The 125,958-nt window shown below is 42.1% G+C and overlaps 1 protein-coding gene and 1 long non-coding RNA gene across 4 annotated transcripts; one reads left to right on the top strand and one right to left on the bottom strand.

The window, feature by feature from the left end:
- Positions 1-17,022: 17,022 nt before the first annotated feature.
- Positions 17,023-95,308, bottom strand: LOC132208725 (ral guanine nucleotide dissociation stimulator-like 1). Its single transcript, XM_059644114.1, has 34 exons — positions 94,207-95,308; positions 87,112-89,118; positions 86,794-86,879; positions 85,949-86,007; positions 84,517-84,590; positions 80,324-80,523; positions 77,063-77,125; positions 73,182-75,684; positions 70,850-70,927; positions 66,419-66,481; positions 64,945-65,025; positions 63,743-63,820; positions 61,387-61,464; positions 56,951-57,013; positions 55,477-55,557; positions 54,275-54,352; positions 51,919-51,996; positions 51,005-51,085; positions 49,865-49,951; positions 49,131-49,208; positions 43,810-44,003; positions 43,052-43,179; positions 40,700-40,915; positions 38,586-38,689; positions 37,719-37,797; positions 34,939-35,025; positions 34,344-34,376; positions 32,353-32,504; positions 30,563-30,622; positions 27,909-28,083; positions 25,934-26,149; positions 22,391-22,505; positions 20,813-20,927; positions 17,023-17,308 (listed from the first exon to the last, which is right to left on the bottom strand). The coding sequence occupies exons 8-33, from the start codon at positions 73,370-73,372 to the stop codon at positions 20,815-20,817; spliced, it is 2,787 nt and encodes a 928-aa protein (XP_059500097.1). The 5' UTR covers positions 73,373-75,684; positions 77,063-77,125; positions 80,324-80,523; positions 84,517-84,590; positions 85,949-86,007; positions 86,794-86,879; positions 87,112-89,118; positions 94,207-95,308; the 3' UTR covers positions 17,023-17,308; positions 20,813-20,814.
- Positions 94,910-111,783, top strand: LOC132208726 (uncharacterized). 3 transcript variants are annotated; one of them, XR_009444848.1, is made up of 4 exons: positions 94,910-95,118; positions 98,762-98,847; positions 103,923-104,023; positions 109,602-111,783. It is a non-coding gene; the product is annotated as an uncharacterized LOC132208726 (long non-coding RNA). The 3 variants fall into 3 exon arrangements; XR_009444846.1 differs by having other exon boundaries at positions 94,912-95,118; positions 98,762-98,803; XR_009444847.1 differs by lacking the exon at positions 94,910-95,118 and having other exon boundaries at positions 98,804-98,915.
- Positions 111,784-125,958: the final 14,175 nt, after the last annotated feature.

Raw genomic sequence — 125,958 nt, 5'->3', positions numbered from 1 at the left:
TCATCCTGGGAGCAGATGCAGTGGAGGCATTGCGATTATGGGATGGCATTTTTGCAGGAAGGTGGGTGGTAGGAGGTGTATACTAGGTAGCTGTGGGAGTCGGTGGGCTTGAAATAGATATCAGATTCTAGTGGCTGCCCAAGATGGAGACAGAGAGGTCCAGGAAGGTGAGGGAGGTGTTGAGACATCAATCGCCTCAACCTCTCCACCCTCTCACCCACTACAACCTCTGCCCTGCAGAACTTGCAGCCCTCCGCTCCAACCCCAACCTCACCATAAAACCAGCAGGCCTTCCAGTCGCGAACTATTTCAACTCCCCCTTCCATTCCTCAGACATCATGTCCACCCTGGGCCTCCTGCAGTGCCACAACGATACCACACGAAGGTTACAGGAACAGCAACTCATATTCCGCTTGGAAACTCTGCAGCCCAATGGTATCAATGTGGATTTCACAAGCTTCAAAATCTCCCCTCCCCCTACCGCATCCCAAAACCAGCCCAGCTCATCCCTGCCTCCCTAACCTGTCCTTCCTCTCACCTATCCCCTCTTCCCCTCTCAAGCCGTACCCCCATTCCCTACCTACTAACCTCATCCCACCCCCTTGACCTGTCCGTCCTTCCTGGACTGACCTATCTCCTCCCTGCCTCCCCACCTACACTCACCTTTATTGGCTCCATCTCCACCTCTTTAACTTGTCTGTCTCCTCTCCACCTATCTTCTCCTCTATCCATCTTTGATCCACCTCCCCCTGTCTCCCTATTTATTTCAGAACCCCGTTCCCCTCCCCCATTTCTGATAAAGGGTTGAGGCCCGAAAAGTCAGCTTTCCTGCTCCAAAGATGCTGCTTGGCCTGCTGTGTTCATCCAGCTTCACGTCGTGTTATCTTGTAAAGTCAGTGAGTTTACATTCACTTTTGCCCTGACAATAAAGTAAGGGACATCAAGGCACTTTCCCACTTTCTGACTGACATTTCATCATGAAAAACTGGGCATTATTTGATTAACAAAAACTATGTTAACGGTGGTTAATCTCAGCGCAGTGTCAGTTACTGTATATAGAATCTGTACGTGTATGCTTTGTTTCTGTCTCCCTGTGTGTGTTTCTGTGTGTTGGTATATATGTGGCTGTGTTTGGCTGTATGTGTGTATGTTTCTGTGTATTTGTGTGTTAGTGTGTCTGTGTGGATGTCAGTATCGGATTGTATGTCTGTGCCTCAGTGTGTGCCTCTGTGTCTATCAATGTTTTTGTTTGTTTTTCTGTGTGTATAAATGTGGCTGTGTGTTTCTAGGTCTGTGTATGTTTGTGTCAGTGTATAAATATGTCTGAGTGTCTCTGTAACTGTGTGTGTGAGTGTGAGAGATAAAATGGGAACTGGAGATACTGGAGAATCTGAGATAACAAAGACTGGAGCTGGATGAAAACAGCAGGCCAAGCAGCATCCTAGGAGCACAAAAGCTGATGTTTCAGGCCTAGACCCTTCATCAGAAAAGGGGAGATAGGGAGAGGATTGTGAAATAAATAGGAAGGGGGGGAGACAGACTGAAGACGGACAGAGGAGAAGATAGGAGGAGAGGACAGTATGGGTGGGGAGGGGATAGGTCAGTCCGGGGAGGACGGACAGGTCAAGGGGATGGGATGAGGTTAGCAGGTAGGAAATGGAGGTGCGGCTTGAGGTGGGAGGAGGGGATTGGTGAGAGGAAGAACAGGTTAGGCAGCTGGGGGGGAGCTGGGCTGGTTTTCGGATGCAGTGGGGGAAGGGAGATATTGAAGCTGGTGAAACCCACATTGATACCATTGGGCTGCAGGGTTCCCAAGCGGAATATGAGTTGTTGTTTAGTGTTTCTGAGTGTGTGCATTAGTATCTGTCTCTCCCTTTGTTTGTGTCTCTGTGCAATGGGCTGTCTCTTGTCTTGGGGGTGAATCCATTGAAATGTGTTTTGCCCCCATTCCTCTTGCATTCTGTCTCTCCCTCTTTTGTTTAAAGTGAAACACCTGTCCTGTTAATGTTTGTCTCTGTGTGTTTGCATCTGTATTTCTATCTCTGGCTGCAGTGGGACTCCCTGGGGGGAAATTAGAACAAATGAATCATGAATGAATAAAAAAGTTATGAATCAAGGACTCATTCTCTCGCTCCCTCTTGCCTCCCCACGACACTACACAAGCCACCGATTTTCTTTTTTGCTTCACAAGGCATCACAGTCTCTGAACCTCTCTGGTTGCAGTTGTTTTGTTCTTCAACCAATGTCTTTGGAGACACAAAGCAGTTTTGTCCGGTAGATGTTGTCCCTGAGATATGAACAGAATGAGGCATGAATAAACCCACTGCTTATCTCACTCCCTTCACATTTGAATTTTTTCCCGCTTAGGATCTGAGAGAGTAGATTCCAAATCATGACAAATTGCAGAAAGTGCAATAAGATTCACCATGCCTCCTCACAAAACAGTTTACTCGAAGGTACCTGAATACAATTGCAAAGGGAATACTCTATTAACTGTGTATAATGTCAGGACAATGCTCAAAGGCAAACCATTTCCTCATTTGCAGAGGGAACACAAACATTTCTGAACATTAGCATATTTATTCAGACCAGTCTCAGTACAGTTGCAATCCTCTCTACACCAGCACACTCTGCATGTGTGTTGCTGTTGCTGTGAGCTAGCTCCTCTCTCTTTCTCCCTGACTGAACCTCTGATGCTTTTCACCCATCACCATCCCCTGTGTAGTGGCGTGTGGAGGCCAGCAGATGTCGGCATTGTGTCACTTTAACCAAAAGGGACCAGTCAGTGGTGAGACGGGGGCTTTTTCTCTCCCTCTCTCTATCTCTGAGCTCGCACATCCTCTCTCTCTCCTTCTCTCTGTCCCTTTCTCACCCTCTCCATTTCTCTCCATCTCCCCCCTCATCCACTCTCTCACCATCTCTCCCCTTTCTTCCACCCCCCTTTCTCTCCACATTTCTCTCTCTTTCTCTCTCTGTCTCCCTCTCTGTCTCGTCCCTTGGCTCTGGCCCACCATTCGGAAAGCTCATGTTTGATGTGATTGTGTTTGAACGCCACCTCCCTGCCGGAAGGAAGGTGATAAATCTAAAACGGCAAGCAAATTGAGACTATGAACAAAGACAGCGAACATTAGAAGATATAGAGTGTCAGTGAGAAGCTAATTGTTGAGAATGTGATGCATGAGAGTCCTGTCCACTTCCCTTCCATCACTTCATTGAACATTGGGAGACAACTGACTGGATGTAAATTCACTCGACTGGGTTTTTTTTCTTGCTTTTGCGCTCAGAACGTTGCTGGGCAATTGCCCACATTTCTGGGTAGATGCCAATGCTGTAGATATACTGGCACAGATTGGCTCGTGTCCAGGCCAGTTCTGGAACATGACCCTTCAGTGTTATTGCTGGAGGGTTGTCAGCGCCTACAGCTTTTGTCATATCCAGTTCCTTCAGCTGTTTCCCGATATTCCATGGAGTGAGTCAAATTAGTTCAAGATCAACATCAATGACATTGAGGTTTTCAGGAAGAGGCCACAATAAGAAGATACAAAAGGTACGCCTGTGTGATATGGCTGCACTGCATGCAAAACATAACTTTTCACTGTATCTCAGTACATGTGACAGTAATAAATCAAACCACATCAACTCGACACTCCTTGTTGAGGACAGAAGCAAACAGTTCTGCCTTGTCAGTGGGATGATGTCCTGTGTTCCCTCAGCGTTGAGCCTGGGAATATTTATGGAGATGTCTCTTTGCGTTATGGCTGTAATTGCCCACGTCCATTCACAGCTCCCCTCAGTAGGACTGCACAGCTCAGACCTGATCTGCTCTGGATGTGAGTTTGCTCGCTGAGCTGGAAGGTTAGTTTTCAGACGTTTTGTCACCATTTTTTTCATTTGAAAAAATATACTTTATTCATAAGATGTACAAAAAAAAACATATTTACACACCTACCCAGTCATGCAAGCCGCTCCGCCTTACCCAGGGGGTACGTACACCAACTAAAGGAAAAAAAAAACAAAGAAGTAAAAAACAAAGCAAAGAAAATACCCCGGCAGTCGTCTCCCCACGCAGTCCCCTTTGGCCCCCTGACCAGTTGGGGAAGGCGCCAGCTGGGCCCAGTAACCAGATAGGGCCTTTTTTTCTATTCTGGATGAGGGGTTTCATACGGTGGTCTTTCCCCACCGTGCCTTGGCGGCGGCTGCCACAAGCTTTAGCGCGTCCCTCAGCATGTAGTCCTGGACCTTGGAGTGCGCCAGTCTGCACCATTCGGTTGGGGTCAGTTCTTTCAGCTGGCAGACCAGCAAGTTGCGGGCAGACCAAAGAGCATCTTTCACCGCATTGATGGTCCTCCAGGCGCAGCTGATGTTGGTCTCAGTGTGCGTCTCAGGAAACAGCCTGGAGAGCACGGAGTCCTGCATCACGGAGCTGCTCAGGACGAACCTCGACAAATACCACTGCATCCCCCTCCAGACCTCCTGCACATAGGCACACTCCAGAAGGAGGTGATCGACAGTCTTGTCCCGCCCGCAGCCGCCTCGAGGGCTGCGTGTGGTGGCGCAGAGATTCCGGGCATGCATAAAGGATCTCACTGGCAGAGCCCCTCTCACTGCCAGCCAAGCAATGTCCTTGTGCTTGTTTGAAAGTTCTGGTGATGAGGCATTCTGCCAAACGACTTTGGCAGTCTGCGTGGGGAACCACACGACGGGATCCACCCTCTCCTTTTCCCGAAGGGTCTCGAGGATACTACGTGCTGACCACTGCCTGACGGCCTTGTGGCCAAAAGTGTTTCTTTTCAAAAATTTCTCCATGAAGGACAGGTGGTACGGGACAGTCCAACTACTTGGAGCGTTCCGTGGCAATGAGGCCAGGCCCATCCTTCGCAACACCGGGGACAGATAGAACCTCAGTAAGCAGTGACACTTGGTGTTTGCGTACTGAGGGTCTCCGCACAGCTTGATGCAGCCGCACACAAAGGTAGCCGTGAGGGCGAGGGTGGCGTTCGGTACGCCCTTTCCCCCATTATCCAGGTCTTTGTACATGGTGTCCCTGTGGACCCGGTCCATCCTCGACCCCCAAATGAAGTGGAAGATGGCCCGGGTGACCGCAGCGGCGCAGGTCCAGGGAATAGGCAAGGCCTGCGCCACATACAACAGTACCGAAAGCCCCTCGCACCTGACAACCAGGTTCTTACCCGCGATGGAGAGGGACCGGAGCGTCCACCTGCCCAGCTTCTGCTTCAATTTGGTGATACGCTCCTCCCAAGTCTTAGTGCACGCCCCAGCTCCACCAAACCAAACACCCAGCACCTTCAGATAGTCCGTCCTGACAGTGAAGGGGATGAAGGAGCGGTCGTCCCAGTTCCCGAAGAACATGGCCTCGCTCTTACCCCTATTGACTGTGGCACCCGAGGCCAGTTCAAACTGGCCGCAGATGTCCAATAGTCTACTCACTGACCGACGATCAGTGCAGAAGACGGCGACATCGTCCATGTATAGGGAGGTCTTGACCTGAAGGCCTCCCCTGCCTGGGATAGTCACGCCCTTCAGGCTCACGTCCTTCCTGATGGATGCGGCGAAGGGCTCCACACAGCACACGAACAAGGCAGGAGAGAGCGGGCAGCCCTGCCTGACTCCAGATCTGACAGGAAAACTGTCCGATTCCCACCCGTTGTTCGAGACTGCACTAACGATGTTGGTGTCGAGCAGCCGGATCCAATAGCAGATGCCCTCCCCAAACCCCAATTTGGAGAGGACGTCCCTCATGTAAGCATGAGAGACCCTGTCAAAGGCTTTCTCCTGGTCCAGGCTGACGAGGCAGGTGTCCACCCGCCTGTCCTGCACGTAGGCGATCGTATCCCTGATGAGCGTGAGGCTCCCAATGATCTTCCTGCCCGGCACAGCACAGGTTTTGTCAGGGTGAATAACTGACTCCAGGACAGACCTGCCCCGGTTGGCTCTGACCTTGGCCAGGATTTTGTCGTCCCCGTTTAATAGTGAAATGGGACGCCAATTCTTAATTTCTTCCCTCTCCCCCTTCCTCTTGTAAATGAGGGTGATAATGCCCTTCCTCATGGACTTGCACATTTCCCCTGCCCGAAGCGCACTATCGTACACCACTAGCAGGTCCTGGCCGACCAGGTCCCACAGAGCAGAATACAGCTCGACCGGTAAGCCGTCACTCCCGGGAGTCCTATTCCTCTCCAAGGACTTGAAGGCTCTGGTCAGCTCGTCCAGGGATATCGGCCGGTCCAGCCACTCCCTCGTGCCGTCGTCTAAGACCTCCGTGATAGATGACGGAGGCCATGCTGTCCGTGGGCTTCGTGTTGTACAGTCCGGCATAGAAGGATCTGCTGATCCTCAAAATGTCGGGCCGAGACGACGTCACCGAGCTGTCGTCCTCCTTCAGCTGGCTAAGCACAGAGCTCTCTTTGTGCACCTTCTGAAAGAAGAAACGCGAGCATGTCTCGTCCTGCTCCACGGAGCGGACCCTGGACCGGAAGATTATCCTGGAAGCCTCCGCAGCGAAGAGCGAGGCTTGCTGGCCCCTCACCTTGCGGAGTTCCTCAGTGACATCGCCCCCATCAACTGCAGAAGGAGCAGGTTCTTCACCCTTTTCTGGAGTCGCGACAGCTTTCCCCACCTCTCTCTCGCCTTCCGAACACCCTTGAAGACAAAGAACCTCTTGATGTTCTCCTTCACCATCTCCCACCAGTCGCCCGGAAACTCAAAGAGGGGTTTCACGGTTCTCCAACCGGCGTACTCCCTTTTAAGGTCCTCGACGTTCTCTGGGGTCAACAGAGTCGTGTTGAGCTTCCACGTCCCCTTGCCAGCCGGCTGGTCATCCTGTAAGTGACAGTCCACCAGCAGGAGGCAGTGGTCAGAGAAGAACACCGGCTCGACCTGACTGGTGGACCTGACTGAGAATGCCTGTGACACAAACAGGAAGTCTATTCTTGAGCGAATAGACCTGTCTGGCCGCGACCAGGTGTACCTCCGCTGCGCTGCTTCTGCAGTTGTGCTGAAAATGTCGAGCAGCTTGGCGTCCTTCACCGTGCCCATCAGGAATCTGGACGTGACATCCAGTTGACACCCCCCACCCGCTGTCCCCGCGCTGGATCTTCCATCTGCATCGATGATGCAGTTGAAGTCTCCGCCTAGGATGACCAGCCTGGACGTAGCCAGCAGGGGTGGAAGACACTGCAGGACGGCCAACCGCTCACTCCGTACCACTGGGGCGTACACGTTGATCAGCCTCAGGGGAGCGTTCCTGTAGGTGATGTCAGCCACTAGGAGGCGCCACCCCACCACCTCCTGAACTTGAGAGATGGTGAAGTCGCGCCCCTGCAGCAGAATAGCCAGGCCCGAGGACCGACATTCGTTACCCCCCAACCAGATCGAAGGCCCACAGTTCCAGGCGCCGGACCATTTCCCGTACCTGCCGAGGTGCGGTATCCCGCACTCCTGCTGAAACAGGAGGTCTGCCTTGACGGTGGTCAGGTAGGCCAACGTGGATACACATCCTGCGCTGGTCTTGACACTGCGCACATTAATGCTCGCAACTCGTACCCCCATTGTGGGCAGTGACCGCAATACCCTCCCCAAGTCCAAGGTCCAGCCCCTCCATCTGTCCCTTCATGCCCATTGCCCGGGCTAACTGCTGGACACTCTCCAGGCTGAGGAAACCGTCCGTGCTGCCTTCCGGGTGGCATCCCCCCGTCGGGGGTACGGAGGCAGGAGAGTCCAGCTCCGGGTCAGGCTGGGGATGTGCTGTTTCCTCCTTCCCGCCTGGAAGTTCCGGGGGGCCCTCCAGCGCCCCAACGGCGCGTGGCTGGGTGCCGGAGGGAGCCTCAGGACGCCTCCCGTCACCTGGAAGTGTGGTGCTGCTTTCCTTCTCCCTTGAGATCTTTAACTTCTGCTTCGGGCGGGCCCTCTCCGAATCCCCCTTGTCAGAGGAGCTCTTATAGCCCCCCTGTAGCTGCCTCTTCCCGCCTGATGGTTGCGGTTCCTGGGCCCGCCGATGCACCTTCCTCCTCGCTTTCCGGACCGTCGTCCACTCCCCTGGGTTGTGGTACTGTGCCTGTCCATTCATGGTCTGTCGCGTTAGTGAGTAAAGTTTTTTGGCGCGAAATTTCCCGGTTGTATTTACGGAGTCTGTTGTGGGCATCATTGATCATTTCTCTAAGCATTCTGCGGCCGTTTTGCTCTGCTATTCTTCTGTCTCATGTGGTGTTAAGGGGAGGTTTGTATTTGAGACATTTAGGTAGTACCTGTTTCCTTAGGCATTCATGCAGGAAGTACAGCTGTTCGCGGGTGGCACTCTGTCGGATGGCACTGGTTTCCCATCTTCGGGCCAGTTTTAGCGTATTGCGCCCATAGTTGCCAGTGAGTTTTGAGAAGATTTGTAGCTCAGGTTGAGGTTCTGGATGTGAGTTTGCTCGCTGAGCTGGAAGGTTAGTTTTCAGACGTTTCGTCACCATTTCTAGGTAACATCTGAAAAGATGAATTTCCAGTTCTCAGTCTAGCCAACATTACCACAATTCCCACATGATCAGTTTGGGAAATCTCAAGGAGGTGTAAATGTCAGGAGGTCATCCAGGAAACTAAACTGTTTAGAACATGCTGCAGAGATAATGGGAACTGGAGAATCCAAGATAACAAAGTGTGAAGCTGGATGAACACAGCAGGCCAAGCAGCATCTCAGGAGCACAAAAGCTGACGTTTCGGGCCTAGACCCTTCATCAGAGATGAAGATGCTCTCTGATGAAGGGTCAAGGCTCGAAACATCAGCTTTCGTGCTCCTGAGATGCTGCTTGGCCTTCTGTGTTCATCCAGTTTCACACTTTATTATACTGGACTATTAGTTTTTTTTTCCATGCAGTGTATTTCAATGGCAACGAACTGTGGACAGGACAGATACAAACCATGTGCAACCTGCCTTAGCTGCAGTGAATCTTACTTATGTTTCAAGCTTTTCTCAGAAAATATGTTGTTTGCTGTTCCAACTGTTTCAGCTGCCTCTGCAGAAATGGACAATATGTGCTGCTACAATGCGATCCTCTTCCAAATTATTTTTTGGTTTTCAGTTCTCCATTCATTCACTACACCTAATCACTATAGAGGCCAAACCAACCCCGTATGAAGAACTGAATATTCTGCTTGCTGCAAATCGCATATTCCAGCAGAAATTTAACAGGGATGAGGAATGGCTGTTTCAATAGTTAAGGGTCGGCGGTTGAAAGGCTGATGTTTTCCAAGCCGTTTGACATTGCTGGGACAGTTTTTTTTTGTAATATGCAAAAAAAAATTACTCAGGCCTTTCACAGGCCAACTCAACCTAAATGTAATTAAGCGAAATACTACAGATGCAGGACATCAGAATGTGGGGAAGTTGGGGAAAACAGAAAGTGCTGGAAATATTCAAGCAACATCTGTGAAGAGACAAAGCTAACATTTCAGGATGCAATCCTTCACCCTGCTTTGGTCCCAGATGCATTTTCCAATAAAACAGCTGACCCACCTCAGAGCTCAGTCACTGCAAAAATGAACATGCAGCTTTTGTTTTAAGAAAAGGGAACAAGATGTAAGCAATGAGCATCAAACATCATTTTGATAAAGACCTTGTGACCAAAGCTTCATCACCACGGGGTAGCTAATGCTCTAAACAGAGCTGATTGTGCAGAAGTTATAAAGAGCAGAATTCAACTGCTAACCTTGAAGAATAATTTCTACTTTGCAGAAAATATTAAGGTTGTATGGACAGGGAGCCTTGCTGGGGAATTCAGTAATGAACAGGAACTGGGTGGGTAGCTTTATCAAACATATTGCGATCATCTGATTTGATAAATACCATAATTTGCCTTCATGTACCTGCCATTTGTGTTCTGAAACTGTGCTGATGACTGCCAAACGTGATGCAGCGGAGATTATACAAATACACCCATGTTGGAATTATTGAGAAAATCCCCCATATCAGCTGCCATGGGTCACCTTCACAACTTAAGCAATTAGCTGGTTTCCCTGCAGAACAGGACACATCAGATTTGTCACTGCAGCCAAGTTAAATCTTTCAGTGGGGATGTCTGAGCTCAGATTTTTGCAAACATCTATATCAGGCCATGGGAAACATACATTACTGAAAGCAAGTTTGCATTTCATATTTCCACTTAAGGATTGCAGGAATATCCATTAGTTCCAATAATGAAGGGTAGTAATATAAACATGAGCATTTATTAGAGTCTCAGAGTCATACAGCACAGAAATAGACCCTTCTGTCCAACTTGTCTGTGCCGACCAAGTTTCCCAAACTGTACTAATCCCAGTTGCTTTTATATCCCTGTAAAGTTTTCCTCTTTTAGGTAATTGTCCAAATGTCTTTTGAACTTTGTAATAAGCAGAATTCAACTGTACATGTATGTGCCGCTTCCTCTGGCAGTTCATTCCACATGCGATCCACCCTCTGTGTGAAAATATTGCCCCACAGGTCCCTGCTGCTTCCCTCATGCAAATAATGTGTTTGGGCCTTCAGAAAACATCAGTAAGATTTTGAAAAATATAATTAAATAGGTTATTACTCAAAATTAGAGCTCGGGATTGGGGTTAAATATCAACACTTATTGGAAATTTCTTAAAGGACTTAAATTTGACACCAGGATTAAACAGCTTTGTTTGTGGATGATATGAGGGACTTAAGGGGTGGAAAGAGAGGAGGGGGAGTGGTGATTTTTGTTTGGGATAACATTATGGCTGTACTTAGCGAGTACTTAGGGAGGATTCCTGGGAGTTTGCCCAAGGAAATTATTTGCGTTGAACTATGAAATAAGAAAGGGATGACCGTCTTGTTGGGATTGTACAAAAGGCACCCCCAGTAGTCAATGGGAAATTGAGATGAAAAAGTAAGGAGATCTCAGATGTCTGTGAGAATAACAAGGTTGTAATGGTTGGGGATTTTAACTTTCCAAACATAGACTGGGCCTGGCATAGTGTTAAGAGGTGGGATGGGAAGGAATTTTTTCAGTGTGTGAAAGAAAACTTTCTTATTCAGTCTGTGGATGTACGTACAAGAGAAGGAGCAAAACTTGACCTGTTAGGAATAAGGCAGGCAAACGATTGAGGTGACAGGAAGGGAGTACTTTGGGGCAAGTGATCGTAATTCTACCAGTTTTAAAATAGTTATGGAAAAGGACAGACTGATCAAAAAGTTAAATTGAAAAAAAAAATAATTTTCATGGTATTAGGCAGGAACTTCCAAAAGTTACGAAAACAGCAATTGCTGGTAAAGCTCAGCAGGTGTTACTGCATCTGTTGAGAGAAATCAGATGCTCATTAGTGACATTTAAGCAATTGCTGGACATGCACATGGACAGCAGTGAATTGAGGGGAAGGCAGGTTAGGTTATTTTGTTTTTGGATTAGGATTACTCCACGGCACAACATTGTGGGCCGAAGGGCCTGCACTGTGCTGTACTTTTCTATGTTCTATGTTTCAGGTCGAGTGACCCTTCCTAAGCTCTGAGGGAGTGTCAATCGACCTGAAACGCAAACACTGATTTCTCTCCACAGATTATGTCAGACTTTTCCAGCAATTTCAGCTTTTGTTTCCAATTTAGAGCATCCACAGTTTCTTCCACATTATTACTTTCAAAATCTGACTAGGAGAGATTATTTGCAGGTAAAGATTGGGAATCAGGACTCCTTTCAAAAAGAGATAAGGAGAGTCCAGAGACAGTTTGTTGACGGTAATGTGAAGGGCAGGGCTGGTAGGTGCCGGGAATGCTGAAAATAGAGAAAGTGAGGGTCTGGTTAAGAAAAACGAAGCATATGCTGTGTTGTTACAGCTGGGATTGAGTGAATCCCTGGACGAGCATAAGGACAATAAGTGTATATTTAGGAGCGAAATCAAGCGTGCATAAAAGGGACATGAAATAGCTTTGGCAAGTACAGTTAAGGAGCATCCAAAGAGATTCTATAACAATAATAAGGGCAAAACAGTAATGAGGGAGAGAGTAGAGCCCTTTAAAGATCAAAAAGGCCGTCCGTGTGTGAAACTGCAGGAGATGGGTGAGATACTAAATGAATATTTCACATCAGTATTTCCCCTGGAGAAAGACATGGAAGCTTGGGAACCTGGGGAAATAAATAGTGATGTCCTGAAAACAGTCCATATTACAGAGGAGGTGCTGGAGGTTTTAAAATACATAAAGGTGGATAAGTCCCTGGGACCTGATCAGGTGTAACCCAGAGCTTTGTGGGAAGCTCGGGTAAATTACTGGGCCCTTTGCTGAGGTATTTGTATCATTAAAAACCATGTGCAAGGTGCCAGCAGACTGGGGGGTGTCTAACGCGGTGCCATTATTTCAGAAAGGTGGTAAGAAAAAGCCAGGGAACTATAGACTAGTGAGCCTGACTCCAGTGGTGGATAAGTTGTTGGAAGGGATCCTGAGGCACAGGATTTACAGGTATTTGGAAAGGCAGCCACCGACTACAGATGGTGAACATGGCTTTGTGCATGCAGAATTGTCTCTCACGAACTTGTTTGAGTATTTTTTAAAGAAGTAATGAAGAAGATTGTTGAAGGTGGAGCAGTGGATGTTGTTTATATGAACTTGTCAGGCATTCAACAAGGTACTGCATGGGTAGACTGCTAAGCAATGTTTGATTACATGGAAAACGGGGACAGCTAGCCAGTTGGGCACAAAATTGGCTCAAAAGTAGGAGACAGAGGGTGATAGAAGGTTCCTTTTCGGACTGAAGGCCTGTGACCAGTGGTGTGCTACAAGGATGAATGCTGGCTCCACTGCTTTCTGTCATTTATGTAAATGGTTTGGATGTGAACAGAGGAAGTATGGATAGTAGAAATGTGGACGGCACCGAAATTGGAGGTGTAGTGGACAGCGAAGAAGGTTATCTGAGAGTACAACAGGACATTGATCAGCTGGGCCAGTGGGCCAAGGAGTGGCAAATGGAGTTTAATTTAGAGAAAGGTGAGGGTCTGCATTTTGGAAAGTCAAATTACAGCAGGGCTTATAAACTTAACAGTAAGATTCTGGGGAGTGTTGCAGAACAAAGAGACATTGGGGTGCAGGTGCATTGTTCTTTGAAAGTGCAGTTGCAGGTAGATAGGATAGTGAAGAGGGTTTTTGGTGTGCTTGCCTTTATTGCTCAGTGCATTGAGCAGAGGAGTTGCAAGGTCATGTTGTAGCTGTACAGAACATTGGTTAGCCTACTTTTGGAATACTGCATCCAATTCTGGTCTCTCTGCTATAGGAAAGATGTGAAACTTGACACAATTCATATTCCTGTCATTACGAGGATTCATTACAAGGATATTGCCAGGTTTGGAGGGTTTGAGCTATGAGGACGGGCTCGGGCTATTTTCCATGGAATGTCAAAGACTGAGGGGAGAGATTTTTTAAAAATCATGATAGACATGGGGAGGGTGAATAGCCAAGGTCTTTTTTCCCAGGGGAGGGCAGTTGAAAACTACAGCACATAAGTTTAGGGTTAGAGGAAAAAGATTTGAAAAAGACCTAAGGGGTAATGTTTTCACGCAGAGGGTGTTGCATATATCGAACAAGCTGCCAGAGGAAGTGGTGGAAGTGGGTACAATGACAGTTAAAAGGAATCTGGATGGGTATATAAATAGGGAGGTTTAGAGGGATATGGGCCAAATGTTGACAAATCGGACTCGATCAGTTCAGGATATTTGGTTGGCATGGACAATTGGACCAAACGGTCTGTTTCAGTGCTGTACAGCTCAATGACTCCATGAGTACCAGAGACCAAAGTCCTCCTCACCTCAGTCTTAGGCTGAGGAGTAGGACCTGTCCACTCTGTCCATTTCTTTTCTGTTTCTTCCCTCCTTTTTTTGCTTCTTTCTTCTCAGTAATGTCCTGAATGTCAGGCCTCAGTGTGGGTCTGGCAAGCTGATCTGTCGGCTGACATGCCCTCAGCGTGGTCTTCTGGCCTTGATGTGATTCCAGAGCAGTCTCCCGGCCTCGAGAGGCTCAAAGTGAAGCCTGGCATGGTCAGGTGTCAAAACTCAAACTGGAGGCTCGGTGCCAGCGCGAACTGGGTTAAAACGACTGACATTCTGAACTTTACATTTATATTTTAAAATTTATTCCTATGATCTATCATGGTGATTTTTTAAAATTTACTGTTCTCACTTATTCCTCTGATCTATAATCCTGGAACTTTTCTTTCTTTATTTTTCTAATTGTCTTCCTGACCAAGACTTTGTACTTAAGAATCTTAACCTGGGTACTTCTGGACCTAAAATGGCCCAGTACTTGGCATTTGAGTATATGTGACAATAAAGCTACTTCTCAGATTCAGTTCTAACATGGCACCTTATATTTGGGGACTACGCCCTCTGGTCATAAAGTCTCCCATGAAGGGAATATCCTTTCAACATTCACCCTGTCAAGCCTCTTAAGAATCCTGTACAATTCAACTGGGTCAGCAAGTTTGCAGATGACACAAAGGTCAGAGGTGTCGTTGACAGTATAGAGGGCTGTTGTAGGCTGCAGCGGGATATTGACAGGATGCAGAGATGGGCTGAGAGGTGGCAGATGGAGTTCAACCTGGATAAATGCGAGGTGATGCATTTTGGAAGGTCGAATTTGAAAGCTGAGTACAGTATTAAGGATAGGATTCTTGGCAGTGTGGAGGAACAGAGGGATCTTGGTGTGCAGAAACATAGATCCCTTAAAATGGGCACCCAAGTGGACAGGGTTGTTAAGAAAGCATATGGTGTTTTGGCTTTCATTAACAGGGGGATTGAGTTTAAGAGTCGTGAGATCTTGTTGCAGCTCTATAAAACTTTGGTTAGACCGCACTTGGAATACTGCGTCCAGTTCTGGTCGCCCTATTATAGGAAAGATGTGGATGCTTTGGAGAGGGTGCAGAGGAGGTGTACCAGGATGCTGCCTGGACTGGAGGGCTTATCTTATGAAGAGAGGTTGACTCAGCTCGGTCTCTTTTCATTGGAGAAAAGGAGGAGGAGAGGGGACCTAATTGAGGTATATAAGATAATGAGAGGCATAGATAGAGGTGATAGCCAGAGACTATTTCCCAGGGCAGAAATGGCTAAAACGAGGGGTCATAGTTTTAAGCTGGTTAGAGGAAAGTAGAGAGGGGATGTCAGAGGCAGGTTCTTTACACAGAGAGTTGTGAGAGCATGGAATGCGTTGCCAGCAGCGGTTGTGGAAGCAAGGTCATTGGGGTCTTTTAAGAGACTGCTGGACATGCATATGGTCACAGAAATTTGAGGGTGCATACATGAGGATCAATGGTCGGCACAACATTGTGGGCTGAAGGGCCTGTTCTGTGCTGTACTGTTCTATGTTCTATGTTCTAACAAAATCACATCCTCGTTTTTTTTTAAATTCCAGACAGTCGTGTCCCAATCTGTTTAGCCTTTGCTCATAAGGTCATCCCAACACATTGGAGATCATCTAGTGACCGTTCTTAGTGCTGCCTCCAGTAAAATGATATCCTTTAAATAAGGGAGGAAAAACTGCTGACATAGTTCAAATGTGTCCCACCAGCACACCTCCCTCGTCTTACATTCCAACCCCTTAAAGTAAGGGCCAATATTCGATTAGTCTTCATGTTGACCTGCTGCATCTGTGTGCTAGCTTCCTGTGTTTTGTGCACAAGGAACTCAATTAACTTTGTTGCAGATTTCTGCTTTTTTTTTTCATTTGAATAAAACAACTCCTTTATTCGTCTTTCCAAATATACCAAATTTGCACTTTCCCACATTATAATCCATTTGCTTTTCGTCTACTCAAATAGCAATATTTCATTGTGAACTGTTTGTATCTCTCTCACAACCCGCCTTTCTACTTATTTTTATGTTTTCTGCAAATTTGGCCCAGGTGCTTACACTCTATTGACCCAAGTTATTTATATTTGTTGTAAACAGTTGCCGTCCCAGTACTGATCCCTGTGAAACTCCACTGGTCACCAAGTTGGAAAAGAACCTCTAATCCCTGCTCACTGCTTCCTGGCTGTTAGCCAATTCTCCGTCCATGTCAACTTACCACCTCCAACACCATGGTTTTTATCGTAAGGCTGAACCTTTTGTGAGGCACCTTGTTGAACACATACTCAAAGTCCAAATACAACACATGTACTGGTTCCTCCCGAACTGCTCTGGTTCAGCATTCTTCAAAAAACTAACAGTCAGACATGATTTCTCTTTCATGGAGTCATGATGACTCTGTTTAATTAGATTATTGCTTTCCAAATGCACTGTTATTATTTCCTTAATGATTGATCCCAACACCTTTTCAACATTAAATGTTTGGCCTAAAGTTACCTGCCTTTTGCCTCCCTCTCTTTTTGAATAGGGGTGTCACATTGGCAGTTTTCCAGATACTTCCCCAGAATCCAAAGATGAGGAAAACTACAACAGTACACCCACTATTCCTGGAGCTAACTCTTTTATCTGTCCCACCAATGCTTGTGCCAGCACGAGTTTCCCCACAGCGCTGATGTGACAGTCACTGCAAACACCATTATTCAACAGTCTTGCACAGAAATTCTTTGAAAGTGCATCAAGGCCAATGTGACCTTTGCACTAAAGCTTGCATTTTACAAATGGCATGGGGTCAGTGATGCAAGTGAGTAGACGGATATCAGAGGCCATTTTTAATGGAGGCACCTTTCCCACATATTGCAAACAAACTCTTCCAATCCTGTCAGAGCCATTATTTGTTCAACCAGTTTCTCCATCAGCTGCCCCCCCCACCCCACAAATAGAGATTTCCTGCGTGGTGCCAAGGTACCTGCCTTGCTCTCTAGGATTATGACTGTCAATTGCCCCTGATACATGGTTCGTGGAGGTGAGCTCTCAACACAAATTGCTGATAGGAGGTTATATTTAGTGAAGCAGCGCTAATTAGATATGAAGTATACTCCCTCAGCCCAGAATTTGTCTTCTACTTCAAAAGAATGAAACAAAAGATTGCAATTTAAGTTTTTTAATTTAAAACAAATGTAAGAACATTGAAAACATTTATTGAACACTATTTTTAGAAACAAACTTAGACAAAGAACTCAGATGATTTTCTCTTCTATCTGTGGCTGGTATTGTTGGCATAGCCTCGATGTTGAACCATTTTAATTTTAAAGTGGTTATGTGTAAATGTCTAATTAGTGAATCCTATGTCGAGCACCAAGCGATTTACAGGAGGAGAAGGAAATAAAATACATACGACCTCTCAAAAATCAGGGCGGTGAGCTCTCTAACGCCCTTCCTCACCAGAGCTCATTGATTCACATTGGGAAGGAGGCTCGAACATTGCCTGTGGAAGAAAGGAATGCCAGAAATGTTAAAGTGCTTGTTGTTCCTGGTGTTAATTTATACATCGTGCAAATGTGAATTTGACAGAGACTCAAATACTGTTAAAAATTCCTGATATTTTGCTACTTTGAATGGATTTTTGTTTTGGATCCATTTGAAAAGTGAATATACATAACCAACACTGTTCTGCACGTGAGATGTGATTGCATGAAGATAAAAAGGTCAATGAATGAGTGTCAGATTAGGCTGTTAACCAATGAGACCCACTTGAAACAATGACAGGTCTGAGTAATGGAACATAAGCAGATAAACTAGGAACACAAGTGTATTTCAGTATTCATGTCTGAGGTGATCTGGTCCCCTGTGCATCTTTTAAATACCTTTTATCCCCAAAATGGTTTGCACTTTACAAATATATATTCTCTTACACACGCGCGCATCTCACAACATAACCATTCAAAATAAATTCATTATAAAGCTGAGCACTAATTAAAGTCTCAAACAAGTGCAATACCACTGGCAATAATAAACAATGCTGTTATTTCTTGCAGTTGCAGTCAGTTAAAAACATATCAATGGGTTTTTAATGCAGAATTAGTTAAAGCCTCTGGAAACAAAAGGTTGGCTGGAGACTTTAAAGACCGAGCCAAACAGGCCAGCTGAAGTACTCATCATCCCACCTAATGGTCTGGATAAATGGTTAGTTTGTTAGTTTTTTTTCCCCCTGAGATGGCTTGCACTTTACAGATATATCCTCTCATACACACACTCTCTCACTCTTACACTCTGACAGTTTCATTCAGTCTCACACTTACACACATTGTCTCACTCAGCCTGTTATAGTCACTCACACACACTCAGTCAGTCTGACTCACACTTCACGCAGCCTCACTCACACTCAGTTTCACTCACAAATATGGACTCATTCACACACATGGACTGACTCCCTTCCCTCACACTCTCAAACAGTCTTATTCACACTCAGTCTCACACAGTATCACAAGCACAATCTCAAGGGTGGCACGGTGTCTTAGTGGTTAGCACTGCAGCCTCACAGCGCCAGGGACCCGGGTTCGATTCCAGCCTCCGGTGAGTGTCTGTGTGGAGTTTGTACATTCTCCCCATGTCTGCGTGGGTTTCCTCTGGGTGCTCCGGTTTCCTCCCACAGTCCAAAGATGTGCAGGCGAGGTGCATCGGCCACGCTAAATTGCCGGTAGTGTTCGGGGGTGTGTGGGTTGTAGGGGGATGGGTCTGGGTGGGATGCTTCAAGGGGCAGTGTGGACTTGTGGGGTCAAAGGTCCTGTTTCCACAATGTAGGGAATCCAACCTAATCTCACACACTCTCACTCATACAGTATCACGCTGACTTTGCAGCTTCAGTCACACGCATACACAGTCTCACTCTGACTTTTTCACTCACACACATGGTGTCAGTCTCACACATACAGTCTCATTCTCACTTCACACAGTCTCATACACGTAGTTTGACTCCCTCCCACACAGACACTCACATTGTGTCACACGCACAAACTCAGGCTCAATAACACACATGCCCAATTTTGACTCTCACGCACCAACTCAGTCTCACTCACACAGGCTGTCTCTGATACCTTAGCCAGTCTCATTTGAGTGCACAGTCTCACCCACACAGAGACTCACTCACACAGAGTCTCACCTGCGCACAGTCTCACTCGCACGCAATCTCACCTGTACATAATCTCACTCGCACACAGTCTCACTCATAACGCTGTCTCACTCGCATGCAGTCTCACCCGTACATAGTCTCACCCTCACACGGTCTTCCTTGGAGGTTCAAACACACAGTATCACTCTGACTTCCCACGATTTCACTCTCACACACCTTGCCTCTCACATTCACATAGCCTCACTCATACACAATCTCACTCTGAGTTCACAGTCTCAATCACACATGGTCTTGTTCAAACTCACTCAATTACACATGCTCTCTCACTCATACATTCTCACACAATCTTATTCAGTCTGACTAATATTCAGTCTCACACTCAATCATACATTCTCAATTAATCTCACTGTGTCACTCAAACTCTCACTCACAGTCACACTCACATCGGATCACTCGCAGTCTCACTAACACAGTCTCACTCACACACAGTCTCCCTCAGTCTCTCTCACACACACACATTCTTATTCACACACATGGCCTCACTCTCACAAATGCACAGTCTCATTCACATACAAATTCCTACTCTTTCTCTCTCAGTCTCACTCTGACTCACTCACACACAGGCCCACTCACACACGGGCCCACTCAGACTCTCTCACTCACACACATGTTCTTAGTCACACACGTTTTCACTCTCACAAATGCATGGTCTCATTCACATACAAATTCCTACTCTCTCTCTCTCTCAGTCTCACTCTGACTCACTGACACACAGACTCACTCACTCACCCACAGACCCACTCACACACAGTCCCACTCAGACTCTCTCACTCACACATGTTCTTAGTCATACATATGGTCTCACTCTCACAAATGCACAGTTTCATTCACATACAAATCCCTGGTCTCTCTCTCTCAATCTAACTCTGACTCTCTCTCTCACAGTCTCACTCACACATATGGTCTCACTCACAGTCTCACTCTGACTTCGTACAGTCCCACTCTCTCACACCCACTCACACAAACTCTTAGCATCACTCACACAGTCTCACACTGACTGTCATTCAGTCTCACTCACATATACAGTCTTACTCTAACTTCACAGTCTCACTCTTACACACACTCACAGTCTCACTCACACATCGCTTACTCTGACTCTCACTCACACAGTCTCACTCATATGTCCCACTATGGCACAATAATTTTATGTTAAATTGTTGTAAAATTGAACATTAAGTAAAAACAGTTAAGGTCTGAAACAAGTGCAATATGACTGGCAGTAATAAACAACTCTATTATTTTTTGTAGTTACCCTTTGTTGAAGGCATGTCAATGGCATTCTGTCCAAATTAGTTTAAACCACTGGAGAAATAAAAATATTGAAGGCAGGAATGGAGTGCTGAAGAGTTTAAAGGCCAAACCAAACACTTCAGTTGAAGTATTCATCATCCTGCCATTGGCTGAACAAATGGCTGGTTTGCTTTTTAACCAAACAACCATTGAGGAACCCAGGCAAATTCAATCACAATTGGTCAACAAGATTGATAAGTAGAAGATTCTTTTTCTCATCCAACCAATTGATACATGACTGTGATGTTCATAGAAGACCGGTGGCAGGGTTCAATTCTCCAGCATTCCAGAAAAAATAGCTGATGTGCAAGATGTTTGAAAAGGACAAACAAGCACTGGACTCAAAAGTTAATGTTAAGCAATTGTCTGAAGTCAAGTCACTCTCTCCAAATTGTCCAATAATTTAAAGTAGAACACTGCCAAAGTAATTTATTCATATATTGCAGGGTTTTTGATACTGAGCAGAGATTTTAGATCCAACAGAGTCCCATGAAACATTATATTTCTTACAGCTAAAACTTGCATAGACATGAAGATCTTCTTTCAGTGAATCTCAGGATGAAGTCGTGACTCACTTCCTTGTTCATTGCATAATACAGGATGGCATCGGCCGGAAGTATGAGCACTGAAAAAGCAGAGGGAAAGCACATTATTATTCACACGTGTTTTCATCATATTGATTGTGCACAGATCCAACTGCTTCCTGGGTACGGAAATATCAATGGCTGGGAGGAACAGAACAAACGTACTGCAAGGATTCAGAACGTATTACAAAACACAAGAGAAAATCTTGGAGTTATACCAAATTAGGTAAACTCAATAACTGAAAACCATTGTATCTGAGACCCATTCTCAGGATGAGCATTGTTTGTCAAGACTAAAATCCATTTCAAACCTCTCACTGTCCGATGGCACATGCCTTCTTCATGACAGTTTGTACAATTCAGTGGCTTTATTGGGCCAGATATGAGGCTGTGAAGAGTCAGCATACAGTAGCCCAGGTAAAGATGTCAGATTTTCCTTACTACAGAACAATGCAAAACCCCAATTGATTCACGAATGACCCAGCAGCTACAAGGTCACTTCTGCTGATACCAGCATCAAACACAAAAAGGTGCAGTGTGTTCAACGTGAAAACACTGAGAAAAGCTATCCGCTCCTTCAGCATTGTGTTGGAATCTTGAAACTAACACCACTGAGGGCACCTAAATCAAACACGAGTTAGTGATCCAGTGAATGGCCATTTTCTGAGGGCTATGATGGATGCAGAATAAATTCCAGCTTTGTCAGTGAGACTTACATCCAGGGAACTGATTTTTCTTTTCTGTGAAATCTGACAGGGATAGCATGCTGCAAAGGCATTGGGACACTTCATTTTCATAATGCATTCTGCTTAACACAGCCTGGATGGCAAGTTTTAAACCACAGCAGAATTAAACCCATGAGACCTCGTTTCTACTTTTCACCAGGAAATGGTTGGGGGAGGGTTGCGACAGATTAGCAACTTGACAGCAGTGACCCCATCCATGTTTCTGGTCTCTCAGCCACGGGCCAAAAAGAGGGGAAGAACAGATTAATTTCAGCAACAGGAAACATTTATTTTGGAATAACCAGTTAAAATAAGAATGAACAAAGCAGAACAATGTGCTAACAATGCAAATAATTCAGGATTTAATGCCACACCCAAATCCTGATGTACATCCTTCGCTCAATATGGCTTTAGGTAGTTTTACAAAAGGGCTACTGGACTCCAAACACTAACCCTGACTTCTCTCTACAAGTGCTGCTACTGCTGCTGTGCTTTTCCAGCAGTTTCTGATTTCCAGCATTTGTGATTCTTTGTTCTGATTTGGCTTTAGGGCAATCTGATGAAATAATTTGCTTTTATTAGGTGCAGATATTAGTTGTTTATTGGCTTTACATTCCTCAGACTTGAATCCTGCTGAACATGCTTGGATATGTTCAATGATACAAATTTAGATATCTGCAGCTTTTTGGTGAAATCAAAAGAAAATATCAATTCCCTTGCAGTGGTTATGCTGTTCAGAAATAGATTTAACTTAAATTGAAGCAATTTCCACTGCTCACCTTTATTTGATTCAATGATCTGTGCTAGAGCAAATTGCTGAGGACGCTCGGGTTCAAATTTGAGCGCGGTGATGGCTTTGTTGAGAACTTCAGATACACGATCTTGATTAGTCACCTAATTAAAACAACATTCACTTTTCATTAATGCATTAGACACACACACCAAATGAAATATATAATGCCTCAATTTCCAAAGGGCTTATAAATATAGCTGCTTTCACCCAGAAAACTAATTGGGACATTACACTGAAAGCTGTAAAAGTTACATTAATGAAATAATATCTGGTAGGACAGTTATTGTAAAATCTGCATTCGATGCTCCATAACACAGTTACTGTGAACAGTAAAGGTTGGAATTTGAATGGAAACAGAGCCCAGTGATCAAGTTTACTTATACACACAGTTTGAAACAAGTAACTAATGACGAAATTCATAATTTAAATAATCCACTTCCATCCCCTCCCACCCAAAACCCCCATACCATTTGACATAATGGGAACTGCAGATGCTGGAGAGTCCGAGATAACAAAATGTGGAGCTGGATGAACACAGCAGGCCAAGCAGAATCTCAGGAGCACAAAAGCTGATGTTTCGGACACAGACCCTTCAACAGAAAAGCTTTGTTTCAAGGCTGAAGAGATTACAAGAGAGTTGCAGTGGGAGAGAGATCCACTGAGGTTTTTCCGGAGAGAGGAGGGTAACTTCTTCAGGTTAGGTATCCCTGGAAGCGGCTTCACAATGAGGTTAAAATTGTATCAGAGATAATGGGAACTGCAGATGCTGGAGAATCCAAGATAACAAAGTGTGGAGCTGGATGAACACAGCAGGTCAAGAAGCATCTTTGGAGCACAAAAGCTGATGTTTCAGGCCTAGACCCTTCATCAGAAAAGGGTCTAGGCCTAAAAGGCCAGACTGTGTGCTCCTGAGATGCTCTGCTGCTTGGCCTGCTGTGTTCATCCAGCTTCCCACTTTGTTACCCCCATACAATTTGCCTGCTTTTAACATTTATTGTCATTACAGCAAATGGCTCAATGTTGTTTGTGAAGTCTGACATTTCCTAATGTTATGCTTATTCATATAAATTATTCATAAAATTGCTTTAACAGTTTGAAACATTTAGCAATTTGTGATTTGAAGACAGTGCAAATATTTAATATTCAATCATAATGTGACTGTACAGGAATAATATTTGATAGGCAGGATATTGAGAAGACCAGTTTTTTGGGCAATTGTCTGCTTTTGTTTAATTCTGTGTTATATTTGGAGATTGCTTTTCTCAGCTCAAATTTGAGCAATGACCTGGAAGATGAAATGCACCAGCAAATTTTCTGTTTCTTCTGGAGAACTGCAATGTTTTCTGGTTGAGTAAACTCACACTTAATTCTACTTTAATTTTGCTATAGTTCATGGCTAAAAAAATTACTTTTGCCACCCAGTCTAAAGCAAAGATCATATTAAATATATTAATGGATAGCAAATCTGAAAAATCCAAAAAATGTAGTGGAATTAAATTCCTGAGGAAGTGGCAGATGCAGACACAATTACAATGTTTAAAAGACATTTGAATAAGTACATAAATAGGAAAGGTTTGGGGGGATATTTTGTTCGGTACGTCTCGACAATTCTATAAGTGGTAGAGTCAAATATTACACAACTAGAGATTAGATGAACTACATTATCTTTCTAAAGAAGGGTCTAGGCCTGAAATGTCAGCCTTCCTGCTCCTCTGATGCTGCTTGGCCTGCACTGTTCATCCAGCGCGACACCTTGTTATTTTACATTAACTAACATCCCCAAAAGTGATCTTTTTTGAATAACCAATACCTTTTCCACTCTGTATGCTCAGACTTTAAATGATTAATCACTAATTTTAGTGATTCATTGGTGATAAATTGGATTTTCTAAATTATGTTCGAAGAAGTGCCACACAAGTGTGCAAGCAAAATTGAAGCCTGTGGAATGAAATGGGCAGTGGCAGTATAGACTCAAAATTGGGTGAGGATTAGAACATAGAATCATGAAGAACAGTCATTTGCTCAGGCTAACTAAAGTAAATGAGGGAAACTGTTCACTGGTCCTTCTGACACTATGTACCAAGGTCAAAATCTAAGGTAATTGGTGGGGAGACAAAGCAAAAACAAAAAAGAATCCTGCTTTTTCCAAACCGCAATATCTGAATAGGTGGTTAAAGCAGATTAAATTACTTTCATAAGACGACTGAATAATTACATGGAGCAAAATTTGCAGGGCAGGGCTAAAAAGGGCAATGGTGGTTGTGGTGGGGGAGATGGGTGGCGAATTTAGCTACTTCTTATTGAGATTTAACACAGACACAATAAGTCAAGCTTTTTTTTGCTTTGTGATAACATTCCACGATTCTCTAGTTGGCCTCTCATGACTGTATTAGTTGGCAACAATTTGTTGCACATTCATCAGGAGACATTTTCATCATTTTGGCTGAGAATTTTGTTTTCTGTGTTTCATAGATGTCCAATTTAAATATGCTGTTTGCCATTTGCTTATCCAAATTCTGCCTCAGATCTTCGGCTGGTTCTGCCCCATCTCCAACTCACTGACAAGCTAACAAATGTTCTCTTCACCAGAGTAAAGAGGCGCTGTTTGTTAACAATATTTAAACACTAGAAGCAATTTCCACACATCACACTGACCTCTGTGGAGGCACAATCAGAGTACGACTGATCCTGTCAAGGAAAATGCATGACCAAACATAACAATCTATGTGCCTTCTAATTTGGCCAATATTCCTTCGGCTTCCCTGAACTAGCCAGTAGGCAATTATTCTGTTTTGGATTGCACTCTTGCTATTGGAACGCTTTGCCTGCAACGGTAGTAGATTCACCAACTTTAGGTACATTTAAGTCATCATTGAACAAGCATATGGATGTACATGGAATAGTGTAGGTTAGATTGGCTTCAGATTGGTATGACAGGTCGGCACAACATCGAAGGCCGAAGGGCCTGTACTGTGCTGTAATGTTCTATGTTTTTCTCCAACCCATTTTTGATGTGCTTTCTTCCATGCACCAGCCTTTTAAATTTCACATGAGCCAAAGCCAGGAAAGAAATATTCAATATCTCTGTTAGTATTACTCGATTGGCTTACAGATGGACCAAAGTGCCTGTGGTCAGCTAACTGAAGATCTGGTACCTCCTTGCTGATTTATTGTACAGTTAATGGTGCGTGTTAATTTGTGATATTTCCTCTTCAATAGTTATCAGCCAGTCCCCAAAATGGGGCAACAGAGTGCTGCACCTTGCCATGTACACTTAAAGGAGAAATGCAAGGAAAATGTGTTCAGGCCTAAAACCTAAACATTGCTACTGCATTACAAAACAGGATCAAAATGATGGTCAAAGCACTCTCATAGAGCAAAAAAGGCTTCAGCAATGTGGAAAATACACACTGAATATGACTGCATGGCAACAAATAATTGGGATAAAAATTCCTCTTGCGATACTGGCAGGGAGCAATGGCAATTATTTGGACCGAGCATGACGAGAGCAACCAGTCCAGGGACTTACCAAAATCATTTTGAATTGTTGTGCTCTGTCCTCCTCTAATCGGACTCGGATGAGGCAGCTTTTCTCATTCTGGCGGTTGTCCCTCCGACGTGTTGCACACCAGCAGCTGCCCAAACCTGCACGCCTCCCAGACTTGGCTGTGTCATAATTTGGTTTTGCTGATGCACCACTGTTGGATAAACCTCCAGAGGAGGCAGGATCCACGGATTTTAATGACTGTGGAATAATTATTTTGTTTAAGAAAACGTTTGTCAATTGTTGCATATTAGATACTTCCCCCTTTCCAGTTATATTTATTATGACACAAAATATGCTCTCCTGCTGCCCACAAAGGTGAAGGCATTCTGCGCAGGACAGCTTAATTGCAAGAACATGAAGTTGCACATGAATTCTTGGTCGTTGCTGTCTTGTGAAATATTTAACTTGCAGTTCTTTCCTCTACCCGTAAAGATCACTTCTGAGGAATTATACTCCCGCTTGTGTTTACTAGCTGTTCAGTCAACATCAACAATTCAGTACTTAGCATGCCCATAAATTACTAATTAGTTTCCTTCGGCACAATAACATTGTGGTCATTTCACTTGACCATGTAAACTGGTGCTTCAATTCTAAGTTTGTCAGATAAACCCTTTGGGGTTTCAGTTTGCACTCAGTATGTGAACATGCTTACATAAATATTTATTTGCCCACTTCACCCTGCTACGCACAGAAATCTTGAATACAACTACACTGTTTGAAGTTAAAACACATTTATGAATTGCAGGTGACTGCGAATGGGCCAACCAGTGCATTGTGCAGGTCAGAATGTGTGCGGCACAGCACCACTGGCAGAAAGAAAGACAGACAGCAGCAGCAAACCACATACAGCAGAGAACTAAAGAAACCAGAAGTGAAATCATCCAAGTCACTGCAGCTCTCAGTTTATGATTAACATACAGGGAGTCACAACACTAAACAGGAGAATCCATAAAAAGGAAGAGGGTATTTTGAAACAAAGAAATACCACTCCAAAACACCTAAATGGGACCTAATAATACTTAGCCCAATTCTTAGGGGAATACATTATGAAAATATCCCTGGGACAAGTCCTCGACATATTCTGTAAACAATAACCATAACACAACTTTGATAATCTCCCAAGATACAATGGTCTTCAGCAGAGAACGCACTAATCAACAGCTCAAAGCCCAAATATTGATGAAAAACAAAACGTGCAGTCACGAGGACTCCATGCAGAGAGCTGCATTACTTTGTTGCAATTGCTGGATCAAGACTTATCCAACATACTCTAAATACTGTTTTTGTGGGCAGTGCGCTTCAAGCTGCGACAGATGTACCCCATGCACTAAAATTTACTGTGTAGAAATTAAACATGCTGTGAATAATTAAAGATGAAATATTTTGGCTATTAGTATAAAATCATATAAAATATCTAAGCAAAACAAAGCCAACAGCACAACTCAAAAAAAAACAAATAAAATCAGCTCTCACTTCGTGAGCGAATAATACCTTTTCTGGAATCAAATGCTTCAGTAACCAGCACAAAGGTTGAATTTGGCTGGGAATTGCACAGCTGTCTTGCCTTCGTTCTGAAAGCAAGTAACCCAACTTTGGCAAGTGGGACCTGGGATGGAAAATTGCTGGCAGCAGCCAGTTATGAAGATGCTTGGTGGAATGGCATTCACATTAAGGATTTCAGTCTGGCTGAAACATCAAAATGGCTATTCGGCTAATAGCTCTTAAAAGAAAGGCGAAGGAGATTGGCTAGGCAGCCATCCAGCTCCAATGGCTGGGACGGTATCACTGAGTACCCTTGTATCCTCTTGACTGCCAAAGTGTAGTCAGGATAATAAGACGGCAGGAAGGCAGAAGAAAGGAAGGAAAGAAAGAAGAAAAAAAGTGTCTGGACATTATTAGACAAACCAGAGTCTCCAAGAACAACATATTTTACGTGATGAGTGCCTCACTGTCTCACCTTTTCCGGCGCTTTTTGCGAAGTGCTCGGCTCTTCCATTTCCAAGTGGCTGGAATCGGATAAAATGCTGGCTGCGGTAATGCTGTCGTCTGAATCCTCATTCTGAAGGGATGCTCGCTGCTCAGAGCTTTTAGTTTGAGTGTTGTGTATTTTAACACCTCTCTTTGAAAACAGGCTGCACAAGGGAAAGGGGACACAACAAACATGAAAATGTCATTGCATTCTAGAGAAACTGTTTAAAAAAAATTAAACTAGAATGAAGGTATATTGATGATGAGAGTACCAGGAGTTTGATGCGCGCCACATTTGACCTGTGAGAAATTAATAGTGGCACACTCATACCAAGAGCTCGCATTACTAGTATTGAACACCGTTACATTGTCTCATCGTTAGGGAGTATATGAATAGGTTACAATGTTTGCATATTCCAATGGCACAAGAATCTGGGCTTTTTGCAGTGTTTGTTCAACCTGCTATCAACTTCAATCTCATGAAAGGCAAAATGTGGATTTGAATACCCACAGGGTGGAAAATTTCCCCCAACCTGGCCACATGCTAATGTGTATGTAATTTCATCCTGAAAGCTGCAGTTTATTAAAAATAAAACGTAAAACAAAGTAACACCATTGATAATTGATAGAAAACTGTATACAACACTTTGTAAGGTAGGACAGTGAGCTCTGAATTTGGCCTTCAGTATATTGGTACTGCAAACGTTAGGATTTCTATTCAGCAATTTGCATTTATATTGCATAATTAACATCGAAAATTTTCCAAAACTCCCAAAAGAAGTACAGCAGATGGCATGACAAAAAAATTCCTACACTGAAAATCCCGATTGTTGGTATATTAGGCATTAAATAGTGCAGGGAGCAAGAGCAGGTGGCTGCTGAAATGTGAGATTGCACACTAATGCTGCAACGTTGATTGCCTGCACTTCGAGAATCACAATTAAGCCATGGAAGCCTAAATCACATCCATGTAACATCCACACTCATGTAAAGAGAAGATATCCTAGGAAGTGAATAAGTGTTTCCCTTCTCTTTCTTGGTTTCTATATAACAATAGTCACATGTCACAGTCCAGATCACTGCAAGGCACAACACAGCAACAAGGCATGGTTTTGCTTCTCTGAAACTCTACACGGGTAGGTGGTGGAAAATCTGACTTTGCTGAGTTCTGGTCAGTGCTATTGAACAGAAATATAAGATAATATCCCCAACTCAGGAAAATTATCAAAAACAATAACTTTGGAGTCTTTACACATGTATGCACAACAACACAAACACATACTTTCATGTCACCTACATGGAAAGAGATTTGAGTTTTATAGACAATAGACAATAGGTGCTGGAGTAGGCCATTCGGCCCTTCGAGCCAGCACCACCATTCATTATGATCATGGCTGATCATCCACAATCAGTATCCTGTTCCTGCCTTATCCCCATAACCCTTGATTCCACTATCTTTAAGAGCTCTGTTTATCTCTTTCTTGAAAGCATCCAGAGAGTTGGCCTCCACTGCCTTCTGGGGAAGAGCATTCCATATATCCACCACTCTCTGGGTGAAGACGTTTTTCCTCAACTCTGTTCTAAATGGCCTTCCCCTCATTTTTAAACTGTGTCTTCTGGTCCTGGACTCACCCATCAGCGGAAACATGCTTCCTGCCTCCACAGTGTCCAATCCCTTAATAATCTTATACGTCTCAATCAGATCCCCTCTCATCCTTCTAAACTCAAGTCTCCAAGTCCAGTCGCTCCAATCTTTCAACATATGATAGTCCCGCCATTCTGGGAATTGACCTTGAGAACCTACGCTGCACTCCCTCAATAGCAAGAATGTCCTTCCTCAAATTGGGAGGCCAAAACTGCACACAATACTCCAGATGCAGTCTCACTAGGACCCTGTACAGCTGCAGAAGGACCTCTTTGCTCCTATACTCAATTCCTCTTGTTATGAAGGCCAGCATGCTATTAGCTTTCTTCACTACCTGCTGTACCTGCACGCTTGCTTTCATTGACTGATGTACAAGAACGCCTAGATCTCGTGTGCTTCTCCTTTACCTAACTTGACTCCATTGAGACAGTAATTTTGAGGTGGAGCTTCAGATGTGAGAAGCATGGCTGATAATTTTTCAACAGAAGATATTTCTGCTGCCTGCTGACCCACAAAGTAGAACACAAATCTGATTTTTCACTCAAAATCGTTAAACATTGCTAGTTTTCATTATACAGGCCCACAAATATGCAAATTTAATTCACTGTAACACCTTTTTTGCTTACTTGTCTCTCATAAACAAATTTATTCTGGTGAAATTTAGCCATGGTGCAGAAACTTCTCTGGACAAATGAGAATCGCTAGGCAAGACCAAGCTCATCACAGGTCCACATTCTACACTCATGGTCATAGCAAAGAATCTCTATCAATCAGTCTACACGAGACACATGCACGAGGTGAGAATAACAGCACCACTCCTTGCATCATCTCAAATTACTCGAACAGTTACTAAAAAATCTCACTCCAATGAAGCAATAATGACCACACATCAAATGTCTCTATTTGTCAAGGAACAGATGTAATTACCTTTCTGTCCATTCATCCCAATAATAAAGGAAATAATGAGATATTTGCGCTGCTTAACATGGGATACTTACCAGCTGAGGCGTTTAAACACACTCTTTTTGAGCTTTGGCGGTTTCTCGAGTTCAGAGGAGCTGCAGGGTGGCAAATAAACATTTTCAGACAAGATTCATTTAAAAAGAATCAGACGCTTTTGTTCAATATTCTTATTATTTATGGCAAAATCAATCATTTACATAGATTTGAAATTGCAGAATGATAATTTTGTTTGCAAAAGGCACGTGTTTTCAGGCAGGAGAACACTGAACATTACTTTGAGTAATGAGCGACAAAAGTTCTCACTGTAGGCACATCGATCTTTTCTGCTTTATGAACAGCAGATCAAGACAATAAGAGTTCTGAAGAAATGTCACCAGACCCGAAGGATAACTCTGCTTTCTTTCCACAGATGCTGCCAGACCTGCTGAATGTTTTCAGCAATTTCTCTTTGTGTTTTTGATTCCCAGCATCTGCGGTTCCTTTGCTTAATTTTTTACCAAGACGATAACCCCCTCAGTCTTTTTGCAGAACACGTGGAATTGAACAAAATGCTCGAACTTCTACAGCAGGTACAGAAAAAATTAACAAGGACTGGGCTTGAAAAAAGTTAACTGGAAAACATGAGAATCAAACTTCCAGTGCCGAAGGTGATACAATAGGTTGTAAAGTTATACAGGAGTTTCTCTGGGCCTCATCCACACTGTCATGTGAATGTACAGACAATGTCAAGTAATGAAAGGTAGTCATGAATCAGTCACTTCAGGTGACTAAAACACCACATGCCACATCTCGGAGGTAGTAAAATGAGGAGTATATCTCTTGACCAGACTTTCTGTTGCTGATATTTTCAGACAAACCGTCCGAAAATCAACCAAACTATCCGAGAGGTCCAAAAGAACTTTAAATATAACTTATGATCCATGCAAAGTGAATTTCGGTAACATTTTGTAATTACTGTTATAAATAAATACCATGTTTGAAGTTGGCCCAATACTGACTGTGCCACTGATGGAACTGACGATAATGCCAGGTACTTGCTGCACATGGTCATCCATAGCCTGAGGATGGGCTTAATAGTGAGCTTTGATTTTCAAAGCAGGAATGTAAATTGCTACATCAGGTACATTTTAAATAAGAACTTCTGCCCATCAATTTATGAAGAAGCAAACTGTTTTCAAACAATGTAATTATTACAAAGCCTGCTCTGTCAAAACTAAAAAATAGTTTCAGTGATCTATAATCTGGTTCCTTAATCAACTCTGGTCCAGGAATGGCAAAGTGTTTTGTTTTTCAGTTGGAGATTATTTTTGGTTGCATTATTAAAAATATACTGTGGCTATTTCGAGATGAGGGAATGATGTTTTTAGGCAACCATTGAAAGATACTTTAAAATGCTGACCAATTGTGTAGGGTTATTGTTAATTTTATGTTAGTAATAGGATTATGTGTTTGAAAAGAAATTGGAAGGAAAAGAAACATTTCTCAAAACTGGTACAATTTACATCTGGATTTGTAGGTGCACCCACAATAGGAGCTCTTGGACATGTTGCTAAAATTGGTCACTCATCAAGTTTTTTGCATTTTCCTGCAATCATTGGCTTAGTGATAGTATACTCTGCACTATTATATACCAATGAAACGCATTTTGATGCAACACAACAGAATTGATTCATTGAGCAACTGGCTTTATCCTCATAGGTCAGAATTCATTGTCAAAACTTTGAAACCAAGGAAAAGGAAGACAGTAAACAATCTGGCAGCTCACTAGCATTAAACAGCAATTATAACGAGAGAAGATTTCACACACAACCCTTAACTGTTTTACCTGCACACTCCTACAATACCAGTTACGTACTCGCTATCCTCACTTAAGTATTGTTGCATAAAGAACAAGTCTAGAAAATTCTCGTTTGGACGAAGGGTGTAAGATGAGCAAGCAAACTGCAGGGATTTGATACCCAAAATTATTTCATATTCCTGAAAGAACACAAATAAATAATGAGCTGTTAAGGCAAGTTTAAACTGCTATAATTGCTCCTGCTAAATCCTAGTCTGTGGTATTTTGAACAGCATCGATAACTTTATTCAAAGTGCACAGTACATCATGTCACAAAAATATTTCTGCTTTGGAAATAAATGACACAAATGTGACTTTTCAAGGATAAATTTCTGTACAGATTATCCAGGATGGTTTCAGGACACTAATTCCCAAAACAGTGCTTCAAAGATGGATTATTTTAAAAAATGATTCACTTAAGAACCATAAGCTGATTTAGGGTGAAGACAAGAAATGTTATGAAAGATCATTCATCCAAGCAAAAGGAAGTCTGCCAAGTACAAAATAAGTGGCTGATCTATAGTAACTGATGCCAAGACAGACGGTGAAAATGTTGAGTTAATTTTTCAAGGTTGCACCACCATGAAATTGAATGGACCATGAGCAGCTCGAAGTTACTGGACTATTTTCTTTCAACCACAGTGGCTTCTTGGTTGAATCTTGTCACAATTTGACATGTAAAAACGGGCAGACCTTTCTAAGTCAAACTCTGACAACATGTTACTGCCAAGTTGTAAAGTGCCAGCCAGTTTTCAACAGGTCAGTGAAAAGAAACACTTCACTACATCCACATCAGCCACGACAAATGGCGGGCCATTTGACAGATTACATTCCGAGCTGGTGAATTGGAGTCACACAGCGTTGGATGCCTATTTTGCCACCCAGCTGATTTTACATCACATGGCCCAGTTTGGCAAATTCAGCATCAGCTGCTTCTGATCGGAACCTATTCTATTCATAGGGACCTCAAGTTACAGCTCTGTAAGCAAGAATTCATTGTTTGCCATAAGGTCAAATTCCTCTCAAATTCATATTCTCAGGTTGCCTGCTGAATGTTGCAGTACAAGATGAAAATACAATCTGAGTGGGTTATCTCTGGGTGCTCTGGTTTCCTCCCAAGGTCCAAAGATGTGCATGTTAGGTGGATTGCCCACGCTAAATTGCCCGTAGTGCCCAGGGATATTTAGCTTCAGTGAATTACACATGGGGAATGGGTCTGGGTGGGACCCTCTTCAGAGTGGCCCTATGAACTTGTTGGGCCGCATGGCCTGTTTCCACACTATAGGGATTTGATGATACCCTCAACAGTAGCCATGACAACAGGGATGTTTGAGAATTTGGTATTACCAAATTCAGAAATATGGAGTAAAACATACTGCCCAGTCAGTGAGAATCCAAACAGGTGCACTCCCTCAATTTCTGACATCCCATGACGAAATGATGTCTCTCATCTAAAGGAAAATACTAATATGGAGAGATTGTTTATCCAGTGTCTTCAATAATGAAATAGCTTCCATGACACTGAGATTAATTGAACAACATCTTCATACACATAACGCCTAGCATATCCTGTGCGTGGCTGTGACTGTTCAAAGGTAAATTGCAGCACATTAGCAGCGCAAAAGCAGGCTATTTGACTGAACTGCTCCATGCTGATCTATACACCTCTCCCACCTTGCTTCAAACTCTAAATATGCCGCTGTGTCCTTTCTGACATCTAACTTTCTCTCAAATACATCTGTGCTCATCCTCTCAACGAGTCCTGGTAGCAGCAGCTTCTGCATTCTGGCTGCTCTGAGTAACAAAGCATCTCCTTAATTCTTTATTGGATTTATTAGTGACCATATACATTTAGGATGCTGTTGGGGACTCCCCCTACACCCCCATCAAGCAAATAAAGCAGCACAAGATTGAAAAGCATGCTTTTCCCCTTTCATACAATTCCAAACATTTTGTACAGTGCAATTTTCAGTACTCACTTTTTGTCTCTTGTCAAAGTTGATCAAGCCATTCTGTAAGAGATAGACAAGGACAAAGAAAATTAATTCAAATGTACAAAGGTCAAACAGTACAACAAGATCATGAAATTTAAAAGATCAGAAGTGAAATACAAGTTCTGTAAACTTGGTTCCATTTTAGTATATCGTCAAAGGCCAATCACAAATGATCTGTCATACCACCAGGTCATATCTTGGACACTACATAGAGCCCTTTGCTCCAGTCAAGTAGGTCAGTACCAAGCTGAAGACATTCTCAGCTGTTCAACTGCTCAAAAGGTAGTGACATCCAGGTAACCAATTTACCTGTACAGAATAAAAATGATGTGCAATTTATCCAACCTTTTGAAAAACTAAACCCATATTCAATTAACTGCAAAGTGATTTGCATGTTCCTTTGTTTACAAATTGTTTGATTCACAGCACAAAGCATCAAATTATTCTGATTGGGATTATTAATCAAACTCATTCATTTTTTTTATTGCTTTGATTCTCATCTACAAGCAGCTTGCAATGAAACCATAATAATAGCGCTCATCAGCAAATAAGGAATCCAAATCTTGTAAGAGAGACTGACTGAATGGTAATTCGGGAAAGCCGAATCCAGCGCTGAAAATTCTGTTAAGAAAGTTCCCAGGTACGGCACAATTCCCTGAACGATATCCTAGAAAAAGAGAGGTGAATTTGTTTAATCCATTGTGAACTCATTGTCCTATTTCTCAAAATTACTACTCCATGTCTTATTTATTCCCTTGATCATACAACTAAATCTATTTAGAATCAAAATTTAGGACTCAAAATTTCAGACAGTTATACAGTGGAATGCAACGTTCGATCTATAAAGGCCAGGCAAGTTCAACGTTTGATCCCTCATCTGTGAACTGGAAACCAAACTCAATATTTGTGTAACCTCATCATTTGGAGATTGGAAATTTTCTACGTAACGTGCAATTTCGCTTGAAGATAAAAACAATTTACCTCACCAGATCTCCAAAACTTTGTCTCAACAAGTTTAAACGTCATTTTTTTCTAAACTCAAGAATATAATTCTTCTCAAGGTCTTTTCATTAGACACCTCTCTTACCCGAAGAAATAATTTAATGGTCTCAGATGGTGGGTTGGTTCAGAACCGAAGAGCCTAGGAGATACATCGAATTGGCAAATTGGAGCCAAAATTGGGTTTGCGGCAGGAAGTAAATGTGATTTTTGAAGGGCTTTTCAGCAACTTGATGCTTTCATCCAGCAGCATACCACAGGGTACAGTAATAGTTCTTACTGTGCGTACGTTAATGTTGAAGACACGAAAGCTCCAAGTATGAACAGCCGATTCACAGATGACACAAGAATTGGACGGTTGTGAACAGCAAAAAGCCTTAGTCTCTCGGGTTACGCATATGGGCTGGTTAGAAGGCCTGAACAGAGGCAAATAGAATTCAATCCAGAAAAGTGTGAGGTGAAGCATTTTGGCGGTCTAATAGGTCAGGAGAATATATGTTCAATGAGATAATAAGGTGTGGAGCTGGATGAACACAGCAGGCCAGGCTGCTTCAGAGGAGCAGGAAAGTTGATGTTTTGGGTCTGGATGACAGAGGATCAGAAGGACTTTGGTGTGTGCATAAACATATTCTTGAAGGCAGGAGGACCTGTGGATAAGTTGGTAAAATATTGGATACTTGCCTGAATATAACAGCAAAGGGGTAATGATGGAACTGTAAATAACATTAGTTGAGCCACAGCTGGAACAATGTGTGCCTCAAAACTAAGGCATTTTGCTACTTACTACCGCTCCAATTCTTGTGTCATCTGTGAACCTGCTGTTCACACTTGGAGCTTTTGTGTCTTGAACATTAATGTACACACAGCAAGAACTATTGCGGTGCCCTGCACCACTGCCAAAGCACATTTGTGTAAGATGCTGAAAGATTAGCAAACCATGCACTGTAATTCACTGCATAATCTGGGAGAAAGCTTTATGGAAGTTATACAACTGTCCAATCATGAACTCACATTTTCCCCTGTATACTTACAGAATTTTGCACCACAAAAACAATCATCATGCAGAGCACACATTTTTGATTATAAAAGCAAACCTACTTTTAGATTCAATCTAGATCAGAAAAATATGTTGAAATTCTGTACAGTGCACCAATCACAACACACAATAAACAAAGTGTGACAGCAGGGCAGTAGAAATTCTGGGGCAAACATCTGGAAAGCAATGTAAAAAGATAGTTCACTGCAACTAGAACATTGAGCAGTTTGAAAAATGGAGTGTCTGTCAAACTGACAACATGCTAGCATGATTACTGCATTTCTCCCTCTTCAAATACCAGCTTAAAAGTGTTTCAATTCCATCTAAGAATGATTTAGAGAATAAGAAAACGTTGACTATTTTCTGAGCTGGACAACTAGTTTGGTAAAGTGGCACCAAAATATTTATATCTGACCAATTATTCTGTTATTTTGTCAAATTCAGGAGCAAAATGAGTGGACAAAGAGCATGATAAAAGGAGTGAGGAGGAATGGCTAGAAACTTGTCAGTTTTCATCCAAGCTAGTTGAAACTAGATAGTTGATGTCTGAAATACTGAACAAAGAGATATGAATATCTCTCCATTCCTACGCAGCAAATAGTTCTGACTGCAGAGAACAAGAAAAGGAAGACATGGTAATTGAGTAAAAACACTTATGAGAACCAGTTAAATCTCTTAATGTTTTGCCTTGGCTTTTATTAATTACAAGGCCCTTGAGGTGTACAAAGCAAAAGAAAAAGAAATTGGCACATATCGCACTTTAGACATTGCTTCAGTTCAAATTTCCAAGATAATGAACACTGAGAAAGATAATCTATGACGGCTGCATCACTGCATCATAGACATTGCTTCAGTTCAAATTTCCAAGATCATGAACACTGAGAAAGGTAATCTATGAAGGCTGCATCACTGCATCATATACATTGCTTCAGTTCAAATTTCCAAGATAATGAACACTGAGAAAGATAATCTATGAAGGCTGCATTACTGCATCATAGACATTGCTTCAGTTCAAATTTCCAAGATAATGAACACTGAGAAAGATAATCTATGAAGGCTGCATCACTGCAGTATAACCAAATTAGATGTCGATTAAAATGTTAACTGCAATATCATCAGCAATTATAAGAATCATGACAAAACAATCTTGGAAGACTTGAGCCAAGCCAGACCACCTGGACTGCAATACATATACTCCTGTTGCAGTATTGATTGACAGAATCTGTACGCATTCAGTCACCAACTGAGTTCATTGCAGATATTTTACTATAAACTATTGATCATGCCCTGAATATAGTCACACTGGGCCAAGTGCAACACCTTACCTCCATTAGCAGCTCTCTACTTGCTACAAAGTTATCTTCTTCATTGTTTGAAAGGTCTTCAAATGTTGTCTTACTGCTCCTAGTCAAGAGAATGAGACAAATTACTCTTGACAGAATAGAGTCAAGATAACAAACAGCTGATACGGAACCTGACAAATAAGCAAGTAATACAGACAGTGAATGGCAGTGAAGCATTTTTACAATAAGTATAGTTATTTTAACCCAATTGTTCAGAAATGTTTTGGCAATCTCTGGGGCAGGTAGAACTTGAACCCTGATTGTTGAAACCCAGGGATGGGGATACTGCCATTGTGCCGCAAAAGCTCTTGTGTGCAGTCGTTTTGGTGAATGTCATTGCAGCAAGAGAGATTTCATTCCCAAGCTGCCTACAAAAACACAACCATGATCAAATGGTCTGAGGCACATGAACATAAACTACAGGTGTGCACTTCAAAGTGTTATAGAGTGCTTTCTTGGGAGATTAAAATAATTGTTGTCTTTGTATTTTAGTATCCCACATAAACCTCTGGCTTATATCACCCCATCACAGCATATCCACAGGAAACTGTGTTACGTTACATCCAACAGCAGATCAGTTTTGGAACACGACAGTTAAATATTTCAAGTTGCCAAACAGTTTTCTTTTTCCACTTAAACAAATTAACTCTTCGCTCCTTTGTGAAAAAATGAAAGATTCTGCCAATTAGCCAATTGTTAGGATTGCACTGTAGTGCCTCTGGTAATCCTGTTAATGCACCGAGCGTGTGAAGATCACTTGTGCAAGTAAACCTGGAGGTCAAACCTGCAATTTCCTCCCTCATATTTATTAAATAAATATTACAAGGCTCTTTCTGAACAATGACTTACTTTGACACGGCTGCCCAAGTCTTCTTCAAATTGAACACACTATTCGATTGCAATGCCGTGATAATTGCATGCGCTGACGAGAAATTCTGCAAAGTCCTACATTCCTGTCAGAGAAAAAAAGCTGTGAGTTCTGTGGAAAAAGCAGTGACTCCCCATTACCCAACACCTCAGACTTTTTAAAAAGGTTCTATCAGTAAAATGTTAGCTGAGAAAATAACAGCATTAACAAACAAACTTTTTGAGGGAAAGAATTCCATGATTCTTGGCAACTCAAACCTTGATATTCATTTTGTATCCCTCTGAGACAACCTTTTCAGTTCCCTTGCTGCCAGCCTGTGACTGGTTAGATATGATTACTGACACCAAAGGAGAGCTTAAAATGAGTAGGATTGAGACATGGGCATCTGAGTGGCAGAAGTGGCAAAGGTAGGGGGTGGAGGCGGGGTAATCATCTTTGTTATATCCATCACATTTTGCTCATAAATGAATGATAGGTTGTATTATCTGACAGAATAGGAGGGCAGGACCAGTCACGTGAGATACTCATTCGAGGGAAAACAGACAAATCAGGAAATTGGGTCTACTTTTATGAGTCACTACGTTATTGATACTGAGTTAACTAATCTTACCTAGATTAGCAGCTGAATGTCCTTCATCTGTTTGCCACCACCCCCCCAACCTGTTGGAGGTAGGGAGAAAACTGGATCAAATCAAACCTCCCAAATGTGTACTTTGGGTTGTGGTGGAGACGAGGAGGAAGCCTGCAAGTGTTTGTTATCAGGTCTCAAAGCCACTTCTGCTTGGGGAGGAAGGCCAGGGAGGTGCAGGGTGATCACACCATTTGGGATTTCTTTGAAGGTGCGTCAATTGGCATAATCATAAGTGCCTTATCTGATTAGGGCCAGCAGGTAGGTTCTCAAGCCCAGAGTCTTCTGGCTTCAGGGAAATAAAGCTGCTGCAGTAAAATGGAAGTAACGGAGGGCACTTCAACATGGAAGCCACTCCTTGCCAACTATTGTAAAAACTCAAAATCAGAACTAGAAAAGTCAGCCAAGTGATCAAGTGATTCCTCTTCAGAATAGCCTTTGATAGCACCAGTGTATATGTCAGCAACTCCTTCATCCATGTCTACTACTGGGAGTCAGCCTACATTCGGTTGAACTGCTCCATATTGTAAAACTGGAGACAGACTTTCAAATCCCCATCAAGGTCCCATTAATGCCTCAAGACTCTTAACGAGTCAAAACTGATGCAGGCAGTGTTGCCAAGACCCAAACCAGACTTCTCTAAATTAGCTGGCAACAGAATTATTGTGAACTTTCATTCCAAACCTTAGTAATCAATGAATATTTTGTTGTCACGTGTATACGGGAAAATACATTGAAAGTACAGTTTTGTTGCAAAATCCAGTGCAATTTAGGATTACAAAATCAGTAAGAATCAATTACTTCCTTTACTTAATTAGTTAATTACTCGGTTCCTATCCTGATCCTTTCCAAATGTACGAGTGGGAATGCCACATGTTGGCGACAAGTACAAACCTGGTATCAGATCTGACAGCCCTTCCTCACTCTTTTCCCGATTGCTGACTAACATGCTGAGACAAATTCCTTTGGCAAACACATAGGAAACAGACAACCAGGCAAGTTACTGAAGGGCCGTCATGTAGGCACACAGAATGCAGAACATTTGGAATAAAATGTACACTGTTTCATAAACTGATTACGGCTTGGAAGGGAGGCAAATAACACTATGTAATGCCCAATAACTAACTTCATTTTTGAAGGGCCAGTAAAAATCTGAAATCAGTTTGCCTTTTTTATCCACATAAATATTTTTGATTAGAAAAAAGTACATTAATATTTCAATGCAACTGTAAACTGAGGCAAGAACTATTAGCAGCCAGCACTACAGAAATTATGAATGCTAGGATTTTCCATGAAGCATTCAACTCTTATTCAGAAAAGTATTCTGCTCACCAATTCAAGAGGCTTTCAAACCTTGGACATATCAACACATAGTGTTAATGGCTTGCTCTCTTCCACCATGGTTGTTTCATGCACTGTGGACTTTAACATGTCACAAAGGCTAAAAACCAATAAAGAATAGTGTACCTGGGCAACATCAATCCATTTCTCAATGATTTTAGCCGTCTGCCATGGTTTCAACTGTTGAGGTCTTAATATGGTGCTGGTGACACATTTTGTAACATTATTGAACTGTGTCATGGTGGCCTGGACGGTTGATACCAGATGCTGTTTTTCTTCCTTCCCTCGTTGAGACCAGATGGACCCTAAACATTGGCTGGGCACAAGTTTCCGAAAAAGATCCTAATCAAAAATAAAAAGGAAACAAAGGTTAAAGGTGTCAGTCGTGCCATGTTTTAAGCAATGAACGACAAACAAGATTTGTCCATCCATGGGTACATTCGTCCTGCTAGTTTGCAATTGTACATTAAAACTGCATGCTATATTGTCAATGACTGGCTATATAATACTCACATTGATGCACAAGGGCACATTGGCTATTCAGACAGATCAAAACCCTCGAATTTTCAGTCATCTGCTTCCTATTTGTAGGTTAGATTTAAAATCACTGGTTATCTCCACCCAACTCCGACTGTTGGCTCCACGCACACCATCAATGCACGGCTCTGCTGGCAATAGTCACTGCTACAGATGCTCAGCCCTGGTGGCCCACAGGCTAGACAGGCTGGGCATCAGTATAGCGGCCCTGCATCATGTCTACTTCTCGCACCAAGGCAGGTTGACAGAACACAATGGCAGCCCGGCCCTCTGTTGGTTCAACAGATCTCAATGTCAACACTTCCCCACTGTTGGTTTCATGCTGAACACGAATATTGCCAAACGTCCAAGCTTGTCAACTGGCCATTCAGATTGCATAATGTCCTTCTGTCTCCCTCTTCAAGATGAGCAACTCCCATCAACAATTATGCTCCGACAGTGAAAGTTAACACAACGGCAAATAGCTCCTTCAGATCCCCGTAAACTCATTCAGAATGGAGAAATTTGTCAGTCTCATCACTTTCAAAGCCAGAGTTGGCTGTGACAGGTTGGAATAGAATGGAATGCTCAGAAACCATTGAGTGGGAAACTGTTGCATGTTTATGCAAGCATGGTGGGCTCTCACTTTTAACAGTCTGATCACGCCACAATGATGTCAGCGATCATTTCCGGCAAGGAATAGCTTCGGGTAACCCTGCTGCCTCGACAGCAAACTACATAATTAAACTCCTGCTGTTTAATGCTTCAGCCCCCTGGCTCTGCATTGTAAAGAAAAAAACTAGCGATGAGGATCAAAAAAACCGCTTTAATATTCACCAGGTCAAACCACTGATTTGACAAAGACTCACAGCCCTCACTGCAGATCTCGATGGTTCAACAAAAGAAAAGCAGCTACATTCCTCAACAGACACCCAGCTAGGTTGCTTCCCACCAAAAATGGCTGTTGTCATCATTATGTCACATGATTAGACTCTAAGTGCCAGTCGGTATATACATACACATATGCAACAGAAACTGCAGTGAAAACAGACAGTTACCTTTGGAACTCTGTGCAGAAAAGCAGCTGCCCCTTATCAAACTGAGATAACAAAGTGTGGAGCTGGAGGAACACAGCAGGCCAAGCAGCATCTTCGGAGCAACTGTGCTCACCCAGCTCTGCACTTTGTTATCTCGGGTTCTTCTGCATCTGCAGTTCCCATTATCTCTTATCCCATAACCAAAACCTACTTTTGACAAACTGGTCACTTCCAGATGAGATTGCTGCACCCCTGTTCTGAACATGAACATATGCTTAGGATTTTTGAGACCTAGAGGACTACTTACATTCTAGAGTCACACCCAATGCTGTCATACAGACCACTGAACTTCCACTTCAAGCCTAAGCCTATGACCAGACTTTGACATAACTCAAATTTTGATTCAGCAACCACGAGTCTCATTTTGTAGAGGTAGGCATCAAGCCACCTTGGAGACTAGACTGGAATACCCCGTGGCTGATCCCACTCCAGAAGATTCTGGGAAAACAACAAAATTGCCATCCTGGATACTACAAACAAAATCAGTGGACTCTTGAAGAAACAGTGACTGTTATGATGAAACAATTAAACTTTTACCCTGAAATACTATTCATTTTGTAAAGTTTCAACACAAAGTTACAAAGGATTTTCAGTGCTCTCTCGGGTCACTTATTTCACATGGCGTTCATTCAAAACAAATGACAAGTGCTGAAGTTTTAGTTGACAGGTATTTCAAGCGAGATACTGAAGTTACACGTCAAACAACACATTTTAACATCTTGGAAGACTGCATTTTGAAGGGAATTCAGTTATAATGACTGGTGGAGCAGTAATAGCATTAAACAATACAGAGAGATTCAGATGCCTACTGCTGACTGAAACATCTTATTCAGAATGACTGGCCGCCAGACTCCTGTTTACTCACAGCATCCATAAAAGTCAGCTGCTCTGCAATGAAGCGTGATGGGTAGGACAGGAGCTTTTCGTCAACTTGTTCGATGGTTTGGTCGTGTTCTTCTCCCACATAGAATCTGACTCTTCTACGGTAGCCTTCTGTGCAAGTGAAGAAAGACATGTATTTTGTGCCCAAAGTTCACATTGCTCTAAAATATCTCACGAACTTGTGACTAGAAATTGTGCATTGGTTTCCAATAGTTATCTAATATTCATACTTCTAAATCTAGATTTGGTGAAAGTAATATGATATTGCACTGAAATCCTCTTGTTGGGAGCATCTCAATTGCAAAAGAACTTGTATTTAATGACAGATTCCCATCCCAATTTCTGGCTTTAGGAAATATTCTGAATCACAATCTATTGTTTCACAATAACTTGCAAAATTATTACATCAGATTATAAAATAAAATGTCATTGATGAAAACATTTCAAAAGGAAATTGTCCAGAAAGTCGCATTACATGCTGCTGGGTCTTATCGGACCATATGAGAGTATCAATTCTATGCAGAATTTGGTCTTGTACATCATGCAATTAGTACAGGGGTAAGCACTCAGCAATAATTTTAATTAACTTCGTTTATCCAAAAATTTGGAAGTAATTTTGAAGCTTGTCAAAGGAAACCAAAATGAACTAAATCCTGAGACAGAGGGGCAAGCCGCACACAAACTTGTAGGGAGGCACCCTGAATTAAAACCACATTTTTGCAACATAATTGTAAATCTTACTGAACATCTCTTTCTCCGCTGTTTCCTCCGCCAAAAACCGACTCAGGAGTTTCTGGGCCCGATGTTCAGCATCTGACCCTGGCACTGTTTGGTTCAAGTAGGAAAGTACCTTCCGGAGACAAGAGTAAGTTGGAACTTGACGAAAGTCTTCGGCAGACTCCTCCAGCCAGATTTCGAGAATTTCAGGAATAGCACTGGAAATAAAGTCAGAGTTAACAACTGTTCATCGGGGAAGCAAAACATGTGGGGAAAAAAAAGCTTCTAATTCTACAAATGTCAATGCAATAGATTAAAGTTGGAATATGGGGTCATCGTGCTCACACAGGAGATGAGCTGCCATCTTGAACTGCTGCAGTGCACATGGCAATGGTGATCCTGCTGTGCCATCAGAGGGGGGCTGTGTGGCACTTTGACCCAATGATGAAGAAATGACTGTCCAAGTTAGAATTATGCTGGCCATGGATGGAAACTGCAAGTTGGCCATGTTTCCAAGTTTTCTTCTTTGTAGATTGCACAGGTAAGCTTAAGGCTCACGTATAAAGTGATTTCACATGTGTCTGAGGTTACTTATTACACCAGCAGGACCTCTTCGTGTTTAGAGTTTACTAGTAAAGAGAAAGTGAGCTTTAACAAAAAATCTTCTTTATAAAAGTCAAATGGGACAAATCAGATGAACAAAGAAAAACACAAGGATAATGATGATTTGTTTGCGTTTGTTCTGGGAGTTGCATTGCCAGTACTTGGATACCTCGGTAACATGGATAAATTGGGTCTAGTTGCAGGTGAATAATGAAATACTCCAACATAGTCAGCTTTCAATTCACTTATTTTAACTGCCTGGCTAATACTGAGAGGCCACGTAGCATTATTTCACAGGTAAATCAATGGTTACTTTTTTGCAACAAGACATCAGCTGCACAGAGAAGTCATCACACCACTGAAATCGAACGCTTTGCACAGAAAAACTCCCCAGGGCACTTCACAGCAGATTAACCATTCAAAAACTGACAAAGGAGGAGATATTCAAACAGATGTCCAAACATTTGGTCATAGTGACTCTTCATGAGTTTCTTAAAGGCGAGAGATGGTGATGTCTCGAGGAAGGAACTACACATCTGCAGGAAGTAGCACTAACGGTGGTGGGCTGATGAAAAAAATCAAGTAGTACACACCACACTGGACGTGGCAGAACAGAAAAGTTCCAGGCAAAGTTTGGGACCTAAAATAATTCCAGACTAAAGCAAAATAAGAACATGAAAGGATGTGAACACAAGAATTGAAAGTTTTTTCGAAAAAAAATCTAAAGTTCAGACATTGGTCAACCAAGAGACAACGTGGGCCAGCAAACATCAGAATGATGAGTCTTGTTGTGAATTGGGAGATGGACTGAGTTGCAGCTATGGTCTATGATGCAGTAGGTCGGAGAAACCTTTGACTTTCCAAAGACTCCAAAAAGTAAACATTTGTTTGATTAGCATCGCCAATTTACATGGAACATTTTACGCTGAAAGTGCTGTTCTAGTTTTTAATTTGGAATTTCTTTATCTGCAGCCCTACACTGAAACCGATGATCACCTATTTGAGCCCGTTCATAATAGATCATGACAGCACAGAAATTACATGGTGTGAAACATTACACACAGACATTGGGGCTTGATTCAGACTTCATCAGCTCCATTCCTGTTAAACAGTGGTTGGTGTAGGAAGTGCTAGGCAGCCACAGTGCCATATGCAGCAATAGCCTCTTGTTGTTTGAGAAAGATATACAACTTAGAAATAGTTCACACTGGAGGGGCTATTTTGACTTCATCTGCTTTCAGATCAGTTGGCATAGGTTGTACTCTTTTGCAATGATTCAAAAACACAGCTGGCCCATACTGGTAAGGTGCTGTATGATATTAACTAGTGAACATGGCAAATTATGAAATGAAGTGACTCATTTTGGAAATGTCAAGAGATTGTTTTTCAGTGAGGTCAGAAGAATCATGAAAAGCTTGATAAAAGGTGAAGTTTTTAATCAGCTTTTTACAAAATGGAGAAAAGCATACTGTGCATTTCAGATTTTCGAGTCTCAACAGCTGAAACCATGGCTGGTAACAACAGGACAAACATAATCTGGGATAGGCAAAAAAGTGAAACTGGACAGGAAAAAAGAGAAACGTCCGAAGTGGACACAAGGAAATTGCAGAGATGGAGGGACAAGGCTGTGGAAATGTTATTTGTTATGTTACCTCTCGGAAACAGTGACTAACTGAAACACACTGGAAACATGACCTAAGGAAGTTGCCTGGGCTCATTTGGTCCTGAATCATTCAGAAATGCCTAGGTCACATTACAAACACTCGAACAGTAACCCTCCAAAAATATATATAAAGAAAAATCAATTCAAAAGATCACAAAACCAAAAAATTCCATATCCTACTGAAAGCCTTCATGGCTGGGAAATAAGTTGCTGAGCTAAAGAGCCTCTACCCTGCTGACAATATGGTAGAACTTAATTGGTACTGTGCTGAGTCCAAAATTTGACCCAAAACACTTTTCTGTCGTCCCACTAGAATTAAAGTCTCTGTTTCCAATAGATTCATTAACAAGTTACTACATCCCCACCGAGTAATCTGAAACCTTTAATCAGCTGCAGTGTACAACATCATTTCATTTAATTACTCATTATCATCCTTCCACCATCTAAAAGGATCATTTCCTAAAGCGAGCACAACATAATCTTAGATTGCAATGGCACTGGAGAGAAGCGTATTCTTAAAGTATTAGAGCGTTCCAGAATTGAAATAATTATGTACGGGTGCACTTTTGTCTTTCTTTTCAATTCTGGCCACTTGCGCATCTGAGATTAATTGTTTCACCGATGACAACTTCACTGGATAGATTCCTGCCTCTTCTGCCCTCACTCAAGCTGTTCCTTTAAAACCATGCTTTTACTCAACCCCTAAATATCTGTGTTTTCTTCAATGTCAAACTGACAGGTTGTAAGCTACTATTCTGTAGAAAAAGAACTCAACCCAAAAAACTTGAATTTAAAAGGAGATTAACATACCAAAAAACATACCAAACGAGCACATTACTTTCATGAGGATTACACTGTCCTCAATCGGGAATCAGGATAATTTAGGTTCCTTTATACACTTCATCCCTATATGTCTCTTGAGACATTAGTACAGGAATATTGTGAAATTAATCAGGACCAATTTGGTATCCACAATTAGCTGTGTTCATCCAGACATGAATAGCTAGGTGTTGGAGAAAAATTTCCAGATAACCACCATGCCCTGTGGCTTAGATTTCTAAAACTTTGTTTCATTTACCCAAAAAGCCAACTGGGTGGGTTAGAGTGAATAGCAATGCACAAGGCATCCCAACTGTGTTCTGAGTTAGTAGGTACTGCTGATGCTGGAGTCTGAGATAACAAGGTGTGGAACTGGATGAACACAGCAGGCTAGCAGACGAGGGGCTCAGGAAAGCTGGCATTTCAGGTCTGGACCGATCTTCAGAAAATTTCTGGTGGAGGGCCCAGACCCGAAATATCAGTTTTTCTGCTCCTCTGATGCTGCCTGGCCAACTGTGTCCTATTTGTTTGATTAACGAGAGGGATTTTTCCTTTGCTGCATTTTTCATAAATTGTTTGAGCTTTATTTCGAACTTCAGTGCAGCCCAGTTGTGAACGCTTGCTATTGCATCTGAAGTAAAAATATTCCATGAAAATCCTCACTCCCTCAAATTGACCATTTTTCTCAATGCAATACTGCAAAAATTTGCCTTTGTATTTGCTCACAAGTAATTTTTCTGTGCTTGGCCCTTCAGGCATTGGCTTTCTTGATTGTAAAAACGACAAACAATATCAACTCAAGAAAACAAAATAAATGAGTAAGCAAACCATGTACAAAAGAAAATAAATCACTGTATATATAAAGGCAAGAATCTCAAACTTTAAAGTCCCCAAGTCCAGTCCAGCACTCAAATCTATTGGATAAATGTTCTTTTGTCTTAATCAAAAAGCACAGAGTTTAATCGAATGGCCAGACAAAGAAGAATAATCCCATCTTTAACCCCATGCAGCCAAAGTGTCATGCAGGGCAGCATGGTGGCTCAGCGGTTAGCACTGCCACCTCACAGCTCCAGGGTCCCGGGTTTGATTCCAGCCTTGGGTGACTGTCTGTGAGGAGTTTGCACATTCTCCCCATGTCTGAGTGAGTTTCCTCCAAGTGATCCAGTTTCCTCCCACAGTCCAAAGATGTGCAGGCTGGGCGGATCAGCCGTGTGCTAAATTGCCCTTCGTGTTCGGGGAATGGATCTGAGTGGGATGCTTCAAGGGACAGTGTGGACCTGTTGGGCCGAAGGGCCTGTTTACACACTGTAGGTAATCTAATCTTATTCAGAGCAGTAAAACAACCTCAGCAATCTGGTACAGCTCAAAAATAACTAGAATTCCAGCTAGAGATGCATTTGTGCGATGCTTTCTACAGTCAAATATCTTTGAAAGCACTTAGTTTACAAACTTCAAACATGAAAAATCATTTCACAAGATCATTTGGATTTCATAGATTCAGGAAGTATTAATTCAAGATCGATTATGTGCAAAATGTACAACAGCAGCACGGAGTGGGAGGGCTACCAAAGTCAGGACACCACAAACAAACCACGTGCCAAGTATCTGACTGCTCTAGATAGCGGTATCATTCGGTTTCAACTATTCACAGGAAGTTTGCAGGATAACTTCTAATAAAGTGGTGTGAAGAGGAAAACCATTCCTGCAATAATGCATCATTATCACAAACTAGACTAATGACAATCTGAGATAAACAACCCCAAAAGCGTGATCATGTAGGACAAACAATTCCAAAAGACAAAGAATTTTGGATGATTTACACTGAAAAATATTAACAAGCCAATCTCTAGGAATAATGCAATCATTGGACATGCAAGACAAGCAGCTTCTTTAATGCAAAAACAGAGTTAACATTTTGGGTCCAGCGACCCTCCCTCAGAACTGGAAGGGTCACCCGGACCTGAAACATTAACTCCGTTCTTACCTTCACAGATGTTGCCAGAAATGCTGAGCTTTTCCAACAACTTTGTTTTTGTCCCTGAATTGCAGTGTCCGTGATTCTTTCAGTTATTATTTAGCTTCTTGAATGTGATTGTTATGGGTTGGAGTGCTGTTTGCCATCCTGTTTTGGGTGCCTTATATATTCATGACAAAGGCTCTACATTATTTTACAGGTCTTTCTGGCTCTCCAGCAATTCTTCTCACATTCTTAAATTTCACATTGAAAATACAATTTCACTACATGTCAAATCAAACTTACATTTTCATTAGTGTTTCCTTTTCTGCAGGACTGAAATTATATTCTTCTAGAAAGCTTGATCTGTTGAAGTCTATGCTTCTGCAATTGATCATAAACCACAAAAGAAAAAGCAAATTAAAATGGTGTTTGGGTCTACAATTGCTTGCCAGCCGTAAAATAAGAAATGAAGTCTCAAAATTCAGCATCCTAAGCCGTGATCAGCTAACTTTATGAAACAAGGTCACACTCTAAATGTAAAACTGCATAAAATAGTGAATACCTTCTTTAAATTTCCTCAGGAAGTTTACCAGAAGTGCCCTTGAGGGCCAAAGCAGCTCGCCAGCAGTGGTGGCGGCTGGTGGTAACAGGGGAAAGGAGCAGGTGCAAGGAGTGAAGCCACTTCTTCAATAGCTTACATTTGCTATTAGTCCAGAAATTTTAGTCTGAGATAAACTCAACACCTTCACATGCAACTGCTGCTTATGCTTTGTATTGCTTGTTCCTCAGAATTAGGGAGAGAATATGCAAAGAACTCAGAAGCTGTTTCTTCATCAATGTGCCATGATCTGGAATGATATCCGTGTTTTTGTTTCTGTGGTATGTGTTACAGAGTCATACAGCATGGAAACATCTCTGCCTTCATGAAGAGATTTCTGATTATCCAACCTATGGCCACCAGCTCTCCAGCCATTCCCTTTACACACTACTGTATTGCAAATGAAGCATAATATGGTCACATTTTGGATCAAACTCACTTCTTGACTGTCGCTCCCTTCTCCGGTGAACTTAAATTCTGAATTTCATCAGAATTCGGACAGTGTTTGGACTCAACACTTTCACAGCTGCAATTGAACATCAAGAACAATTTAAAACACCTCAAGCAAACCCTTTCATCTTCAGTTAAATCCATTAAAATACCCATGAAAATTGAAGATTCAGAATGACAAGCCTCCATCAGATGGTTTTATTAAACAGGTTACACACCAGATGGTGAAGATTTCTGAGTCAGCATAAAATGTTAGCCCATATGCTCCCCAAGTATTCTTGCTTGAGACTGGGATTACAGTTCCTGTGATGCTGTCCCGCCAATAAGATGAATCTAGTTGCTGGATTTATCCACACACTTTTGAATATAAACATAGTACATGTTGTAATCCTCCAGTCCTCTGATACCACCCCCTGTATTCAAACAGGATTAGGTTGTTGTGCAAAGTGCCACTGCAGCCTCAAGCTATTTTTTTCTTTCTCAGTATCCTCAGTTGTCTACAATTCACTTCCTTCTGAGTTACCAACACCAGGGACAACCAGCCGTTCTAATCAAAGCAGAAATTGCTGTAAAAGCTCAGTGGCTCAAATTACTCAAAAATATTAACTCTGCTTTCTCGCCACAGATGCTGCCAGACCTGCTTAGCTTTTCCAGCAATTTCCATTTTCGTTTCAGTTTTCCAGCATCTGCAGTTGTTTAATGTTCACATTTCTAAAATGCTGTCCAACCTCAGCTCATCCTTGTCTCAACTATTTACTTTTCATCGTGAATTGGACATCAACTTCTTCTGAATAGTATCGCAGCCAGGCCCTTACCTCTGTGAAGATTAAACAGTGATTTATGACCATTAGCCCCACTTTCGCTACCCTTTCACTGCTCACAATGGAGGATGACATTCGGATTCCCTTTTAACATTAGCTGCCAGCATCATTTAGTTCAACACTTCCCTTCTGAACTACTCATAATTAACTCGGTACACACTGGGGTCATCAATAATCCTCATCATTTGTACCATTTGCCACACTTTCCTGCTTGTGGGAACATTCTGACACTGTCACTAAACAACCTCCTGCTGTAAGACAGACTATTGTTTCATGACAGTTTTGCCTGAACTTGTGTTCAACCTTACTTGCTGCAAACGCCTTCTTGCTCCTTTTGAAGTTGGACCTCCTCCAAATCAAAATTATTCTGGATTGTTCCTTCCTCTTTTCTGTAGCCAAAATAAATATCTTATGATATGGTGCTTCCTGAAATGATCCATGCCTGATATTTGATCGATAGTGTGTGTGTGTGTGTGCGCACAATAATTATAGAAGTGGTAGTGCAGGTTGAAGATATCATCAGGATTCTGAACTTTAAAAATTGGAGCATTGTATGAAAAACAAACATGTTCTGACTAATCATGATTAAACAAAAACCTCCTGATTTCCCCTCAACTCTGGTATTTACCAACCACACTTCAGGAAGGGATTTGAGAGGGTGCACAAAACATTCACAAAAAATATTACCAGAGATGACAAACTAGACAGCCCTGTGGAGAGGCTGAAGGAGCTTGGGCTGCTCTTGGAGAAGACTAAGAAGTGATTTTAAAAGTGTTCAAAATTATAAGGGATTTGGTTGGAATGGATAAGAACAATCGGTTCCTTGTGACAGAAGGCTTCAGAAGAAAAGGACACTGATTTAAGATGATCAGCAAAAAGAACCAATGGTGACAAGGATTTTTTTTTAAAATAGCATCATTAGAAACTGGAAAGCTCTGCCTCATTGTGTGGTGGATGCAGCTTCAATTGAGGTCTTCAAAAGTGAGCTACAATTTTCTAAAGGAGAGGTTTCGCAGTATTACACAGTAAAAGGACTTAGGAGTGAACGTAGGCAAGTCCCTCTTTGAGAGCTGGTACAAACATTATTAAATCATTGTCTCTGGGCTATTACCATTCGATGGCTATACAACATTGCACAAACTGCTAGCTCCCCAGCTATATCCTACCGCTTTGTCATATTCTGAATAATGATTCATTTTGTCATGCATGCAATTAAACTTACTCAGCAATTATTTCGCTGGATCCTGAAGAAACACAACTTCCATTTTCCTCACCATTTGCACTGTCAACATTTCCAGAACTGCAATTGATCAAAGAGGACAAATTAAGTCATTTAGAACAGGCAAACTCGTCCAGAATTAAATCCAACCCAATTCAACAACAAAAAATCACAGCCTTGAGAGATGGATTGTTTTGACTTCCACAGGATGCCCACAGGCCTTCATATTGAGGCAGTGCTGGGGTGTGGGTTGGAAGAGACAGAGCAGGGCAATAAGGAGAAAAAACCATTTCTTCAGTATTTCACCCTTGTTGAAAGCCGTTTCTGGGCTATGCAAGAACTTGATACTGAAAGACAAGCAAAATTTAATCTACCACTGAAAAGCTTTGAAAGCTTTATGCTAATTCAACATTATCCCATCTCTCAAAATAAGCCAAACATTGCAGAAGCAGTGAAGCAGTTGCTTCATGTGATTGCTATTGTCTGGATTGGTGCTCACTGCACTGCCAATTGGGGTATCTTCCTGAGGCAACCCTGACATAATCCTACAGCAAATCCCAACAGTTTCCTTTCACAGTATTAGATCCCAAATACCATACAACAGGTTTAATCTGTCGTCACATCAAATTTACTTGTCAATTACTCCTTCAGTTTCTGACAAACTTAGGTTTCCACCCACCACACAGTGTGACATGTCAATATTTTCACAGCTGCAACTGGTCACAAAACACCAAATAAATCATTTTACTTGTGCATATGATCACATTTTTAATTTCTGGCACTCTTATCAACTTGGGATTTGTGGCTGTGAGGGGGAGCCAGTGGGTAGATGAGGTGTAAAGATGTCAAATAAAGAACCTCTGCACTGGGACAGACAACAAACATCCCAAAAGAGAGGATTTAAGTTTAACTTCCTCATATCTGAAAAAGAAACTCAAGCTCTTTACAGACTATTGACAATTCAACCCTCACAAGCACAGCTTGTAACTCAAAGTTTGATTCAGAGCACTGATGTAGGAATTTGTCTTTGCTCAAATTCACTGAAGCTTAAGGTCAGATTAGTCACCATTGGCTGTTTTGCTGAAAAAAAATCATTTTTCTATCCTGCTCCTTTAACAGTTCTGAGTTTCGTTAAAGATCTGGACAGAATAAGCTCAGGATTAATTCAAGGTCTCTGACTTGTGAAAGTGCCTGACTCCATGAATACACATGGCAAATGACCAAATTAGATAATTCAAAATGCAAATTATTCAATGGCAATATTGTATGGGAGAAATACCAAGGCTCGGACATGGGGAGCAGGTCACATTCTTAATTGAAGACATATTTCTTCAAATGTTACGGACATTTGGAGGACACTTCAATGAACTTGGAGGAAGTTTGTAGGGAGGGTGCAGCTGAGCAGGAAGGAGGAACACAGAGAAGTGCTGAGGTGGGGTAGAGGAGATTAACTCATTTCTTTAGCAATTTTACCAGAGCCACATTGTCCAGAAATATAACCTCAATATTGATCTGAGAACAATTTCCCATCTAAGTGTTTTGGATGCTTCAATGGTGATGCTATTATTTCAGACAACTGTCTCTGTTATAAATTTTTGAGGGAGGCAGCCCAGCAGACACTTTAATGTGACTGCTATAGTCTGGAGTGGCACTCATTACACTGCAACAAAAATTTTGAAGAAATCAATGGTTCCCCATCATTCCCTTTTCACAATGCTGCATTCCAAATGAAGCAGAATTAAAACATATCAAAATTATTTCCGATCAACCTTGCTTCCTCATGGTTACACAGATGCCTGGCAAACTTTGATTCCTACCCACCCGACAATCTATACAGCCAAAATATCTGCAGCTGTAAGTGCACATGAAGCACAAATTAAGAAAAGGATTTGCATCTACAACTGACTTGTAAACATTGAAAATAAATACTGAATCCCAAAATGCTCTGTATTTCAAGTCCCCATTAGGTCAAAGTCCACATGAATGACTACACTAGATGGTTTGCTTTCCAAATTTTCAGAGAAAATATGTAGGACACTCCAGTTACATTGGCTGGTGCATTTGAGGGGAGGTGGGAGGTTTCGCAGTTTAGCATTGTTGCAAGTTAGACCACCAAGGTCTGGATGTTGAGGGCCAATCAAATTTTCACTGAACATTTTAAAATGTTTTCTATGGATCAAAGGCTGAAATGTGTCATTGATTTAATTACGGGCAATGGCCTCGGAGGGAGTAAAGCTGTTTCTTTAATGTGATTTTTATCGTCTCGAATGGTGACATAATCTTTCAAGAGCTACTATATTCACAGCAATTTCTTTTCATGTTATGTATTATGAATGAAGCACAGAAGGATGAAACTTACTTTGAAATGTCTGCAGTCGCTTTTGGTGAACTTCGTTCTTCATCTTTCTCAGAGTTTGGGCTGTCAAAGGTTTTAGACCTGCAATTCATTCAGACCATAAGACCATAAGACAGAGGAGCAGAAATTAGGCCATTCGGCCCATTGAGTCAGTTCTGCCATTCAGTCAGGATGATAAGTTCCTCAACACCATTCTCCTGCTTTCTCCCCATAACCCTTAATCCCCTTGATAATCTGTCTCAGTTTTAAATGTACTCAATGACCTGGCCCCTACAGCCTTCTGTGGCAGTGAATTTCACAGATTCAACACTCTCTGGCTGAAGAGGTTTCTCCAAATCTCCAATTGAAAAGATCTCCTCTTTATTCTAAAAGTGGGCCCTCGGGTCCTAGTCTCTCCTACCAATGAAAGCATCTTCCCAACATCCACTCTGTCCAGGCCATTCAGTATTCTAAAAGTTTCAATTAGATCACCCCTCATCCATCTAATCTCCAATGAGTATAGTCTCAGAGTCCTCAAACGTTCCTCATATTTTAAGCTTTCCATTCCCTGGACCATTCTCATGAACCTCCTCTGAACCCGTTCCAGGGACAGTGCATACACAACCTCAGTGACAATCAGCATTAACAGTTGGGCTGAGAAGGATGCTGATCTGCCATCCCTTTCACTGGACCAGCAGCTGTCAAAACTGATCCAAACCGTCAACTGGTGAGTAACGCCGGCAGCAATCTCTGTATTGGTCACCGCTGGAATCGGCCAAGGCCTCCAGGTTTCAGATCCAGCAGAAGGCCTGCAGCATGAACCACAAGCTTCCATCTAAAATTTCTTTTTACAACACTAAGAACAGAGCAAATATTAGAACAACAGCCAACTGTTTCTTTAATGTAAAAACAAACAAACTATGGACACCGGCAATCTGAAAGAAAGGCAGATGTTTCTGGAGAAACTCTACAGGTTTTGCAGCATCTGCAGACAGAAAACAGAGTTCAAGTGAAGCCAGGTGACATTTCTTCAGAGGTGTGAAGTTCTAAACAGGGGAACCTTAACTCAAAGCGCCCACTCTGCTTTCTCTCCACAGATGCTGCTAAGTTTCGGGAGATAGCCTCTATGTAATGCTCCTGAAAATGCCAGACCTCCAGCAGCTGCCCTTCATATTTTTGTATTCCGATTAAAGCATCATTTCCTCACATATTGGATCAATACTTACTTTCTGATCTCAGCAACTGTCTTTGGAGGAATTGGATTTTCAAGCTCCTCACAGCTCAGAATGTTATCATTGTTCCCGATGCTGAAATTAGTTGTGAAGAATGTCATTTTAAACAAATACTTGCACCCAGTAATTCTTAGCTCATCGGCAGTTTCCTTTGTATTCCTTGTACTCTGAATAAAGCAAAACCTTAACCACTTATTGTATTCAAACTTACTCTTTCATGACAGATTTTAGAGTGCAAGGTTTCCCATCTACCTTGTAGTTTGCACTTTCAGGTGATCTGCAAATGGTCCTAGAAGTGTTATCAAGTAAATTTGAGCAAACATCCACATCCACAAGAAAATTATCTCCATACACCTGAAAGACATTGAGTCGGCATTTTGTGCCATTGACAGCTAATTTTCTAACAACGGGTCAAGACGCAACTACAGAATATGGTCATTGGTCTCCCCGAAACCCCCAACGGTAGTTTGCAAGATAAGACCATGAGACTGGAGTGTGGAAGTAAAGAGAGAGAGAGAGAGAGAGAGGGAGAAGGATGCAACAAATCCATTTCTTCAACATTTTATATTTGTTGCAGAGTCTAAAAATATCTCAAACAAAGAGCTCCAGGCCCAAATATAGAAAGGCAACCAACTTTCCAGTGAAGAACTTCAGATAGCGTCTCTACATTCAGGGCTGAATGTCCCAAGTCAACTGGCCTTGGCCTGAGACATGACATTCTTGGCAAAGTGGAGGGGAGTTCAGGAGGAAAGCTGAACTCTCTTCTGCACCATTATACTGTATTGTCAGAGGTGGGCAAAGTAGGTGGTTTAATGACTCACTGGGCATGAATCACGTCACCAGCTGACAGCCACTTGTGTCTGTCTGTCTCTCTGGTAAATATTAGAGTTCCTCAACTCCCGCAGTGGACATTGGCCTGCAAATCTCTTTTCTATAAGCTCGGCAATGACAATTGTAAAGATTGCAGCTCTGCCCCTATTTCATCCTTTTGTCAACTGTTTTTATGAAAAAAGATCACCCTCCAGATTTAGTGTGTTCATGGACAGCAGCAGGTTTTTCTTCAAAACCTTCACAGGAGATTTGAAAGACACCACAGGCAGACTGAGGGTAGGGGATGAGGTAGGAACCTCAATTCTTCGACATGTTGTATCCTTAATTCAGAGCTCAGCTATCTAAATGTTTGGCGACAAATGAAGATCTGAATAGTGAATGGATGAGCATTTTTTTTCACTGAACACTTTTGGATCTTTTCTGTTAATACAGCTTTTCTTTTTAAACAAACAAAATCTGTGTAGATTTTTGATACAATCAAGCAACTTTGTTAATGTGACTGCTGCTGTCTAGTGTTTGCTGCATTGCTGTGGGAGGAAGGCCCTCCACAGATCTTACAGGAAGTGCCAGCAGGTTTTTTAACATTGTTGTATTTTGGATGAAACTTAATTAAGTCACACATTAGACTGAAGCTTACTTTGTGTTCACTGAATCGATTACTGGAATCTCTTCTGCCTCTGAGGTGTCAAAGCTTCCATATCTGCAATTGGTCAGACAGCACAAACTAAGTGATTTTAAACAAGCTTGAATCTACAATTTGCATTCAGCCACTGAAAAACATCTGAAGGTTCGGGATTTCGGCATTTGAAGCCTTGATTATCGAGTTTGTTAATACTTTGCATTGAAACTCCAATTTGGCATTTTACAGCATACCTGCCACATCCCATACAACAGAGAAGAGTAAAACATTCAATGTGGTTCTGTCTCATCTGATCGTAACTTCAAATCTACATTCCTGCCTATCTGAGTGACCTTTCACTCCCTTGCTCTCAACAAGTATCTATTTATCTTTCCATTTACAGTATTCCAGTGCTCTGCTTTTACCATCTTTTCAGGAAGAAAACTTAAAAGAATACCCACATTTTGAGATATTTAAAAAACCACTGTTTTAAGTTGACAACCACTGAATTTTAGACACTCGCCCTTCATTCTAGTCTCTTCTGTAAGAGGAAACACCGTCTGCATATCTACCCTGTACAAATGCTCAGGTTTTTTTCTTTCAATCACATTGCGCCTTCCGCCCTAAACACCGACTGATGCAAGCCTTGTCTGTACAAATTTTCCTTGTGAGGCAAGTCACTTAGGCTCGGTATTATTCTGGTAAACCTGTTCTGAACTGCCTCTCATATATTTACTTCCATCTTTAAATAAGGCTGACCACCACAAAGAAAAACATTCAAGATATGGGCTCACCAGTGATCCCTAATTTTGTGTTTAAGTTCCTTCATGATAAAATGAAAACATTTATTTGCTTTCCTAATTACTTAATGTATCTGTACATAAGCAATTTGTGATTCATGCACGAGGATACCCAGAATCCACTGTATCTCAGAGCTATGCAATCTCCTTCAACAAAAAAAACTGCTATGCTTCCTGCCAAAATGGACTTCAAATTTACCCATGTTCAACTGTCTTTGTCAGATCTTTGACGACTTGCTCAACCTCTCTTTCTCTGCAGTATTCCAATGTCCTCTGAGGTTAATTTTTAATGCATTTTTGTCTCTTCAGCACATCTGTCAGCCATAAATTCATTCCTTCGTAAGTCATCGACTGTTCGTCAATACTTCGAAAACTTGGCCAGAAACAGATTATTAAAATTATATTGGAATTATGTGATCCAAACAATTTTGAGCTCCAGTTAATTCTCTGTCTCAAATAAACACCTAAGTAAATGAGAACACTCATGCAAAAAGGGATGAATTCCTTGGATCTAATTACAGAAAACCAAAATAACTGTAGCATCTAGTCAGCCTGTTTCTCCCTTTCACTATGGATATAGGAAAATCTTGAAATGTAGGATGTGTGTAAGGTGAATGGATACTATTAGCATCCATTGAATTATGATGATCTTTTAGCTGAATTCAAATGGTTGACTCAAACACGAATCTTAAACACAACATCTGTCCAATTAGTAAAATGGATTTGAACTTTCGAATGGCATGGAAGCCATTTTGTTGTTGACTTTTTAAAATCTCGCAAGGATCTCCCTGCAAATGGAAACATTCACCAAAAGACATTAGACAAGTCAGTGATCTAAGCAGCCAATGTAATAAACAGTTACACTGTGAAAGGAGGAGATAGTAAATATAACAGATGATTGTCTTAACCAGAACGATCTCAGAGCTTAATGAGAACCAACCTCCTCAAATTTCAACAAACCACATTTTGCTGAGATTCCTTCGTTTTACAAATTTTTCGCTTGACCTTTAAAAGAATACCATCATCTAAGATGACTACAGGCACAATACAAAAGCAAATAAGAAAGTAATAACCTGCGAAGAATCTTTATGCACTATTGAACCTCTGAGAGATAATGTGAGACACATGAGTGAGCTGTCATGTTTAAAATTCGAGGGCAAGTATAGGTCATCTTTTTCTTTAAAACTCAAAAGCTTATTGCTGGAATTATTCTGCTGGAACATTTATTTACTTGGGCAAAGAAAGAGAATATTTTGGCCACAGGAAAAAAGAGAAACCCAAATTCCCTTTTGAAAGGACCAGCTGGATCATTTCTGCAATCCATTGGGTTCATGAAAGCCAGCTCATTAGCTTACTGCTTTGAAGAAAAATCTAATCACCTCTGGTTATTTGCTGATCTTCTCAAATTTTATAAGCATAGCACATTTGTGAAACTTTTCATCCCCGGGGTGTCCCTATAATGTCAGAGGCACATCAATTGAAGGTCAACAGTGGTGAGAATCGCTTTGTCTCTGAACTGAGTTTTGATCAGTTACCCCAAAAAACCATTTGTGAATTGCATAAACTGTTAAATACTCACCGACATTCAGAAAACTAATGTATTAAAAAAAACTGAGGTGACAAGAGAAACCATCACTGATGTCATTTGAAAAATATGCAACCCATTATGACAGAATTGCGGTACTCCTGCATATTTCAGTGGTAAACAGACATTCATTTGACCAACATTTCAGTTTTGCAAAAAGGCTCCTCATACTGCATTCAGCTTCCAAACTTTTATTGTTATGCCCAACACAGACTTACAGAAATTGATAGATTTTGTTCAATTAAAATAGCACTCTTCCATTCACTACATGCAGAAACTTAGACATCCCAAACATTGTTTCAGGAAGCTCCAAACTACATAAAAAGCATTGAAGGAAGTCAATGTTACATTTTATCCTTAATCTCAAGGTCTAGTCATTGTCCTAACACATTCACCGCACTTATTAAACTTTGTGTTGTACTGGGTCAAAATCACTTCATTATTGCGAAAAATTAATCAAAAATACTTTGCCACCTGTCTCTGTATTATGTTTTGTGAGTATGTTTTATTCACTTTTGTCCCAAACCACTAGCGGGGTGCTTAATCATGATTTGTGCCACCATTTGGGATCAGGGATATTGGAAGGGGATAGGGGCACAGAACAGGAGAACTGAAGGACTGCTTTGCCTTGTTGTAAACAAACAAGTTCATCACAGGATGTTGTCAAGGATTCCTGCAGGAAATAGGAGAGCCCAAAATAGTTACAAGTTCATCTTCGAGAAAAGAAAATCTAATGTAAATGTCGGGGAAGCAGAATGAACGTCACACACTGGATTTCCACATCTCTTTTCTTTTCATTTTGAAAATTAGAACATGTGTGTATTGCCCATGAAATCATTCTGACTGCATTAATATGGCACAATATTTTGTGGGTCCTTTAAATCTCTTGTGCATGCAAATCCACATTTAGCAAGAGATTACTGAATGCTGCAAGGCACCTGAAAATGTTTGCCAGTCTCCTTTCCTTCTACACTTCCCTTCTGAAGTACCTATATTTCACTCTGTACACATTGGGGTCATCAATAATCCTCATCATTTGTACCATGTGCCACTCTCTCCTGCTTGTGGGAACACTCTGAGATTGTCACTAAACAACCTCCTGCTGTAAGACAGACTGCTGTTTCATTGCAGTTTTGCCTAAACTTGTGTTGAAATTTACTTGCTGCAAACGCCTTCTTGCTCCTTTTGAAGTTGGACCTCCTCCAAATCAAAATTATTCTGGATTGTTCCTTCTTCTCTTCTGGAGCCAAAATAAATACCTTATGATATGGTGCTTCCTGAAATGATCCATGCCTGATATTTGATCGATAGTGTGTGTGTGTGTGTGCACAATAATTATAGAAGTGGTAGTGCAGGTTGAAGATATCATCAGGATTCTGAACTTTAAAAATTGGAGCATTGTATGAAAAACAAATATGTTCTGACAAATCATTATAAAAAAAACTCCTGATATGCCCTCAACTCTGGTATTTACCAACCACACTTCAGGAAGGGATTTGACAGGGTGCACAAAACATTCCCAAAAAATATTACCAGAGATGACAAACTAGACAGCCCTGTGGAGAGGCTGAAGAAGCTCGGGCTGCTCTTGGAGAAAACTAAGAAGTGATTTTAAAAGTGTTCAAAATCATAAGGGATTTGGTTAGAATGGATAAGAACAATCGGTGCCTTGTGACAGAAGGCTGAAGGAGAAACGGACACTGATTTAAGATGATCAGCAAAAAGAACCAATGGTGACAAGGAATTTTTTTTTTCAATAGCCTATTCAGGAACTGGAAAGCTCTGCCGAATAGTGTGGTGGATGCAGCTTCAATTGCGGTCTTCAAAAGTGAACTACAATTTTCGAAAGGAGAGGTTTCGCAGTATTACACAGTAAAAGGACTTAGGAGTGAACGTAGGCAAGTCCCTCTTTGAGAGCTGGTACAAACATTATTAAATCATTGTCTCTGGGCTATTACCATTCGATGGCTATACAACATTGCACAAACTGCTAGCTCCCCAGCTATATCCTACCGCTTTGTCATATTCTGAATAATGATTCATTTTGTCATGCATGCAATTAAACTTACTCAGCAATTATTTCGCTGGATCCTGAAGAAACACAACTTCCATTTTCCTCACCATTTGCACTGTCAACATTTCCAGAACTGCAATTGATCAAAGAGGACAAATTAAGTCATTTAGAACAGGCAAACTCGTCCAGAATTAAATCCAACCCAATTCAACAACAAAAAATCACAGCCTTGAGAGATGGATTGTTTTGACTTCCACAGGATGCCCACAGGCCTTCATATTGAGGCAGTGCTGGGGTGTGGGTTGGAAGAGACAGAGCAGGGCAATAAGGAGAAAAAACCATTTCTTCAGTATTTCACCCTTGTTGAAAGCCGTTTCTGGGCTATGCAAGAACTTGATACTGAAAGACAAGCAAAATTTAATCTACCACTGAAAAGCTTTGAAAGCTTTATGCTAATTCAACATTATCCCATCTCTCAAAATAAGCCAAACATTGCAGAAGCAGTGAAGCAGTTGCTTCATGTGATTGCTATTGTCTGGATTGGTGCTCACTGCACTGCCAATTGGGGTATCTTCCTGAGGCAACCCTGACATAATCCTACAGCAAATCCCAACAGTTTCCTTTCACAGTATTAGATCCCAAATACCATACAACAGGTTTAATCTGTCGTCACATCAAATTTACTTGTCAATTACTCCTTCAGTTTCTGACAAACTTAGGTTTCCACCCACCACACAGTGTGACATGTCAATATTTTCACAGCTGCAACTGGTCACAAAACACCAAATAAATCATTTTACTTGTGCATATGATCACATTTTTAATTTCTGGCACTCTTATCAACTTGGGATTTGTGGCTGTGAGGGGGAGCCAGTGGGTAGATGAGGTGTAAAGATGTCAAATAAAGAACCTCTGCACTGGGACAGACAACAAACATCCCAAAAGAGAGGATTTAAGTTTAACTTCCTCATATCTGAAAAAGAAACTCAAGCTCTTTACAGACTATTGACAATTCAACCCTCACAAGCACAGCTTGTAACTCAAAGTTTGATTCAGAGCACTGATGTAGGAATTTGTCTTTGCTCAAATTCACTGAAGCTTAAGGTCAGATTAGTCACCATTGGCTGTTTTGCTGAAAAAAAATCATTTTTCTATCCTGCTCCTTTAACAGTTCTGAGTTTCGTTAAAGATCTGGACAGAATAAGCTCAGGATTAATTCAAGGTCTCTGACTTGTGAAAGTGCCTGACTCCATGAATACACATGGCAAATGACCAAATTAGATAATTCAAAATGCAAATTATTCAATGGCAATATTGTATGGGAGAAATACCAAGGCTCGGACATGGGGAGCAGGTCACATTCTTAATTGAAGACATATTTCTTCAAATGTTACGGACATTTGGAGGACACTTCAATGAACTTGGAGGAAGTTTGTAGGGAGGGTGCAGCTGAGCAGGAAGGAGGAACACAGAGAAGTGCTGAGGTGGGGTAGAGGAGATTAACTCATTTCTTTAGCAATTTTACCAGAGCCACATTGTCCAGAAATATAACCTCAATATTGATCTGAGAACAATTTCCCATCTAAGTGTTTTGGATGCTTCAATGGTGATGCTATTATTTCAGACAACTGTCTCTGTTATAAATTTTTGAGGGAGGCAGCCCAGCAGACACTTTAATGTGACTGCTATAGTCTGGAGTGGCACTCATTACACTGCAACAAAAATTTTGAAGAAATCAATGGTTCCCCATCATTCCCTTTTCACAATGCTGCATTCCAAATGAAGCAGAATTAAAACATATCAAAATTATTTCCGATCAACCTTGCTTCCTCATGGTTACACAGATGCCTGGCAAACTTTGATTCCTACCCACCCGACAATCTATACAGCCAAAATATCTGCAGCTGTAAGTGCACATGAAGCACAAATTAAGAAAAGGATTTGCATCTACAACTGACTTGTAAACATTGAAAATAAATACTGAATCCCAAAATGCTCTGTATTTCAAGTCCCCATTAGGTCAAAGTCCACATGAATGACTACACTAGATGGTTTGCTTTCCAAATTTTCAGAGAAAATATGTAGGACACTCCAGTTACATTGGCTGGTGCATTTGAGGGGAGGTGGGAGGTTTCGCAGTTTAGCATTGTTGCAAGTTAGACCACCAAGGTCTGGATGTTGAGGGCCAATCAAATTTTCACTGAACATTTTAAAATGTTTTCTATGGATCAAAGGCTGAAATGTGTCATTGATTTAATTACGGGCAATGGCCTCGGAGGGAGTAAAGCTGTTTCTTTAATGTGATTTTTATCGTCTCGAATGGTGACATAATCTTTCAAGAGCTACTATATTCACAGCAATTTCTTTTCATGTTATGTATTATGAATGAAGCACAGAAGGATGAAACTTACTTTGAAATGTCTGCAGTCGCTTTTGGTGAACTTCGTTCTTCATCTTTCTCAGAGTTTGGGCTGTCAAAGGTTTTAGACCTGCAATTCATTCAGACCATAAGACCATAAGACAGAGGAGCAGAAATTAGGCCATTCGGCCCATTGAGTCAGTTCTGCCATTCAGTCAGGATGATAAGTTCCTCAACACCATTCTCCTGCTTTCTCCCCATAACCCTTAATCCCCTTGATAATCTGTCTCAGTTTTAAATGTACTCAATGACCTGGCCCCTACAGCCTTCTGTGGCAGTGAATTTCACAGATTCAACACTCTCTGGCTGAAGAGGTTTCTCCAAATCTCCAATTGAAAAGATCTCCTCTTTATTCTAAAAGTGGGCCCTCGGGTCCTAGTCTCTCCTACCAATGAAAGCATCTTCCCAACATCCACTCTGTCCAGGCCATTCAGTATTCTAAAAGTTTCAATTAGATCACCCCTCATCCATCTAATCTCCAATGAGTATAGTCTCAGAGTCCTCAAACGTTCCTCATATTTTAAGCTTTCCATTCCCTGGACCATTCTCATGAACCTCCTCTGAACCCGTTCCAGGGACAGTGCATACACAACCTCAGTGACAATCAGCATTAACAGTTGGGCTGAGAAGGATGCTGATCTGCCATCCCTTTCACTGGACCAGCAGCTGTCAAAACTGATCCAAACCGTCAACTGGTGAGTAACGCCGGCAGCAATCTCTGTATTGGTCACCGCTGGAATCGGCCAAGGCCTCCAGGTTTCAGATCCAGCAGAAGGCCTGCAGCATGAACCACAAGCTTCCATCTAAAATTTCTTTTTACAACACTAAGAACAGAGCAAATATTAGAACAACAGCCAACTGTTTCTTTAATGTAAAAACAAACAAACTATGGACACCGGCAATCTGAAAGAAAGGCAGATGTTTCTGGAGAAACTCTACAGGTTTTGCAGCATCTGCAGACAGAAAACAGAGTTCAAGTGAAGCCAGGTGACATTTCTTCAGAGGTGTGAAGTTCTAAACAGGGGAACCTTAACTCAAAGCGCCCACTCTGCTTTCTCTCCACAGATGCTGCTAAGTTTCGGGAGATAGCCTCTATGTAATGCTCCTGAAAATGCCAGACCTCCAGCAGCTGCCCTTCATATTTTTGTATTCCGATTAAAGCATCATTTCCTCACATATTGGATCAATACTTACTTTCTGATCTCAGCAACTGTCTTTGGAGGAATTGGATTTTCAAGCTCCTCACAGCTCAGAATGTTATCATTGTTCCCGATGCTGAAATTAGTTGTGAAGAATGTCATTTTAAACAAATACTTGCACCCAGTAATTCTTAGCTCATCGGCAGTTTCCTTTGTATTCCTTGTACTCTGAATAAAGCAAAACCTTAACCACTTATTGTATTCAAACTTACTCTTTCATGACAGATTTTAGAGTGCAAGGTTTCCCATCTACCTTGTAGTTTGCACTTTCAGGTGATCTGCAAATGGTCCTAGAAGTGTTATCAAGTAAATTTGAGCAAACATCCACATCCACAAGAAAATTATCTCCATACACCTGAAAGACATTGAGTCGGCATTTTGTGCCATTGACAGCTAATTTTCTAACAACGGGTCAAGACGCAACTACAGAATATGGTCATTGGTCTCCCCGAAACCCCCAACGGTAGTTTGCAAGATAAGACCATGAGACTGGAGTGTGGAAGTAAAGAGAGAGAGAGAGAGAGAGAGGGAGAAGGATGCAACAAATCCATTTCTTCAACATTTTATATTTGTTGCAGAGTCTAAAAATATCTCAAACAAAGAGCTCCAGGCCCAAATATAGAAAGGCAACCAACTTTCCAGTGAAGAACTTCAGATAGCGTCTCTACATTCAGGGCTGAATGTCCCAAGTCAACTGGCCTTGGCCTGAGACATGACATTCTTGGCAAAGTGGAGGGGAGTTCAGGAGGAAAGCTGAACTCTCTTCTGCACCATTATACTGTATTGTCAGAGGTGGGCAAAGTAGGTGGTTTAATGACTCACTGGGCATGAATCACGTCACCAGCTGACAGCCACTTGTGTCTGTCTGTCTCTCTGGTAAATATTAGAGTTCCTCAACTCCCGCAGTGGACATTGGCCTGCAAATCTCTTTTCTATAAGCTCGGCAATGACAATTGTAAAGATTGCAGCTCTGCCCCTATTTCATCCTTTTGTCAACTGTTTTTATGAAAAAAGATCACCCTCCAGATTTAGTGTGTTCATGGACAGCAGCAGGTTTTTCTTCAAAACCTTCACAGGAGATTTGAAAGACACCACAGGCAGACTGAGGGTAGGGGATGAGGTAGGAACCTCAATTCTTCGACATGTTGTATCCTTAATTCAGAGCTCAGCTATCTAAATGTTTGGCGACAAATGAAGATCTGAATAGTGAATGGATGAGCATTTTTTTTCACTGAACACTTTTGGATCTTTTCTGTTAATACAGCTTTTCTTTTTAAACAAACAAAATCTGTGTAGATTTTTGATACAATCAAGCAACTTTGTTAATGTGACTGCTGCTGTCTAGTGTTTGCTGCATTGCTGTGGGAGGAAGGCCCTCCACAGATCTTACAGGAAGTGCCAGCAGGTTTTTTAACATTGTTGTATTTTGGATGAAACTTAATTAAGTCACACATTAGACTGAAGCTTACTTTGTGTTCACTGAATCGATTACTGGAATCTCTTCTGCCTCTGAGGTGTCAAAGCTTCCATATCTGCAATTGGTCAGACAGCACAAACTAAGTGATTTTAAACAAGCTTGAATCTACAATTTGCATTCAGCCACTGAAAAACATCTGAAGGTTCGGGATTTCGGCATTTGAAGCCTTGATTATCGAGTTTGTTAATACTTTGCATTGAAACTCCAATTTGGCATTTTACAGCATACCTGCCACATCCCATACAACAGAGAAGAGTAAAACATTCAATGTGGTTCTGTCTCATCTGATCGTAACTTCAAATCTACATTCCTGCCTATCTGAGTGACCTTTCACTCCCTTGCTCTCAACAAGTATCTATTTATCTTTCCATTTACAGTATTCCAGTGCTCTGCTTTTACCATCTTTTCAGGAAGAAAACTTAAAAGAATACCCACATTTTGAGATATTTAAAAAACCACTGTTTTAAGTTGACAACCACTGAATTTTAGACACTCGCCCTTCATTCTAGTCTCTTCTGTAAGAGGAAACACCGTCTGCATATCTACCCTGTACAAATGCTCAGGTTTTTTTCTTTCAATCACATTGCGCCTTCCGCCCTAAACACCGACTGATGCAAGCCTTGTCTGTACAAATTTTCCTTGTGAGGCAAGTCACTTAGGCTCGGTATTATTCTGGTAAACCTGTTCTGAACTGCCTCTCATATATTTACTTCCATCTTTAAATAAGGCTGACCACCACAAAGAAAAACATTCAAGATATGGGCTCACCAGTGATCCCTAATTTTGTGTTTAAGTTCCTTCATGATAAAATGAAAACATTTATTTGCTTTCCTAATTACTTAATGTATCTGTACATAAGCAATTTGTGATTCATGCACGAGGATACCCAGAATCCACTGTATCTCAGAGCTATGCAATCTCCTTCAACAAAAAAAACTGCTATGCTTCCTGCCAAAATGGACTTCAAATTTACCCATGTTCAACTGTCTTTGTCAGATCTTTGACGACTTGCTCAACCTCTCTTTCTCTGCAGTATTCCAATGTCCTCTGAGGTTAATTTTTAATGCATTTTTGTCTCTTCAGCACATCTGTCAGCCATAAATTCATTCCTTCGTAAGTCATCGACTGTTCGTCAATACTTCGAAAACTTGGCCAGAAACAGATTATTAAAATTATATTGGAATTATGTGATCCAAACAATTTTGAGCTCCAGTTAATTCTCTGTCTCAAATAAACACCTAAGTAAATGAGAACACTCATGCAAAAAGGGATGAATTCCTTGGATCTAATTACAGAAAACCAAAATAACTGTAGCATCTAGTCAGCCTGTTTCTCCCTTTCACTATGGATATAGGAAAATCTTGAAATGTAGGATGTGTGTAAGGTGAATGGATACTATTAGCATCCATTGAATTATGATGATCTTTTAGCTGAATTCAAATGGTTGACTCAAACACGAATCTTAAACACAACATCTGTCCAATTAGTAAAATGGATTTGAACTTTCGAATGGCATGGAAGCCATTTTGTTGTTGACTTTTTAAAATCTCGCAAGGATCTCCCTGCAAATGGAAACATTCACCAAAAGACATTAGACAAGTCAGTGATCTAAGCAGCCAATGTAATAAACAGTTACACTGTGAAAGGAGGAGATAGTAAATATAACAGATGATTGTCTTAACCAGAACGATCTCAGAGCTTAATGAGAACCAACCTCCTCAAATTTCAACAAACCACATTTTGCTGAGATTCCTTCGTTTTACAAATTTTTCGCTTGACCTTTAAAAGAATACCATCATCTAAGATGACTACAGGCACAATACAAAAGCAAATAAGAAAGTAATAACCTGCGAAGAATCTTTATGCACTATTGAACCTCTGAGAGATAATGTGAGACACATGAGTGAGCTGTCATGTTTAAAATTCGAGGGCAAGTATAGGTCATCTTTTTCTTTAAAACTCAAAAGCTTATTGCTGGAATTATTCTGCTGGAACATTTATTTACTTGGGCAAAGAAAGAGAATATTTTGGCCACAGGAAAAAAGAGAAACCCAAATTCCCTTTTGAAAGGACCAGCTGGATCATTTCTGCAATCCATTGGGTTCATGAAAGCCAGCTCATTAGCTTACTGCTTTGAAGAAAAATCTAATCACCTCTGGTTATTTGCTGATCTTCTCAAATTTTATAAGCATAGCACATTTGTGAAACTTTTCATCCCCGGGGTGTCCCTATAATGTCAGAGGCACATCAATTGAAGGTCAACAGTGGTGAGAATCGCTTTGTCTCTGAACTGAGTTTTGATCAGTTACCCCAAAAAACCATTTGTGAATTGCATAAACTGTTAAATACTCACCGACATTCAGAAAACTAATGTATTAAAAAAAACTGAGGTGACAAGAGAAACCATCACTGATGTCATTTGAAAAATATGCAACCCATTATGACAGAATTGCGGTACTCCTGCATATTTCAGTGGTAAACAGACATTCATTTGACCAACATTTCAGTTTTGCAAAAAGGCTCCTCATACTGCATTCAGCTTCCAAACTTTTATTGTTATGCCCAACACAGACTTACAGAAATTGATAGATTTTGTTCAATTAAAATAGCACTCTTCCATTCACTACATGCAGAAACTTAGACATCCCAAACATTGTTTCAGGAAGCTCCAAACTACATAAAAAGCATTGAAGGAAGTCAATGTTACATTTTATCCTTAATCTCAAGGTCTAGTCATTGTCCTAACACATTCACCGCACTTATTAAACTTTGTGTTGTACTGGGTCAAAATCACTTCATTATTGCGAAAAATTAATCAAAAATACTTTGCCACCTGTCTCTGTATTATGTTTTGTGAGTATGTTTTATTCACTTTTGTCCCAAACCACTAGCGGGGTGCTTAATCATGATTTGTGCCACCATTTGGGATCAGGGATATTGGAAGGGGATAGGGGCACAGAACAGGAGAACTGAAGGACTGCTTTGCCTTGTTGTAAACAAACAAGTTCATCACAGGATGTTGTCAAGGATTCCTGCAGGAAATAGGAGAGCCCAAAATAGTTACAAGTTCATCTTCGAGAAAAGAAAATCTAATGTAAATGTCGGGGAAGCAGAATGAACGTCACACACTGGATTTCCACATCTCTTTTCTTTTCATTTTGAAAATTAGAACATGTGTGTATTGCCCATGAAATCATTCTGACTGCATTAATATGGCACAATATTTTGTGGGTCCTTTAAATCTCTTGTGCATGCAAATCCACATTTAGCAAGAGATTACTGAATGCTGCAAGGCACCTGAAAATGTTTGCCAGTCTCCTTTCCTTCTACACTTCCCTTCTGAAGTACCTATATTTCACTCTGTACACATTGGGGTCATCAATAATCCTCATCATTTGTACCATGTGCCACTCTCTCCTGCTTGTGGGAACACTCTGAGATTGTCACTAAACAACCTCCTGCTGTAAGACAGACTGCTGTTTCATTGCAGTTTTGCCTAAACTTGTGTTGAAATTTACTTGCTGCAAACGCCTTCTTGCTCCTTTTGAAGTTGGACCTCCTCCAAATCAAAATTATTCTGGATTGTTCCTTCTTCTCTTCTGGAGCCAAAATAAATACCTTATGATATGGTGCTTCCTGAAATGATCCATGCCTGATATTTGATCGATAGTGTGTGTGTGTGTGCACAATAATTATAGAAGTGGTAGTGCAGGTTGAAGATATCATCAGGATTCTGAACTTTAAAAATTGGAGCATTGTATGAAAAACAAATATGTTCTGACAAATCATTATAAAAAAAACTCCTGATATGCCCTCAACTCTGGTATTTACCAACCACACTTCAGGAAGGGATTTGACAGGGTGCACAAAACATTCCCAAAAAATATTACCAGAGATGACAAACTAGACAGCCCTGTGGAGAGGCTGAAGAAGCTCGGGCTGCTCTTGGAGAAAACTAAGAAGTGATTTTAAAAGTGTTCAAAATCATAAGGGATTTGGTTAGAATGGATAAGAACAATCGGTGCCTTGTGACAGAAGGCTGAAGGAGAAACGGACACTGATTTAAGATGATCAGCAAAAAGAACCAATGGTGACAAGGAATTTTTTTTTTCAATAGCCTATTCAGGAACTGGAAAGCTCTGCCGAATAGTGTGGTGGATGCAGCTTCAATTGCGGTCTTCAAAAGTGAACTACAATTTTCGAAAGGAGAGGTTTCGCAGTATTACACAGTAAAAGGACTTAGGAGTGAACGTAGGCAAGTCCCTCTTTGAGAGCTGGTACAAACATCAAATCATTGTCTCTGGGCTATTACCATTTGATGGCTGTATAACATTGCACAAACTGCTAGCTCCCCAGCTATATCCTACCGCTTTGTCATATTCTGAATAATGATTCACTTTGTCATGCATGCAATTAAACTTACTCAGCAATTATTTCGCTGGATCCTGAAGAAACACAACTTCCATTTTCCTCACCATTTGCACTGTCAACATTTCCAGAACTGCAATTGATCAAAGAGGACAAATTAAGTCATTTAGAACAGGCAAACACGTCCAGAATTAAATCCAACCCAATTCAACAACAAAAAATCACAGTGTTGAGAGAGGGATCCTTTTGACTTCCACAGGATGCCCACAGGCCTTCATACTGAGGCAGTGCTGGGGTGTGGGTTGGAAGAGACAGAGCAGGGCAATAAGGAGAGAAAACCATTTCTTCAGTATTTCACCCTTGTTGAAAGCCGTTCCTGCGCTGTGCAAGAACTTGATACTGAAAGACAAGCAAAATTCAGTCTACCATTGAAAAGCTTTGAATGCTTTATGCTAATTCAACATTATCCCATCTCTTAAAATAAGCCAAACATTGCAGAAGCAGTGAAGCAGTTGCTTCATGTGATTGCTGTTGTCTGGATTGGTGCTCACTGCACTGCCAGTTGGGGTATCTTCCTGAGGCAACCCTGACATAATCCTACAGCAAATCCCAACAGTTTCCTTTCACAGTATTAGATCCCAAATACTGAACAACAGGTTTAATCTGTCATCACATCAAATTTACTTGTCAATTACTCCTTCAGTTTCTGACAAACTTAGGTTTCCACCCACTACACAATGTGACATGTCAACATTTTCACAGCTGCAACTGGTCACAAAACACCAAATAAATCATTTTACTTGTGCACATGATCACATTTTTAATTTCTGGCACTCTTATCTTATTTTGGCTGTGAGGGGGAGCCAGTGGGTAGATGAGGAGTAAAGAGGTCAAATAAAGAACCTCTACACTGGGACAGACAATAAACATCCCAAAAGAGAGGATTTAAGTTTAACTTCCTCATCTCTGGCAAAGAAACTCAAGCTCTTTACAGACTATTGACAATTCAACCCTCACAAGCACAGCTTGTAACTCATAGTTTGATTCGGAGCACTGATGTAGGAATTTGTCATTGCTCAAATTCACTGAAGCTTAAGGTCAGATTAGTCACCAGTGGCTGTTTTGCTGAAAAAAAATCATTTTTCTTTCCTGCTCTTTTAACAGTTCTGAGTTTCCTTAAAGACCTGGACAGAATAAACTCAGGATTAATTCCAGGTCTCTGCCTGACTCCATGGATACACATGGCAAATGGCCAACTTAGATAATTCAAAATGCAAATTATTCAATGGCAATATTGTATGGGAGAAATACCAAGGCTCGGACACGGGGAGCAGGTCACATTCTTAATTGATAACATATTTCTTCAAATGTCACAGACGTTTGAAGGACACTTCAATGAACTTGGAGGAAGTTTGTGGGGAGGGTGCAGCTGAAGCAGGAAGGAGGAACACAGAGAAGTGCTGAGGTGGGGTAGAGGAGATTAACCCATTGCTTTAGTATTTTTACCAGAGCCACATTGTCCAGAAATATAACCTCAATATTGATCTGAAAACAATTTCCCATCTAAGTGTTTTGGATGCTTCAATGGTGATGCTATCATTTCAGGTAAATATCTCTACCATGAATTTTCTAGGAAAGCAGTCCAGCAGACACTTTAATGTGACTGCCATAGTCTGGAGTGGCATTCATTACATTGCACAAAAAGTTTTGAAATCAATGATACTCCATCATTCCCTTTTCACACAGCTGCATTCCAAATTGCAGAATTAAAACACATCAAAAGTACTTCTGATCAAACTTGCTTCCTCATGGTTACACAGATGCCTGGCAAACTTTGATTCCCACCCACCCGACAATCTATACGGCCAAAATATCTGCAGCTGCAAGTGCTCATGAAGCACAAATTAAGGAAAGGATTTGCATCTACAAATGACTTGTAAACATTGAAAATAAATTTTGAATCCCAAAATGCTCTGTATTTCAAGTCCTCATTTGGTCAAAGTCCAGATGAATGACTACACTAGATGGTTTGCTTTCCAAATTTTCAGAGAAAATATGTAGGACACTCCAGTTACATCGGCTTGTGCATTTGAGGGGAGGTGGGAGGTTTCGCAGTTTAGCATTGTTGCAAGTTAGACCACCAAGGTCTGGATGTTGAGGGCCAATCAAATTTTCACTGAACATTTTTGAATGTTTTCTATCGATCAAAGGCTGAAATGTGTCATTGATTTAATTACTGGCAATGGCCTCGGAGGGATTAAAGCTGTTTCTTTAATGTGATTTTTATTGTCTCGAACGGCGATATAATCTTTCAAGAGCTACTATATTCACAGCAATTTCTTTTCATGTTATGTATTATGAATGAAGCACAGAAGGATGAAACTTACTTTGAAATTGTTGCTGTCTCTTTTGGTGAACTTGGTTCTTCATCTTTCTCAGAGTTTGGGCTGTCAAAGGTTTTAGACCTGCAATTATTTAAGACCACAAAACCGTAAGACATAGGTGCAGAAATTAGGCCATTCGGCCCATTGAGTCTGTTCTGCCATTTCGTCATGGCTGATAAGTTCCTCAACCCCATTCTCCTGCTTTCTCCCCATAGCCCTTGATCCCCTTGATAATCAGGCACCTATCTGTCTCAGTTTTAAATTTCCTGGCCTCCACAGCATTCTGTGGCAGTGAATTTCACAGACTTAAAACTCTCTGGCTGAAGAAGTTTCTGCAAATCTCCAATTTAAAAGGTCTTGTCTTCATTCTAAGGCTGTGCCCTCGGGGCCTCGTCTCTCCTACCGATGGAAGCATCTTCCCAACAACCATTCTGTCGAGGCCATTCAGTGTTCTGAAAGTTTCAATTAGATCACCCCTCATCCTTCTAAACCCCAAATGAGTAGAGTCTCAGAGTCATCAACCGTTCCTCATATTTTAAGGTTTCAATTCCCTGGACCATTCTCGTGAACCTCCTCTGAACACGTTCCAGGGACAGTACATCCTTCCTGAGATATGGGCCCAAGTCTGCACGCAGTACTCCAAGTACGGCCAGACCAGAGCCTTATAAAGCCTCAGAGGTACAGCCCTGTTTTTAGATTCATATCTTTTCACAATAAATGCCAACATTGCATTTGCCTTCCTGACTATATAAGGCAAAAACTAAAGACATTTTAAAAAAACACTTGCACCCAGAAGTGGCTTCATCACAAAAGAACCAATGAAATATTTAGTGTCAAATCCATAAGACCATAAGATATAGGGGCAGAATTAGCTCATTCGACCTCCTCAGTCTGCTTTGCCATTCAATTCTGGCTGTGATGTTTCTGAAGCCCAATCGCCAGCCTTCTTCTGAAACCCTTGATCCCCTTATTAATCAAGAACCCATCTCTCTCTCTATCTTAAACAGTCCGAATGACGTCGGCTTCCTGCAATGTTTTCCTCAGATTAACCACTCCCTGTCTGAAGAAATTCTTTCTTACCTTAGTTCTAAAGGTTGGCCTCTTCACTCCGCGACTGTGCCCGCATGTCCTAATCTCTCCTCCTAGTGGAAACATCTTCTCTGTTCCATGTACAATCCTTCCAGGCCTCTCAGTATTCTGTAAGTGCCAATAAAATTCCCTCCCATCCTTCTAAACTCCATCCTAAACTGAACCAAAACCCTCAACCACTCTTCAGATGACAAGCCCTCTCAAGTTGTCAAGTCCTATTCAACTGGATTTGTTAAACAGGCAACATTTCTGATGTATGTAACTACAATAGATCAAGATTTGTTTTTCCCTTCCAAGCTCTAACAGGTGGTTTGCAAGTGACAGGAGTTGAGTCTGGAAGAGGAGCTGGGGGAGTTGCAAGGAAGAAGGGATTTCAACTTTCACACAAGTTCTCAAAGCACAATGGTCTGGATTTTTTTGGGCGATGCGGGGAGGTGGGACATGTAATAACACTGCAAACAGAGTTAGAGAGTCAAGTTTTTCAATATATTTACTGGCAGTGCACAGTCCAATGTTTGGAAAAGAAATATTCCATTAAAGACTGTGTGTTAATGCATGGCCAATCATTCGCTGACAATTAAATTGGAGGTGGGAGGATTAGGAAAATGGCAGGGAGGGAGTTTACCACCTACACATTGCAAAGCTATGTGACATGGGCCAGTTCTCTTTTTCACCTGGGCTCTCCCTGACATCTAAGGACTGCCTCCCTCACTTTCCTGATGGTGCCCACTTACACAACCTCAGTGACAATCAGCATTAACAGTAGGGCTGAGAAAGGTGCTGATCTGCCATCCCTTTCACTGGACTAGCAGCTGTCAAAACTGAGCCAAACCGTCAACTGGTGAGTAACCCGGCAATGATCTCTTTGTTGGTCACCGCTGGAATCGGCCAAGGCCTCCAGGTTGCAGTTCCAGCAGAAGGCCTGCAGCATGAACCACAATCTTCCATCTAAAATTTCTTTTTACAACACTAAGAACAGAGCAAATATTAGAACAACAGCCAACTGTTTCTTTAATGTAAAAGAACAAACTACAGAAGCCGACAAGCTGAAAGAAAAGCAGGCATTGCTGGAGAAACTCAACAGGTTTTGCAGCATCTACAGACAGAAAACAGAGTTCAAGTTGAGCCAAGCGACACGTCTTCAGAGATGCGAAGTTCTGAACATGGGAACCTCAACTCAAAATGCCCACTCTGCTTTCTCACCACAGATGCTGCTAAGTTTCAGGAGAAAGTCTCTAAATAATGTTCCTGAAAATGGCGGCCTCCAGAGGTTGCCCTTCACATAGTTGTATTCTGATTAAAGCATCATTTCCTCACACATTGGATCAATACTTACTTTCTGATCTCAGCAACTGTCTCTAGAGGAATTGGATTTTCAAGCTCCTCACAGCTCGGAATGTTAGCATTGTTTCCGCTGCTGAAATTAGTTGTGAAGAATGTCATTTTAAACAAACACTTGTACCCAGTAATTCTTAGCTCATCGGTAGTTTCCTTTGTATTCCTTGTGCTCTGAATAAAGCAAACCTTAACCACATATTGTATTCAAATTTACTCTTTCATGACAGATTTTAGAGAGCATGGTTTCCCATCTACCTTGTAGTTTGCACCGTCAGGTGATCTGCAAATGGTCCGAAAAGTGTTATCAAGTAAATTTGAGGAAACATCCACATCCACAAGAAAATTATCTCCATACACCTGAAAGACATTGAGTCGGCATTTCGTGCCATTGAGAGCTAATTTTCTAACAACGGGTCAAGACGCAACTACAGAATATGGTGATTGGTCTCCCCAAAACCCTGAACAATAGTTTACAGGATAAGACCGTGAGACTGGAGTGTGGTTGTAAAGACAGAGAGAGGGACAGAAGGATGTAACAGATTCATATATTCAACATTTTATATTTGTTGCAAAGTCTAAAAATATCTCAAACAAAGAGCTCCTGGCCCAAATATAGAAGGGCAACCAACTTTCCAATGAAGAACTTCAGATACTGTCTGTACATACAGGGCTGAATGTCCCAAGTCAACTGGCCTTGGCCTGAGACATGACATTCTTGGCAAAGTGGAGGGGAGTTCAGGAGGAAAGCTGAACTCTCTTCTGCACCATTATACTGTATTGTCAGTGGTGGGCAAAGTAGCCGGCTTAACGACGCACTGGGCATGAATTAAGTCACCAGCTGAGAGCTGCACATGTCTGTCTCTCTGGCAAATATTGGAGCTCCTCAACTCCTACAGTGGACATTGGCCTGCAGATCTCCTTTGTATAAGCTCAGCAATACCAACCGTAATGACAGCAAAGAAAAGATTGCAGCTCTGCCTCTATTTCATTCTTGGTCAACTGTTTTTATAAAATAGATCACCCTCCAGATGTACTGCGAGTAGGTTTTTCTTCAAAACCTTCACAGGAGATTTGAAAGACACCACAGGCAGACTGAGGGGAGGGGAGAAGGTAGGAACCTCAATTCTTCGACATGTTGTATCCTTAATTCAGAGCTCAGCTATCTAAATGTTTGGCGACAAATGGAGATCTGAATAGTGAATGGATGAGCAATTTTTCACTGAACACTTTTGGATCTTTTCTGTTGATACAACTTTTCTTTTTAAACAAACAAAATCTGTGTAGATTTTTGATACAATCAAGCAACTTTGTTAATGTGACTGCTGCTGTCTCGTGTTTGCTGCATTGCTGTGGGAGGAAGGCCCTCCATAGATCTTACAGGAAGTGCCAGCAGGTTTTTTAACATTGTTGTATTTTGGATGAAACTTAATTAAGTCACACATAAGATTAAATCTTACTTTGTGCTCACTGAATCGATTACTGGAATCTCTTCTGCCTCTGAGGTGTCAAAGCTTCCATATCTGCAATTGGTCAGACAGCACAAACTAAGTGATTTTAAACAAGCTTGAATCTACAATTTGCATTCAGCCACTGAAAAACATCTGAAGGTTCAGGATTTCGGCATTTGAAGCCTTGATTACCGAGTTTGTTAATACTTTGCATTGAAACTCCAATTTGGCATTTTACAGCATACCTGCCACTTCCCATACAAGGAGGGAAGAGTAAAGCATTCAATGTGGTTCTGTCTCATCTGATCGTAACTTCAAATCTACATTCCTGCCTCTCCTAATGACCTTTCACCTCCTCTCCCTCAACAAGTATCTGTTTATCTTTGCATTTACAATATTCCAGAGCTCTGCTCTGCATTTAATTGCTTTCCAAATTACTTAACATGTCTGTACACGATCATTTTGTGATTCATGCACGAGGATACCCAGATTCCACTGTATCTCAGAGCAATGCAATCTCCCTCAATAAAAACAAAACTGCTATTCTTTCTGCCAAAATGGACTTCAAATTTACCATATACAACTCTATTTGTCAGATCGTTGACGACTTGCTAAACCTATATTTCTCTGCAGTATTCCGAAGTCCTCTAAGGTTAATTTTTTAGCGCATCTTTGTCACGTCACCAAATCTGTCAGTCACAAATTCATTCCTTCAGAAGTCATGGACTGATCGTCAACACTTGGAAAACTTGGGCAGGAACAGATTTTTAAAATTATAGTCATACTATACGATCCTAACCATTTTGAACTCAAGTTAATTCTCTGTCTCAAATAAAAACCTCAGTAAATGAGAACACTTAAGTAAAAAGAGATGAATTCCCTGGATCTAATTACAGAACACCAAAATAACTGTAGCATCTAGTCAGACTGTTTCTCCCTTTCACCACGGATAAAGGAAAATTTTGAAATGTAGGGTGCGTGTAAGGTGAACGGATGCTATAAACATCCGTTGAATTATGATGATCTTTTAGCCGAATTAAAATGGTTGACTCAAACACTAATCTTAAACACAAAATCTGTCCAATTGGTAAAATGGGTTTGAAATTTGAATGGCATGGAAGCCATTTTGTTGTTGACTTTTTAAAAACTCCAAGAATCTCCCTGCAGATGGAGACTTTCACCAAAAGACAATGGACAAGTTAGAGATCAAAGCAGCCAAAGTAATAAACAGCTACATTGTGAAAGGAGGAGACAGTAAATATAACAGATGACTGTCTTAACCACAGCTACCTTAGAGTTTAATGAGAACCAAACTCCTCAAATTTCAACAAACCACAGTTTGCTGAGATTCCTTGGTTTTACGAAATTTTCGTTTTACCTTTCAAAGAATACCATCATCTAAGAATGACCACCGGCCTAACACAAAAGCAAATAAGAAAGTAATAACCTGCGAAGAATCGTTGTCCACTATCTCACCTCTGAGAGATAACATGAGACACATGAGTGAGCTGTGATGTTTCAAATTCTACGGCAAGAATGGGTCACCCTTTTTTAAAAACTCAGAAGCTTATTGCTGGAATTATTCTGCTGGAACATTTATTTAGTTGGGCAAAGAAAGAGAATATTTTGGCAACAGGCAAAAAGAGAAACCCAAATTCACTTTTGAAAGGTCCAGCTGGATCGATTTCTGCAACCCATTGGGTTCATGAAAGCCAGCTCATTAGCTTACTGCTTTGAAGAAAAATCTAATCATCTCTGGTTATTTGCTGATTTTCTCAAATTTTATAACCATAGCACATTTGGGAAACTTTTCCTACCCAGGGATATCCCTCTAATGTCAGAGGTACATCAATTGAAGGTCAGCAGTGGTGAGAATCGCTTTGTACCCGAACTGAGCTTTGATAAGTTACCCCAAAACACCATTTGTGAAGTACATAAACTGTTCAATGCTCACCCAACGTGCAAAAAACTAATGTATAAAAACTGAGGTGACGAGAGAAACCATCACTGATGTCATTTGAAAAACATTTCACCCATTATTACAGAATTGCGGTATTCCTGCATATTTCAGTTGGAAGCAGACATTCATTTGACCAACATTTTAGTTTTGCAATGAAGGTTCCTCACCCTGGACTCAGCTTCCAAACTTTGATTGTTATGCCCAACACAGACTTACAGACAATTGATCAGAGATAATGGGAACTGCAGATGCTGGAGAATCGAATTAACAAAGTGTGGAGCTGGATGAACACAGCAGGCCAAGCAGCATCTTTGGAGCACAAAAGCTGGCTCTAGGCCTGACACGTCAGCGTGTGTGCTCCTAAGATGCTGCAGAGCCTGCTGTGTTCATCCAGCTCCACACTTTGTTATTACAGACAATTGATAGGCTTCTTTCAATTAAAGTAACATTTTTCCATTCACTACATGCAGAAACTTAAACATTCCAAACATAGTTGTAGGAAGCGCCAAACTACATAAAAAGCATTGAAGGAAGTCAACGTCACTGTTTATCTTTAATACCAAGGTCTAGACATTGTCCTAATACATTCACCACACTTTTTAATCGTTGTATTGTACTGGTTCTCGATCGCTTCATTATTGCGAAAAAATAATCAAAAATACATTGGCACCTGTCTCAGCATTATGTTTTGTGAGTATGTTTTATTCACTTCTGTCCCAAATCACTAGCCGGGTGCTTAAACATGATTTGTGCCACCATTTGGGATCAGGGATATTGGAAAGCGATGGGGGCACAAAACAGGAGAGCTGAAGGACTGCTTTGCCTTGTTGTAAACAAACAAGCTCATCAGTCCCACTGCAGTCTCTCTTTATGAAGGACTTCAAGTCTAATTACTTTTAATCAAGTTATTCAAACTTATTATGGCACATGACATAGGAGATAGAATTTGAATCTGGACCTTTTGGGCAGAAGGTGTAGGATAAAACCATCTGTGTGGAGGATAAAATCCTCCAGAATACTTTAAAAAATGTGGACTTTTCTGATGAAACTGGATGAAAGTTAAAGCCCAAATTTGCAGAGCTTAACGTCCGAGGGATTTGGGTGCAGGTAAGTTCATGTCTTCAATGAACAAAAAATCGTCTCCCTGACTGAGGGTTGGATGGAGATTCTCAGTTTCCTGAGAGTTGTTTCCATATGGCTAGTTTCAGCGATTCATTGCCAGAAGGATTAATAACAAAAATTACTCGAAAGAACATACTTTTCTATCATTACCATTAAACAAAGGAGATGCTCATTAGATTTATGCTCACTTGTCCAGGAGGATGTACAACACACTTTCAGCAGTGGTATATGCTTGGTATGTCGAAAAGAATGTGCAGATGTAGAAACGCTCCTTGTTCATGAGAGCGATTACAAAATTTTCGACGAGTCTTTTTGAGGTCTCAGAGTTAAGAATTTGAACGTTGGAGGTATTGACAGTGAGATGTGATGGAAGCTCATCTCCTGATGCCTACAGAGAGTACGAATTTAAAAAGTAAATGTGATGCAGGAACAACGTTTATTTGTACAGATCTCTGACATGGTAGAAACATTTCAAAATGCTTCACATTTACATAATCATTTAAAAATCACTCCAAGATTCATGAAGCTAAAACTAGGACAGGCCACCAAAAGCTTGGTCAGAAAGATTGGTTTTGAGGACAAAGAGGAGATGTTTTGGAAGAGTGTCGCAGAACTGGGTAGCTGAACACACCAATGACAGAATAAAGAAGATCAAGCATGCAGGGAAAATCAAAGTGGCCAGAATTAGAAGTGCAAAGATATGAGCATTGAAGGGCTGGAGGGGAATACCATTGATGAGGAGATACAATATGTTCAATCCAATGATAAAGCAGCTGGTCACTTCATGTATTACTTGAACCATTCAAAGAAAATACAAAGTTAAAGTCAAAACATCACAGAAACATGGCCAGCTAGATTCATATAAAACAGAAATTTGAGCCTTGGAGTTATTTTGTATCGATCTCAAGAATATTAAACCATCATTTTAAGTAAATAAACATTTAATATTAAATCCCTTCAGCTGACCACCCACTATTTCTCAATTTCTACTTCAATCCAGTCATCAGATGGGCCAGCAAGTTTCCACAACAGAGTAAATGTGGAATTATGTACAGCAACTTCTGTCTACAGCTCGAGGCCACAGCAAGCTACCGGAAATTAGACAGTCTGGCTTCAATCCTGTTTGAATTCTCTGCTAACAATATCACTGACTTCACATTTCTGAACAATATTGTTTTTAGGAATCTAATTACTCTTGAAAGCAAGCTTACATAACTGGTAGGAAAACAGAGAGGTGTAAAATGTTTGCTGACTTGGCGGAAAATAGAAGGAGGGAGAAACTGAAGAAAAAGGAAACCTCTGTTTTTTTTTGTTCCACAGCTCGTGCTATGCAAGGTCTCTTCCAATGTGCTGCCTAAGGGTTATCATACTTGATACTGTGGAGTGTGCAAAAGAAATTAAGAACTCTCACAAAGAACTTCATAGTTCAAATCGCATCAAGCACCCCTATATCAAATTCAGTTTCCTTCATGTCAGCAGATGAATATACCTTTGGGATTGGGCAGGGGTCAGGGTGGAGCATGTCAGCAAAGGAGGGAATTGGAGCACTCTTTAAGGAGCCTGATTTGAAATTTGAAATCCAATGTGAACCTCTCAACTTTGCCAGAGTAGCTGGCCGGTTCAGTCAGAATGATGAATTGTCTGTAATCACAGGAAATGTATTTCCAAGACTTGTTCCAAGTAATAGAAAATTGTACAAAATGTGTTTCAATTAAATGAAGTTGTCGTTTTAAGAACTTTACCCCACACAAGTATAAAAAAGCATGACTGAAGAAAAGCATAACCTTCAAACAAAGATAACAAAGTGTGGATAATAAAATGTGAGGCTGGATGAACACAGCAGGCCAAGCAGCATCTTAGGAGCACAAGATGCTGCTTGGCCTGCTGTGTTCATCCAGCCTCACATTTTACTATCTTGGAATTCTCCAGCATCTGCAGTTCCCATTATCTCTAACAAAGTGTGGAGCTGGGTGAACACAGGAGGCCATGCAGCATCTTAGGAGCACAAAAGCTGATGTTTCGGGCCTAGACCCTCCATCAGAAAAAGGGGAGGGGGAGAGGGTTCTGAAATAAATGGGGAGAGAGGGGGAGGCAGATCGAAGATGGATAGAGGAGAAGTTCGGTGGGGAGGAGACAGACAAGTTTCGAGGCAGGAATGGAGCCAGTAAAGGTGAGTGTAGGTGGGGAGGTGGGGGGGATAGGTCAGGCTGGGGAGGTCGGATAGGTCAAGGGGGCGGGATGAGGTTAGACAGAAGGAAATGGGTGTGTGGCTTGGGGTGGGAGGAGGGGATAGGTGAGAGGAAGAACAGATTAGGGAAGCGGGGACGAGTTGGGCTGGTATTGGGATGCGGTAGGGGAAGGGGAGATTTTGAAGCTCAAATTGTTTATGTGTCACCATATTTTGATCCAGTAAGACAAATAACATTAAAAATAAATTGATGTTTTATGACCATGCTGACAATCTCAGCAAGAGAAATTACGTAATGTCCATGTTTAAATATTACAAGAGCAAAACTATTGAATGGTTGCAATACGTTACTAAAATAAAGGCTACCAGCTGTCAATACATTGCTTTCACCATTTTTAATGGTGAAATCTCTGTTCCTTCCTCTCTCACCCTACTTCTCATTCCTTCCATCTGTTCTGTTGTTGTGGTACCAGGCTATCAGCTCCCCTACTCAAATTTACTTCATAATCATTCTTCCCGCTCCTTTCCTTCCCATTCATCGCACGGTGTAACAGAAGAAAGGGCAGGATATCTATGGAAGGATGTGCCCTTCAGTGTTCTAAGTTTTCACAATGCCAGCAAAAAGGAAAAAAAAATAATCGAGCACAGTAAATCACAGTCCCTCAACGCACAGTTTTTGCGGCGATAATTCAAAACTGGTGCATTTTCACAGCATATTGAACATATGCAATTAGTAAGCAATCAACAGGCATGGAGGAAATCTCTCAAGCAGATATTAACATGTCAATAAAAGCAGGATGGAAGAGTTGAAGTTAATTATGCAGTGGAGAAAATCAACTGAAGTGTGCACATTCAGGTTTCAAATATTAAGTAGAGTTCCACATGAACATTGTTTTATTTACCTCTCGTAGTCAAAATGCCACAACACACTAGCTTGCCTGACAGATGACATGTTCTCTTCTTGTTTCAAATTCAGGAACTGGTTTGCAAATCTGGTTCAAATTTGGACTTTGTTAACTGAAGGTTGCCAGGCACAGCATGTGGCAGAGCAGTGGAATGTGGGCAGTGATTGAAACACCATCTAATGTCCACACTTAACTCCTATTAACACACTCCAGTTTGTGGCTATAAGTTAGTTCTAGTCATGATGATTGTCAAAAATTTACGAAAAACATGACAGTTATGTTCACCACCCCCACTACACTACATCAAGGGACACAATTCCTCTTCATGATTATGTCGTTGTTCTATGTTCATCATGAATGTAAATTGGGTGACTATTCTATCTCAGTCTTAAATTGAAAAGAAGAATTTGCACGTCGCTTACTTAATTAATACCAATTAGAAAAGTTGAACAGATCTCTATCCTAGTACACAGCATACTTTTGTTACTCCATTTGTCTTACAGTTTGCTTGCTGAATATCTCAGAACTTAAACGATATTTTCTGAATTCATAGGAATAAGGTCTCTTGAGCTTGCTCCATTGTATCACATCATGATGTGTTTCTCTCTTAACTCCATTTATCCACCATTTATCCATTTACCGTGAATACACTGGCATAACATAAATGGCAGTCTTGAAGTTCTGAATGAACCCAACAGACTCCAACTTCAGAAGCTCCAACGGACAACATTTTTGGAAAAACGTCTGTCGCCAGATTTCACACCCAACGGACATAGCTTGGATTTGAAAAGTGCAGCAATAGATATTTCCTGACATAAACAGTCAGTGATTATCACAAGAAAAACCCGCTTGTCTGTTTCAAAGTGACCCACCTTTCGAAAAAAAAAGTCACCATTATCACACCACATCATAGGGCTGTGCTCACATGAGTGAGAGAGAGAGACAGCTGGTGGTTGTTTAACCAGCATGTCAGGCACGGGGAGAAGTTGAGAAGGACAATCCCTCATGGTCAACACAAATGTTGTTTACTCTTTCAATATCATCTTGCTCTTCCTTAGAACAATTGAAACTTTAAAAGGCCAAGTGAGCAGACGAGAGCATCAGCCTTCAAATATTTCAGCTCCCTCAGAATGAAATGGGACAAACCTGTGACCAAATATATAAAACATCTTGCACATCGTGGAAGAACGTGCGAGTGAGTGAGTGTTGGATGGTATATTGGAATATGAAGAATAAGTAATCGGGGATTGGAATTTGTCATGTGTAAAAAACCAAGGATAGTACAAACCATTTTTATTCAGAGTAGTATGACGGAAATCTGACTGCTTCGGCAAGCTGACTGACCGGAAATAACAGTCAAATCTATAAGATAAATGAAAACATCATGACAGACAAAACAAAATTAAACATGTAAAGAGAAAGACTGCCATAAAAATTAAATACTGGACCAAAAAAGATAAAATGCTGACTTCAGTGTAGTTACATCTGTCCATGATCTGTTTGCTCTTCTGATATCACATTGCTCTTGCTTAGAAAACACAACTCTAAAATCCTAACTAAGCCAACACGGACGTCAGGTTTCAGACTTTTTAGGCCACTCAAAATAAAAATCAACAAAGCTTTCACATCAATATATAAATAAAAATCACTCTACACACCCTGGAAGCACTGTCTCAGAATCTAAAGGGAGTAACCCACAGTCGAGGCAAGGTAGGCTGCCTTCATGCAGGATAGGTTCACCAAGAGCAGTCTCTGGCATTAATACAGGGTAATGGGCACTGCCAGATGGACACCCGAGGCAGTCAGCTTCTCAGAGTCCACATCTCTGCAGTCCAGTGAGTGGGACTCAGTCAGCCCAGTGGGAGACTGAACCCAGTGTGGGGAGTGGGGAGAAAACAGCTGGGAAACTGTAGAGACATCAGTTAGATGTCGGGTCACCTATTGCTCAGTCTGTCAAGGTCGCTCAAGGGGGCTGCCACATCAGTCCTCATTGTGCTCAGTGATATTACACTGAGAAATGTCTGACTCCAGGGTCAGGCTGCTGTCATTGATGCAAGGCTGACAACTACTACTTTTCAGAGGTGTCAATGGACCGCTGCTGTTTTAATCTCGTCGGATACGGGAGGCACGGTGGCTCAGTGATTAGCACTGCAGCCTCACAGTGCCAGGAACCCGGGCTCGATTCCAGGCTCAGGCTGACTGTGTGGAGTTTGCATATTCTCCCCGTGTCTGCATGGGTTTCCCCTGGGTGCTCCCACAGTCCAAAGATGTGTAGGCTAGGTGGATCGGCCATGCTAATTTGCCCGTAGTGTTGAAGGGTGTGTGGGTGAAAGGAAGATGGGTCTGGGTGGGATGCTTCAAGGGGCGGTTTGGACTTGTTGGGCTGAAGGGCCTGTTTCCACACCGTAGGGAATCTAATCTAATTTAATATGTCACAGATGAGTATGAGCAAATGGAACAAAGGAGCAGGAATATTTCCAAGATAACAAAGTGTGGGGCTGGATGAACACAGCAGGCCAAGCTGCTGCAGTTCCCTGCTGTGTTCATCCAGCTCCACACTTTGTTATCTTGGATTCTCCAGCATCTGCAGTTCCCATTGTCTCGAAAGGCAAATTTCCATGTGAGGTCTGGAATAAGTGAGTCGATGCCTGACTGAACACAGGGAGACAAGGAACTGGATTGAAGCTTGTGCTTTGTGAAAAATTAATGATAACTCATACCTTTCAGAATCAAAGTGGGTTGGAGTCTGAGGAATGAGAAAGGTGAAGTATCGTCAAACCTAAAAGACAAATGAAAACACCATAAAAGTAAAAGCCAAATTCAACATGAAAAGAGAAAGAGTACGATCACACTTAAATACTAGACCAAAAAATATCAACTGCTGACTTCAGCCTCATTATATATGTCAAATATTCATTTGCGCCTTCACTGTCTACTTGGTCTTCCTTCAACAATTTAACATTTTAACTTGTCAACTGAGCAGCCAGGACATCACCCTTCAGATACTTCAGTTCAAAATGAAACTCAACGAAGCTTTGCTCTAATTCAACTCCTTGAACATCGGGAATGATTTCCCAAAGGGCCTTTTTCATCCAAATACTATTTTTTGGCTGCTGTAATGTAGGAAAGGCACTGGTTAATGTGCAGAAAGCACGTTTTCATGAATAACAATTGGTAATGACTAGTTTCTCCATTGAAACAACATTCACTGAGGGATAAATCGTAGATGATTTATACGGGAGAATTCCATTCTTGTTTTTTTTGCGAATTGTTGTGATAATGGGATCTTGTGGTCATCCGAGATGAACATTTTCCCTGCTAATATCACCTTCAGCAAAGACCAGAAGAAACATTTTGCTCCATCAAAGAGTGGACACAAAAATGTGGCCAATATAATTTTGGTTTTGGCAAGTACTGGAACCATTGTGACCCACAACATACACGCATCAATTCAATCGGGTTACCCCACATTCACATCATTTTTCCAGTTTTCCCGTCTTTGAAATTCGTACTAAAATCCAATTTCTTTACAAATAGTGTCCAGTATATATTGAATTCAAATTACCTCAAAACTCTTCTCACAACCAAGAGTGATACCACGAAGGTATTGCTCCTTTCCCTCCGCTTCAATTCGTGTTAGTTCTAATTACACTGATGAGGGAGAGAAAAGAAATAAGCGATGCGCACTTGAAACTGCAGAGCTACAAGTCTGCAATGTTCACCTCACGTTGTCTCAACATGAAGTGAAGACACACAGCAGTTATTGTTTATTCTTGTTTGTGTTTATGACATCACAGGCAAACCATTGTGATGTCACTGGGCTTATTCTTTTTTGAAAGAAAACCTTCCTGAGAAAGAACACAAAACCTGTTCGAGCAGTTACCTGCTGTTTTCCACTTCATCTCCGTGTACGCGGTTGTCATGTGGGGAGGGCTTGTTTGTAAACGTGGGCATCATGTCATGGATGCAGTTTCCCATCTTCACCATCTTCCCTGAACAGCCTTCCTGGTATATTGCCCATGGAGGTGAAGGCACCAGGAGGCCTGCCCACATGTGACCAATACGTCTATTAATTTATTTGGTGGCCAGACTGGCTGGTCAGCTGTCAAGAGGAAGGATGGTCTCATCTGTCCTGAAAGTCCATTAAAAACATCCTGGAGGTTAATTCAACGTTTACATTGACCTTCGAATCCTTTGCACTCCTCTCATCACAGTCACAACAACACTTACTGTTATGTCCTGCATGTTCACCAACTCTCTATTCATGCTCATACATTACCTTCAGTTCCAGAGCCCTTCCCTTATCTATTAGCCACCAGTGTGACACCCTACAAAGTGCCTCTTGGGAATCCAAGTGCTATGCAGCTGTTGGTTTCCTCTTTGCGACCTCACTTGTTTGACTATCAAAAAGGAATGAAATTGTCAAACATGCCTGGCCCCAGGGTGACCTTGAACTTACCTGCAACTGCCCTGTCTCCATCATGGAAAGTCTTCTTCTGGATTGACCACGTTGATTTAATCAGATGATACGATTTTTGTTTTAAAAGCATTGCTAAAACATACTTAATGAAGAGACATTATTAAGCACTTTCCCAACTGATTGAAATCATGTTAACTGGCTTTATTCCTTATTTTTGCTCCTCCTTCTTTCTTACATAGCAGTGTTACAACTGCTAATTTCTACTGAACTCAGACTTTTCCAGAATCCAGGATGTTTTGGTAAACCAGAAACCAAAATATCTACGATGTCTGAAGCTGGGCTCCAGGGGTATTCAGTTTCTTGGAAGGACTGACAAGAAGGAGGAGGTAGGTCAGCTTTGCTGGTTACGGAATAAAATTAATATGGTAATGACAATGGATATTAGTTCTGGTGAAATGGAGTCTGGGTACAGTTTAGAAACATCAAGGGACAGAAATTGACAGTGGTCGATGTATATACACCCCAGTCAACTCGCGTGGTACTTTTAGCAGAAGGCACTAAAAAGGAAATTGAAGACACCAGCAGAAAGGGAGAGCTCTACTACGATGAAAGGTCACTGACTTCAAGAGTCAGGTGACTTCAGTTGGCATAAAGATTGGGCAAAGCAAATCAGTTATCATTGCATACAGGAGGAATTCCTGACGTACTTTTTAAATTCATTCACGGGATGAGGGCATCACTGGCTAGGCTAACATTTATTACCCATTCCTAAATGTCCAGAGAGCAGTTAAGAGTCAACCACATTGCTGTGGGTCAGGAGTTACATGTAAGCAAGAATGGCTGTTTACTTCCCTTAAAGGATAACGGATTCATGCTCATCATTAGACGCTTAATTCCAGGTTTGTATTGAATTCAAATTCCGCCGTCTGCTGCAACTGGATTCAAACACAAGTCCCCAACATAGTATCTGGGTCTCTGGATTAAGTGTCCAGTGATAACAACCTCAGGCCATTGTCTCCCCAATGAAGTGTGTGCTGTGCGGGTTTCTGGGTCAACACTTTGAGGAACCAACAAGCAAAACTGAAGTTTGAGGTGGGAAGACTGTGCTCATGCCCCCTCGGGGAAGTGAACCTCATTTTCACCCACAGAAGGAAACTAACAAGGACACCTTCCACCGAGAGTGCCAGAGGCTTTCGGAGAGAGCAACCCCCAGAAAGCAGAACGTCACTCACTTGGCTCTACTGTCCCATTCCAGACTCCAAAACTAGAACCTATTTACAGCAACAAATGGAAGTATTTGATGGATGCCCTGGGTTTGTGCTCCTCCCCCATTGCTCACCTACAGTTTTCCTGCTTCACCTTGTACTTCCAGCCAAACATCACTGATGTCAGCTGCTTCCTGCCATTCCAAATGCTCCTCCTCAAGTGGAAGGACAAACAGCAATGTGGAAATTCAAACACATTTCCGACCTGTGGAGGAAATGATACTGTTATAATTTCAGATAATTTTTAAAGGGCTCTTTTTGCCCATTGAAGCAGGGGGTGTACAAACACTATCACAGGCTCGAACTCACAACCACTTGTTTCTGAGACCAGTGCTCTGACCACTGAGCTGTGCAGCCAGGCACAAGACATGGAAAGAGGGTCTCATGTATTGGAAATAACAAAAGAATAGATAACTGGAGACTGTTATATATCAAGACGTAACAAAACCGAAACAGAGCAGAGGGGCATCATGTGCAGAAGGTTGGGAGAATGCAAGGCCGAATCAGACAGTGTCCTGAGTGCCATAAACTGATCTTTCCTGCTGGTCCAGAGATTACGATTCAGTGCCTTCACTGTCGTAGCCTGTTCATGGTTATCATTTAAAGTAATAAATCTGAAATACTGACTGATCTTGAGAAGGAGAATTATGTCATTGATCAGTCAAAATCGATTCACTCCATGTTACAGTTCCACAGCAGCAATGCCAGCTGAAACTGCCTGGCATGCAATCAGTTTAAAACAAGAATAGAGGGGAGGTCAGGAAAAGTGAAGTGCCATGGTAGTTTGTGAGAGGTGACTGGAGGCCAAGTGGAGCCAGGTTCAATGTGGGTGTTGAAGACCAGTCTTCACTGTTACCCTGGCATACAGATCACATTGGATCAATCACACAAGGATCCTCCTTTGTGTGTTGTCCTTTGCACATCACAACTCGGGTCAGTGCCTTGAGGGGCTCGGATAATTTTAATTTTGAACATCAGCCGGCAGCAAAATGACATGACAAACTTTCCCTAATATCAGTACACCCGGATAATGAAGGCCATCAGTTTAACTGGGACAACATAACCGTAGTAGTGCAATCCAAACATAGCCACACATGGGAATTCCTAGAGGCATGGTTCTCAATCCATAATGCAGTCGGCATACAAATAGAATTGGACCCCATATGCAACCCATACAGAACAGAATGCGAAATGACACAAGTTGCCGGAACAGACCGGGCAGTATAAATTTCAAGTGGAGGAGAACAACATCGCTTCTTCGGAAGTCTCACTCATGACGTTACCTTGCGTGGTGACGAAAAGTCTGAACGAAAACAAGCCAGCTGGGCGAGCAAGTTTACAACTTTACTTGTTATCTTTACCGTTTAATGTGTGGCTCAGTGTCAGTCTTATACACACAGTGTTCTACCCGCTTCTCCTGCTGTACACAAGGTTTCCCAGCAAAAGGCAGCTTTGTGTGGAACACATGCAGTTTCTCCTGACAATAGGTACTGTTGCCATGAGCTGGGATATGAAATATACAATGAGCTGAAGTAGCCCCACACTCAAGTTACTCATTTACCTTTTACTTTCAATTTTCAATTTCCAAAACCCAGCAATCCATTCACTTAAGCTGCTGGGAACCTGACAAAAACAGCGTTGGCCAGACATTCCTCTTCGGGAGTGTCTGTCAATTTGCAAGGGTAGAAAAGCTGTCAACTTCACTCGAGTGAGAGAGGATACAATATTCCAAACTTCCAATTCAAAATCAGATGCCGTATCAATTACACCACTGGCTCCACACGTCTTGCTGCAGCTTTCATCCTGTCGATTGCGATGTAATCAGGGATACTGGCGGAAAACCCATTTGCAAGGTGAATATCCTGCAAAATAATCACTGTCGCTGCTGCACTTCAACGTTCTCCACTTTGTGAAGCGGTGAATGTCACTGGCAAACGAAACACATTAGCCCTCACATGCCTGGCTGTCACCTGTTTCTTTGCCACCTGTTTCTCTGCTGGAACTTGCCATTGCTTTGTTCACAGTCACTGCAAAGTTCTGCCTTGCATTTTTTTTTATTAAATTATCTCCTCCCAACTTAAAAACATTCCCTAGTCTTGAAATCTCCCATCCTTGGGAAATGACGACCACAATTCATACTATCTACATGTCTCATTATTTTATGAACTTCTAACAGGCCGCCTCTCAACCTCCTAAGCACCAGCAAGAAAAGTCAAAGTCTATCCAACCTTTCTTTATAAATCAAAGCTTCCATACCAGGCAACATCCTGGTAAACCTCTTCTTAACGCTCGCCAGCTTCATGATATGCCTCCTGTAATTGTGTGACAGAAACCGCACATTGTATTCCAGAAGAGGTCTCATCAACATCCTGTGCAACCTCAATATGACTTCCCAACTCCTAAACTGAAACAATTGAGCAATGAAGGCTGCCGTGCCAAAAGACTGTTTAACCACTGTCTAAATGGGATGGAAACTTCAAATAATCATGTACCTGGATCCCCTAAGTCCATGAGTAGGCACCTTAACAGTGAGAGAAAGTCTGAGGGAGGATGAGGAATAGTTTTGAATTTCTTTGACCTCACATCTGAAGAAATTTATTGTACACATGCAGCTGAATAAGTTCAACAATTCATACTCCGTGAAGAACTATAAATGAACCTGAAGATTTTTCAATTAAAAAGTAAAGTTAGACCCTCTCGAGTCAGAAGGAAGCCATCGCTGTTCTGTTTCTGAACTTCTCTTACCCAACAGGTTCTGCAACATGTCCATATGAAGATGGATAAGGGAGAACCAGTGGATGTAGTGTACCTGGACTTTCAGAAAGCCTTTGATAAAGTCCCACATAGGAGATTGGTGAATAAAATTAGGGCACATGGTACTGGGGGCAAAATACTGAGTTGGATTGAAAATTGGCTGGCTGACAGGAAGCAAAATGTAGTGATAAATGGGTCCCTTTCAGAATGGCAGGCAGTGACCAATGGGGTACCACAAGGTTCAGTGCTGGGACCGCAGCTGTTTACGATATATATTAATGATATAGACGAAGGCATTAGAAGTAATATCAGCAAATTTGCTGATGACACAAAATTGGGTGGCAGTGTGAAATGTGAGGAGGATGTTATGAGAATACAGGGTGAGTTGGACAAGCTAGGTGAGTGGACGGATACGTGGCAGATGCAGTTTAATGTGGATAAACGTGTGGTTATACACTTTGGTGGCAAGAACAGGAAGGCAGATTACTATCTCAATGCAGTCAAGTTCGGTAAAAGGGAAGTACAACGAGATCTAGGTGTTCTTGTACATCAGTCAATGAAAGCAAGCATGCACGTACAGCAAGCAGTGAAGAAAGCTAATAGCATGCTGGCCTCATAACAAGAGGAATTGAGTACAGGAGCAAAGAGGACCTTCTGCAGCTGTACAGGGCCCTGGTGAGACCGCACCTGGAGTATTGTGTGCTGCTTTGGTCTCCAAATTTGAGGAAGGACATTCTGGCTATTCAGGGAGTGCAGCGTAGGTTCACGAGCTCAACTCCTGGAATGGCGTCCGGGACTATCATATGTTGAAAGATTGGAGCGACTGGGCTTGTATACACTTGAGTTTACAAGGATGAGAGGGGATCTGATTGAGGCGTATAAGATTATTAAGGGATTGGACACTCTGGAGGCAGGAAGCATGTTTCCGCTGATGGGTGAGTCCAGAACAGAAGACACAGTTTAAAAATAAGGGGTAGGCCATTTAGAGCAGAGTTGAGGAAAAACTTCTTCACCCAGAGAGCGATGGATATATGGAATGCACTGCCCCAGAAGGCAGTGGAGGCCAACTCTCTGGATACTTTCAAGAAAGAGATAGATAGAGCACTTAAAGATAGTGGAATCAAGGGTTATGAGGATAAGGCAGGAACAGGATACTGATTGTGGATGATCAGCCATGATCGTAATGAATGGTGGTGCTGGCTCGAAGGGTCGAATGGCCTACTCCAGCACCTATTGTCTATTCATTCACCATATCCAGATACATGAACGTTGGATCACTCTCCAAAGGTATCAGTACTATTGCCAATCCTCAGTTACATCTGGAGAACTTGATGTTTGACCTTTCTGAACCAGTGCAGGTCATGTGGTGAAGTCGCACTTGCAATGCTATTAGGTAAGGAGTTACCAAATGATCGTGAAGGATTAGTGATGTTTTCCAAAAGAACAATTTAAATGTTTTCACATATTTGATTCAATCCAATGGTCTGACATATTACACAAGGTTGTCACAAAACAATATTTGATACCAGGTACTTATTAGGACAAGTGACCCAAAACTGGCCAAAGAAGTAGGTTTCAAGGAATATCCTGAACAAACAAGGGGACTTTGAAAACCACGGATGTTTAGGGAGTAAATTCAAGAGCTTATGGCCTTAGGAACTGAAAACATGAAAAAGGTGGGAGTTAAAACCAGAAATCCACAGGAGGTTGGAAGTCAGGGAGAACAAATGTCTTGAAGGAAAAAGCAAAAGGACAGTAGATGCTTGAAAGTTGTAACACAAGCAGAAATTGATGTAAAACTCAGCTTATCTGGCAGTGCTTGTGGAGAGAGAGAGCAGCATTACTGTTTTGTGTCCAGTGACCCTTCTTCAGATATATCTCAGAGGGGTTTGCAGCTGGACGGACTATCAAACGAAAGTGGTGTGATGCCAAAATTTCAAAATAAGGATATGAATTTCAAAACCTTGGTGCTTTGCCACTCAGAAAATGTTTATGTTAGTGAGCACAGAATGGCAAAACTTGAAGATGTTAAAATCGGTGAAAATAAACACATGGGCAGCAGATTTTTGGATCAGTTCAAGATTTCAGGGAAGTAGTATTAAGAAGCCGGCCGGGAGTGTGTTTGGGGAGTTAAGTCGAGAGGTAGCAAAGGAATGGATGAGAGTTTCAGCAGCAGATGACCTGAGATGCTGTTGAGGTTGAAATTGTATGTGGTCTTTGTGATAATGAGTGTGGGGGTGAGTAATGTGGTTAGAAGCTCATCTTGGGGTGAAATATTGCACCCTGACTGTGACCAGTGTGTTACCTGCCAGTTACCAGGGGCAGGGATGGAGTCAGTGGCGAGGGAGTAGAATTTTGCTCCCAGCCTGGATTGACATTTTTCATTGTCTATTTAAATGTGATCTATACCCCTTTTCAAACAAGAACGGACTTGGCAGCAGAACTAATTGGTGAACCAACTGTCAGCTTTATTGAGACAAAGTGTGGAGTTTATCTGTTATGAAGTAAACTACAGTGACAAACTCAGATAGCTACTTACAGTTGAATGTGGATTATACTGCTTAAGTCAATAACTAGGCAGTAGAGCAGTGAAACAACTTATTGGAGTTTCTGCAGCCGCGGTCTTCAAACTTTTTCTTGTGTTGGGCTTTTATCTTCTGATTCTCGTTGCTTTCCATTGCACAGACCTTTCTTGAGAATCTCTTTTCTGCTTGTTCTTTTTTGATTAACCTCCCTCTCTGCCCAATCACAGTTCATATGAACAACACTCACCTCACTTCACCACGTGATGTTCTTCATATTCATAATTATTCCCTTTACATCTTACCTGAGGACTGCTAGACCTGTATTTATTACCCTTATTTCACCGCTATTTCTCTATTGGCTGACAGAGCGGTATCAAGAGTACCTTTAGCTTTGAGCGGCAGGAAGCCTTTTCAATCGCGACTTATTAAAAAATAACAAAAGAACTGGGATGTTGTCAATCAGGAACAAAAGCAAAGTTGCTGGAAAAGCTCAGCAGGTCTGGCAGCATCTGTGAAGGTAAAAAGACAGATCCAGTTTTCAGTCTCATTCGTCTCAAAATGAAACATTGCGACGACGTTCATTTGCTTCGAACAATAACACAAAGCACTGCGCATGCTCCAGCTCACAGTGAAGTCTGGCTGATTGATGTCAGTGCGCGACCAATAGGAGCACAGGTGTGCCGTGCATGACCGGACGGATGTCGCCCAATCAGAATGAAGGGAGGGCGGGATCAGTGAAAACCACGTGATCATCCACGAGTGCGGTGCAGAGTCGCTGAGAAAACCGGAACGGCAGATGCTGGAGAATCCGAGATAACACGGTGTGCAGCTGGATGTACACAGCAGGTCAAGCAGCATCAGAGGAGCAGGAAAGCTGACGTTTCGGGCCTAGATCCCTCGCTGAGACCAAGATTTGTGCAATTGAGGTAAGAGCAGGCCACAGTAAAGAAAGCAAAACGGTAGAAAGCTGGAGGGAAGTGATATTCGTATGGGTTTGGAAGTTTTACAAACAGTTAGTGCACGTCGGAAAACACACCCATTTGAAACTCCCAGACTCACGTTTGCAGAAAACAAATCAACGCCTCAGATGGCGATAGGCCCGTGTGATCGTCACCATCTTTATTGGGGGCAGTGATCCGCGGGGCGCATGCGCGACAGCTTTGAAACTTTAAAAGGGCCGGGGGTGAAGCTGGAGGAACACAACAGGACAGGCAGCATCAGAGAAACAGGAAAACTGACGTATTCGGGCCCACACCCTTCAGAAATGGGGGAGGGGAAGGGGATGCTGAAACAAACAGGGAGAGAGTGGGAGACAAGTGGAGAGGAGACAGACAAGTTAAAGAGGTGGGGATGGAGCAGGTAAAGGTGAGTGTAGGTGGGGAGGGGATGGGTCAGTCTATGGAGGACCAACAAGTCAAAGGGGTGGGATGAGGTTAGCAAGTAGGAAATGGGGGTGTGGCTTGAGATGGGAGGAGGGGATAGGTGAGAGGAAGAGCAGGTTAGGGAGGTGGGGATGAGCAATTGTTTATTGCGAACTGAGTGTAGGTGTTCTGTAAAGCGGTCCCCAAGCCTCTGCTTGGTTTCCCTGATGTAGAGGAGGCCAGAACGGGTGCAGCGGTGCAGTATACCACATTAGCACCTGCATACCCCATACAGATGGCCTCAAAGCCCTACGCTATTTCCTGTCCTGCAGGTCTGACCAGTTCCCCTCCACTGACGCCATTATGTGCTTCGGTGAACTCGTCCCACTGCCTACAGACAAAGGGGGTGGCCATGGGTACCTGCATGGGCCCAAGCTTTGCCTGCCTCTTTGTTGGAACAATCCCTCTTCCGTACCTCTTCCTACAGTCATCCATGTACTGGATCGGCGCTGCCTCGTGCTCCTATGAGGAGCTCGAACAGTTCGCCCACTTCACCAACACCTTCCACCCCAACCTTAAGTTCACCTGGACCATCTCTAACCACCTCTCTCACCTTCCTGGTCCTCTATTTCCATCTTGGGGAACAATCTCAAAACCGATATATATTTCAAGCCCACTGACTCCCACAGCTACCTAGAATACACCACCTCCCACCTGTCAAGTTTGTTTTCGGAGACCCTCACGGACGTGCTGCAATAACAAGACACTGACCTGTTTAGAAAAACACCAATCATTTTCTTACCAGGCAAGTACAAGCTGTGAAGAATCACTGTACTCAACCCGGCACACAGTGCAAAGTCTCACAAGGAGTTCTCTCCGGACAGTCCCTGCTTTTTATACTTTACAAAAGACATGATACAGAAAACGATTTCACAACCTCCAATGACATGATACATAAAACAATTACTACAACAGACAAAAACAGGATACCAAGCAATTATTACATCGATAACATAAAAGACCAGGATATAGTATCGATTGCTTGTGAAGTAGCTGCTCATGGCAGGAGGTGATTTTGAGTTGTTGTCCGGGACAGATTGTGATTTCAAGTTGCCAGTATGTCTGGCTAGGACAAAGTCAGTGCCCTGGCCCCTTAGTCAGCGACAGAAGTTACATGCTTTAGAGGTTTCACACCTTTACAAAATTTCCCCACCTAACCCTATTTGATACAGATTGATTCTAATTTCAGTTCAGTCAGGAAACTTAAGACAGTGTCTGCATGCCGATGTGTGAGAAGATAAGGAGTTACAAAAGCTTTACACTGAATTCCTAGCTGGGCAGGAAGCTTCAGGGCAGTGTCTGCATACCGATGTGAGTAGATAAAAGACTTTACTTCTATAAATCAAAGTCTCTGTATAGGAATCAAATGCAGATGAAAGACTTTGATTTCTATACTTCTTTAAATTAATGGGATGTTATCACATTAACATCTCACACCCACCCACCGTCCTGCAAAAATGCCATCTCCTATTCCCAATTGCTTCACCTCTGCCGCATCTGCTCCCAGGATTCCACTCCCGTACATCTATGATGCCCTTGTTTTTCAAGGACCGCAACTCCACTCCCCACCTCCCCACCAGAGTGGTCAAGAACACCCTTGACCGTGTCTCCTGCATTTTTCTACAACTCCTCCCTCGCACCCTATCCCTGCAATAACAACTGAAAAAGAATCCCCCTCATCCTCACATACCACTCCACCAATCTCCGGATCGAACACGTCATCCTCTGACACTTCCGCCATCAGCAATCCGACCTCACCATCAAAGACATTTTTCCCTCCCCACCCTTGCTTGCCTTCCGGAGAGACCAGTCTCTCCGTGACTCCCTTGTCCGCTCCACACTGCCCTCCAACCCCACTACTCCCAGCACCTTCCCCTGCAACCAAAGGAAGTGCTACACTTGCCTCCACACCTCCTCCCTCTTCTCCCCCCCCCCCCCCCAATCCCAGGCCCCAAGAAGACTTTCTACATCGAGCAGATGTTCACCTTCACATCTGCCAATGTGGTATACTGCATCCCCTCTACCCGTTGTGGCCTCCTCTACATTGCGGAAACCAAGCGGAGGCTTGGGGACTGCTTTGCAGAACACCTACGCTCAGTTCGCAAGAAACAACTGCATCTCCCAGTCACGAACCATTTCAACTCCCCATCCCATTCCTCAGATGACATGTCCATCCTGGGCCACCTGCAGTGCCACAATGATGCCACCCAAGGGTTGCAGGAACAGCAACACATATTCTGCCTGGGAACCCTGCAGCCCAATGGTGTCCATGTGGATTTCAGAAGCCTCAAAATCTCCCCTCCCCCAACTGCATCCCAAAACTAGCCCAGCTTGTCCCTCCCTCCCTAACCTGTTCTTCCTCTCTCCTATCGCCTCCTCCCACCTCAAGCTGCACCCCTATTTCCTGCTTACTAACTTCATCCCACCCCCTTGACCTGTCTGTCCTCCCTGGACTGACCTATCACCTCCCTACCTCCCCACCTCTCCTCATCTTTACCTGCTCCATGCCCGCCTCTTTAACTTGTCTGTCTCCTCTCCAAATATCTTTTCTCTCCATCTTTGATCTGTCTCCCCCTCTCTCCCTATTTCGTTCAGAATCCTCTTCCCCTCCCCCATTTCTGATGAAGTGTCCAGGCCCAAAACGTCAGCTTTCCTGCTCCGAAGATGCTCCTTGGCCTGCTGTGTTCATCCAGCTCCACACCTTGTTATCTTGGATTCTCCAGCATCTGCAGTTCCTATTATCTCTTATCCAAGAGAAATGTTTGTTTCTTATGGATTTTTTTTCCCAGACTGTTGGATCATAGCAGCTCACACTGCTCTTGCTCACTTCTGTGCTCCCTGATCACCTTTGTCGGTGTCTAATCTCTTCAGTCTCTAATGATGGATAGATTTGATCTCTGTAGTATTTTACTGTAATTTCCTTGTACCTTTTTTGTAAATAAATTTTCCACTGCTGCCCACCCCCTGACCATGTGCTGCTCTCTTACCAGATTAATTTTTGAATGGTATCTTTCACAGTCAGGAAATATTTTCCCAGAAAGAGAGTGTATTTTTCTTCCATTTCAGACCACCAAATTCTACAGCGTTTTTATCTGTGTCATTCATTTTGCACTTCTGCAGCATTTACTGTGTGTTTCTCCTTCCACAGATACCAGCGATCGTTGCCAAAGCCCTGTTACCTGTGGAGAAGGTGATGTTTAACTTTCGTGTGCTACTGCAGTTTGTATGATAAAGGTGCTCTCACAATGCTCCATTTGAGAAGTTACAGATCATTCATCTAGCGATACTGAAGAGCTAATGGTGTATGTCCAAATCAACAAACTATTTGTATTTTTATCATGTTTTATAATTTCACAAAAATATTATCAACAAACTTTTGACGTAAGGCCATATTAGGTCAGGTGACCAAAAAGTTACCAAATCTACAGGTTTTCCTGACTCTCTCAAGGAAAGCAAACCTAAGAGGTTTATCAGGGGAATTCCAGATCACGTTTTCTGGCAACTTTAGAAACAGCCTCCAATAGTGAAGGGATGATTAAACGCATTGTTGGAGTCTGGAACTAAATGAGTTATCGAAGTCTTGAAGGTTGTTTGGTGCAGGGAGATAGGGCTCATCACAGCCAGGAATTAAATCACGGGTGAGAATTTTAAATTGTTGCTTATAAATAGGAGCCTTTGTGGTTCAGGGAGCACAGTAGTGATGGTGAACAGGTCTTGGTACAAATGAACTTGTGTGCAGCAGAATTTTAGGTATTCTTGAGATTGCAGGGATGTTGAATGTGGGAGGCCAACTGGCAGTGAATTTGGGTAGTTAAGCCTAGAGATAACACAGGAATAGATGAGAGGTTCAGCAGATGAGCTGAAACTAAGGTGTCACTGTCAGTCATTGTCACTGAAGTGGAAATAAGTGGTTTTTGTGCAGGGCTCTGCTGTTTACCCTCACCTCACGTCAGGAATTCAGCTGTTTGTGAATTTGCGGATCAAGTCTGTAATAAGATCAGGAACCGAGTGCCCACCATGGCCCAAACTGGGTGTCACTGAGCAGGTTACTGCTGAGTAAGTGCTGCTTAATACTGCTGTGACAACACCTTCTATCACTTTACTGATGATAGAGAGTAGATTGCTTGAGGGGAAATTGGTCGGGTTCGATTTTCAATGTTTTTGTGCTGAACAGACCTGGGCAGTTTCCCAAATTGTTAGTAGATGCCAGCGCTGTAGCAGGACTGAAATAGTTTGGCTTGGATGCTAGCAAGCTGTAGAGCACTAGTCAGAGTGTTGCCAGGGCCCATAACCTTTGCACTGTTCATTCATTTCTTTAATATTATGTGAAATGAATCAAATTGGATGAAAACTCACATCTCTGATGTTGGGGACCTCTGGAGAAGGCTGAGTTGGATCATCCAGTTGGCACTTCTGGCTGAAGATTGCTGCAGACTTGTCTTTTGCATGGATAGGTTGGGCTCCTGTGTCGGGTAAAGATGGGGATTTTTGGCATTCTTCCTCCAGTGAGTTGTTTAATTGTCCATCACTGTTCACGACTGGGTGTGGCAGAACTGCAGAGCTTGCATCTGATCTATTGGTTATGGGGTGGCTTAGCTCTAACTCTTGCTGCTTATGCTATTTGGCATGCAGATAGTCCTGTTTGGTGGTTTTACCAGGTTGGCACCTTATTTTTTAGGTATGCCTGGTGCTGCCCTTGGCGTGCCCTCCAATACTCTCCGTTCAACCAGTGTTGGTCCCCTGGATCAATGGCAATGGCTGTCTGTAGGATATGCTGGGCCATGAGGTTACAGATTGTGCTGGAGAAGGTCTGCTACTGTTGCAGTCTCTCTCAAAGCCTCATAGATATCTGGTTTTGAGCTCCTGTGTCTGTTCCAAGTCTGTCCCTTTTAGCCGAAGTTAGTGCCACCCAACGCAATGGGGGGTATTCTCAAGTTTAAGATGAGGCTTTGTCTCCACAGGACTGTGCGGTGGTTGCTGTTAACAATCCTGTCATGGACAGATGCCTCTGCAGCTGGGAAATTGGTGGTGATGAGATCAGCTATATTTTCCCCGTTTGGTGCGTCAGCACCTGCTGCAGTCCCAGCCAAGCAGCTTTGTCCTTCAGGACCCGACCAGCCTGATTGGTAATCCTCCTGCAAACTACTCCTGATGTGGACATTGAGTACATTTAGTGCTATTCACACTCGCAGTGCTTTCTCCAAGTGCTGTTCAACATGATGGAGTTTTTTGTTTCTTAAAATTCCCTCTTGGGATGTGGAAATCGCTGGCTGGACCAGCGTTTATTACCTGGAAGGCAGTTAAGAGTCAAGCACATCACTATGGGTTTGGAGTCACATGTCATCCAGACCAGGTAAGGATGGCACATTTCCGGAAAGGGCATAAGTGAACCAGATGGGTCTTTCCTGATAATTGGCAATGGCTTCATGGTCATCATGAGAATCTTAGTTCCAGATCATTATTTAATTCATGTTTCACCATCTGCCATGGCAGGATGCGAACCCAGGTCCTCAGAATGTTATCTGGGTCTCTGGATTAATAATCTAGCGATAATACTACTGCTGATTTATCAACCAAGGGAGGATGGTACATGGTAATCAGCAGGAGCCATGAGACTTCCAGGCGTCAGAGTCAATGTTGAGTACTCCCAGGTCAAATAATCTGGTCAGAATAGCACTGTGCTGTCACGTCTGCTGGGACAGGGCTTCACTAAGGACAATGATAGTGGTGTGTGTCATTGTTTGCCAGGTATGTTTCCATGAGTCTGACACTGTTCCTTGACTCGTCTTTGAAGCGGCTCTCCAAATTTTGCCACTAGCCCCCAGATATTATTAAGCAGGAGTTTGGGGGGCCGATAGGGCTGATTCTGCAGTTGTCTTTCCTAGTTCCCTGGTAGATGCCAAATGGGCCACCCAGCTTCATTCCTTTGTTGAAACTTTGCAGTGATTTGCAACTGAGTGGCTTGCTGAGGTTGGCAAATTTCTTTCCCCGAAGGACATTAGATTTTTTTTTCACTCTGTCATCAGCAATTGTTGCCATGGCAACCAGTTGATTCTTCCAGTTTTTTTTTTAATTGAATTCAAATTCCACCATCTGCTGAGATAGGATTTGAACCTGGACTTCTGTTGTACATTTTAACATTCTGGATAAAAGTTAGTCATCAGGTTTGTTCACTCATTTTTAAATATCACTAACACAGGCATTGTTTCTTTGCAAAACACTGTCCATCATCCTGTCTCCTCCATCCTCCGCTCCAACAGCAAGTGAAGGAGACACATGCAGTTTCTATGTCACTAAGATTGAGACAATCCAATCAGCTGCCTCTGCTGCTTCCCTCTCTTCCACAAGCCCACCAAACCAAATTGCTTAGCATGTTGCTCCTCGTTTTAGGCTTAAACTTGCATCTTTGTCCAGTTTCATGTCAAGCCTTATCAGAGCTCATCTTAACACTTTGCCCTATTCTCACTAAACTACAAATATTCCAACTCTTATTTCTCCTCCTCCTCCTCCTCCCTGCCTCTTCCCCCATGCCAATTCACAGATATTGTTACTTGTTCTGTCTGTTTCTCTTTTCTGGTTATGTCCTTCTCACCCATTCTGTTTAAAACCAATGTTCGACCTCACCGTCATTGGAAAATCCCACTCCATCTCTCTTTCCTGTCTGAAATTCATGTCGTAAATGTCCCTCCAGGATCTATCCTTGGCCCATGCTGTTTCTCACCAACATACTTCCAGGAGGTGAGATCTTCCACAAGCACTGTGTTAACTTTCACATGTATTCTACAATGTTCAGATCTAACTCGTCTCCATCACTTTGCTCCACTGTTACTCAGTTATAAAACTGCTTATCATGCTTCCACTACTTGATTAGTTGAAATTTCCTCCAATAACACTTTGTGATAGTAAAACACATTGCCTTCAGTTATTATTACAAATTATTTTTCCTTACTATTGTACTGAATCCATCCCTCTCATTGGGAACTGTCTGAGGCTGAACTGCACCCTTCTCAATAATGCTGTCATATCTGGTCTCAAGATGAACATCTTACCGTACATTTCAATCACAAATGCCAGATACCACAAATACCACAAATACATTTCAATCTCTAAAATGCTCCTTCTCTCCACCTCACTCCAGCTCATTCGCGACTGAAACCCCTTACCCATGTCTGTGTTGCCTTAAGCTTGACAATTCCAAAAGAGAACCCTCTCTTCTCTGCCTTATCGAGAATCTGCTCCCACGATGAGAAATATTTCCTCAGCATTTATCCTGTCAACTCCCTTGAGAATCCTCTATTTTTAATTAGAACATCTCTCATTCTTCAAAAAAATCTAGTTAGTATATTCCAGACCTGTTTCGTCTTAGCTTAAAACATAATCCCTCCAAACCAATGATCATCTTAGTTCATCTTCTTTGAAATGCCTCCAGTGAAGTTATATACTTGCTCAAATAAGTGGACCAAAAAAGCTGCTCACATTCTTCCAGATGTGGTCTTGCCAGCAAGTTGTACATTTGTCCTAAGACATGTATTCCAAACTCTTCTACTGCAAACACCTTGACATAAGGATAACATCCCATGACCCTTCCCGATTACCTGTTGCAACTGTATGCTCGCTTCATGCTTCCTGCACAATTATTCCTGAATCCCTTTTGTGTTGCAGTTTTCCACAGTTTTTACATTTTTAAATAACACTGTTCTTTGGTCATCTCCTCAAAAATTAGCAACTTCACGTTTTCCCAAATTATACTCCATTTGCCGACTTGTCGCCCATTTATCAATATCTCTCCATAAACTCTAACCCTCATGGAACTTGACTGTTATCCCTTTTTATGAGATCCTTCCTCATTCTTCTCATCTTTTTGTTGGGAGCACTGGGCAACATGACACATACGTAATTGCTGCCTTTTTAAGGGGCGTTTTTTCAAATGACTGGGAGAAGCTTACTGCCCATTTCTCAGAATCGAGACAACTTGTTCATCAAGTTGCATTGGGCCGGAAAAGCTGATGTCTCATTGTGGCAGTGCAGCAGCACAGAAGGAAAGAAAAGGAAGCAAATCCTGCTGCCTGCATCTCACTAAATCTTGGCCATTCTTTGCCTTGTGTCAAACACCTGTTGTTCTGTTCAGTGACATGAAGCCCCAATGTGGAAATTCCTAGAAACCCAAATAGAAATCCCTCGAATCAGCTGCTGACTCCCACAAGGAATAATGTGCAGCAGGAACAATGCACAGTTACCCTCGGCCAGGAGGAGGGGATGTTGTGGATTCCTACTCTGACAGTGATGGATTTTATGAATTTGTGTTACAGGATATTACAAGTGGACTTTCAGGTAGGAAGCTCAATAATTGTAACACCAAACTCTGACAGAATTACTCAATTCAATCAGGACCTGGATATTCGCATTGTGTGTGAGTATTGTGTTCCTGCTCATTCCCATTTGCCATGTAAAATTTCTTTCTTATTACCCCATTCTCTCAATAGATCTTTCCTACGACTTTTAATATATGTCCTGTAGCCCTTTTTTATGGCCAGTTGAGTGTACATTTTGCCGTCCTAATGTTTATCTTTTGTAAACACCTCCTATCAAAGGTCCCCTCAAAATCCTTTGTTACAAGGAGATCAATCTTAGTTTCCCCAAGCACCTGATTACCCAATGACAGTTTGTTTCCTGTGTGTAAGGCACTCATCCGGATTGTGTTGGAACATTTTCCACTTCCCTGCATGAGTACAGCCCCAACAATATTAAAGAAAGGTAACATCCTCCAGATGAAGCAGTGTCAGAGTGGTGTCCCATCCACCACATGCAACATTCCCCTCTACACCACCGAGGCACAGTGGCATCACTATGCCTAAGGTAAAGTCACCATTGTCCTACCTGACCATAGGGCTGGTTTAACCTGAAGATTACTGCACCCCAGGCGAGGAGAGAGATTGAGAGGAAGTCCATCTATTGTAGATGGATATTCTCAATATGTACCAGAAATGTCTAAGTCACACAAAATTATAATAAAAACAGCCCTAACCATGCAACTAAAAACCCTCTCCCTACAAACCATTCTGTTAAATCTCCTCTGCCTCCGATCAGGCACCCTCCCGTCTTTCACAGTGTGTGGGGGATCTTTGGTTTGCACAGACTCAGCTCGTCTCTTTTCCTGTCTGTAATGTCATCATGCTGTGACAATGGCACTGAACCTCACTGTCTGTGAGGGTGGTAGGCACAGAGATCCTCATAGCGTTTAAGATATATATAGATGCACACTTGTGATGCCAATGCAGAGTCTATGGGCCAAGTTCTGGAAAATTAGATTAGAATAGTTAGGTGGTGGTTTTTAACTGGCACAGGCTGGATGGGCCACAAAGACTTTTTCTGTGCTGTAGACCTCCGAGACTCTTCACATAGGAGGATACCCAGCAATATGTCAAGTCATTTCAGAATATGAGATATTAGAACAAATGACTCATGATTGGTCAGTATTTTCGGGAGAAAAGTGAGGTATAGACGTAATGCGGTTTACCTCGAAATTCAGGGGCCTGAAGCCCAGGAAATTGAAAGTACCGCCATCAAGTGGATGTATAAAAATAAGGATTGTATTAGAGGAAAGAAATATCATTCTTGTATCATCCATTTGTGAGGCTGGACGATATTAGAGACAGGAAGGGTTCTGAGACCGGAGAAGATTCCAAAAATAGGGAAAAGTGAGCTTGGATGAGATTACAGAAATGGGGAAGATTGTGAGGCTGGAGGAGACCTCAGACAAAGGGAGGTTTGTGAGGCTGAAGACAATTATAGAGCTAAAGAAGTTTGTGGGCTGGAGGAGATTAGAGATGAGGTGGTTTGTGAGACTGGAGGAATCTGAATAGATGGTGTGAGTTATGTGGCTAGTGGGGGATTCCAACGATAGGCAGGTAGTGAGGCTGGGGAGGGATTCCAGAGATGTGAAGCGTGTTGAGGCTCGATGGTAATGCCTGCAGTAATGCAGGTAGTGAGGCTCGAGGGCATGATCAGGTGGGTAGTGAAGTTTGAGGTATGATTCCTGCAATCGGGAGGGTAGTGAGGCTCCAGGGTGGATTATCATCATAACAACACAGTGGTGTACTTACAGCACATGGAGTGCAGCAGTCATAGAAAGTACCACTTTCTCCAAATCCAATAAAAATGGGCAATCAATATTAGTTTGTGCAGGAAAGACCACATCCCATAAGTCAATTAAAATTATGGTGGGTCTCTGGCTTGGAGAGAGCTAACAGAAGCCGAGATAATTCTCCATTGTAGCAATGTTTGGTAACCGTAGAATACAACATTCAGCTAATTGGCAAATAATGCAGGGTGAAAATGTGAAGATTGTTTGTTTGACTCAGCAAGTTCCCAGGATCTGGAACAGTCTGAATGGTAGCTGGATGCAGATTTAGCAGTTCTTCTCAGAAGAGAGTTGGGATTTAACTTTTCAAGGAATGATGGACAAATAGCGGGGGAATTGGGTCAGATTTGCAGCACCTCCCAGAGTGAGAGTGAAGCCTTTGACCGGGTTCCACGTGGTAGACTAATGAGTAAAGTTAGATCACACGTGATTCAGGAAGAGCTCGCTTATTGGAAGCGGAATTGGCTTAGTTGTCGGAGAGAATGTGGTGTTGGGGATTTTTCAGAGTGGAGTTCTGTGACCAGTGTGTTCCACAGCAATCTGTGCAGGGGCCACTTTTGTTTCTCATTTATATTAATGATTTGGATGCGAATTTAAGGGACAAGATTAGTAAGTTTGCAGACGATACGAGAATTAGTGGTTAGTGAAGGTTATCTAAGATGACAGTGAGATCTTGATCAATTATGTCAATGGGTTGAGAAGTGGAGGATGAAGTTCAATTTGAATAAATGTGAGATATTGTATTTTGGTAAAATGAACAGGGTAGGACCAACAATTGATGGTTGCACCCAGGGTAGAGTTGTGAAACAGAGAAATGCTGAGATTCAGGTACATAATTCTTTGAAGTTTATGTAGACAAGTAGTCAGGGTGGTTAATATGTTGTTTAGCACACTTGCTTTCATTGCTCAGACCTCTGAGTCTCAGAGTTGGGATGTTATGTTGAGGTTGTATAGGACATTGAGGCTTCATTTGAGGTATTGTGTGCAGCTCTGGTTGCCCTGTTACAGGAAGGACATTATTATTGAACTGGAGACAGTTCAGAACAGACTTGCTGGGATGTTGCCAGGATTGGAGAGCTTGATTATCAAATAGACAGACAAAGCTAGGACTTTTCTCACTGGAGTATAATGGGTTAAGGAGTGACCTTAGAGGTTGATAAAATCATGAGGGCACAGATTATGCGAATAGCAAGGGTTTATTCCCAAGGTTGGGTGATTTCAAGACAAGGGGACATGTATGTAAGGTGAGAGGAGAAATACATATTTAAAAAGACATGGATTTTTTTTATTTTTACGAACTTGTCCACGTGTGGAACAAACTCAGAGGAAGTGGCAGATACAGGTACAGTCACATTGTTTAAAAGACACTTGAATAGGGACATAGATAAGAGAGCTTTAGAGGAGTATATGCCAGATGCAGGCAGATGTGATCAGTTTACATATAAAACTTATACATTTCAAAATTCTAAATATGCATTAAATTGAAGTAAGGCCAACTTTGACATTATTGGGCAAGAACTTCCAAAAGATGATCGGGAGAGGTAATATGTAGGTCAAGGAATGCTTGGAAAGTGGGAGGCCCTCAAAACTAAAATAAGGAGAGCCAGGCACATGTTCCTGTTCACGTGAAGGGCAAGGCTGGTAAATGTAGGGGATACTGGCTGACTGGAGAAATTGAGGCTCTGGTCAAGAAAAAGAAGGCAGCACATGTTGGGTACTGACATCAGGATTTGGGTCAATCCTTCAAAGTATAGGGGCAGTAGGAGTATACTTGAGGGAAATCAGGACGGCAAAAAGGAGACATGAGCTATCTTTGGCAAATTGAGTTAAGGGGAATCCCAAGAGATTCTGAAACTTCATTTGGGACATAAAAACAACAAGGGAAAAAATAGGGGCCCCTTTAAAGATCAACAAGGCTGTCTGTGTGGAACTGCAGGCTGAGATAGTGAATGAGTATTCGCATTAGTATTTACTGCAGAGAAGGATATGGCAGTGAGAGAGCTTGGAATCATAAATAATGAGTCGTGAGAAGTGTCTATATTACAGAGATCTAGGTGCTGGATGTCTTAAAATGCATAAAGGTGGATAGGTTCCTGGCACCTGATCAGGTGTTACCCACAAACTCTGGGAGAAGCTGGGGAAGTAATTGCTGGCCCCTTGCTGAGGTATTTGTATCACTGACACTAGTGAAGTGCCAGAAGGCCGGGTGGCTAATGTGGTGCCATTCTTTAAGGAAAAGCCAGAGGACCATCGACCGTTGAGCCTGATGTCAGTGGTGGGTAAATTGCTGGAGGGGATTCTGAGGGACAGGATTTGCATGTGGTTAGAGAAGCAAAGACTGATTAGGGATGGTAGACATGGCTTTGTGAGTAGGAAATCTTGTCTCACTAACTTGATTGAGTTTTTTGAAGAAGTGACAAAGAAGATTGAAGAAGGCAAAGCAGTGGACACTGTCTATTATGGACTTCAGCAAGGCATTCACCAAAGCTCCACATGACAGACTGGTTAGCAAGATTAGATCAAATGGAACCCAGGGAGAGTTAGCTATTTGAAACAAAATTGGCTTGAAGGTAGGAAACAGGATCATGGTGGGGGGCGGGGAGCGGGTTCAGTCTGGAAGACTATGAACAGCAGTGTGCTGCAAGGATTGGTGCTGGGTCCACTGCTTTTTTTATCATTGATGCAAATCATGTGGAATGAATATTGGAGGAATGGTTAGTAAGTTTGCAGATGACACTAAAATTATTGTTGTTGTAGTAGACAGCAAAGGAGTTTACTTCCCAAGTACAATGGGAACGTAATCAATGGGTTGATGGGCCAAGGAGTGATAGAAATACACTTAGTTCAGATAAATGTGAGCGATTTGCATTATGGCAATGACAAATCAGGGCAGGACTTAAACAGTTACTGATGAGGCCCTCGGGGCTGTTATGCAACAGAGACTCCTTGGGGTGCAGGTGCACAGTTCCTTGAAGGTGGATTGCAGGTACAGAAGGTAGTGAAGATGATATTTGCTGTGCTGGCATTTATTGGTCAGTGCATTGAGTGTAGGAGTTGGGAGGTCATGTTATAGGCTGAACAAGACATTGATTATGCTGCTTTTGGAATATTGTGTTCAGTTCTGGTCTCCCTGCTATAGGAATGATGCTGTTAAACTTGGCAGGGTGCAGAAAAGATTTATAAGGATGTTGCAGGAGGTGGAAGTTTTGAGATGTAGGGAGAGGTTGAATATGCTGGGGCTATTTTACCTGGAGCATTGAAGGCTGAGGGGTGACCTTATAGAGGTTAATAAAATTATGGTGGGTGTAGGGTGAATGGCCAAGATTGTTTTCCCAGGTTAGGGAAGAACTAACCTGAATTAGAGACTAGAACTAATAACATTGGCTTAAGCTGAGAGGGAAAGTCTTTAAAAGGGAGCCAAAAGAACTGCAGATGCTGTAAATCTGAAAAGAAAACAAAGTTGCTGGAAAAGCTCAGCAGGTTTGGCAGCATCTGTGGAGGAGAGAAGAGTTTCGGGTTCTGAGGAAGGGTCACCGGTCCCGAAATGTTAACTTTTTTCCCCCTCCTCCACAGATGCCACCAGGCCTGCTGAGCTTTTCCAGCAAATTTCCTTTTTTTAAAGGGAAAGTGGGTGGTGCCTGTGCAGAATGAGGTGCCAGAGGAAGCTGGTACAGTTACAACATTTAAAAGGTATGTGAATAGGAAGCGTGTAGCAGAATATAGGTCAAATGCTTGCAAATGGGATTAGATTAATTTGGGATATCTGGTCAGCGTGGACAACTGGGACCAAAGGGATTGTTTTGTGCTGTACAACGCTGATGAAGCATTTTTTTTGTTTTCATTTCAGATTTCCACAATTTTACTTCTGCACTGCTCTTACTCTTTCAGAGGGATTGAAAGGTGGAGTTACAGATCTATACAATGACTGTCCTTCCTCGCTGGCTCTCCCAATTCTCTCTTTTGGTAGTTTGATGCAAACACTGACTGGATCCCTTACCTGGAGGATATTTATGAATGAATTTGTTCTAATGGTGATCCAGCATATTCCCCAAGTGTTGCTGTACACATGTCCAGAGAATTTCTCAGTTTCACAATCTGTGTCCTTCTGGTTTCTTACTTACTTTCTCTTTGAAAGTATAGTCTGCAGTTGGAGAATTTAAACAGGCCCACATCCAGGTCTGACGGTCACTTTGTTTATCACAACCCAATTTTCTCAGGATTTTGAACATTGAAGGAAAAAGCAGCACTCACATTGGGGAGAAATGCACATGGTGTGTGTGTTGAAGAGTCTGTGAAGATTCATCTGAAATGTCCAAACACCAGTGCAGTGACACTGGGAGACAGTGTGGAAATGTGCAGATTGCAGGAAGGAATTTCTTCATCCATCCCAGCTAGAAACTGACCACCAGAGTCACACTGGAGAGAGACCATTGACCTGTTCTGCGTGAGGGAAAGGCTTTGCTGACTCGAATTCCCCGCTGATACACCAGCGAGTTCACTCTGGGGAGAGACCTTTCATGAGCTCTGTGTGGGAAGGGATTCATTGTCATCCAAACTGTTAACACACCAGCGAGTTCGCAGACAACCACAGTTGAAGAACATTGCTGTCACTCTCACTATCAAATAAACCATGGTGTTGGGCTGTTTGTACAGATGTTACCGATACCTGCTCAATTAAAGGTGCTGGTATTGTGAATAAAATGTCACACTAACAGTTGTGTAAGGTAGAGCTTGGAAATAGTCACGTTGTCACAACACATCGACACATTCACACTGACTAAAGCCTATCCACCTGCATGATATGTGAAAAGGGATTTCCTGGTACATTCCTGGTTCCTGGTTAACGACCAGCAAATTTCTGAATAAGTTGATTGGTTTGAATATAGCTAACAGTAGAATCAAAAATAGTATCAGTGATAATGGGAACTGCAGATGCTGGAGAATCCAAGATAACAAAAAGTGTGGAGCTGGATGAACATAGCAGGCCAAGCAGCATCTCAGGAGCACAAAAGCTGACTTTTCGGGCCTAGAGAAGGGTCAAGGCCTGAAACGTCAGCTTTTGTGCTCCTGAGATGCTGCTTGGCCTGCTGTGTTCATCCAGCTCCACACTTTGTTATAGTCGATTCAAAAACCATGTGTTTTGGGCTTGTTTCTGGAGATCATAGAATCCCTCCACTGTGGGAGCAGACCACTTAGCCCATCAAGTCCGCACTGACCTGACGAAGATTGTCTTACCCAGACACTGTCTGCGTGAGTTTCCTCCAGATGCTCTGGTTTCCTCCCACAGTCCAAAAATGTGCAAATTATGTAGATTCACTATGCTAAATTGCCCATAGTATCTTGTGTGCAAAATGCAGGGATAGGGTAGGGTGTGAGACTGGTTGGGATGCTCTTTGCAGGGTTGATATTGACTGAATGGCCATCTTCCACACTGTAGGAATTCTGTGATGATCTCGATGGCCCTTTATTTGTTAGATAGGTCTGCACACCTTTACAATGACAGATTCTGTTGCTCTCCCACAGACATTTGTTTATTGGAAACAATGTAATCTTTCAGTTTGTGGATAAAAATCAAAGGAATGTTTTAAATCCAAACATAGGATTGGGTTGAGTCATGTCCTATAATCCCTGATTTGCATTTTCCCCGTCGGCTATGAAACCTGGTGACCGCTGTGACTCTGCCTGGGAGCATTGCAGTCTCGTCAGCTCTTTACCTGGTGTCCATAGCAGTGATGGATCTCATGACGGAAACATAAACCAAAACATTGTGTGATTTCTAGTACATATTTTCTACTTAGTCTTCTGTCCATCACTTCCCTAGAGGCTGAGATACTGGTCTGGGGACCTAGGTGTGAATCCATCTGGAAATAAGAATGTGATGATGACTGTCAATCCATTGCCTTTGTTGGAAAAACCCATCTGTTCACCGATGGCCTACAGGGAAGGAAACTGCCATTCTTATCCAGTGATGTGATCATCCCATGAATGAATTTTTTAAAAAAATTAAAAACTCCTGCAAATACGTTAAACTGTCTTAATTTATTTGACAGCTGACAGTTCAAACTGCTTGATGGTCACTTTCTCTTTTGATCAAGTTGTGGCCATTTCATAGTTGAAACCATAGTAATTCTCGTACAAACAGTGCATGCTCTGACATGCCACTTATGAACCAGACATCCACGTTGACCATATCCTGATGCTGTGTACCACGAAAGCAAAATTCTTCACCATCTTATCTACTTGTGTTGCAATTTCAGAGAGCTATGGACTTGAACCTCCCAAACTCCCGAACACTTTTTGAGAATTTCATCAAACTGACCTCCAATGGCAGGAATGGACAGGGTCAGCTTGGATTGATGATCATAATTCAGGCTCAACAAATCTACTGGAGCATTTTGAAGATGTAACTGGTGACCATCTGCTGACTCGCCCTTGACTGACTGCTGGTAATAACAGTGATAAGCTGCATGGCTTATGCCTGCAGTAAACAGCCAGGCAAGACAGGAGCACTGTGAGACATTAGGTTCTAGTTGAGACATCAAAGTGCTAAAATGCCAGGGAAAGGCAGAGATATTGTGGCAGGCCCTAAGCAGAACATGCCTCAGGTGCTGAAAAGCATGTAGAGTTCTGACAGCAAGAATGTACTTTGTGGACAGGCAATTCTGCATCTTGATGTAACATTTTTATTTCACTCTGGCTCATTTTGCTAGATCTGCAAATATCTATTGGTCTGGCTAATTTGAGAATTGGCTTTCGGTGTAATGTGCTGATTCATTTCTGGAGAAACTCAGCAGGTCTAGATGCATCTTTGGAGACAGAGAAACAGAGTTAAGGCTTTAAGTCCAGCGAGGCCCTTCTTCAGAACTGAACAGGTTCAGAAAATGGCCTTTTTAATACCTTACCAGAGGTGGAGGAGGGCTAACAGAAAACAGAGGGTGTTGGGATGCGGTGCAAAATACAAATGGGCTTTTAATTGTGTTGAAAGAGAAGCAGATGTACAATGAGAGTAAATAAAGTTGTGAATGGGGGAGATGGGTTCCCTCCACTGAATGCAATGTTAACAAGACACAAACAAGACAAGGTCACATCGTCTGTGCCATATTGTGTTCATCATATCTCCAATAATAACCCTGAATGTGTTGAGCATATGTGAACAATCTTATATGTCTACACACATACGCTGATTAAACAGTGTATATAAAATCATTTCTCCTCCGTTCCGTTGCAACCTATCGTGTTTTTTTCACCTGTCAGTCGCCATTCCTTCAGCCAAATTTATTCTGTCTCTTTCTCTGCATTTTATTTTATTCCATCTATGAAGAAGAAATTGCCTAATGGGCGATATCATGTTAGTCCTGTCCAGTCTGCACAGCCACTGTCCCCTCTTCCTTACTGTTCCTTAATCACTCACATAGATATTGTCTCTGACCCTTTACTCCCAATAAGCAAAGCAATTGGAAATGTAATGTTTAGTTTTGGGCTCAGGCTAAAAAATTGGTCAGGAAAGGCTGTATAAACTGCAAAAAATTTGTTTGCAACTTTAGAAGCAAATTATTGAAAATATTGTGTTAAGGATAAAATGTTCATTTATTAGTGCAGTGAGAGGAAAGTTCAGCAAAACCCACATTTCCTGCCTTTCTCCAGGCAGTTGTGGCCAGAGATGTGTTTGGATTGGCAGTTGTTGTGGTGGAGGAGACTTCGGTGAAATAACAACCTCTCATTTGGCTCTGAGGAAAATGGTTACATACGTCATCACATGTGGATAACACAGCAGAATCATCGAGCCTGTGCAGAGAAAGTATCAACTTTCTCCTCTGTCTCTATCATTGTGAGATGAATTGGAGATGGGCATTGAGACCAATAGCAGGCAATGTCACCCAAACCAGGTATTGTTGTTACATTAAAAGTGTCAGAGTGAAAGGGGTTAACGGGAGCTGTTTGTTCAGTGACTCGAATTAATGTCAGTCTCCATGGATACTAACTGTGTCACTGGAGGGTTTCCCTCTTCTATTAATAAGGGGTTTCTCCCAATGCGTTATCCCACAGTATCTGTGGCTGTGGCATATTCAACACAATTGGGATCAGCAGCTCCAGAGATGTGGAGAGATCAGAATCTGTGACCAGCAGATTGGGATGTTCCAAATGATGGATCAGAATCTCAGAACCACAGCCGGGAATGTGACAACAATGTATAAGAAACTGAGAGGAATAGATTGGAATGTTCCAACAATGGACAGGAGTTTATCCTCTGGCCTTTACTATCTTTCTATCAATTGGTTACCATTAACATTGTGGATAGAAGCTGTCCTGATGGTTATTCAGGCGGGTTACTATCCCATCCTCGCTATTGTTGGTGTTCCCGGTAAGTCTCTCTATCTCTGCCCATTCATTTATTCTGTGACCAGCGACTCAATTTCTAAGCTCTGTATTTGGCAACGAAGGAAACTATTGTATTCACTTTCAGTGACAAACTCAACTCTTATTCCAGGGTTTTTTTCACCTTCACTTACAAACACCCGAGGAGGAAGAAAAGTGTTCATAACCACCATTGGCCCATTTTGTCCTGATCTGATTTATATCACAATATTCCCTTTATCACTAATAATATCCTCAGTTTTCACTTCCGCTTCAGTGCTGTTTCTGATTAAATCATAATCTGCTCCTTTCCAGTTGCAGCTCTCTTCTGGCCACACTTGCAGTTACTAATATTTTGATTGTATTCTTATTTTTATCTCTACCTCGACCTATGCCAGTTGCAAAGTGTGAAGCCAGTTTGATTCTAAAATGAGGAGGTTACAGCTTTGTGTCAGTGGTTTCAGCATAACCCGTCGATGGCCATCAAATGACAGTTCATTGAACTGTTTAGATTCTAGAACTTTCCAAGTAGCAGTGGTGCCATGTCCATTATCTCTGAAGTGCAGTGCTCCGATGTGTTCACTTGTTGAAGGAGGCAGTGTCTCTTCACCCCAACCCCCACTGACCCACTGCTGAGTGGGATACATTACTCTGTCTCCACAGAATAAGATATAGGAAATCTTCCAGAAATTCTACAGGACTGTGACTGTGAAAATGAGAAACTGTGGGAGATTAGAATTAATAAAGCGGAACTGCTCAAAACTAATTGAACTGAAGTTTGGTACTTTGCTCTGGTATGTCCCAGAGATTACATGGAGGTGGGAATAGAGCTTGTGAAAGAGTTACAGGGTCAGACAGCTCTTCAGTCCAACCAGTCCATGTCAAACATAATCCCAAACTATCCCAGTCCCACCTGCCTGGGCTTGGCCCATATCTCTCCAACTGTTTCCTGTTCATGAACTTGTCCAAATGTCATTTAAAACTTGTAACTACGAGAAAGAATTATTGATTACCATTCAGAATTCTTCAGATTCAGGAATTGCCAGTTCCTGCAGAATGGAAGTAGCTGTTGTAACGCACATTAAAAAAAAACTGGAGTGAGAGGGAAATCAAAATAAAAATAAATTTTGGACAACTTGATATCTGTTATGAGAAAAATATGGAACCTTTTTTGAGGGCTGTAAAAACTAGACACTTGGGAAATCATGATATGACTTGGCAGAGTCAACTTCGATTCAGGAAAGGGAAGTTATCTTTGGTAAACCTGTGCAGTTTATGTTAATTGAAACATCCAAAAATTTCAGAAGTGTGTCCAAATTATCCCCAGAAATGTCTTCCATTGCTACTCCACCATCTTCCCTAAGATTCTATTCCTAATAACTCCAGCCCGTTCCTTCCTCATGATGTTTTTTTAGTTTCATCACTCAGTTGTAATTGTGTCACATCCAAATGCAAACAATACATTTAAACTGAAAGAGGGAGCTTTGAGAGATAAAACATGGAGAAAGATTGGAGTATTCATTAACTTGATTTATGTCATGTATGTATGAGATAGAGAGAGAGAGAATATGGGTGATGAGATGTGAAAATAGAGAAAACTGCATTATCGACTGAAGTTGATGTACTTTCCAACTTGTTTTGGCAATTCCTGTGTGTTGTGATCCTTTGCCCAGTGCATGTACGACTGAGTAATATGTATATAATAGTTGAAGTATCCACACATGAGAACCAGTGAGAGCGGTGTATTTGAATTTACAGAGTACTTTTGATATGGTTGCACACAGGTGAGTGAATAAAATTAGAGTTGAGAGGTAAGGTGGAATATACTACATGGATTGAGAATTGTTTAGTTGACGCAATACAGAGAGTGGAGCCCTTTTCCAGGCTGAATGCTGCTCGTTATGGGGTATCACATGAATCAGTGTTTGGACCACAGTAATTTAAAAGGCATACAAACTATTTGGATGTGGCCAGCAACAGCATACATCTCATTTTGTAATGATTAAATGATGTGAGGTTGGGAAGTGTTGTGGTCACAAAAGGGCCTGCATGTCCTTGATCATAGGTCACCAAAATTAGTACATGCAGCGCTATCAGTCATGTGGGAAGTAAATGGTATGTTGTCCTTCATTGTAAGATGATTCATGTACATGAATAAAACCATATGTCTGCACATGTACAGCCTTGATGAAAGACTATTTATGGGCACTGTGCATAGGCTTGATCCCTTTTGTAATGAAAGAACTCCTTGCCACAGACACGGTACAAATGGTCATCACCAGTCTAATCCCTGAGATGATGGTACCATGAGGAGCGAGTGAAGAAAGTGAGTGTTTAATATGTTGTGCTGTGAGAGAATCAGAGATTACTGCATTAAAATTACAAAGTTGGTGATGAACTCTTTTATCCACAAAAGAAATTGATAGGGTGAGAAATCCCATACGTGACCCATGTAAATACATGTGGATTTTACATATAAAATGACATAGAGCCCCACAGTGATTCAGAGAGAAGCACAGGCTCTGAATGAACTCTCCCCACATTAATCTGTGACCTTACACTGAACCCGATGTTGTTCACAATCCTGACAGCAGCCCAAATACCCTCTTTGTGACATTAGCCAGACCAACCAGATTCTGATCTCCATAGAGAACGGAAGCATGTATTTTCAGAGGATGCCACTTGTGATTTTGCACAAAACATTAGTCTTCCCACCACACTACTGTAAAACTGCATTAAAGTACTGCATGTGTACCATGAACAATGGAGGCATGTTGACCAGCGTGAAGCAGACTATCTGTACAGCCTAGCTCCATTTGCTTGTCATGTTACCTAAGTCTGTTTACATGTAAGTGACTGTAGGGTCTCAATGGCCTTCTCCTTTTCATATGTAGGGACGCAAGGGGCTGTACAGCAGGGCCGAATGCTGAATTGATCCACCCTGGGCTCCTGAGGAACAGTTCGATGTGTTCATGTGACATTGCTGTAACTGTAAGATATTATTTTATTTTGGTTTCTTTTAAGAGAAGGATTGAACGAGAGGCACAAAGCTGTCTAGTTAAGACCATTGAGTAAACAGTCTTGAGAGGGTTCGGGTTTTTTTTAAATGCAGCCTGAATGAGTGCGACGAGCTCTCACAGATCAGAATTTCTGAGTTTTGCTTTTCTGTTGCATCAGAAGCTATTGGTGTCTCAATGGAGTTGGAAGCTTCAGTGAATGTCTCCTGACTGCAGAATTTTCTTTGGATGATTATTTTCTCCTCCTGAATTGGAGAACCGCATGTGAGAACCTTCTCTGAATTTTATTTCTGACCAAAGTGTCTGTTTATGGGCTGCTACTATGCTGGAACAGTTAATTAGTAATATTTGCTATAGCTATTATACTATAAGTTTATCCACCAGAGCGAGGTTATTCTAAATTCCTTTTTTTTGGTTCTACTTTGACTACAGTGTTTAAATAAATTGTGTTTTGTTTAACATCTGTCAACTATTTCATTAATGTATCTCTGAATAAATGTCAACACAAAGGCAGCACAGACCTCTAGGGAAGAGAATTCCCACTCCAAATGCCCTTTTCAAATTTCTTCTCATCTACCTGATGGAATCAGAAAGTCACACAACGCAGAAACAGATTATTTGCCCCCACTGACTTGATATGTAATCTGATCTATTCCCATTTGCCAATATTTGGTCCATATCCCCCTCAACTTTTCCTATTCTTGTACCAATCCAGATACTTTTTTAGCTGTGTAATTGCACACACCTTCACCACTTCTGACAGCACTTTCTGATCACACACCTCTCTCTGCGTGAAAATGTTGCCCGAAGTTTCCTTCTAAGTCGCTCCCCTCTCACCTTCAACATCAGCACTTTACTTTTGGCCTCCCCTCTCCTGGGAAACCGACCTTGGCTATTCAGGCTATTCATGCCCCTCATGATCTTATAAACATCTGTCATGTCACCCCTCAGCCTCCACACTCCGGGGAAAACACTTCAAATTGTTCAGCCTCTCCCTACAGTTCAGACCCTCCTGTCCTTGAACATCCTTGTAAATCTGTTTTTTTCTGCACCTCTCAAGGTTAACAACATCTTTCCTTTAGCAGAGCCAACCGATGTGTGCGCAGTATTCTTAAAGTGGCCTCATCAATGTCCTGTACAGAAGCAACATGCCATCCCAACCCCTATACCCAATGCTCTGACTGATTAGGGCAACCATGACAAATGTGAGACATTTTTCCATCCCCATCCCTGTCTGCTTTCCGGAGAGACCACTCTCTCTGTGACTCCCTTGTTTGCTCCACACTGCCCTCCAACCCCACAACACCCAGCACCTTCCCCTTAAACAGCAGGAAATGCTACACTTGCCCCCACACCTCCTCCCTCACCCCTATCCGAGGCCCCAGGATGACTTTCCATACTAAGCAGAGGTTCACCTGCACATGTGCCAATGTGGTATACTGCATCCACTGTACCCGGTGTGGCTTCCTCTACATTGGGGAAACCAAGCGGAGGCTTGGGGACCGCTTTGCAGAACACCTCCAATCGGTTTGCAACAAACAACTGCACCTCCCACTCGCGAACCATTTCCACTCCCCCTCCCATTCTTTAGATGACATGTCCATCATGGGCCTCCTGCAGTGCCACAATGATGCCACCCGAAGATTGCAGGAACAGCAACGCATATTCCGCTTGGGAACCCTGCAGCGCAATGGTATCAATGTGGACTTGACCAGCTTCAAAATCTCCTCTTCCCCCACCGCATCCCAAAACCAGCCCAGTTCGTCCCCTCCCCACACTGCACCACACAACCAGCCCAGCTCTTCCCCTCCACCCACTGCATCCCAAAACCAGTCCAACCTGTCTCTGCCTCCCTAACCTGTTCTTCCTCTCACCCATCCCTTCCTCCCACCCCAAGCCGCACCCCCATCTCCTACCTACTAACCTCATCCCACCTCCTTGACCTGTCCGTCTTCCCTGGACTGACCTATCCCCTCCCTACCTCCACACCTGTACTCTCCTCTCCACCTATCTTCTTTACTCTCCATCTTTGGTCCGCCTCCCCCCTCTCCCTATTTATTCCAGAACCCTCACCCCATCCCCCTCTCTGATGAAGGGTCTAGGCCCGAAACGTCAGCTATTGTGCTCCTGAGATGCTGCTGGGCCTGCTGTGGTCATCCAGCCTCACATTTTATTATCTTGGATTCTCCAGCATCTGCAGTTCCCACTATCACTGTCCTTCCCTACCCTGTCTCACATGCTACTCCACCTTCAAGGAACTATGTGTGTGCACTAAAGGTCTCTTTATTCAGTAACAGTCCCCAGGGCTGTCTAAGTCCTGCCCAGCATCACCTTACCAAATGCAAAGCCTCTCATTTATCTAAATTAAACTCCATCCGCCATTCCTTGGCCCATTGGCCCATTTGATCAATGTCCCATTGCACTCTGAGATAATCTTCACCACTGTCCACTGCATCACATTTTAATATCATCTGTAAACTTACTAACCATGCCTCTGATATTCACACCCAAACCCTTTATATTAATGATGGACAGCAGTGAACTCAGCACTGATACTTGCAGCACGCCGCTGGTCACTGGTCTCCAGTCTGTAAAACAATCCTCTGCCTTCAAGCCAATTTTGAATTCAATTGGCTATCTCCCCCCGGATCCCATGTGATTACCCATTACTAATCTGTCTACCATTCGGAACGTTACCGAACACCTTCCTGAAGCCCATATAGAAAATGTCTGCCACACTGCCTTCATCAAACTTCTTTATCACCTCTTCAAAATAATCAAGTTAGTGAGACACGATTTTCACTGCGCAAAGCAATGTTTACTATCCCGAATCAATACTTGCCTTTCCAAATGCATGTAAATCCTATCCCTCAGAATCCCCTCCAACAACTTACCCAGCTCTCATGTCAGCCTCACTGGTCTATGGTTCACTGGCTTGGCTGATCATTGTTTCCTTTTCGAGTCCCACTCCTCCACTGGTCACAGCAAATTTTAAATGCAACCAGGTTGGTGATGTGGCCGATGATATAGGGCTCAGACTGTGTCAGCATCAGTGTAAGGAGCAAGTCAGGCAGTTTACTTTGATCTGCGAAAACAACATGTTTATGATCAAAACAAATTTACTCAAACTATGATGGAATGAAGAATGACACATGCAGTTCACAAACACACACACACGCACACACACACACACACACAAAGAAATGTGATCAATTCTCACAAATGTTATTCTGGTGCAAAATTTATTCTGTTCGCACAAGTTGTTGGCAATGGGATTACTTCCTGCAGCCCTTAGATTTGGCTGAATTCCCTTTGCTACAGCTGGTGGGAGATTACAATTAATCCTCATCATGAATCCTCCATGAGTGGTAAAGATGATTGGTGCATTTTCAGCTCTCATACATTGATGTGATGAGGAACAAGGAAATAGAGACGGAGCAACAGGCTGTTGCTTTCGAGGCAGGTTACTTTTTTTTCCTCTGAGTTGAATCGCACAATAACACTATCCAACCCACAAACTGGAACATGTGAGGTCTCCTTGAACATTGTCTCCATTATATGCGTACATCACATTCCCTGCTCCACGTAGATGTATCATTGCTGCTGTAATACACAGAGCCACATATGACCGCACTCGTTATAAAGGTATGTTTATATGTGCCTGCATAATATAAAAATAACATGTTTAATATATGTTTAATACATATATAATCTGTGTTAACAAGAATGTGTCTTATTCCTAAAGAAATACAAAAATTACTGGAAAAGCTCAGCAGCCTGGCGGCATCCATGAAGAGAAATGAGAATTAATGTTTCAGGTTCAGTGATCCTTCCTCAGAAACTGTTTTATTTTTAAAATTATTTCCCCAGTTTTATTCTCCCATACAAGAGGAAATATCAGTCAGGTCTTCACCATTAACACTCACCTCAAGCTCTTACATAGTCAAGAACATTTCTCGTTCTCAGGCCTAAACTGTTAATCCTCCAGGAACTGAATGCCTTCATCACAGGACGGTATATACAAGTTAGCAAGGAAGGAGCTGAAGGAAGGGCTTAGGAGAGCTATAAAGGGGCATGAGAAACCCTTGGTGGATAGCATCAAGGAAAACCCCAAGGCTTTTTGCACGTATGTGCAGAACAAGAGAATGAACAGAGGAATGGTAGGGCCGATCAAGAATTGTAAAGGGAATTTGTGCACAGAGCCGAAAGAGATAGGAGGGGTCCTTAATGAATACTTTTCTTCAGTATTCACAACTGAGAGGGACCTCATTGTAGAGGAGGACATTGTGAAACAGGTAGGCTAGAGGACGTGGATGTTCGTAAAGAAGATGTACTATGAATTCTGAGGAAGTTGAAGGTAGATATGTCATGCAGCCCTGATGGGATTTATCCAAGGATTCTGTGGGAAGTGAAGGACAAGATCACAGGGCCTGTGGCAATGATCTTTTCATCCTCACTGTCCATGGTTATATTGCTGGAAGATTGGAAAGAGGCAAACATCATTCCCTTGTTCATAAAAGGGAACAGGGATAACCCCAGAAATTACAGAACACTTAGTCTTACTTCAGTGCTGGGCAAGTTATTGGAAAGGGCTCTGAGAGATAGAGTTTATGATCACTTGGACAGGCACAGTTTGATTCGTGATATGCAGCATGGACTTGTAAGGGTTAGATCATGCCTCACAAACCTTACTGAATTCTTTGAAGTGGTGACCAAACACATGGATGAAGGTGGAGCAGTGGATGTGGTATCTGCGGATTTGACCCAGGCCTTTGATAAGGTTCCCCAGGGTAGGCTTATGCAGAAGGTAAGGAGACATGGGATATGGGGAAATGTGGCAGATTGGCTGACCCTTATAGGACAAAGGGTGGTAATGGATGGGAAATATTCAACATGGTGCTCTGTCACAAGTGGTGTACTACAAGGATCTGTTCTGGGTGTTCTTCTGTTTGTGACGTTTGTAAATGATTTGGATGAAGGGGTGGAATGATGGATTAGTAAGTTTGTGGATGATATAAAGGTGGGTAACTGTGGACAGTGTGGACGGCTGCTGTAGGTTACAAAGCGACATTGATAGGATGCAGAGCTGGGCTGAGAAGTGGCAAATGGATTATAACCCTGAAAAGTGTGACGTGATTCATTTCTGAAGGACAAATTTGAAAGCAGAATACAGGGTTAACGGAAAGATTCTTGGCAGTGTGGAGGAGTAGGGGGATCTTGGGCTTCATGTCCACAGTTCCCTGAAAGATGCCACCCAGGTGGATAGAGTTGTTAAGAAGGCACATGGTGTGTTAGCTTTCATTAATAGAGGGATTATGTTCAAGTGCCATGAAGTTTATGCTCCAGCTGTACAAAAGCTTGGTTCTGCCACATCTGGAGTAATGTGTTCAGTTCTGATCACCTCATTACAGGGAAGATCTGGAAGCATTGTAAAAAGGTGCAGAGGAGATTTTCCAGGATGTCGCCTGGAATGGAGGGAAGGTCTTCTGAGGAACGGTTGAGAGAGCTAGGGCTTTCCTCCCTAGAATGACAAAGGATGAGAGGTGACTTGATAGAAGTGTACAAAATGATCGGAGGTGTAGATAGAGTGGAGAGCCAGAGACTTTTCCTAGGGTGGAGGTAGCTTTTATGAGGGGACATAGTTTTAATGTGAGTGGAAGTAGATATAGTGGAGACGTCAGAGGTAGGTTCTTTACTCAGAGAGTGGTAGGGGCTTGGAATGCATTGCCAGAGAGGGTAGTGGAGTCAGCCTCATTAGGGGCATTTAAGTGGCTATTAGACATGTAAAAATGTGATAGTATAAGGTGGGGGTGGAGGTTAGATAGACCTTAGGTTTAGGGTAAAGGTCTGGCACAACATTGTGGGCCGAAAACCCTACACTGTGCTGCACTGTTCTGTTCTATATAGAGACCCTTCTTTGAAAAGTTTCAAAGGCCATCATTTTTTATTAGTTTAGGGCATGATACCTACAGACAGTGCATTGGGTAGAATCTCAGCAATGTCCTGTAGAAATGCAGGGAAATATGCCTAAGATCATACCCAGCACCCTTTGCAGGAAACAGCACCATTCCATTTCCTTTCCAAATCACTTGTGACATCTTCAGATTAACTTTATCTGATTTATGTACCAGGACCCACAACTCCCTCTTTCGCACGCAAACTCTGTGTTCTCCCTCCAGTTAAATAATTTACTGCCGTTTTACCCTTTCCCCAAAACACAAACTTCCCATAACCCACACTGTACTGTTTTATTTGCAATGCTGAAAGTTCGCTCATTATCATCCCCTGTCTACAGCCCGTTATAGATGCTCCGCCTCCACTTGACATCTTATTGAATGACTGTACTGGTGTACTAGCAAATTGAGCTCCAATCTTGTCAGACCTTCGTCCAAATCGTTAATCTAGATTGTGAACTGTTGATGACCTCGCACTCATCCCCAAGGAATTCCAGTCGCTGCAGCTTTTCAAACTGAAAATAAATAATTATCTCTACTCTGCATTTCCTGTTAGCGAACCAGGGCTTGCTGTGTAGCAGCCAAGAAAGGTTGCAGGGCCTCTACTGCAGTGTGTAACTCGTAGACGAGGTGTATTTGAGCTCAGCAACACACCATTAGGGCTATTTGTTGTCAGATCATCAGGTAGAGGTTGTATTGTCAATGATTCCGATCCTTGAGCATTTAAAAAATCAAGCATAGAATATAGACTGACATTTGAGTAGAATGCTGTACGGTCAAAAATGCTGTCTTTTAGATGCAGCAATAAATCTAGTCTACCCTCTCAATCAGGTGCTCAATTTTCCCTGGACACATATTGAGGAGGAGCGGAGATTTCCTATCAGCCTGGTTAACATTCGCCCCTTTACAAACACCACAAATACAGATAATCTTCTTAATTAATTTCATTTCTGGCTGTAGGTGCTGTGTGGAAAATTTCCCATAACAAAATAGAACAAAGTCTTTGACGAGTGACCTTGCAGACGTTTGCAAAGTCATAAGGGGCACAGATGTGCAAAGAGCCAAGGTCTTTTCCCTGGGGTGGGGGAGTACAAACCGAGAGGGCACAGCTTTAAGGAGAGAGGGGAAAGGTTTAAAAGGGACTTAAGGGACAACATTTTCATGCAGAGGGTGATGTGTTTATGGAATGAGCTGCCAGAGGAAGTGGTGGAGGCTGGTCCAATTACAACATTTAAAATTATCAGGATGAGTATATGTTTCGGAACAGTTTAAAGATGTATGAACCAAGTGCTGCCAAATGGGCCTAGATTTATTTGGGATATCTGTATGGCATGGACGAGTTGGACCGAAGGGTCTGTTTGGATGCTGTCTATCTCGATGTCTCTCTGAATCCATGTTTGACTGCTCCATTTGTGTAACTCCTGAGAGGGGAAGAATGATCCCCTATCTCATTATAACTTCCTTTCCCTTTGTAACAGCTTTGAGGGGTGGAGTGAGAGAACAACACACAGGATAGGAACTGCAGTTGGCCATTCAGACCCTCGAGCCTGCTGCTCAACTTAGAAAGATCATGGCTGATCTGTTTGTGGCTGAACACCCGTTTCCTGTTTATTCCCAATAATGGACTCTCTTGTCCATTAAAGGTCAGTTGATCTCTGCATTGAATATCTTCACTAACCCAGTCTTCACTGTTCCCTGCGGATGAAAACACCACAGACAGCACAATATTAAAGAGAAAGATAAATTCTTATCTCAATCTTAATTGGGCAACTCCTTAAAGTGGGTTACCCTCACAGCAAGTTACCTCCTCTTTAAAGAGCACAACAAATAGGAGCAGATGTAGGCCATTCATTCCCTCAAACCTATTCCATATTCCGATTGGCTCTGTTCAGTAAAGTATTTATCAATCTCAGCCATCACTGCTCTCTTGGGAAAACATTCCCGATACCTTCAGACCAGACAGCAGAAGAAGTTCGAGCAGAATTAGCCATTTGGCCCGTCAGGTCTGCTCTACTGTTCGATCCTGCTTGCCAAGTTTCTCAAAATAATTCTCTTGCCTTCTCACCATAACCCTCAATCTGCTCATTGATCAAAACGTATCTATCTTTATCTTAAAGACGCGAGTGTGTCTGTGTCTCTGTGTGTGTGTGTGTGTGTGTGTGTGTGTGTGTGTGTGTGTGTGTGTGTGTGTCTGTCTGTGTGTCTGTGTATTTCTGCTTTATGGCAGGAAATATCATGGTCATGTGGGATTGTCCATCAGACTGGAAGCCTGTGATTCGCTGTGATCCACAGGGATTGGTGCTGGATTTATTTTTGGTTGTCATTTCAATAAATGATTTAGATGAAAATGATAGAAGGCATGGGTAGCAAGTTTACATATAACACTGAGATTATTTCAACTGTCAACAGGGAAGGCTTTCCAAGATTACAAAGTGAACTTGATTAATTGAATGAATGAATCATAAAGATGTACAGTATGGGAACAAATCCTTTGGCCCAACATGTCCATGCTGACCAGGTATCTGAAATTAATCTAGTCCCATTTTCCAGTGTTTGGCCTATATTCCTCTGAACCATTCCAATTCATATACCTATCCAGATACCTTTAAAATGGTGTTTCAACAAGCCTCTAGCATGTCATCTGGCAGTTCAATCAAATGTTTTTAAAATCTTTCCCCTCGCACCTTAAACCTGTGCCTTCTAATGTTTGACTCCCCATACTCTGGGAAAAAGACCCTGACTATTCACCCTATCCATGCCCTTCATGATTTTATAAACATATATAAGGTGCACATTTTACTCCAGTCCACACGAATGGCTGTGCTTTCTGTTATCCCGGGCCTGAATTCTGTAATTCAACACTGATCCTTCTCAATCA

This window comes from Stegostoma tigrinum, unplaced genomic scaffold (assembly GCF_030684315.1).
Source record: "Stegostoma tigrinum isolate sSteTig4 unplaced genomic scaffold, sSteTig4.hap1 scaffold_53, whole genome shotgun sequence".
In the NCBI taxonomy this organism is placed as follows: Eukaryota; Metazoa; Chordata; class Chondrichthyes; order Orectolobiformes; family Stegostomatidae; genus Stegostoma; species Stegostoma tigrinum.
Note: the sequence above shows the minus strand (reverse complement) of the source record. Positions and strands in the feature narration are given on the sequence as shown.

What these genes read in the sequence shown, in the direction of transcription:
- LOC132208725 (XM_059644114.1), bottom strand. Translation starts at nt 73,372, where the DNA reads ATGGGGTTGAGGAACTTATCAGCCATGACGAAATGGCAGAACAGACTC. An exon ending in CTTTCCCGAATTACCATTCA is followed by an intron (nt 34,377 to 34,938) that starts GTCAGTCTCTCT and finishes TATCTCTTACAG; the next exon opens with AATGGCTTGATCAACTTTGA. An exon ending in AACAATTCAAAATGATTTTG is followed by an intron (nt 22,506 to 25,933) that starts GTAAGTCCCTGG and finishes TGTTTTAATTAG; the next exon opens with GTGACTAATCAAGATCGTGT.